Raw genomic sequence first — 127,543 nt, 5'->3', positions numbered from 1 at the left:
CCCTAAACCCTAAACCCTAAACCCTAAACCCTAAACCCTAAACCCTAAACCCTAAACCCTAAACCCTAAACCCTAAACCCTAAACCCTAAACCCTAAACCCTAAACCCTAAACCCTAAACCCTAAACCCTAAACCCTAAACCCTAAACCCTAAACCCTAAACCCTAAACCCTAAACCCTAAACCCTAAACCCTAAACCCTAAACCCTAAACCCTAAACCCTAAACCCTAAACCCTAAACCCTAAACCCTAAACCCTAAACCCTAAACCCTAAACCCTAAACCCTAAACCCTAAACCCTAAACCCTAAACCCTAAACCCTAAACCCTAAACCCTAAACCCTAAACCCTAAACCCTAAACCCTAAACCCTAAACCCTAAACCCTAAACCCTAAACCCTAAACCCTAAACCCTAAACCCTAAACCCTAAACCCTAAACCCTAAACCCTAAACCCTAAACCCTAAACCCTAAACCCTAAACCCTAAACCCTAAACCCTAAACCCTAAACCCTAAACCCTAAACCCTAAACCCTAAACCCTAAACCCTAAACCCTAAACCCTAAACCCTAAACCCTAAACCCTAAACCCTAAACCCTAAACCCTAAACCCTAAACCCTAAACCCTAAACCCTAAACCCTAAACCCTAAACCCTAAACCCTAAACCCTAAACCCTAAACCCTAAACCCTAAACCCTAAACCCTAAACCCTAAACCCTAAACCCTAAACCCTAAACCCTAAACCCTAAACCCTAAACCCTAAACCCTAAACCCTAAACCCTAAACCCTAAACCCTAAACCCTAAACCCTAAACCCTAAACCCTAAACCCTAAACCCTAAACCCTAAACCCTAAACCCTAAACCCTAAACCCTAAACCCTAAACCCTAAACCCTAAACCCTAAACCCTAAACCCTAAACCCTAAACCCTAAACCCTAAACCCTAAACCCTAAACCCTAAACCCTAAACCCTAAACCCTAAACCCTAAACCCTAAACCCTAAACCCTAAACCCTAAACCCTAAACCCTAAACCCTAAACCCTAAACCCTAAACCCTAAACCCTAAACCCTAAACCCTAAACCCTAAACCCTAAACCCTAAACCCTAAACCCTAAACCCTAAACCCTAAACCCTAAACCCTAAACCCTAAACCCTAAACCCTAAACCCTAAACCCTAAACCCTAAACCCTAAACCCTAAACCCTAAACCCTAAACCCTAAACCCTAAACCCTAAACCCTAAACCCTAAACCCTAAACCCTAAACCCTAAACCCTAAACCCTAAACCCTAAACCCTAAACCCTAAACCCTAAACCCTAAACCCTAAACCCTAAACCCTAAACCCTAAACCCTAAACCCTAAACCCTAAACCCTAAACCCTAAACCCTAAACCCTAAACCCTAAACCCTAAACCCTAAACCCTAAACCCTAAACCCTAAACCCTAAAAACCCTAAAAACCCTAAAAACCCTAAAACCCTAGAACCCTAGACCCTAGACCCTAAAAACCCTAAAAACCCTAAACCCTAAAAACCCTCTAAACCTAAACCCTAAACCCTAAACCCTAAACCTAAAACCCTAAACCCTAAACCCTAAACCCTAAAACCCTAAAAACCCTAAACCCTAACCCCAAAAAACCCTAAAAACCCTAAACCCTAAACCCTAAAAATCCCAAACCCCAAACCCCAAATACCCCTAATACCCCTAATACCCTAAACCCCTAAACCCCTAAACCCTAATACCCCTAATACCCCTAATACCCTAAACCCCTAAACCCCTAAACCCCTAAACCCTAATACCCCTAATACCCTAATACCCTAATACCCTAAAACCCTTAACCCTTAAACCCCTAAACCCCTAAACCCTAAACCCTTAAACCCTTAACCCTTAAACCCTTAAACCCTTAAACCCTTAAACCCCTAAACCCCTAAACCCCTTATACTTCAAAAAGACAACATAGATATCATACTATAATATGCTCCAAAAGCGAGATAAGATGAGAAACCAAGAAATTAAAAAAGTAAAATCAGTTCATTTTGCATTTAAACTTAGCATGGGAAAAAACAATTTAGAGAATTACATATTTTAAGTAAATAACCTGTAAAGCCCAAAAAGAGGATGCAAAATAATTAAAACCATAAGACCTCAAAGTAACTGTTTATTACAGATTAGTTGATAAACAATAAAATCAGAACTATCGTATGAAAACTATTGAATTCAATCCTGGAAAAACAAAATCTATAAAAACTAATGAAAAATATGACCAAAAACAAAATGGGTAATCAGATGTCTAGTAAAAATACATGCCCCAATTTCAAAAAAAAGAAAAAAAAAAAAGAAGAAGAATGTATGCCTCCTTCAGATGCAACTGAATCTGTAAAAAGATTCACAGTTTAACTCATCTTTTGCCACAATGAAAATCGACACCCTAAACCCTTAACCTTAAACCCCTTAAACCCCTGAAACCCTATACCCAAAACCCTAGGGCAGATAATATGGTATATCAGTCTATAAGAATTTCAAAAAAGTAAAAAATAAAAAATAAAACTCCATTTGTTGAAGATAGGATCCACTATATGAGTTCATAGTCAGATCATAAATCAAGTAACTAGTAAAAGGTAAGTGGTCAATAGAGTATCAAATGGAACTGCAGTTAAATCCAGATTGGTCCGAGGTAACAAGTTCCAGAAAGAGACCAGATCAAGGGGAGAACAAAAGAATATTAAGTGTAAATGAGGGAGCACCAGAATAGGTAGCACCTAGTTGTTTGAACACAGTTACCTGCAACAAAAAGATAATGCCAAAGCATTAAAATATGATTAAAGTAGGTAAGTAGATGTAATTTACTTCTTGGATTTGCTAGGGTTAAAGATTATTTGCTTCTCGAAGTTTGTGCTTGAGAAGGAGAGTGACTCATTTCCCAGCAGAATATGAACCTGGATGAACACTTTCAAACAGATATTCTAGATGTTCCCAAAAATTTCCATGTACTAGTGATAAGTGGAAGTTGTAGGACACAAGTGGCGAACTTTGGAACGGATTTGGAAGAAAATCAAGGGCTAAGAAGAGGATAGGAGACGGCCAAAATTACAGCAAACCAGATTGAGGAGAAGCATGGTGCACAGGGCAAGGATCTTTGGTAAAAACTCAAGAGTGCCTCTAAGCGGTAGTAGAGTGATTAGACATCAATGGTGAGGAGAAAAAAGCACAGTACTCGAGCAAGGTGTTTCATCAAAGTCTTCCAAACGGGAAATTTTGAAAAAAAAAATAAACTTTTTAATAATTGGAAAAATTAAATTTTAATGCTGGAAACAATGTGTGACTGACACCAAACAAGAAAAGAAAACAAGGGAGTAGAAGCAAACAGCACAAATGTTGACAAGGAAATTCAAGGATTAGGGTTTAGGGTGTTGGAGCATATGGCAATACAAGATGATAAGTTCATAAGACATGGGCGAGTAAAAAGACTAATTTGGGTTTTTTGGAGGGCCAAAAGACGGATATAATAGAAATAAATGAGGAACAAGAGGTCTGTTAGTGCACAAGGCCCGGCCAGATTGCAAAGCTAGAATTCAAGCAGGTGACATATCTGGAACCTAGAAACAGACATGCTGTGTGCACTGACATAGTTCAGAAAGCCAAGAGTTTCAGGAGAAGAGCAAGGATCTGTCTCCTAGGACACCTTAAACCCTAAAACTAACAATAAGAAACCATCACAGCGATCTTCTTCCTGCACACAGCGGGAGGATACAGACATCGCTTTACAGTATTTTAAAAACTGAAACCCTAAACCAGAAAGCTAAGGAGACTATAGAAAATATTCAAAATGTAAATAAAAATAAAAGTGCACTCCATGACTAAATTAATCAAAAATTTAAGAAGAATAAGCAAAAAACAAAAAAAACAAGGCCAGACTTTCGTACCTTGCGGTGGAATGGCAACCAGAGGGTGACAGAGTCACCGGGGATGAGGAAGAGGGAAAAAAGAAGGATGAGGCGTGGCAAGAGTGGTGACGGCGAGGAAGAGGAAGAAGAAGAGGACGACAGCGAGGAGATGCGGAAGGGAATAAGGCGAGGCTACAGGGCTAGCCATCGGCGGGGAAGTCGAAATGGGTTAGGTGAGCGGGGCAAAACGAGAAGAGAGGGAAAGAATGGGGAACGATATGCGAGTGGGAGAATCGAATACCCTACACTCCTCTTTGCTATCTTCTCCTACCCTACACCCAAAGGCAGAGCGCTCCGTGCCTCGGAAATCTAATTGCCCGTTTCCCAAAAGATATAAATTTTTCTTCTTTAATATTTATATTCCTTTTTATGTTTTTTAAAATTATTTATAGAGAATTACCAAAATACCCCTCTTTTTATCTTTTTCTTTTCTCCACAAAATGAAATATAACAACGTTTTATATTTCACAATCCATAATATCTTTAATTAATTGTAGCTTTTTTATCCTTTTTTCTATTCTACTTTCCTCTTTTCAAATTTTTTAAAATCTTTTTATCGGAAAGTACATGTGACTTCACCCAAAAAAGAAGAATGCCTAGAGTACCCCTATTTTGAGGGTTAATGACTCTCTAATTATGAGGTACTTTTTTCGTATTTTTTTAAACCTAAACCCCGAAAAAACCCTCAACCACCAACCCCCCAACCACCTAAGACCCTAAAACCCTAAAAACCCCAAACCCTAAACCCTAAACCCTAAAACCCTAATACCCTTAACCCTAAAACCCTTAACCCTAAACCTTAAACCCTAAAACCCTAATACCCTAAACCCTAAATACCCTAAACCCTAAACCCTAATCCTAAACCCTAAAAACCTAAACCCTTAACCCTTAAACCCTAAAACCCTAAAACCCTAAACCCTAAAGCCCTAAACCTTAAACCCTAAAACCCTATCTTCTTCCTCCCGTCGCACGCCCTCTCCTTTTCTCTATCCTCTCTTTCTCTAAACCCTACCCGAGCTCCCTTTTATTTTTTTTCTGTCACCCTTCTCAGGAATTAAATCCTAATTCCTAACACTCCTGCGGACGAATCAACACGACTACTCCCAGCGATACTCAGGTTCAATGCCAAGATCCCTCTGAAATCCAAAGAAATGGAAGAGCCGTATTCTGGTTCCACTGGCACATGCCTCGGAAATCAAATGGCCCGTTTCTATAAGAGATAAAATTTCCTTATAACTTTTACTTTTTATTTTTTTATGTTTTTTTAAATCTTTTTCTTTGAAAGTACCAAAATGCCCCTATCTTTTTATCTTATTCTATTTTCCTAGACATACCTTGATTAAATATAAGAACGTTTGTTTAGCTTTTTTAAGTAGATATGTATCTGTATCCAAAAAAGACAAGAATGCGTATTATGGGTTTAAATACTCTTATTATTAAGTCTATTTTTGTATTTTTTCTTATTCCATTTTTCACGACTAACCCTATCCATTACATTTGTAGCTTTTTCAAGTAGACCATATGACCCTAGGAACCCTAAACCCTTTTTAGTAGTTTTTTTTTTAATCTTTGGAAGTACCAAAATACCCTTATCATTTTTTCTTATTCCATTTTCCACCACAAACCCTATCCATTACATTTGTAGTTTTTTAAGTCGACCCTAGAATCCAAGACCCTAAAAAAAACCTAAACACTTCAACCCTAAAACCCCCAAAAAAAAATCCAAAACCTTAACCCTGAACCCTTTTTATTTTCCCATTGTCAATGTTTACACTTTTTCTCCTCTCAATAATTTGTCATCATAGGTCAATAAAAGTCCCAAATTTGTCATCATAGGTCAATAAAAGTCCCAAATTTGTCACCTCTTTACCAACACGTTACAAACAAAACACTGGCAAGAAAGCTAAGATTGCAACCAGTTGCTATTAGATACTAATGCCACACATTTTGGCAATAAAGACAAGTACGAAAAGACTTAAAACATTAGCAAAGTGGGGAAAATCATAAATTTCCAGAAGTGCATACCCTTATACTTCAAAAAGACAACACATATATCATACTAATATGGACTACTCCAAAAGGGAGATACGATGAGAAACTAGGGATAAAAGGACGTGAAAAGAAATAACAAAGAATTTTAAAAAGTAAAATCAGTTAATTTTGCATTTAAACTTAGCCTGGGAAAAAATAATTTAGTGACACCATGGAGAATTACATATTTTAAGTCACTAACCTGTGTAGCCCAAAAAGAGGATGCAAAATAACTGAAACCATACAACGTCAAAGTAATTGTTTATTACCGATTAGCTGATTATCAATAAAATCATAACTATCGTATGAAAACTATTGAATTCAATCCTCGAAAAAAAAATTCTATCAAAACTAATGAAAAATGTGACCAAAAACCAAACAGGATAATCAGATATCTAGTTAAAATGCATGCCCCAATTTCAAAAAAAAAAAAAAAAAAAAAAGAAGAAGAAGAAGAATGTATGCCCCCTTCAGATGCAATTGAATCTAGAAAAAGTTTCACAGTTTATAACTCATCTTCTGCCACAATGAACATCGAATCTCTAATCAACTCCACCAGGCAATGGAAAATAGAAGAATGGTTTAGATCTCTTGGGTGGGAGGGAACAAACCCCTAAACCCTAAAACCCTTTAACCCCTAACCCCTAAAATCCTTAAACCATTAAAAAACCATAAACAATAAACCCTAAACCATGACTCTATTGAACAACTTGGAGACACCACCCTTCAAGGTAGACATCTTCAGATAGTATTTCATCCCAGACACCACTTGTTGTTGCGCCTTCACCACCTCCGAGAAAGATCTTTGCCTCCGACGTTATGGGTTTTCTCGTACTCCTCGGCGCAGAACCTCCCCAGAGCCTGAACTTCCTTGTTGTGCTACACATCATTGACCTTCTCAATTCCCCCAAGTTTTCCCCCTCCCATATGAGCGCTCGTGCCAAAGTCTAGGAGCAAGGCTAGAAGACAAATGGCAAAAACAAGGGAAGCTGACACCGCCATTATAGAGGGTTGTGCTCAAGATTTCAAGTTTTGGGAGGAAGGGATTGTGGGTGAGCAGGTATTTATAGGGACTTGAAAGATCTGAAGGGACGGTTACGAAGCGTTTCAGCGTTGGACAAAGCGACAAGGTTGGGATAGGGCATGAACAACGTGTCGTGTCTCGGTCTTTTGTTCCCTTTGGATGACAAATTGAGCTCATTGACAACGAGACGACAATAGCATCTCCCTACGAATTTTAAAATACAATAGCCAGTGTGTTGCAGTAATAATAAAATAAAATAAAAAATATACTTCAACTTAAATATGTACCATCTTCTCATGAGTGCACATAATTGACTTTTGTGGAACCATTTCTTTACTAACGTTTTTGACATTTACATGGGAATGTATTTGCAATTGGGATTGAACAACACTAATATTATTTTATATACTTAAAAGTTTTTATACTTAACCTTATTTGTCTCAAGATCTGCATTGAAATAATTGTTATTAATGATGTTCATTAAATATGTTATGCTGCTCAAAAAGCCCTTAAAATAAACTTTCGATTGCAATCCGTTCAAGTGGCAAAAGATTGTCTAAATGACCTATAAATAAAAAAGAGAACAAGTATTAAGCACCTAGCCAATACATCCCAAAAACCAGTCTGTCAGGAACTGAAGGCATAGGTACTTAACCCAGGACCATAACATCAAACCCCACCTTCGCGAGCCGACAACCACGGCGGCGCAACAACACTGGCCCAACCACGATAATACCTAGACGCGACCTACCAGTAACTTTAATCCAGCCTCTGGAGCCCGTTCTAATACCAAATATAAAACACCTAGCCAATATATCCCAAAAGACCAGCCTGTTAGGAGCAAAAGGCATAGGTACTTAACCCAGGACCATAACAACAAGTTGCTCGTACTAAAAAAGGACCAAATAGCCTAACAATACTATTTGACTAGAAGAAAAAAAAAGCAAAGTGTATAAAAGAAGTCAGAAGAGTAAAATTGGCAAGAGGAACCGACCACATAGCAAGAAGTTGACCATTCCAATTAGAATATTGAAGAATTGATCAGGTGCCAAGGGCAAAGAAATCGAGCTTTTGTGTAGCAATCAAGCACTTCAATAGGAGAAATGAAGCTATTAAACAAAAAGATAAAAACGATTTGAGCATATGGTGAAAAAATGCCAATAGAGTCAAATCCATCACAAGGAGTCAACCCCTAGCATAGGGATTCAACCCAATAAGGCTTGAAGGAGTTTGAGCCCTACCTATAGAAAGTTTTAAAATTGAACAAGGACTGGAATCCATCATGAGGAATGTGTTGACCATATGTTGACTCTCACATTGTTTTTGTTGATAAGAAAACTTAAGTGAACCAATAACTTACAAATCTAGTATTTTAGATACTTTAACTTCAAGAGAATCTCAAGGTTTAATGCATCAAAGTCAAAATGAAGACCTCAAGCACAAAATGAAGAACATCTTGTGAAGAAACACCCACAAGGAAGAAGTCAACATGAAGACTGAGTTCAAGCTTCAATAGACAATAGTTAATCAATTTATGTAAGAGTGTATTTTAACTCCTATTACTTAGGTATTTGTCAAGATAAGAGTTTTAAGATATTAAATTGTATATAAACATGTTTAGAATCATCATATATATCATTTAGAAACATGTTAAAGCACTTAAAGAGAAATTCTTGTGCTTTATAAAGACATTTAATTTTATTTGACATTGGAATGATCGATCAGTGACTAACTATCATCGATTATCCAAAACCGTGCAGGATAAAAATATAAAGCATTATTGATCAACCATAGCCAATTGATCGATCATCTAGGACATGGCCATTTCATGACACATGATCAATCATCCAAATAAGATTGATCAATCATAGTTGTTCAGGCAAGCTGAATTAACATGGAATGATCGATCATCCCACCAGATTGATCAATTGGACAGAACCTTGCCAGTAAGGGATTTCTAGCATAAGCAATCAAAGGAATATACATTGACTGATCATATTTGTATTGCTCTGCTAGAGGGAATCTCGATTGATCGATCAACCTAACTTTTTTGGAGCAACGGTAACATATTGATCAATCAGTCCATTGATCAATAAGTCACTAACTAACAGAAAAATAGTTGCTACGATCGATTGATCGATTAGTTACTTACCAATGATTGATCAACCAATGGTCTGATTTTTGCCAACGGTCAAATAATGAGAAACAAAGACAAATTAGTTGCAAAAAGGTATAACCAATAAGAAGTTATAGTTTTTGAAGAAACTTATGCACCTGTGGCAAGACTATAGGTAATTTGAATCCTACTAGCCTATGTTTGTCACATGAAATTCAAGTTGTACCAAATGGATGTAAAAAATGTATTTTTGAATGGGTACATACAAGAAGAAATTTATGTTGAACAACCTGAGGGATTTGAAGATATGAGCAAGCTTGACTATGTATACAAATTACATAAAACATTATATGGGTTAAAACAAGCTCCAAGACAATGGTATGAAAGATTTACCGAATTCTTAGAAAATAATGACTATAAGAGAGAGAGCGTAGATAAAACTCTATTTACTAAGAACCGTGATTAAGACTTGATTATCATACAAATTTATGTGGATAATATTATTTTTGGTTTTGCAAATCCCTCTCACTATAAAGAACTTGATAGTGCAATGAAGAATGAGTTTGAAATAAATTTAATGGGTGAACTCACATTCTTTCTTGGACTTCAAGTAACTCAAACTGAAAATGGTACATTCATAAATCAACCCAAATACACTAAAGGATCGCTTACGAGATTTAACATTGAAAATCTTAAAGCAATTAGCACACTCATGAGTTCATCTTTGAAACTTGACTCGGACAACTCTAGTAGAGTCATTAATAAAAAAAATGTATAGAAGTATGATTTGATCCCTACTTAGCCAATAGACCGGACATAATGTTCTATGTATGCCTATGTGCTAGATATTTCTCTCGATTGAGCTAAGCTTTCAATATTTGTTCTTTTGAGCTATTAATAAATCCATACTCACCTTTAGCTGTTGTAGTATCTCCTAGAGGTTACTTCAAAACTTCCAAAGAGTGCTTTATTTTCTTCCTCACCTCCTTTTGAACTAAGTCGTTTTTCTTCTTAGCTTCCTACTTGTCATTACTAAACTTCTCTTCTCACTAACTCTTGATGGGGTTTCTTTCTCAGTTGTGTTTTCCTTCTTCTACAAACTCTAATTGAGAAGCAATGGTTTCATCACTCTTCTCACTAACTCTTGATGGAGTTACTTTCTCAGTTGTGCTTACTTCTGCTACAAACTCTAATTGAGAAGCAATGGTTTCATCACTGTTTCATTCCACCCTTTAGTTTAATTATTTCCTTTTCTTCCAAATTTCTAACACCAAGGAGGCCTTATCATTTGACTTCTTCATCTTGTTTACCATTCTCTTTGCACGTTTTAGGATTTCAACCTTGGGGCGGGATTAGATACTTAACACTCTTAGCTTAATAGCCTTCTAAGTCTTTTTCTCCCCAGATCATTCACTTTAGCTTCTTTCTCTTCACTTGCATCCTCCAATCTACTTCTCCACCCTTTTTGTTTTATGAGAAATCACTAATTAAATGTCAACCTTCAATTTGTTTTATGGGAAATCACTAATTTAATCGTTTTCTCTTCCATTCACTTCCATACCACAAACACTTTCTCATTTCCAAATGGGCAGCTCATAAATAACAGGTTTTTCCAGTTCTGAATCAAAAACTTACTAAGATCCAGTATTGTAGATAAACTCAGATAGAAAACGAAACGAAATGGCTGGCAACAAAATAGTTCTGGCAATCTATCTTTTGGCTGATTTGTTATTAATAGAAAGTGTGCAAATTTTGAACCAGATGGGTGATTAATAAATTGTGTACAGGTTTTGTATCAGACTGGTGATTAATAAAAATTTAACCTTTTGTAGAATGTTATTAAATAATTATTCAACCTTTTTAAAGATTTTCCAATCAGTTTCAACAATGTAACCTAAAAATTGATAAAAACAGATTAACATTTAACAACACAGACATTCATCTTGTCCATCTTTCTCTCTCTTCCATCCATTTCTGTGCCAAAAATAGTTCTTCGGTTCCAAACGAGAACCTATGAAAACCAGGCTTCTTCATTTCCAACATCAGAAAACTGAAGAAAAGTAGAGCTTCAAACACTACACAGAGATACGAAATGGCTAGCAACAAAGCAGTTGTGGCGATCCGTCTGCCTCTTGGTGGCAGTGGCTTCTGTGCAGATATGTGAAGCCAAGAGCTGCGTGGAAAAATGTATGCCTTGGTGTATAACAATCAGCAACCTTACCACCTCGGAGGGGTGTCTTCGGGCCTGCACTAATGGTTGTGCCGAGTTGAGTAAATTACATTAGCTGTGAGGCTGGTTACTACCTTGCTGCAGCTGCTGCTATGTTTCACCAGTCATTTACATGATACATCGTGTTTTTGTGCTCTACTTTTTCACCAGATTTATTATCAATAAAATGTGTCCTGGTCTTGTACTGGATTTATGATCAATAAAATGTGTCCAAAGTCTTGTACTGGAAACCGATTTGAGTTTTTAATAAAGGGTAAACCAATTGAGGGAGTTTTTTTTTTTTTTTTGTAGTAAGAGAAATGATACAAAGACTAGGGCAAGTACTAGTTGGATGATTTCTTCAACCATTACCACCATATCATCAATCCCACTGAAAGAGGTTTTCTTTTGTTTCTTCACCAATCCCACTGAAAGTGGTTTTCCTTTGTTTTCGGGTTTCATATATGCATTCGCTGAACTAAATAAAGATTGGCACCTTTGCACAGTACATGCTTTCGTGAGTTTCATTAAACTTGTTTCTACATCAGTAAATAACTCCACTTTGATAAATGCAAGAACACTAGCAATCTTTTTGAAAATTGCACAGTAAAGCTATGCAGTTGAGGTTGTATTCTTATTTCGCAGACCAAACAAATTCTCAAACAGTTGTGGAGCCATTGGAGGAACAACTATAGGCTTCCTATCCATGAAATTAATGATCTTTTTGTGGACATTGTACCTACAAAAATTGTATAAGATCACACAATTGAAGAAAGCACAAAAAAGAATTATGAATGAGGATAGACATACCTTATTTTCCTACTCTTTGATGCACGACGATCTACTATCTTCCTTTTCTTGGTTTGTAGCTTCTTTAGAGCATAAAAAGTCGTCTCTGCAAACAATCATAGAATTACAGAAACGTCACTTTTGTTTCATTGCTTGAAAATCTTATGAGTCGTATGGAAATGCAGTTATATGCAAAACACAATAAATGACGTGCCAAGAAACAGAAACGGAAGAAATTTGATAACTTCAACAGTTTTCTAGAGGTTAGAATGCCTTATGGTGAGTGGAGATCCAGAGAGAACAAAAAGAGCAAGTGGATGAAAATGCAGGAATTTTACCAGATGATGTAAGGTCACAAGACTCCAGAAACTCCTTGAGGAGTTGCTGGTAAAACTCTGAGTCATCAAGAAGTTCAGGGTCTCCATCCACATTTCGGCCCTGCAATCACATGCAAATAGAAATCTGTCACCAATGTTGACAAGATCGATGATTTCTATGTAATTTCAAGGATTTCCCACCAAGGCAACGGTTTCATTTCTTATCTGATGTAAGTCACTACCACAGAAGGCCTTTTTTGGTTTTGAAAAGGGAGTTTAAGAAGCTCAATTTTGACTAGTGAAATAGATATATCAGGATTAAGTTCACACCTCTTCCGTTACATTTACAGTCTCCCCAGCAACCTACAACACAAGTTAACTCATAAGAACAACTAAACCTGAAACGGAAGTATATTGACATAAATGTCACCTACTTCTCTTGAAAATCAAGAAGAAAACTCATCCTAAAATTCATATTTTAAGAAGATTGTATAGTACATACTTCCCCAATAATACTAACAGAAGACCTCCGCAACTGCATCCTTTCTATTACTCTACTTGGGTCCCGCATGAATGCAGCTACTTGGTCACTGATGTTCTGCATTTGCAAAGAACAACAAACATGAACAATAATCATATATATAAATTACAATCCCAAAAAACACATGTTATGTAAGTCTCAGAGACTCCTGCAGCTTGAAGCAAACCTGGTTAAAAGCATGTAGTTTGCCTTTGAAAGCAGCTGCACCTGTTGTCACTTGTGTCTTTCTCTGCCACTTGTCTATTGAGCTGTTCCTGAATTGAACTATACTGCAAATGGCATAAAGAATTAATGATTTACTCAGCCCAAAGTGCAAAAAGATTGACATTCTATAATTAATATAATTAGAAAATAAAAAGCAAAAAACAAAGAGCAAGGAGCAGACCCAACAGTTTACAGAGGGTATATAATTCAAGAATAAACAGCAAAAACCAAATCGCAAGGAGCAAACCTAACAGTTTATAGAGGACATATAATTACGGAATAAACAGCAAAATCCAAATAGCAAGGAGCAGACACTAACAGTGTATAGAAGATTTTATTTGTTACATCGAACAGAGCAAGAACAAACATTAAGATGAAGAACACCATTACAAATAATTCAGTGACGTGCTCTATTACTCAATACGTGTGGCTAAAAATTAATTTAGGAGGTTTTCTGCTTTGTTAGCAAGACTTGCTTCAGAAGCAGATTGATATATTACAGTCTATAATCAAATAACCCAAGCTATTGTTTTAGCTAGCATCATTAGTGGTTTTTTAATGAGAAAAACATATTTCTCAAAAAAAAAAAAAAGGTAGCATCAACCCAAGTACCTTCTGTTCATTCTATGAATACGCGACCACATTTCATCAATTTCTGAATCTGCAGCACTGGATGCATCTTCACCATTCCCAGATTCTTTGTCTCTTCCTTGATAAGCATAAGATTCAGCATTGTCAATCTTTCTTAATTTTAAAAGTTCATTACATGTAAAGAAACAAAAAGAAACTCTGAAGATTACAGAATAACCATGTGCATCTACAAAATCTCAAAATCTGAAGAAGAGATATCAGAACAAAATGATAATGAATATACCTGTTAAGAATAGTATCAAATGGATCAAATTCAAAGATTGGGAAGGTGATATGCTTCTTAGTTGAGAAGAAGCTTCATAACTTAGCCAGTCATTTTAGAATAAGCTTTGACCTAACTTTAACAGAGTATCCTAACAAAGTATCTTTTCAAGGCTTCTACCCAAAACAGTCTTTGTCAAACGTAAAGCATGTTAAGAATAGTCACACATGGATCAAAGATTGAGAAAACTCTTGAGCTGAAGTGGAGTATAGGGCAATGGCCCGCACAACAAATGAACTTATGTTGGTGAAGTCATGTGTTAGTAGAAATTGGTTTTGATGTTATAAACCCTATGGTTATGGACAGTAATAACCAGGTAGCGTTTTTTTATGGCAAGTAATCTGCTGTTCCATGAGCTACCTAAACTCATTGGGGTAAATTGTCATTTTATTTATGAAAAAGTACATAACACCATACATAAGGTCAATTGATCAGCTTGGCAACATCTTCACCAAATCTCTTAGGAAACGACAATTTATGTCTTTTTTTTTATGAGACTCTGGGGCTATTTGACCTGTAAGCTCCAGCTTGGGAGGGAGTTAGGAAAAGTGGATCAAAGAGTAGTTTTGTCATTTACCATTTATGTAAACATGTCCCTCTTAGTCTAATTTATAATTTGGGTTGGGAGAGTCTCTAATTACCTCTTATTTCTTGTTTGATATCTGTTTTATGGCTTTTAAGGGAAGAGGGGATTCTGGTCACTGTATTTTATTTCTTACTTACATGGCTAATAAAACAGGTCAAGGATTTCTATCAGCAATCTCAATAGTAAAAAGTAACATGATTAGTATTAAGGGGTACACCCACAATGAGGTCTATGGCAATGAAAGAGAGGTTGCTATACAGATTAGAATGTAATAAAACTATAGAAGCATTGACCATTTTTTTACCATTTAGGCTTTGGGTAATGGCAGGATTTTTCTCAAGTATAGCCTGTATAAGCCAGAAGGATAAATCAATGAATGAGCTCATGATAACAAAAATAGAGTATTGAATCAACTGCAAGTGGAACAGCCATACCTCCTGAAGTTCTAACATGCAATTTAATGTTTTCTCAGCAGAGGTAACTAGGTCATTATAGACTTCGTCAATGGCATCATCTGATTTACAGAATGAGGACCTCATAGGTTCCTAACAAGACGATAGAAGTTTTCATCAACCCAAAAATGTTAATGGAAGAAGCTTCTCCACTAAACCTGATACCAAAATTTTATTGAGACAAAGTAACAGTGAGTCACCTGTGGTAACTTATTGGAATTTGAATATGCTTTTTGGAGTAGGAACCTTAGTTCAAGAGTTTTGTCCCAGAGAGCCTACAAGAGATAAGCGAAACTAGTTTATAACCAAGACCAGTTCTTGAAATATAAATCTACTTTGGCAGGAGTAAAAGATTCAATGGCTTACAAAAAACAATCTACACAGATATGCTGCCTTTTCTTTTTTATAAACCAATCTGGGAGATCAATTTGACCATATATAAAGGCAATGGTGAAAGCAACTAAAAAGAAAATTAAAAAAGAGAGGCAGAGACAGAAGGCAAAAGGAAATGGGAACAAAAGCAGAAAGATTATTGCAGATGTAGTAGCAGATAATTAACAACAAATTATACCTTTTGGTTCTTCACTGCTTGACCTTTTAAAAGGTCCTCGTTTTTAAGAAGTGTCAAGCTCTTCAAAAGATCTCTGCAAGCATTAATTTTTTAAGAAATAAATAAATTAAAAAAGAAGAGAGAAAAGGCAAAACCAAACTTGCAGAAAGGATTCAATCATAAATATTATTTCTATTAGCAGTACTCGGTAGAAATCTTGAGGAAATGTATCTCTATTCATCACAGCAGTCTCGCTTGACCCCTTTGCCTAGATATTCCTGATGTTTTCCTATAGTCTATCATTTATTGCATTTCCAACACCTAAAGCTGCTTGGTAGTCAGGATTCTCTCAACATGCAATTGAAAATTTTAGCTTCAGTACTGTTCTCCATATCTATGATACCATGAAGCAGAACAGACCATCAACATATTTTAAGTCTTCATGATGGAAGCACTCAACGAAATGCAGGTGATCGATAACATAACAATGCACAGTCAAGCAGAAAAAAACATGCTTTCACCAATGGACCATGACTACAAAGGCTGAATTAGATGAGTTTCCCACTTCAGAACATGCAAAACTTATACAGAAACTCAGCCTACGTAACAATGAAGTGGCAGAGTCACATAGATAAGAATGCTGAGGTATTTGTGCACCAAACCTAGGAAAAGGAGATTTGTTAAAAATTGTTTGGTCACGTTTAACAGCAACCCAGTAATCTTTGCTTTTCAAAGCTAGCAGCGTAACATTAAAAAGATTTTCTCAGTGTCAGTTAAGGGACCACCAAAAAAAAAAAAAAAAAACAGAAGAAATCCATGCATGACAATGATGAGATGGATGACAAAAAACTTGAACTAGAGTAACCTGATAATAGAACTAACAAATGCTTAAGCAGAACGGAAATGGAGGATTCCAATAGATGATGAGATGCTTTGGACATGATGATAGCAACTATGACAATGACGATGACAATCATCATAACAGTGAAAACGAATATAACAATGACAATGATCAAATAATAAAGGAATCTCTCCATGAGGAAGGATCCATAGCAGAGGCTTCCTTCACAAGCACTTCCCAAGGAGAAAAAGACAATCAACCTTGTATGAAAGATGAAACAACCTATTTGAAATACCCAAAAAACATAATATAGAATATTTTTAGATGAACTCCACTGTATGAAGATATCTATGATGCATTTAAAAAAAATAGAGGGAACTAAACAAACTACAACTGTAAGCAAGATATGGAAATTTTTAAGTCCTTTATCTCTTTCACAGGACAGCCCAACAAGCAAATTAATTTGGTAAAATTGGCAACTCACTGTTCCTGGCTACGAAGATTGGAGTACTCTTTCTCAAGCTCCACCATCTCATCGTCTCGACCAACAACTTGCTTAACATGGTCTTCCTCCAGCTGCATCAGATATTTTCCAGTGATGGATCTCATTAAAGCAATTCTAACACTTTCAGGCAAATTAAAAGAACTGAATCAGAAAAAGCCAAGAGTGAAGTAACGTGATAACTCCGCATAGTTTTCCTTTATAGTGACAAACTTGGAAATTTAGAAGTTGAATCAACTGAACCATGTTACCCTTGTGGCCCACCTGTCTGGGGCCAACATTGACACCTACATCAGTGTGTATATTCTTTTTCAATTGATCTGGAATTTTATTAGAAGAGCAAGAGGTAGGAGAGAGGATGTCTCACACTGGGGAAACATGAGGGAGAAAAGTAAATAAATAAATGAAATATGAATGAGAATAACATTTAAAATAGTTTAGAACAAGGCTCCGTAGGTCCGCCTCATCCCTTGCTATAAAACCTACAATGAACTAAGCTGGATGGGAAGATGCATCCAAGTGATAGAAAGTGAGCAAAATCCTTAATGTTTGCAAAAGAAAGGAAGCAAGTCCACAGGAGTTATGGACTAACCAGTGTGAATATGTACATGTGAAAGCGGCACTAACTAGCCAATACTTTCTCAAAAAGTAATTTGAGGTTAGAAGGGTACCGAGGGGCATTAACATGACTTATGTAATAAACAGAAAATTAGACGATGGAAAATACCCTGTCAAAATCTGACTCGCTGCCCATTTCAGCCTCTTGCTCACTTGCATCTTCTGAATCAGTGTAGCTATCAGCTTCTTGTCTATGCCTCTTTGAACCAGATCCCATTCTGACTTTAGAATTTGTACAGTCTCCAAGGTAAGTGTTACAACCGAGACAATAATCCGAGCATATAATTGAGATTATCAAAATATGAACAGTAAAAGTAAACGAGAAATATGCATAAGACAGTAAATCAAACTCAAATCAAAGAAGGGAGACAAAGAGTTTACGTGGTTCGGCCTACTCCACGGGTAGAGACGACGATGATTCCACTAAATCACGAGCAAAGGGAAGAGCTTTGCGGCTCCGAGCATATACAAAATCGAATGTGTCCTCTCGTTCACTTTCTCCCGAACGAAATCCCCGAATGTTTCCTCTCGACTAAAACCCTCGTTTTCGAAGAAAACCCACCTTACTGTCCCGACTGAGAGATTTTCGTTTTAGCGACTTAATCAGGTCACATAGGCGGATCCGAAACGGGTAATAGGGTCTATCGGGTACTCGGGTATCCATTCAAGACACCCAAATAACAGTATGTCATTTGGTTTCAAATAAGTTTACTCTGCCGTTGTTGCACGAGACACCAATAAAAAGTGAAACAACCAAGATTGTTAAGTTCTGGAAATGACAATAAAACTAAACCCACTACCCATCTCAATCAGAAAACCATAAGGCTGGGGAGAAGAGAGGGAACAATTGTGGAACTCTCTCGACCGAGAGAACCACTCTCGAATTCAAATTTTGGGGCTTTAAGAGAGGGAAAAGTGAAGGAAAGAAGATACAACTAGGGGTGGGCATGAGTTAAGTTCAAGTCAAGGTTTTGAGACCGAGACCCCAAACCTGAGAGGGGAAAAAAAACAAAAACAGGGTAGGAAATCTAACCCCATCCCCTCCCCATTTCCCTTTCACCTCAAACCTGTCCCCGCAACCCTAGCCCAATGCCGCTTCGGTCCGACATAGACTTCACCTTTCAGGTTCTCACATGAATCACTACAAAAACTAAAATACTTCTTTATCTAGCTTAAAAAGTAATTAACGCTAGTAATGTCAGCATGAAAATACAAACAAGAACCCCATGAAACAATTTGCAGTCCATAGGGTTACAGAATAAATTACTCAAGTCAAACCCAATCATTAAAGCACGATATTACTAGGAAAAGTAAAGGATTTAAATTCACACACCTAGGGCTTCTTATCATTTACAGATTACTTAAAGTGCTTACAGAAGAGGCAATCGTTAGTAAGCGAATAAGAAATCAAAGTTTAAATGATAACTAGTTTTTAATGACAACGGGGATAATCTTAACAATTTTAAACAATCAGAAACATATTACTAACAAAAACCCAAATTGTAACATATAAAGAGTAAAAGAAAATTTACTAACCTTTCCTTTGGAGATTCATGAGGGAACATCAAAACCAAGAGAGTTTACCCGCTCGAAGTCGGCAGCAACTAACCAGGCTTGACAACAGTGAAATATGAGGAGAAAACACAAGCGATTCTTGTTACGACCGAAGAGATGAGGGTCGGATCTTAAGAAAAAGAGAGCAGGAGAATGGCAAAATCGCAATAAGGAGGGGCAAAGATTAGGTTTCTCGCTGGAGGGGTAGGGAGATGGAAAAGAACGAAAAAACAGTCGGGCTTTTCTATTCCAAAAATGCCCTAACCTTCTAAATGGAATGGGACATCATCGTATTCCAGACTCCTTTGTCCCATGGCATCCAATCTAGATTGCCCACAACCCTTCCCATTCAGAAAACCATAAGGCTGGGGAGAAGAAGAGAGGGAACAACTGTGGAGCTCTGACCTAGAGAACCACTCTCGAATTCAAAATTTGAGGCTTCAAGAGAGGGAAAAGTGAAGGAAAGAAGATACAACTAGGGGTGGGCACGTGTCAGGTTCAAGTCAGGGTTTTGAGACCGAGACCCCAAACCTGAGAGGGGAAAAAAACCCAAGACAGGGTATGAAATCTAACCCCATCCCCTCCCCATTTCCCTTTCCCCTCAAACCCGTCCCACAACCCCTGCCTAACGCCACTTCGGTCTGACATAGACTTCACCTTGTAGTCTCTCACATGAATCGTTACAAAAACTAAAATACTTCTCTATCTAGCTTAAAAAGTAATTAACGCTAGTAATGTTAGCATGAAAATGCAAACAAGAACCCCATGAAACAATTTGCAGTCCATAGGGTTACGGAATGAATTACTCAAGCCAAACCCAATCATTAAAGCATGATGTTACTAAGAAAAGTAAATGATTTAAACTCACACACCTAGGGCTTCTTAACATTCACAGATTACTTAAAATGCTTACAGAAGAGGCAATCGTTTGTAAGCCAATAAGAAATCAAAGTTTAAAAGATAATTAGTTTTTAATGACAACGGGGACAATCTAAACAATTTTAAACAAGCAGAAACATATTACTAACAAAAACCCAAATTGTAACACATAAAGAGTAAAAGGAAACTTACTGACCTTTCCTTTGGAGATTCATGAGGGAACATCAAAACCAAGAGAGTTTATTGGCTCGAAGTCGGCAGCAACTAACTGATATACCCCAAACAAAAATAACGATTCTTAAGCAAAAGCAAACGGAAAGAAGGAAGACGAACCTTTCCTTCCTTGCCGAAATCACTGAACTTGCATAGAAATACCTCCAATACAACCAACGCCAAAAAACGGGAAATCCATTGTTGAAATAAATGGACAACTCGTCGAAAAATCGTAGTCGATAACCTTGGTATTTGAGAGTCTAGTACTCTCCTTGTGAGCCACGATCAGAAGACAAAACGACGTGATGCCCCCATCTTCCTTTGTTCCCCCCTAAATTCCCTCCGAAATCATTAACAATAATTAAATTCCCAAAATACCCTTGACCCAATAATTAAATTCCCAAAATGCTCTAATTATTCTTTTGTTTACTCCTTCTAGAGTAGGTAACACTAATTTGGGGTCTATCATTACCCCCCGCCCAAACATTCACCTTATCCTCAAGGTGAAAAACAGGAAACTGGAGCCTCATTACCTCGAAATCCGCCCAAGTGGTTGCAACTCCAGTAGGTTGCATCAAAGACTCCAAATGCGGCTGCCCCCTTTTTTTTTGCTGTGTATATTCAGAATGGCAGCAGGTTGTGACATTGCCACTGTTGTACTGCCCAACTCCATAAGAACCCCATGTCCCTTAGGCTAGATAGTTCGCGTGATCGCCTTGAGTGAAACCAAAGTTCTGCACAAGGAGGGATCTCCCTGTAAGATGACCCTCTCATTACCCAATCGAAATTTTATAACAAGTTTTTTCCAATTCGTATATGTTCCGCCTAAGGTCGCCAACCACTGGACACCTAAAATCACATTAGTGCTTCCCAATTCCAAAGGCAAAAAATTCTCCATGATCTTTATGCCTTGAAGAGTTAATCGAACCCCAATACGAATGCCTTCACTAGGAAGTGCCTCATTTGCACCCAATTGAATGCCATATTTTGTTGTTGGGGATAAAGGAAGGTACAACTTGTTTACCACTGTAGTGGAAATAAAATTATGGGTTGCTCCACCATCAATGAGCACAACGATTGGTTGCTCTCCGATGGTTCCTGCAATCTTGATAGTCATCGAAAATGTTAATCCAACTGAGTTCAACGACACCTCCACTATGTGAGCATCCGCTCTATCCACTTCGGTCTACAGTTCACACTTGCCATAATCGCCATTCTCCATAACTTTGTTTTCCAGCTCTTGTAAAATCAGCACATGTAGATCCTTGTTTTTACATCTATGCCTAGCTGAGAATTTTTCATCACAATGGTAGCACAAACCCCGCTCTCACCGATATTGGATTTCGATTTCCGTGAGTTTCCTGAATGGCGTCTTCTTCTCCATCCATGTTCCGTCGTTTCTGCCAGGGACATGGTACTTCCATTACTCCCAACTATGGTCCCCGCTGGGTTTGGAGTCCCTAGCCCAAACCGAGTCTGCTGAATAACTTTATTTTTTTCTTCCAACTTTTGGGCCAACTCCATGGTCTTTCCCAACCCATGGGGCTCCAACACCCTCATCTCGACCCAAATTTCGGGCTTAAGCCCATTAACAAAGTTGGACTCCAACACCTTTTCTGGAATATCGTCCAACGTGGAAACCAAATCCTCAAATTGCCTTATGTAATTTCTCACAGTGGTCTCCTGCTGCAATGCAAAACAATTCTCATGAGGAGAGCCGTCTTCAGAACTTTAGAACCTTTTTAGCAATAAAGACTGAAATTCTTCCCAGTTCATGATCTCCTTCGTGTTATTTTCATGCTTGAACCATTTTAATGTCTTCCCTTCCAGACATACTACGGCAGCTTCCAATTTTTCACCGTGAGATACCCGGTTAAGCGAAAAATATCATTCAGCTCTGTAAATCCAGTCATCGGGGTCTTCTCCCTAAAAAACTGGTAACTCTATTTTTTGAGGTCGCACTTCATATCAGCTCTTCCGATAGGTGAACCTCGCCACCATCTCTTCCATGTCTGATACCTCTCTGGATCAAGTTATCGCCCACTGCTGAGTCTAGCCCTTGTCTCGCCGTCCTACTCTGCGTATTCAACTTTTGGTTAAGCTCCCCTTGGGTACGCAGGAGTTGCTCAACACGCCCTATCAGCGCCGTCAACCCTTATTCTATGGTTGAAATCTTCTGAACCTCTCCCTTCATCGAGCTCACCTCCTCCCTTACTGAGCTAACTATTCCTTCCACCGAATCCACCCTCAATTCCATTATGGTAGTAGCCATGAGGATAGTTTTCACGCTCTTTTCAATTTTTTTTTTTTTACTATTCTTCTTCGTAACCCATCCTCAAGTCGAAGGTTAGGCTTTGGACTCCCGATATCATGTTACTGTCAAACTCGTTCAGAACCCCCACTTTCGAGCAGACAACACTCTCGAGATCTCTGTTATACTTCCGACAACGTACTCAAAAGCGTTGCGAATGCAATCGAAATAGAAAAATGAAAACTCCTTTTCTGCTTCTTCTTCGCTACCAACCGTTGAAAACGAAAATCACTATCGACTCACCCTCGATTCCCAACACAATACGCTTCGATCCCTACTGCCAAAATCATACAGAAACCCCCTTCTACTCGACGACGCACCGAAAAACTTCTGATATTCTTCCGATTCAGCTGGACAGAGCCTTGAATGCCACTGAAATTGAAAAACAGAAATTTCTTTTCACTGTCGAACTCCTTATGCGAATCCAACTTTGCTCTCATTCCAAATGTTATGCACCTAGCCAATGCTACCCAAAAAACCGACTTGTTAGGAGCGGAAAGCATAGGTACTTAACCCAGGATCTCATAACCCTGTTTTTGTGGCTCGTAACAATATTCCCGGGAGCCCATACTCCCGACGTTATGAGCCGATGGCCACGACGGGCAAAACTGGCTAACGCATGAGGCTACCAGTAATTTTAATTCGGCCTCTAGGTCGACTCTTCCGGGATTCGAACGCACAACGCGGAACCTGCTCTAATACTAAATGATATACCCCAAACAGAAATAACAATTCTCAAGCAAAAGCAAATGGAAAGAAGGAAGACAAACCTTTCCTTCCTTGCCGAAATCACCGAACTCGAAAAAAATACCTCTGATACAAGCAACGCTAGAAAACGGGAAATCCATTGTCGAAATAAATGGACTATTCGTCAGAAAATTGTAGTCGATAACCCTGGTATTTGAGAGACCAGTACTATCCTTGTGTGCCACGATCAGAAAACAAAATGATGTGATGCCCCCATCTTCCTTCGTTCCCCCTAAATTCCCTCCGAAATCACTAACATTTCCCTTTCCCCTCAAACCCTTGCCTAACGCCACTTCGGTCCGACATAGACTTCACCTTTCAGGCTCTCACATGAATCACTACAGAAACTAAAATACTTCTCTATTTAGCTTAAAAATTAATTAACGCTAGTAATGCCAGAATGAAAATGCAAACATGAACCCCATGAAATAATTTGTAATCCATAGGGTTACGGAATAAATTACTCAAGCCAAACCCATACATTAAAGCACGATGTTACTAGGAAAAGTAAATGATTTAAACTCACATAGGGCTTCTTATCATTTACAGATTACTTAAAGTGCTTACAGAAGAGGCAGTCGTTTGTAAGCCAATAAGAAATCAAAGTTTAAAAAATAACAAGTTTTTAATGACAACAGGGACAATCTTAACAATTTTAAACAAGCAGAAACATATTACTAACAAAAAATCAAATTGTAACACTTAAAGAGTAAAAGCAAATTTACTGACCTTTCCTTTGGAGATTAATGAGGGAACATCAAAACCAAGAGAGTTTACCCGTATGAAGTTGGAGAAACTAACCAGGCTCGACAACAGTGAAAAATGAGGAGAAAACGCAGGCGACTCTAGTTACGGCTGCAGAGATGAGGGTCGGATGTTAAGAAAAAGAGCGCGGAAGAATGGTAAAATCGCAATAAGGATGGGCAAAGATTAGGTTTCTCGCTGGAGTGGTAGGGAGATGGAAAAGAACGGAAAAACAGTCGGGCTTTTCTATTCCAAAAATGACCTAGCCTTCTAAATGGAACGGGACACCATCATATTCCAGACTTCTTTGTCCTGTGGCATCCAATCTAGAATGCCCACAACCCATCCCAATCAGAAAACCATAAGGCTAGGGACAAGAAGAGAGGGAACAACTGTGGAGCTCTGACCCAGAGAACCACTCACAAATTGAAAATTTGGGGCTTCAAGAGAGGGGAAAGTGAAGGAAAGAAGATACAACTAGGGCTGGGCAGGGTCAGGTTCAAGTCAAGGTTTTGAGACCGAGACCCCAAACCTGAGAGGGGAAAAAAACCCAAGACAGGGTAGGAAATCTAACCCCATCCCCTCCCCATTTCCCTTTCACCTCAAACCTGTCCCCACAACCCTGCCCAGCGCCGCTTCGGTCCGACATAGACTTCACCTTTCAGGCTCTCACATGAATCACTAAAAAAACTAAAATAATTCTCTATTTAGCTTAAAAGGTAATTAACAGTAGTAATGTCAGCATGAAAATGCAAACAAGAACCCCATGAAACAATTTGCAATCCATAGGGTTACAGAATAAATTACTCAAGCCAAACCCAATCATTAAAGTAAGATGTTACTAAGAAAAGTAAAAGATTTAAACTCACACACCTAGGGCTTCTTATCATTCAAAGATTACTTAAAGTGCTTACAGAAGAGGCAATCATTTGTAAGCGAATAAGAAATAAAAGTTTAAATGATAACTAGTTTTTAATGACAACGGGGATAATCTTAACAATTTTAAACAAGCAGAAACATATTACTAACAAAAACCCAAATTGTAACACATAAAGAGTAAAAGAAAACTCACTGACCTTTCCTTTGGAGATTCATGAGGGAACATCAAAACCAAGAGAATTTACCCGCTCGAAGTCGGCAGCAACTAACCAGGCTCGACAACAGTGAAAAATGAGGAGAATGGAAAAGAACGGAAAAACAGTCGGGCTTTTCTATTCCAAAAATGCCGTAACCTTCTAAATGGAACGGGACACCATCGTATTCCGGAATCCTTTGTCCCATGACATCCAATCTAGAATGCCCACTACCCTTCCCAACAAGAAAACCATAAGATTGGGGAGAAGAAGAGAGGGAATAACTGTGGAGCTCTGACCCAGAGAACCACTCTCGAATTGAAAATCTGGGGCTTCAAGAGAAGGAAAAGTGAAGGAAATAAGATACAACTAGGGGTGGGCATGTGTCAGGTTCAAGTCAGGGTTTTGAGACCAAGACCCCAAACCTGAGATGGGAAAAAAACCCAAGACAGGGTATGAAATCTAACCCCATCCAATCCCCATTTCCCTTTCACCCCAAACCCGTCCCCACAACCCCTGCCTAACGCCACTTCGATCTGACATAGACTTCACCTTTCAGTCTCTCACATGAATCATTAAAAAAACTAAAATACTTCTCTATCTAGCTTAAAAAGTAATTAACGCTAGTAATGTCAGCATGAAAATGCAAACAAGAACCCCATGAAACAATTTGCAGTCCATAGGGTTACGAAATAAATTACTCAAGCCAAACCCAATCATTAAAGCACGATGTTACCAAGAAAAGTAAAGGATTTAAACTCACACACCTAGGGCTTCTTAACATTCATAGATTACTTAAAATGCTTACAGAAGAGACAATCGTTTGTAAGCCAATAAGAAATCAAAGTTTAAAAGATAACTTGTTTTTAATGACAACGGGAACAATCTAAACAATTTTAAACAAGCAAAAACATATTACTAATAAAAACCCAAATTGTAACACATAAAGAGTGAAAGGAAACTTACTGACCTTTCCTTTGGAGATTCATGAGGGAACATCAAAACCAAGAGAGTTTATCGGCTCAAAGTCGGCAGCAACTAACTGATATACCCCAAATAGAAATAACGATTCTCAAGCAAAAGCAAACGGAAAGAAGGAAGACAAACCTTTCCTTCCTTGCCGAAATCACCGAACTCGCATAGAAATAACTCCAATACAACCAACGCCAGAAAACGGGAGATCCACTGTCGAAATAAATGGACAACTCGTCGAAAAATCGTAGCCGATAACCCTGGTATTTGAGAGTCCAGTACTCTCCCTGTGAGCCACACTCAGAAGACAAAATGACGTGATGCCCCCATCTTCCTTCGTTCCCCCCTAAATTCCCTCCGAAATCATTAACATTAATTAAATTCCCAAAATACCCTTGACCCATTAATTAAATTCCCAAAATGCCCCTGACCCATTAATCACCCTCTAATTATTCTTTTGTTTACTCCTTCTTGAGTAGGTAACACTAATTTGGGGTCTATCATTACCCCCCGCCCAAACAATCATCTTCTCCTCAAGGTGAAAAACAGGAAACTGGCACCTCATTGCCTTGAAATCCGCCCAAGTGGCTGAACCTCCGATAGGTCCTTCCATTGCACCCAAGATTCCAACTGCGGTTGCCCCCTTTTTTTTCCCATTGCGTAAATTCTGAATGGCAGCAGGTTGTGACGTTGCGACTGTTGTACTGCCCAACTCCACAAGAACCCCATGTCCCTTAGGCTGGATAGTTCGCATCATCGCCTTGAGTGAAACCAAAGTTTTGTTCAAGGAGGGATCTCCCCGTAAGACAATCGTCTTATTACCCAATCGAAACTTCATAACAAGTGTTTTACAATTCATATATGTTCCACCTAAGGTCGCCAACCACTGGACACCTAAAATCACATCGGTGCTTCCCAATTCCAAAGGTAAAAAATCCTCCACGATCTCTATACCTTGAAGAGTTAATTGAACCCCTCTACAAATACCTACCCTAGGAAGTGCCTCACCTGTACCCAATTGAACGCCATACTTTGTTGTTGGGGTTAAAGGTAGGTGCAGTTTGTTTACTATTGTAGTGGAAATAAAATTATGGGTTGCTCCACCATCAATGAGCATGACGACTGGTTGCTCTTTGATGGTTCCCGCAATCTTGATAGTCTTCGGAAGTTTAATCCAACTATCGAGTTCAACAGCACCTCCACTATGTGAGCATCCGTTCTATCCACTTCGGTCTGTTGTTCACACTTGCCATCATTGCCATGCTCCATAACTTCGTTTTCCAGTTCTTGTAAAATCAGCACATGTAGATCCTTGTTGTTACATCTATGCCCAGCTGAGAATTTTTCATCACAATGGTAGCACAAACATTGCTCTCGCCGGTATTGGATTTCGGTTTCCGTGAGTTTCCTGAATGGCTTCATCTTCTCCATCCCATGTTTCGTCGTTTCTACCATGGACATGGTACTTCCATTACTCTCAACTATGGTCCCCATTGGGTTTGGAGTCCCTAGCCCAAACCGAGTGGTCTGAATAACTTTATTTTTTTCTTCCAACTTTTGGGCCAACTCCATGGTCTTTCCCAACCCATGGGGCTCCAACACCCTCACCTCTGCCCAAATTTCGGGCTTAAGCCCATTAACAATGTTGGACTCCAACACCTTTTCTGGAATATCGTCCAATGTGGAAACCAAATCCTCAAATCGCTTTCCGTAATTTCTCACGGTGGTCTCCCGTTGCAACGCCAAAAATCTCTCATGAGGAAAGCCATCTTCAGAACTTTGGAACCTTTTTATTAATAAGGACTGAAATTCTTCCCAGTTCATGATCTCCCTCTTGTTATTTTCATACTTGAACCATTTTAATGCCTCCCCTTGTAGACATACTACGACGGCTTCCAGTTTTTCACCGTGAAATACCCGGTTAAGCGAAAAATATCTTTCAGCTTTGTAAATCCAGTCATCGGGGTCTTCTCCCTCAAAAATTGGTAACTCTAATTTTCGAGGTCGCACTTCATTTCAACTCTGGCAATTCCGGTCAACCTCGCCACCATCTCTTCCATGTTCGATACCTCTCTGGATCGAGTCATCGCCCACAGCTGAGTCCAACCCTTGTCTCGTCGTCCTACTCTACACATTCAGATTTCGGTTAAGCTCCTCTTGGGCATGCAGGAGTTGCTCAACACGCCCTATCAACGCCGTCAACCCTTGTTCTATGGCCGGAATCTTTTGAACCTCTTCTTTCATCAAGCTCACCTCCTCCCTTACTAAGCTAACTATTCCATCCACCGAATCCACCCTCGATTCCATTCTGGTAGTAACCATGTGAATAGTTTTCACACTCTTTTCAACTTTTTTTTTGTTACTATTCTTCTTCGCTACTCATCCTCTTAACTCATTTTCTTTTTTTTTAATGTTCTTCTTCGCTACCCTTCCTCAAGTCAAACTCACCCTCAAGTCCAAGGTTAGGCTTTCGACTCCCGATATCATCTTACTACCGAACTCGCACAGAGCCCCCCTTTCGAACAGACAACGCTCTCGTGATGTCCGTTATACTTCTAACACCGTACTCCAATACGTTGCGAATGCAATCAAAATAGAAAAATGAAACTTCTTTTCTGCTTCTTCTTCACTACCAACCGCCGAAAACGAAAATCACCGTTGACTCACCCTCGACTCCCGACCAAATACGTTTCGATCCCTACTGTCAAAATCGTACAGAAACCCAGTTCTAGTCGACGACGCACCAAAAAACTTATGATATTCTTCTGATTCAGTTGGACAACGCCTTTAGTGCCACCGAAATCGAAAAACGGAAACTGTTTTTCACTGCCGAACTCTTGATGTGAACCCAACCTCGCTCTGATACCAAATATTATGCACCTAGCTAATGTTACTCAAAAAACAAGCCTGTTAAGAGTGGAAGGCATAAGTACTTAACCCAAAATCCCATAACCCTGTTTTTGTGGCTCACAATAGTATTCCCGGGAGCCCATACTCCCGCCGTTATGAGCCGACGTCCATGACAGCCCACTCTAGTGACACTGGCCAAGCTCATGCATGAGCCTGCCAGTAATTTTATTCCGGTCTCTAGGTCGCCTCTTCCAGGATTCGAACGCGTAATGCGGTACCTGCTCTGATACCCCAAACAGAAATAACGATTCTCAAGCAAAAGCAAACGGAAGAAGGAAGATGAAGCTTTCCTTCCTTGCTGAAATCATTGACCTCGAACAGAAATACCTCCAATACAACCAACACCAGCAAACGGGAAATCCACTGTCGAAATAATTGGATAACTCATCGAAAAATCGTAGCCGATAACCCTGGTATTCGAGAGACCATTATTCTCCCTATGAGTCACGATCAGAAGACAAAACGACGCATTGCCCCCATCTTCCTTCGTTCCCCCCTAAATTCCCTCCAAAATCATTAACATTTCCCTTTTCCCTCAAACCGGTCCCCGCAACCTTAGCCTAGTGCTACTTCGGTCTGACATAGACTTCACCTTTCAGGGTCTCACATGAATCACTACATAAACTAAAATACTTCTCTATCTAGCTTAAAAAATAATTAATGCAAGTAATGTAATGTCAGCTTAAAAATGCAAACAAGAACCCCACAAAACAATTTACAGTCCATAGGGTTACAGAATAAATTACTCAAGCCAAACACAATCATTAAAGCACGATGTTACCAGGAAAAGTAAAGGATTTAAACCCACACACCTAGGGCTTTTTATCATTCGCATATCACTTAAAGTGCTTACAGAAGAGGCAATCGTTTTTAAGCCAATAAGAAATCAAAGTTTAAAAGATAACTAGTTTTTAATGACAACGGGGACAATCTTAACAATTTTCAACAAGCAGAAACATATTACTAACAAAAACCCAAATTGTAATACATAAATAGTAAATAGAAACTTACTGACCTTTCTTTTGGAGTTTCAAGAGGGAACATCAAAACCAAGAGAGTTTACCCGCTCGAAGTCGACAACAACTAACTAGGCTCGACAACAGTGAAAAATGAGGAGAAAACGCTGGCGAATCTAGTTACGGCCGAAGATATGAGGGTTGTATCTTAAGAAAAAGAGTGCGGGAGAATGGCAAAATCGCAATAAGGATGAGCAAAGATTTGCTTTCTCCCTGGAGGGGTAGGGAGATGGAAAAGAATGGAAAAATAGTCGGGCTTTTATATTCCAAAAATGCCCCAACCTTCTAAATGGAACGGGACACCATCATATTCTGGACTCCTTTGTCTCGTGGCATCCAATCTAGAATGCCCACAACCCATCCCAATCAAAAAACCATAAGGTTGGGGAGAAGTAGAGAGGGAACAACTGTGGAGCTCAAACACAGAGAACCACTCTTGAATTGAAAATCTAGGGCTTCAAGAGAGGGAAAAGTGAAGGAAAGAAGATACAACTAGGGGTGGGCATGGGTCAGGTACAAGTCAGGGTTTTGAGACCGAGACCCCAAACCTAAGAGGGAAAAAAAACCCAAGATAAGGTAGGAAATCTAACCCCATCCCCTCCCCATTTCCCTTTCCCCTCAAACCCGTCCCCGCAACCCTGGCCTAGCGCCACTTCGGTCAGACATAGACTTCACCTTTCAGACTCTCACATGAATCACTACAGAAACCAAAATACTTCTCTATCTAGCTTAAAACGTAATTGACACAAGTAATGTCAGCATGAAAATGTAAACAAGAACCCCATGAAACAATTTGCAGTCTATAAGGTTACGGAATAAATTACTCAAGCCAAACCCAATCATTAAAGCACGATGTTACCAGGAAAAGTAAAAGATTTAAACTCACACACCTAGGACTTCTTATCATTCACTGATTACTTAAAGTGCTTACAGAAGACACAATCGTTTGTAAGCCAATAAGAAATGATAGTTTAAAAGATAACTAGTTTTTAATGACAAGACAATCTGAACAATTTTAAACAAGCAGAAATATATTACTAACAAAAACCCAAATTGTAACATAGAAAGAGTAAAAGCAAAATTTATTGACCTTTCCTTTGGAGATTCATGAGGGAACATCAAAACCAAGAGAGTTTACCCGTTCGAAGTCGGCAGGAACTAACCAGGCTCTACAACAGTGAAAAATGAGGAGAAAATATAGGCGATTCTAGTTATGGCCAAAGAGATGAGGGTCGGATCTAAAGAAAAAGGGCGCGGGAGAATGGCAAAATCGCAATAAGGATGGGCAAAGATTAAGTTTCTTGCTAGAGAGGTAGGAGATGGAAAATAACGAAAAAATAGTCGGGTTTTTCAATTCCTAAAATCCCCTAACCTTCTAAATGGAACGGGACACCATCGTATTCCGAACTCGTTTGTCCCGTGGCATCCAATCTAGAATGCCCACAACCCATCCCAATCAGAAAACCATAAGGCTTGGGAGAAGAAGAGAGGGAACAACTGTGGAGCTCAGACCTAGAGAACCACTCTTGAATTGAAAATCCGGGGCATCAAGAGAGGGAAAGTGAAGGAAAGAAGATACAACTAGGGTTGGGCATGGGTCAGGTTGTCATGGTTTTCAGACCGAGACCCCAAACATGAGAGGGGGAAAAAACCCAAGACAGGGTAGGAAATCTAATCCCATCCCCTCCCCATTTCCCTTTCCCCTCAAACTCGTCCCCGCAACCCTGGCCTAGCGCCACTTCGGTCCAACATAGACTTCACCTTTCAGGCTCTCACATGAATCACTACAGAAACTAAAATACTTCTCTATCTAGTATAAAAAGTAAATAGCTCTAGTAATGTCAGTATGAAAATGCAAACAAGAACCCCATGAAGCAATTTGCAGTCCATAAGGTTACGGAATAAATTACTCAAGCCAAACCCAATCATTAAAGTACGATGTTACCAGGAAAAGTAAAGGATTTAAACTCACACACCTAGGGCTTCTTATCATTCACAGATTACTTAAAGTGCTTACAGAAGAAGCAATCGTTTGTAAGCCAATAAGAAATCAAAGTTTAAAAGATAACTAATTTTAATAACAACGGGGACAATCTTAACAATTTTAAACAAGCAGAAACATATTACTAACAAAAAACCAAATTGTAACACATAAGAGTAAAAGGAAATTTACTGACCTTTCCTTTGGAGATTCATGAGGGAACATCAAAACTAAGAGAGTTTACCCGCTCGAAGTCGGCAGCAACTAACCAGGCTCGACAACAATTAAAAATGAGGAGAATACACCGGCAATTCTAGTTACGGCCAAAGAGATGAGGGTCGGATCTTAAAAAAAACGTGCGCGGGAGAGTGGAAAAATCGCAATAATGATGGGCAAAGATTAGGTTTCTCGCTGGAGGGGTAGGGAGATGGAAAAGAATAGAAAAACAATCGGGCTTTTCTATTCCAAAAAGGCCCTAACCTTCTAAATGGAATGGGACACCATCGTATTCCGGACTCCTTTGTCCCGTGGCATCCAATCTAGAACCCCCCCCATTTCTCAATCTTGGTACCTCAGGAGGTCATTCTTTGTTAAGTTCTACGGTCTTAGCACGTAGAGAGCTTGGTTAGGAGGAGAAGAGAAAAGGTGGGAAGAGGAAAATTGTTTAGAGATGGTGTGAGTAGGGGTGGCATCAAACCGAGCCAGTTTGCGAGCAACAGTTCAAGATCCAGATAAGGTTCATTTGAGTTAACGAGTAGCTTTATCGAACCTTGGTACGGAGGCGACCATAGAAGGGGATGGGAGGGACTCAGTAGTCATGAAGGGAAACCCCCTCCGCGGTCCCGCTCCTGACTCCCGAGCCCATTAACAAATCGGCTCGCGAGATTCCGAACTGAACCATGGTTCGGTAAAGCTCGACTCATTAACTCAAACGAGCCTTATCTGGATCTTGAACCATGGTTCGATTCGAAAGCTCGCGAGCCGGCTTGTTAATGGCCTCGGCAGTAGGGGGGGGGGGGGGAGGGGATGTGGCGGTAGAGAAAATACTTTCTCCCCTCGTCACTACCAAGTCCCTCCCGTCCGCTTCTATGGCCGCCTCTGTCACTGTAGACAGTTGTTCGTCTGTCGCCTTCGTCGTTGCTTAGTTCAATTTTTTTCCTCCCCTTATCTGCCTTCGTCGTTGCTTCCATCCCAACCGTCTCAAAAGTAGATTCATGTTTTCAGGGAACAAGGTATTGGGCTTAGAACAAGGAACTTAATGTAGATCGTTTTTGAGAGAGTAAAGACTTTTTTTTTTTTTTTTGGGCGTGGGGGACTGAGGCAAGTATGTATGTAAAATTCATATATTTGTGGTTGACCAAGTCAATTCATTAAAACTACTCTTATACCATGTTGGAATTTTAGGACAAGAAAATAACTCATAGATTGTTTGTAAATTGAGTAAATTGGTCTCTATTTATAATAGAGGAAAAACCTAGAATCATAATATACTTTAATTACCCATGTCTCTATTACACCCAAACTCGAACTCATAATTAGAAACAAAGTGAATAAAAATTGTAGATAATTAAAAGAACTAAAACACCTTTGAACTTAAACAATTACGTTAGATTCTTTCCATGAGAGTCATGTAATACTCCACCATATTTAACTCTTCAACACGGTAAAAGAGACGTTAAAGTTTACCCAATGAACTCTTTTATTGATTATTATTAATTTGTATGTTTCTAATTGAATATCCTAAAAATTTCAAGTAAAAAAAAGAAGATAAATTCTCAAAATGTAGGAAAATGCAAGACCTTAGTGCCCTTCCGATATTAGAGGAAAATGCAAACTTTAAGGGGAAACTATAATCACCCACTTTTGCCATATTTAAACAATGACCTATTCCTAATAAATATTGAATAAACCAACAAATATTGACCTACTCTATTGATACCTTCAATAAATGACTATATTTGAAACCAGTGGGCTAAAAGGCTCGAACCTTTTAGGAAAGCAACCCCACGGATCTTATACAATGACTGGCCCGGTTGATACAAACACAAATTCCAACACTCCCCCGCACGGGGAAATGTTGAAACCAGTGGGCTAAAAGGCTCGAACATTTTAGGAAAGCAACCCCACGGATCTTATACAATGACTGGCCCGGTCGATACAAACACAAATTCCAACACTCCCCCGCACGGGGAAATGTTGAAACCAGTGGGCTAAAAGGCTCGAACCTTTTAGGAAAGCAACCCCATGGATCTTATACAAGGACTGGCCCGGTCGATACAAACACAAATTCCAACACTCCCCCACACGGGGAAAACCCGTGGACAAATTCACCGAAAAAACCCGGGACAAACTCCTGGAAAAACCCAGGAGAAAATTCGGTGGGAGCGGGACTCGAACTCGGGACCAACCTGCTCTGATACCATGTTAAAACTAGTGCGCTAAAAGGCTCAAACCTGTTAGGAAAGCAACCCATGGATCTTATACAAGGACTGGCCCGGTCGATACAAACACAAATTCCAACAACTATCATTCATTCTTTAACCTCAACTCCACAAAATCCTCTCTATTTTCAAGAGGGAGTTGATCATATAAATACCAACTCATTTTCTATCCTCAAACAAGGTCCAAACTTCCCTAATTCAAGACTAGGGAAGGGAAAGCAAACCAGAATGGCTAGCAACCGAGTAGTCTTTGCTTTCCTCCTCATATGCCTCGTAGTGTCTATCCATATATGTGAAGCTAGATGTCTTGACGACTGCATGCCACAATGCTTAGATCAAGGGTTGTGAAGGTATTGCAGTCATTCGGACCTGACCTCAACATGGAAGAAATGTAATTCTCTCCTTCATTTTTTTGGAGTAGACGCCTTCATACTGATATGTACTCGCTCTATTCAATAAAAATCCTTGTTGAGCCTTCTTAGCATGTTTCAATAACCCAGACCTTGTCCATGTCCTTCCATGAAACCTATTGAATCAGTGTTACTGAATGCAATCACATGAGAAAATGAAACTATCAACCCATTTCAGTAAATGTACTGCTTCATTAACAAAAGTATAATAGAACCAAACGCCCACAGGCAACAGGATATTGCAAGAAACCCTCGCCTCTCTAAAAGACTAAACTACAATGACAGAAAAACTATAAAAATATGAGGATTCGCGTCCCCTTTCAGTCCTCTTGGAGTTCCTCCTCTTCATCCTCGCATTCACCTTCCTTGTCTGCAGTCGCATCCTGGTACTGCTGGTACTCGGAGACCAGATCATTCATGTTGCTCTCAGCTTCAGTGAACTCCATCTCGTCCATTCCCTTCCGTGTACCAGTGCAAGAAAGCCTTTCTCCTGAACATGGCAGTGAACTGCTCGCTCACCCTCCTGAACATCTCCTAGATGGAAGTCGAATTCCCAATGAAAGTTGATGCCATTTTTAGTCCGGTAGGAGGGATATCACACACAATGGACTTCACATTGTTGGGAATCCACTCCACAAAGTAGGAGGAATTTTTATTCCTGCTCATCCACCTCCTTGGTATCTTGCCCCTGAACATAGCAGAAGCAGTGAGGTACCTACTGTGGCGTGGGTGCACACATCATGTTCTTTGCGTCCCACATCTGTTGGGTGAGTTCAGGAACAGTGAGGGCTCTGCTCTGCTGGGAGCCACGGGAGGTAATGGAGCAAATCCCACCATGAAGAAGTGGAGACGAGGGAAAGGAATGAGGTTAACGGCAAGCTTTCTCAAGTCAGAGTTCAGCTGACCCGGGAAGCGCAAGCAGCAGGTCACACCACTCATGGTCACAGATATCAAGTGATTCAAGTCCCCGACTGTTAAGAAAAGAAGCGTCTTTAGGGAACTGGATTATAACAGTCACAAATAAATTAAAAAGCAAAAAGATTAATGCATTTACAAAGCGAAGTTGAGGGAATGTTCGAATTGCTTGACACTGAATTATTGTAAAGAACACCGACTGATCTTTTAGCAGAGGAAACAGATACAAGCCCAAACACAAAAATATAATGATGCACCAGATTGATCGGAGAAAAAGACATACTTGGGCATAAAATACACTAAAGATTTCAATCCTCACATGACCACTAACGAGCGAACAGGGTAATTTATTTCCAAAAGAACAATAACCAATAGGATTTACAAAAAAAGAAATTAATTAAATCCATTTGACCAAAAGCTGTACACGATACCTAGTTTTCATGAGCGCCCTTTCAGTTCTACCACGAAAACCCATAATAAATAGCAGAAAATAAATATATCATGTGAGGTCATCAATAAAGGTAAAGAAATATTTTTGACCATTGAAACATGCATAGTAATACTTTTAATGCAATCCACATATGTACTAAAATCGGTAAAATCAAGAGTCTCAAAGACTCCATTATTAACTAATCTTTTAATTTTATAAATGGATATATGACCCAATCTTCTATGCCACAACATAGAGGATTTCTCATTTATAACACTATGTTTAATGCCAACATTAATGTCATGCATAGTAGTAAGGCAACAATCAAAGGTAGAGTTTAAAAGAAGTTTCAAACAATCCTTCATCTAAAATTTCATTTCCAACCAGAACAATGTCTTTATACAATTGAAGGGGATTTCCAAAGAAATTAAAATTGAATCCAAAAGGTGAAAGCTTGAAAACTGAGATAAGGTTTCTAGAAAAATATGGAATATAGAATGTCCTTTTAAGGTCTAATACAAAGCCAGTATAGAGGACAAGTTTGTAAGTTCCAACCGCCTCCACATGTGAACCCATCTTGTTTCCTGAGTCAATGGAGCATTCACTCTGCGTCGATTTTTGTTGGTTCAAGAAACCCTACATGGTGTTATCAACATGGATTGTAGTACCAGAATCAATACACTAAGTGTTATAAGAAGCATGAGTCATATTAGATTCAAAACACACTAAAGATATGAGATTACCTTTTTTTTCAAGCAAATACTTGAACTTAGGACATGTTTTCTTTATATGTACTTTTTTCTTGCGGAAGAAATATTTGACACCACCCTTATATTCTTTATTAAGAGGTATTTTTTCCTTCACTTTATTAAAAGGTTTCTTGCCCCGAGTTGTCAAATACTCACTTTTGATCCTCTCCCGATTTCGTCTCTCTTCCTCTTGTACACATGTGATCAAAAGTTCATTAATTGACCATTTCTTCTGATGTCTATTATAAGAAAATTTTGAAGGGTGTATATTCAGACAAAAGCGAGTTAAGAATGAAGTGGACCAAAAATGACTTTGACATCTCAATCACCTTCGATTTTAGTCTTGCGGCCATATCCCCCATTTGTATTATGTGCTCACGAACACCCTTGGTGCCAATAAATTTCATGGAACACATTTGAGTTATTAGGGTGTTTGCTAATGCCTTATCGGAAGTCTCAAATTATTCCCGAATAGCTTATAGATGTTCCTTTGTTTAGGCACATTCAAGAATGGATCCACAAATACCTTTCCCAATATGAGACTTAATAAACATCAAACTTAATCGATTAGATCGGTCCCAAAGTTCAAATGATGTTTTCTCAATTTGGGTATTAGATTCTGTGGGATTTTGAGGTTCATCTACTAGACGTGCCAAGTCAAGGTCCATGCACCCCAATAACAGGAGAATTTTCTCCTTCCACTGAATATAATTCTCCATTCAGAGGAATAATAGAGGAATCAAAGTTTGGGATAGACAAAGTTTGAAGAACTGCAAAATAGACAACACGCTTACTAGACATGTAATGAAGCGAATTTTTTTGAATATTTCCCATGTAAATAATTCAAATAAATAAATTAGAGTGTCATTATAATATTTCTTGTGAGCTTAGATTATAACACATTTGTGATTTATGTCTCTTTATGTTGGGACCCATAAAATTTGTTTGTAAAGAAATATTCTAAGTTTGTGGGCAACTAAAAAATAAAGTATTACTCTCTTATCCTGATTAATCACTTGAATATAACCTTTACGTTGTGGGGTTAAGTTATTATATTGTCATGATTAATCACAATTTTTTATGTCATTAACTTTATGTGACTAAACCTAATGTTACTAGACATTTTCATGATCAAGAATGTTGTGGCAATTATTCAATTATTCAAATGTAAACCAAAAATATGACATAAAAAATAATTGACTAAAATTAATGTCAATTATTAATTTTTTATATTTAGGTTAACTTAAAATATTCATAAAAATGAAATATACATAAAACCTAAATAAAAAATTTCATAATTGAAAATTTGATAAAATATGCACAGTAACTATATGTGCGTGCACAATCATGTAATTCATATGAATTAAAGGAGAAATTGCATAAAAAAACAGATATACTATTTTTTTTTAAATTTAACTTTATATTATGAGTATCCAACGATAACACATAAAGGCTAGTGGGCTTAATGATCATTGGCATCAAATCTGTATCAAACGCATGGGTTTGAATCCCCGCTCAGTGATCTGACTCATTCTGTCCAAGTTGCTAACTCTTTATTTAAATCAAACAACCATATGATTCAATTTTTTTCTACACGTAGGAGGTTGTCTTCAATCTCCAACCACGCGTAGAGGGGAGTTCGATGGTAGCCACCGTCGACCCCTTGCCAGACGTCAGCTTTCGTCAGAGGTTGGCTTGCATCTTCAGTGACGTTGGCGCACCCTGCGCCCGCAAGCGCTGCCCTTTCACCACAGAGGCTTGAGAAAGGGCATTTTTTAACAACTCGATGCCAGCCGACGCGCGACGCCCACACAAACCTCCAACGCATGATTCCCATGCATGAACCTTTGGCCGACGCGCATAAAGAACACCGTCAATGCTCTAGCGCTCAGATGGCTCGGTTGGGATTGCTGGAGAATGCATAAACCGGCGCTCCCGACCTGGCTTCACACTTCCGAGAGCCTTCCTAATATTGGTGTGTACAACGCCAGTGAGCTTTGTAGAGCCGACACGCGCAAACATCAAAGAACGTAAACGTCGTCCTATTTTCTTAATGGAAATGAAGTCATGATTAGAGAGGAAAACTTTGATACCAAATGTAAGACTTCATATGAACTTCTAAAATATCATAAAATTCATAAATTTAAATGGAACCATACCTCCCATCATGGCGATCAAATTTCGGCGATGATTGGAACGTCTCATCTATTTCAAAGGCTCGTCGATGGCAACATCCAGTCATCCTCTGCTAGACCAAACCCATTTCTTAAACTCCTTTCTATCAAAGGAAGAGAGGTTGTAATCCCACTTCTTCTCTGGTATAGTTACATTTGTATTTGATTTGGTTCCCATGATTCTTGAAGTAGGTTTTATTTTGTGGCCCTAGAACGTAGCAGGTGGACAATTGGGGTTGGGATTTCCTAGCTAGCCACAAATGGTAGTTAGAATGAGCCAGTTTGCTGATCGGAATCCTTGCAAAAACTAATTTTTACGTGTTTATACGTAGGTGGGAAGGATGATCGGCAACACTAATGGTCTCGATTTGCTTGATCCGACGCTCCTTCAAATTTTTCGTCTCTTTTCAATGAATGGATTGATGAGTCAGTTCTTAGTTCTGGGTTTTGAGATGGAACTACAGAATTTGCTTTGACAACATCCCCCTCATGAAGCCATGCTCGCCTACGCAAGCATACTCTCCACATATTTGGTGGTGTTTTTGTGCACTGAGCTCATTGGAAAAGGCATTGATCCTATCGACTATACGATGTATCTCCTCTCCCTCGCATTCTACCTCGCCAACACCTCCTCCATTGTCCTCACTGGCCTCATTACTGACCTCAAGATCGGTAAACCTGAAATTCAAAATGATCGTCATGGTCGTGTTTGTATCAACGAGCATAACACCGAACAACTTCTAAGATAAAGGAATAAAGTAACCTTAAGCCTCAATGTCCCCCGCACTTTGATTGTCTATTGACGATTGCGCTTGAGCTTTGGTTCGTCCGCTATGTGATCAATCCCTGTATCGAGTGGTTCAACAAGAGGATTCCATAGGGGAAGCCCATAAATGGGAAACTCCTATTCCTCTTCTTCTTATCGCTTATCATACTAAGCAGCATTGCCACCACCTTGGCTGCAGCCATAAGTTGCACTCGTTCTTGATTGGGGTGGCATTACTCAAAGATGGGAAGTTGTCGAAGTAACTGATAAAAAAACATCAACATCTACTTCAGCAAATTCTTCTTCCCTTTCTACTATGCATTTATAAGGGGTCAACTGGAGTTTTCCTAATTGGAAGGGGATGAAGTCGTTATGGGATCTCACCTTTCATCTTTTATATAAATTTTTGGTTTTTGTATGATTTTTTATATATATTATAATGATTTTTGCTTAGTGATTAGGACAGAACAATATGGTCCAACATATGATTAGTCTGGAGTTTAAATCAGAATCGATGTTTATAGGGAGGAAATTTTTTGAGAATGAAAGGGTTCACCCTCTTGACCTAGGATGCGGGCCGGGTTTTGGATGAGATCATATGGATCGTAAATGAAATTAACCACAATATATATGATTTGGGCTGGGCTTCCTATTATGGATAAAGGGCTCAAAAGTCCAAACCCATTAACATTTGGGCATTAGAATTGACAACTCAACTTCCTGCCTAAAAGAAAACTTAAAACATTTTCATTGAATATAAAAGAACAAAACTTTAAACTTTTCTCTATTTTGTAAAATCATACTTAGTTTTTTTGAATTAGACAAAAATAAAAATATTTAAGAAAATAAATTGTTTCAAGTTGATCTCCTGCGTCTCCTATGCTGGAGGTTGCAATTTGTTAAAATAAAATAAGTAATATTTCTAAAAATGGTAAAGTCTGATTCGACGCTGTAAATAGTTAATTGCAACGAGTCATGACCTGAATTCAGGACGATACTCACCCTAGTGATCAAATCGGATCGAGTCGCTCGTGTCGCACAAGTCAGGCGAAATGATGTTCTTCTCGGTTTTGGGTCAATCGTCACGGCTCGGGTTCCGGTTCAATATGCACCACACCGATTTCACTTCCATCATTTTCTCCTTTTCACCCACATTCAAACTTGACAAACCCTATTCTACCCCCTAAACCTTTTTGATCCAGTCCATATATAAATCTCGAATGCCCTAATTTCTTCATTTCGCCTCCCTCACTTCCGCAAGCAGAAGCTCAAGAAATCTGAGAGAGGGAGAGAGAGGGAGAGAGAGAGAGAGCCGCACCAGTGTCGTCCGCCATGGCTGAAACTTTAGTGCTTCGTGGCACCATGAAAGGCCACTCCGACATGGTCACCGCCATTGCGACTCCGATCGATAACTCTGACCTGATCGTGTCCTCCTCGCGCGACAAATCCGTTCTCCTCTGGCACCTGACCAAGGAGGAGTCTACTTTCGGCGTCCCCCGCCGCCGCCTCACCGGCCACTCCCATTTTGTGCAGGATGTAGTTCTCTCGTCGGACGGCCAATTTGCGCTGTCTGGTTCCTGGGACGGGGAGCTCCGACTGTGGGACCTCAATACCGGCGCCACCACCCGCCGGTTCGTTGGACACACTAAGGATGTTTTGTCTGTTGCATTTTCAATCGACAACCGTCAGATTGTCTCTGCCTCGCGAGACAAGACGATTAAGCTCTGGAACACGCTTGGCGAGTGCAAGTACACGATTCAGGATGGTGACGGCCATACCAATTGGGTAAGCTGTGTTAAGTTCAGCCCCAGCGCGGTCAATCCGACCATTGTCTCCGGCTCCTGGGATCGCACTGTCAAGGTGTGGAACCTTACTAATTGTAAGATCAAGTCTACTCTTGCTGGACACGGGGGATATGTCAACACGGTGGCTGTATCACCGGATGGCTCCCTCTGTGCCAGTGGAGGGAAAGATGGAGTGACTTTATTGTGGGACCTCGCCGAGGGTAGGAGATTGTATTCGCTCGATGCCGGTGCTATAATCCACGCTCTCTGCTTCAGCCCAAATAGGTACTGGCTTTGCGCGGCTACTCAGGAAAGTGTTAAGATTTGGGATCTGGAAAGTAAGAGTATCGTTCAGGATCTCAAGCCTGAAGTAGTCCAGGGGCAAAATCAGGTACTTCATGTGTTCTCTGTTACTTCTTTGTTTCCTATATGATTCCAGGGAACTAGTCTTGTTTGATCGGGACTTCTATACTACTAAAAAATTGCTTATTTGCGACGCAGTGACGATTCTATGTTCCACATGTATTAGACTTTTTCTTGTCATGGTCCTTCTATTCTGTTCATGGAAATTATTTGTCGTTGACGAATCGTGATGAGGATAGTGCACTCGTTGTGTTATGTCTTCATTAATGTTCTTTTTTCACTTGAGAGCGACTATCTTCATCATGGCTACATAACGAACGTTGGTATAATAGAAGATGCAAGGAAGTCCACAAGTAAGAAATAAAATGTATCCTTTAACTGAAATTTAGACTAAGAGTAGCTTTATGTAGGCTCCAGTGTTGGTCTACTTTCCGATGTTGAGGTTGAAATTGGCATTTGGACAAAGAAACTCAATCCATTTGTTGGCCAATTTGAATTTTAATATTTGGTCTGATTTCAACTGAGTAGGACCTCTGAATCTAGATGACCCAAATGCCAGGCCTACTGAAAATGCCTGAATTATATGTTTTTGTATGGCTCCTGAACAGCATTTTCTATTCCTCTTTCAAAAATATATAACTTATTTCACACTTATGTATAATATATAATGACTTAGTTGAAATTTGGTTAAAGTTGATGTTAAATTTACAATTCCTGTTTGAATATGGTCTCTTATCTTTTTTATCACTTAACTAACTATCTTGCATTTACCTTTACAATAAATCTACTTAAATATTATTCAAATTATGAAATAATGTGTACTTAAACATATTTTACATAGTCTTTGCTTCTTCACATTTTCAAGTTCTTGTTTGAGAGCCATGTTGATACTTAATCGACTCAGATTATTTCCTATGTGTTTAGAGCACTACAATTTATTTTTTGAGATTGTTTCTTGTTATTTACATTAACGTTAGGATGAGTGCAATTGCAATTCTTGTGATGTTCTGAATTGTAACATAAGATGTAAAAGGTACTTCATTGTTATTTAACTGTAAGGAATATTTTATTTGGCTTGTTTTATTACATTGGCTTTATATTTTATGATCTTCACATTGCTTGGGGAAAGCTTGTAAAGATGACCTATATATGTTTAACCATGTCTGTGAATTTGCATGGTGATAAAAAAATTTGTTGAGAAAGATATCTTTCAGGTTTCGCAAGTTTTTGTTTTATTCCTATTTTCATTGATTTTGATACATTGAACTGTTTCAAAGCTGATTGCATCTCTCTCAATTGTCCTTCTTGATATGCTTTCCTGCTGGAGGGTACTTCATTAAGGGAACCCTCTTTATTCCTTGTAAGTTCTTTTCAGGAGAAATTTGATTATGCTATTGGTGTGGTCGATAAGGATGGTTTATATTATTTTAACCCAATGAATGTGTTGAAACGTACTATTTAATGTCATCTATATCTTGGATGACCTGATCTCAACGAAGACATCAATTGCAGTCTCGTTTTTCCAGGATTTTACTGTTTTTGTTTTATCGAATAGCGTTTATGAATGAAACGTATTTGGTGTTCTAACTATCTTCTTAAATTGCTGTTGTAGATGCTTTACTGCACAAGTTTGAGCTGGAGCGCTGATGGTAGCACTTTGTTTACTGGATATACTGATGGTGCTATTAGAGTTTGGTCTATTGGCCGTTATTAGAACACAGTCAAGTTGAACAACTTTTTCTTTCTTTACAAATATGGGTTGCAAATTTATCTGGAGAAACAAGTGGGGTTCTTCTGGGCCCAATTTCTGAAGAACTTTTAGTTTCCGCCAACCAACATTTTTGGAGTTTCAGTTTTGTTACCAGTGAAATCATCTTTTGAAATGATTCTGTTAATAATGTAGGGTTGTTTTTTCTTCTGATGGATAATGAATGGTTGAATCTTGGTAATTTTTTGTTGGGCCTCTCCAGTCGATATGATCGACATGCACCCATTACATTTTTAAACTGGCCAGGGTCCCCGTCCTGGGATGAAGCGATTCATACCAACTGGAATAGAGATTGCGTTATCATAGAGAGCGTTATTGTCCTAGAACACTCAGCAACGCTGCTTGTCCTGCAGGGACGTCAGAGTGGAACATGAAAGTAGAAGAGAGCGATCTGAAACGTGAAGGAGGTATCGAGTCCCAAAAAAAAAAAAAAAAGGGAGTAAAACAATAGGCCGCTAGCAGATGGGACCGTCTACAGAACCCTCTAAACGCTGTCGCCCATTTTGGTTCGGATCGAAGGCATGGCTGTCTTTCTATCTCGTCATCTGGAAGAAGTAAAACAACAATCCGGTTTCGATTGAACGTACCTTGGAAATTTGTCTGTTCCTTCCCCGCCTGATTATCTAACAAGAGGCTGTAAAAGGAGTTTGAAACGTCGTTACCACGATACATGGCCATTGTTATCGCTGCAACCTCGGCTAGATAGAGGTGCTTGAAGCCTGATACTGATGGTTTTGGACACGGTAATTCAGTTGTTCTTTTGTACTTTTTCTAGTAGCACAGTAATTTGGGTCATTTTTAACCTAGGTAATACAATTACTGACAACAAATAAAACTAATTTTTGTGCAAATTGTGCAATATAGTTACCAAAAGAATATTAAATTGTCACTAAAAGATAAACAATTAATAAATGAAAGAAAGGCTGTTTGTGTCATTCATTTCACAAAAGAGCCTTAAAACCTCGGAGGCCTCCCCTCAGCAAATTTGCCTAAACGTCTCACATATAGCCGTTTATGGATGAAGGTAGCAAGTTGATGAGGAAACATTGGGACCAAACAGCCAGTCCCCAATCATTCATCTAATGAAACATCCTTGAGCTCCACATACCATTCTGGAGTTCAACAATCTTCTTCAGCTAACGGGTACAAGGTGCAATTTCGTACGTATTAGGGTAGGCTCACTATGTCTATCATACAGGCCAAACTGGCCACTGGTGCATATTTTACTCTCGGGCAAGAAGTCATCCTTCATTTTATAAAACTAGCCAAGGGGCTGGAGTTGTGGTGTTGAAGGCTTAATTTGCACGTATTTAGGCTTGTTTTTTCTTGAGCAAAAGGTCTGTAGTCCCGTACCAAAACAGCAGTATCCTACCCTGTGCTAGCAGTCTCTCTAATGCGACTTCCTCCAAAGGATAACCTGTCAAGGACCTGGACCATAGAGCATAAACTGTCATCTAAAGTGAATCTACATCCTTGTAAAATTCTCTTGTCTGCTAAACAAGTAGACTTCAATCGGTACCGCATCCTTTTGTCAAGTGCATTCAAAAAACATCAACACCCCCCAAAATTTAGTTGATCCAGGGGAAAGATAAAATATAATGCACTAAATTAAGATTTAGCAACCTGGTCAGCAGTCACTAAGTAAACAACGAGCAGGCTCACAACAATGAACTGGCCTAAATATATACTTAATGATCTCAGAGTTCCCTTTATACTGATTGGGAAGAGTCATTTTTAGTAAACTTCTTCACCCAACTGGAGGAAGTGTTCATTTACTTGAATCTTAACCAGAAAAACCTTAGCTATTTCCCTCATTGACGTCAATTCCCACAATGGTCGATTTTTTCTTTGATTTCAATGACCTAAACATGGATGAGTAGTCAACAAATTTGTCATCGAGAATGAAACTTTGCAAATAAGGGGCTGACATGGCCTCCTTTTTCCTTCACCCTCTTGAGTTCATGACTTATTTTCCAGTTTCTTTTGGAATTAAAGTGCTATGGATAGCCTTTCTTTCCTTCATATGCAATCGCTTTGCAAGAGTGCAAAGGACTCATATATAAGGTCATTATGTTGGATAAAATTTCAATAAGTGCCAAAATAGAAAGAAACAGAAGAACCTACATTAGCACTTGGTGAGAAATGGAAGATTTACGGAAGTCCATTTCTATACTGGAACTTCATTCCACTTGTTCACCAGTTTCAATGTCAATTGCTGCTTTTCAAATTCTAGACCACTGAATTCGTTGATGCAAAGCCCTTGAAAGGCCCTGAAAATTGGACAAAAAATTATGAATGGCACTGTTTCTACTAAAATAGTAAAGTAATTTTTTTTAATGTTAAAATAGTAAACTATTTGAACACAAAAAATGTTCTTTTTCCTTTTCCATGTCAAGTGGCAAAAAAGAAGAAGATAAAGCCATTATTACCATCTTATAAGAGATACTCGAGGGATCCAATGGAAAATAACAGGTGTGTTTTCAGCATTTACATAATAGCCTCCAAAAACAAGGAAAACCGTCGTGAGGGAAGGTCCCAATGCCATTGCTGCTTCCGTAGTCGGAGCTGTCAGACCCATTGCAGATACAGTAAATGATTCCACTGTTGCAATGCCACAGAACTTCCCAAATCTAGGAGTCACAAATTCCAATATTAAGTCATAACAGGTGACTATGATCCAATTGTTTCTTCAGTGAGTTTTCAATCAATCATTCTTGTTTTTGTGTTATTAACAAATATGTAAGACGTGATTAAAAACATTTCAGTATGAAAATTAAAGCTCTTATCAATATGTAAAAGGTTTAATCTAGAGCCCGTGAAAGAACTGATCAAAGAACCAGAGTACTCACCTTGATAGAGTTGGATGCAGCCGAGCCATCGGTTATAAAATTGCACCAACGAGTAAAGGAAATGCAGCTCCAACTGGAGTCTCTGCAGTAATTTAGAAGACAGGTATGGCCCTAAAGCGTATGACCCCTTCGCCCACTCTCTACTAACTATTTGATGTTCCTTTGGAAATACACTTACTGTCTTTGTCAGTGCACCCACCCATTGCAGTGTTTATGGCTGCAACATTCAGAGAAGGGTTCAAAGCAACAAACACTCGCTTACTGATAAATTGATGAATAAAGCTATAATATTACATGCCTGAAGCAGTCCTGTCCGATCTTGGATGGACGTTTGTAATCTTCCCATTTGCCAAAAACTGATCCAAATATAAGCGCTGATGTAATTGACATTCAAGCTCGAACTTTGTTAGTTGGGCCATCACAGAAGGCCGTAGCAGGAAAATATTGGGTAACTCAGCTAATCAGCACAGTAGCTAAAAGAATTGACATTGACAGAAAGTCATAGAATGCAAGTATCCTAATACCTTCATTCCAGTGCTTTACTAGAGATGCTGTTTTACAACAAATTCCATACAACTTGCTCTATGACACAACCACTTGCAAATACTTAACCCATCTGGCTTAATTTAGGGGACTAATTTGGAGGATATAATTTGGCATGCAGGAGTTGATTTTTCGTTGCAAAACTGAAATGTATTGAAGTCTCTAGCAAGCAGCTATGGTTCGTTTCACATTCAAATGAACTGCATAAGCTCTTTCCAAAATCTGGCATGATCATGGTACCTGCTAGGGCCATAGACACCTGCAAGGCACCAGATGACATTGGAATCACGATTCTTGAGTTTTAAGCCAATCGAGAACTCCTTTTTCTTTTGTGGCTAGGACATTAATATAATTTGCATCCCAACCTACAAAAATTCCTCCAGCATGCCCGCTACCGTTTACAGTGCACCACTCCATAAGAGTTATTGTACTAGATATCTCAAAAAAGTCCACCCGCATAGCTTGAGATTTGGTGTCCTGAAGGAACTTTGTCTTTCATGAGGGTGCTTCGAGTGGCAGCGCATTTCCTCTGGCTTCCAACTCCTTTCATATTCCATGAAAACATGATCATTGCTCATTGTTAGCATATCTTCTAACTTCCTCAATTGCTTCCATCACTGGCAGTTGACCTTTGTATGTGACTCCCATTATTCGAGTGAGCTCCATTATTCATCCCAGGTTTGGGCATCATATTTATGTTTCTCTACCCAAAGGTTGCAAGAACTTTCTCTGCCTTTGCTTTCATGCTTGATCCTTCCTCTTGTTAAAATTTGGGCATGCTACTTTCTGGTATAATATTGCGCCAGTTAGATGTCTTCCTATGCTTGCCCACTGTCTTTTCCCAATTCCTGTTTATTGAACTTCTTTTGCAGCTTGGCCAAGGGTTCTTCTTGAGTCGGCCTAGCAGCAAAGAGGGGGAAGGAGGACAGGGGTGTCTGATTGTGATGAAAATGAGGTCTTGTGGATAGTATTTGAAGAGGATTCAGAAGAGATGTGATCCAGGAAGTTGTGGAGGTTTGATATATTCATGGCAGGGGGTGGGATAGCTTCTGGGTCAGCATGTAGTAGCTGTGGTGAAAGGATAGCAAGACAATGTCATCAAATTTTGCATATATTGAACCTCTAGGCTGGTGTATTGAAGCTAATCACAGTATGACCGTCCTGAGCAAGTTGCTGAAGTGTCCCCATTACCTTCTCTGCCTGGAATGCATCCAGCCCTACAAGCATCAAGAATACTTTAAACAATTAATCATACAATTTACAGAAATAACACTAGTAAAGAATTTTTTTTAAGAGTTTCCACAAAATGGTTTGACATTAGACCATGCAATAAAATTCCAAAATTTAGACTGCACAGAATATAGCTATCAAGTATCAGCCACCACGTACTTGTCCACACTAATATAACAGCAAATGCTAAAACATATTTTCCTCATTCAAAATATGTCAGATGAACTGAAGCATCACTATTTGAGGCAAGTTCAAGAACCAAGCCTGATTAGAATCGAACTCATCAACAACCTTAGTAATGGAAGTAACGATTGCATACCCTGATCAAATAAGGAAACTTCAACAAGCAACCCGACTGAAATCAAACCGATCAACTACCTTAGTAATGGATCAATTACGTTTGCATATCCTGATCAGCTAACAAGGACAGAAGCAGAAGTAATTTACCAGTTGTCGGTTCATTAACAAATAAGAAGATGGGCTGGTAATTAGTTCACAGGCAAGTGACAGGTGTTTCTTTTCTCCCCCCAACAGAAGGAGATAAGAGAAGAAAATCATCCAAATAAGATTAGAATAAGGCTCTCACCAATATATTATCCAGGTAAATACAAGAATCTTCACCATTATATTATTCAAGTTAATGATAATTACAAGAACAAAAATTACATTCAGTATTCCAACCAAAGAGTCTTCTATTAAAGAGATGTGGTGGAAATTAGATCAATGCTCTGTTCCACAACAGCCAATGCTTCTTTAAAACATTGCAGGTTTCATTTTAAAAGAAGTTTATTTAACTCCTCCTGGCGGTACCAACAATCTATATATCAAGTATCAGATTTACTAACTGCTAAAAGTGGAAAGTACTAATCTGTACGCATATATCCAATTTTAAGTAGCAAAAGAATTTCAGAATTATGATACAGGAGCAAAGCCATACTTAACAGGCCTAGTCGAAACATGAGATTGTTCACATACTCATCTCTAGCTTCAGGTGAAAGGTCAGGGAGTTGGAGCACAGCATCAAGGGAGAGAGTCTCCCTCACCATCAGCTGTGAAAAGAAAAGATCCTCTTGCCTCACGTAGGCAATCCTACAAAAACAGTACAGGGCAATATTTTATACAATCAAGTGGCATACTTGTAAGATTTGTTTGACTTTGGTTGTCCGTTTACATAAAGATGGCCCTTAGTTGCAAGTGGGGCGAAGCAGCAAGCAGCCCTGCAAGGACATGAGCAGAGTGGTCTTCCCTGAACCAGATGGACCCATGATTGCCAATAGTCCCTTAGTCGCAAGTGGGGCGAAGCAGCAAGCAGCCCTGCAAGGACATGAGCAGAGTGGTCTTCCCTGAACCAGATGAGCCCATGATTGCCAGTAGTCTCCCGGTTTTGGCCTCTCCATTGACATCATTGAGCAGAAATCGTATCTAAAAAATCAAGAATAAAAAACGAAAACAGGGAAAGAGAGAGGAGTAAATGGTTGCATTAAACCAACTTTTGTATTTGGTTACCTGAAACTGTTATGTTGAGAACGAGATAAGAGCAACCAACTTCATTTCAACCATCTCAATTGTTTCACATGTCCAATTTATATCGAACGTATTCACTAGGCCAGAAAAGAATCATATGCCGCAATCGTAATGAAATATTTGAGATAAATGTAAGTAAATTGATGAATAAATGTACGAATATAAGGTTAAGAACGACATAATAGAACCAAAGGGAAGCGATATTTTCATAATCTACTGAGAGTTCCAGGGAGTTAAACATAAGCATGCCCTAAATGCTGAATTTTATAAACAGCAAACAGCACTGTGTGTGCATATCAATCAAAATGCATAACAACCACTACACCACTTCCAAAATTTTCTACAGGGAAGCAGAAGAAAAGAGGTAAGAAATGAAAAACACAAACACAAATTCTTACTGTTTTTCCAGATTTGTCGTTGAGTGAGCAAGTGATGTTGGAATGGAGACTGGCAGAACTTTTCCGTAGACTGGAACTTCTTCTCCATCGCTTGTCGCAGTGTCTTCCTCGATTTTGTCGCCCGGTTCATTTCCCGGCAGCCGTTTAGGACTCGGACCGGAAATAATGCGAACGAAGAGGACTGCAGCAATGGCAGCCAATCGTCCCACGCCATTCCCGCCAAAAAAACACCATCTCCTTCAACCGAAACGAGAAAAAGGCCGGTGAAGCGAGAGAACTATGAACTTAACACTCGACTGTCAGGTTACTGAATTTCTTCATAATAATTGGAGAAATAATATGGAACGAGAAAGAGAGAATTTGTTTCTCAGCGCACTGGATTACAGTTTCTCTAACGTGAGGTTTGGACCAAAGGATCGCTTACCGGATTCGGATATTCGACGACAGTTTGATGGTAAGAAACGACTGAACCAAGATAAAGTCAGAAGTCACAGGTGTCCTTGAGATGCAGAGGCTCATCGTCGCCAATTACAGGGATGACACTCTCAGTCGCAATTTTTGGCGGTTCAAAGCTTTTAAACGGGACGCCTAGAGCGGGATCCGGATTACCGGAATACCGAGTCTGTGATGCGGGTACGGGTACGGGTAAGCCTCCGCAATTCAGCATGCTTCCCAATTTCCATGGTTGCCTGATTAATTATCGGATCCGTGGATTTTTTATTTATTTTTACTCGGAGACTTGAACCCAAAATCTACATTACGTTGTGACGATTGGGTCAAAAGCCCAAGTTAGACCTAACAAATTTTTCATTTTCGATTTTGAAAAGAAAAATATATGTAATTTCGTATACTTATGCCACTCACATTATATCTTAAAATGTTTAACTGATTATATTCTCATGTATTTTCAAATCTTTAAAAATATGTCACATTTTATTTACCACTCTTTTTCCTTTACATTCTCCTTTTCCTTTCTAAATAAATATAGAAGAAATATGTATAATGTCTATATAAACATTTTCAATCAGTATATTAGGATTTTGGCTTTATCTAAATAATGATAAATAGAGATAATATTTCAGAATAGCCAAAAGTTAGTACGTATACCTGAATTTAGTTCAAATGTTGGTCATCAAATGAGTAAATAAATAATCTTGAATACACTCTATACTTTGGAAGACAATAGGAATATTAATCTAAAGCCAAAACAGGCATAAACCTGTTGTTATGGAGCTCAAGTATCCTCTGTAATTACCGAGAGGATCTAAATTTAAATTTAAATTTAATAGATAAAAATAAAATGAAAAGGCTGATCATTTAATCGAGTCCATTGTTAAGTAAATAAATAGAGTGGAGTAGTATTGCTTAGCCTAACGCCTCTTCCCTCCCAACTCCATTTATTTTGAGTTTTTAAAATTTTTTACATTTTATTTCATTTATGACATTATATTTTGCTCAACACGGGTCCAAAGACTGATTGGTCACTGTAATCGAGTTAAGATCGTACGACATGAACATTCAGAAATAAGTCAGATTACCCATTTTGTGACAATTTTTTTATAAATTAAGCAGTTATTTTATTTTATTAATTTTAAATTTCAAAATATTGATTTTTCAGAAATCTGAGATAGATCGATCCCAGATGTCTGCTTACCTGAGTGTACGATAAGACTTATTAACCTCAAAGGGTGATCGCTCAAAAATCAAAGTAAGAAGGGGTGACCGTGATTCGACCAGGTCGACTCGCGACTCTTCGAGTCGAAATCCATGGCGGTAATGTGAAAAAGATAAATAATTTCGTAACTCTCACCACTATTTTTATGGTTTTTAACCGTAGCTTCGTGCTTTCCTGCCTTCGTACCTTTGAGGCTTCGACAATTGATTCTCCGGTCTTAATTTAAAAAATGAAAAAATCCGTGAACCAAAATTCTCCCCTGATTTCTCCGTTGCTGAGGGAATCGGCAGCACGAAGTAACTATCCAACGGTAAAACGGAAAGGCCTAAAGAGTGCCAAAGGAGAGTGGAAACTCTGGGTTTCTGCCTTCCCCGTGTTTGATCTATTCCGTTAATCCGTAGTCGAGAGTTCTAGATCTCGCAGCCATGGCGAACATTAACAACAACAAGGAACCGAGCACAGCTCCTCAGCCTGATAAGTGTTACAATCTAAGGCTTGGGTCTTCGTTTAAAGACAATTCCTCCACGAAGTTCTGCACTTTACGTTGTAAGTTGAAGGAAGACAACTGAAACCCTAATTCTGGCTTCTGATTTCTTGATGATTTGGTTTTTCAGACCGGGAAGTACCCCCTTCCCCGTGTTTGATTTCTTGGAAGTTTCTGCGGTTGTACGATTGGTTCACGACGACGTTGTTCGTTCTTATAAGTCGCATCAACGGATATTAGCCTTTTCTTAGAGCCTTTTTTTTTGTAGTTGTTGAATTTTTATCCACCTTTTTTTGTCTTTTAAGACATTTTATTTCCCCGAACTTCCGTTGATCATAGGATCGGCACTGGTTGGTCCACGTAGCAACTAAATTTTTTTCTACTTCATCCCATTGTTTGTTATTCATCTGTTTGCGTTCATTGATCCTATTTTGTTTGGATGCTTCATATTGGTTATTTGATGGAACAAGGTGAATTTTTCAGCATTGTGCTTCTTTGCCTTTTCTTCAGATACACTTCTCTTATTACTTCTTCAGAATATAAGTTGACATTGGTTCTCACATTGGAAATGCTTTCTTCATGTCTTGGACATCTGTATGTTCCAGACCACCTGATTTTCAAATTTTAAGTTCTTTTTATTCTTGTAAATAGATATGCGTTTTATGATAATTCTGAATCTGTTCACATGGTACTAAATTAACTTCCTCTTACTTTATCATAAATAAATTTAAAAATTATTTGTCTTACTTATAAACGCGTACAACTTTCACTATTGTCTTCACTGATCTCAAGAAAATTGAAATGATTTTATTTGGTCATTATCTAGACGAGTTCAAACCAGCATCAATTGATAAGAATCAAGCTGGTTCACTTCACAAGAGCAAGGAAAACAGAGTTACTGTAGAATTTAACAATAATCAACCTGGAAAACCAAAGGTTACTTTCGAAGGCAGCTGTGAGGATTACAAAGAGAATGATGCAATATTGTTCTTTGATGGGGAGACCTTCCGCTTGGAAAGGTTGCACCGGGCAATGAAGCGGTTAAGGCATGTTCGACTACCTGGTGAGTCTATGTCTGCAGCTTCTGTTGCTCCTGGAGTTTCTTCAGTAGGTCCTGCTGTTGAGTCTCGCTCATCTCCAGTTGGAAAGGCAGCAAAATCACAGCAGTTCACCAAACCAATTGTGCAACCATTACCTGTAAGTTTTACGGTAGTTGCATTTGAATCTACCTGAAACCAGTTAATTGATTGCAATTTCAATTTAATCTATTTTTTTATATACGTCATTGCCCTTGAGCTATTTCTATAGTTGATACCGGGGAAAATACATTGGATTTTCGGTCACAAAGTTACTGTATTCCTAGCTTGTTGGCCTGAGTCTGTTTACTCATATTGTTGAAGATTCTTGCATATTTGCTCAGTGTAGGTTTATTCATGGTCTTCATGGAATATTGTATATGGTAAGCTCCGCCTTTCATTGGTTATATAATGGTCCTATTATGCCTAGAAGTTCATTGTCATGTTAAGCTTCGCTGGCAGCAGGTCATGAGTATACTCTGTTACAAGTTCGCTGATTGTCTGCCTCTGTTCTCTGGTGAACCTTTTGCTTTCTCATTGCTTACGAATAACATGCTCTTTTGTCAGTGTGTTTGATTGTATTTCACTACTGATTTAATTTCTACAAACAAAGTCCTGGTTCTCCTTTCTCTCATTCGTTTGGAAAAGAACATCGAGGTATACTCATCTGGCAGGAAGGTCAGTGGGAAGCTGTTGCTGTTCTCTACAACAACCCAAGAGTTATGAGAATGAGTAACTATGATGTTTTAGCCCAGCAGTAGTGTACTGTGCTTTTATTTCTTGAGGTGCCGCCTTTTTATCTATCTGCATCAATGATTTTCAGAATGTGAGGTCGGAGTGTCTGCATGCTTATACATGTAAAAAACGGCCACATCTCACGTAAGTCAAATGACACTTTGCAAAGTCAAGTGCAGCTATGATTGATCCTATATGGCCTATCTTTGGAACGAATGGCCGGAAGAATCACCTGGTCTATGGAGATAGCTATGAAGGAGTAAAGATTTTTTTGGGTGGAGCTACGAGTAATTACATTCACAGTTTAAATTGATGGGAAACCATTAGAGAATACCATAACAGAAATAAAGAGAAGAGAATTTAGGTTTCTTTGTTATGCTATTAGAGAGTTATATGTCTTTGAGTTTTATGTCTGTCTGGCTTTTGCCTAAACAAAAAGTAGTCACTTTTCGCTCCAGGATGAGTTTTTTATATGTGAGCAGTTGGGTAGCTGTTTTGTCTTTGCCTCTAAATGAGTGGATCTAATAGTTCTTGTTCTTGCCTTTTAAAAAGTAGTACTAAATATCCACATAGCATATACTTGATCTTTTGTAGTAAGTTAGATTTTACCAACTTCAGGCCAGTGTCAAAGAGTGACTTGTGTCTCTTGAAAAGAAGCTTTTTTTGTGCTTCTGACCTTTTCCAATTGATGAAATTTTCTACAAGTCTGTAGATCATATCTTAACAGCTTTTTCTTCCTTCACTAAACCCTGCTTGATTGATGAACTTATTATATTAGATGATATTGCAAAAGAACTTTTTTTGTAGCACAACATTTTTGACTCTCCTTGCATACACTTCATCTTTTGCAAGATGATGATCCTGGTTCTTTCTGTGTTTCATGCAGGTTGAGGTGGAAAGAATTGATATTGGCGAGCCAGACAGCTCAGGTTGGTTTTCTCAAAAATATAGTTCTATCATAAAACTTACTAGTTTGGAGAAAAAAAAGTGTTATCCTTGCCATATTCTTTTGTGATTATGCTTTTTTAGGTATAATAAAGTATGTATTCACTTCTGAAGAAAAGCAATAACCGAGATTTTGGCACTTCCTCTTAATTTTGTGACAGGAAACAATTTCGATGGGGCAACATATTTTAAGGACCTGTTTATATGTTTTATTTCAAGTTTTGATTGACTGAGACTCTTGGCAACATAGTCAGCAAATCTTTATAAATGTAGAATAAATTAATTCTTTAGTATGATTTTTCTTTACCCTAGTAGATGCTAATTGTTAAACAAAAGTGATTACATCTAAGCTTTAGAGGAGGTAATGAACTTTTTGAAACAGGAAGTTGTTTAAAGGTCAAAGAATAGACAATTATTAGGAGATGGGTACTCTTGAGAATGATCAAATTTAAAAATTGAGATTACAAAAATCATACATCTCACAGCTTAATATACCTAAGAGTGTGCCTTTAGAGTCCTTATCTATTTTCAGCAACAATTATTTGTGTACTATCATTTTTTTGCTTTGCCCATGCTCGATGTTAGTCTCTGTCTATGATTAAGGATGTTTGCAATGCACCAGGAGTCTAATGCCTGAAGTTCTTGTTAATCTTGCTTCATACCGATTTCCTCTCTCTCTCTCTCTCTCTCTATCTATCTATCTATCTCTATCTTGAATGTATTAGATAATTGGCTACATTTTGATTGGATTCTTCTTGTATTATGTTCTTAATATGTTATTGTCTTGTCCCGTTTCTTGATCTAAAAATTGGAAAAGCAGACACCACTGGTCCTCGCCTTTTGATTGAGCTTCCTTAAGGTTGGATGACAATTCGGTGGATAATTATTGTTATAAACTGAAAACCTTAAAGTAACTGTTTAAATCATAGAACTGCAGAATGTGGGTGAACTCCATTCATTTGATTCATTTCACTGTTTTTCTAAAATTTGCATCCATTTGTCGTGATGCAGCTGCAAAACCTACTTCCAGAAGTACTGGTTATCTCTCACCAGCTTGCTTGAATCAATCAACAGTATCTCCAGATCCGAAGAACCACGAGCTGGAGGAAAATCTGGATATAATTGTTGATGATGATGAACAGATTCCAAACCACCCAACGGGCATCAAACAAGAAGCAAACACTGGATTTGACACCAATCAGAATGAAACTGACGACGAGATAGCTGATGTGGATGTCAGTGATGATGAGGCAGAAAAAGGACCCAATGCTGCAGAAGCCCTACGGGCCCAAGTAAATGCAGCGGAGAGAGATGCACAGACATCCAGTTCAAGTGAGAGCAGTGGAAGTGCAAGCACAGGTAGCGGAAGTGGCAGTGCTACCAGTAGCAGCAGCAATGATGGCAGTGATGATGACTCAGCTAGCTCTGGAGGAGATGTTGATATCGAATGATACATAATCCTAAGCAGGATGTCATACGCTCTGCAGCCCTACCTGCCTTAGTGGCCCAAAAACCATTGGTATTGTGGAGAATTTACACAGGACACCAAAGTTGAAGAGATCAAGTTCACATTACAGAGATTGACCATGGAATTCCACTGTCCTTGCGTCTAGAAATTTTCATGCCTCCAATAAGCATTTCTGAATAAGCTGCATTGAACTAAGGATTGTTAGAGGACTATGACTAAACTGGTTTTTCAGAATTCAATGCCAACTCAAGTTGTTTTCCTGCGTGCTCAACAAGTTGCAGCTGACATCCTGAGACATCTTGCACTGGGGGACTCCCCGAGAACGGAAAAAAAGCAAGTTTAATGGCGTTTGCCGCAACAACAAGTATGTTGAGTTCTTGACCGCTGAGCGGGGTAGGTGCATAATCCACTGCACTCAACCAAACGCTCTTTCATATTGGATTTCTGTTACATTCTGGTTCCAAAAAAAAAAAAAATCATGGATGTGATTTAGTAACTGGTAGAATTTTACTGTTGAGTGAAAGAGAGGCTTCCTGGCTAACTTCTGTGGAATTCATGCTTTTCATTTAATAAACTATTGCGAACAATTCCACATTCTTTGCCTGCATCTTTCTTCCAAGTATCTGTCTGCTCCATTCGTCGTCGTTTAGTATTTATTGCACTGTGCTCTTGTTTGTTGGTACCAGTTGCTATCACATTTTTATCTCTTTTTTATATTTCTTGTCTCATCTTCCTCTAAGTTTCCTTGCGAATTTAACTGAACATTCATCTCTTATTAAGACTATGTTTCAATTGTTATAAGATACAATCAAGGTCACTGATTTATGTGAGACCCACGCCAATGAGTTGTCCTGATCTCTTATCTGCTCGAGAATTCTTTTATTGGATTGAAGTTCAACCAAAAAAAGTTTGAAAAGCAATTAAGACTTTATTTTTGCTGATCGAATCAATGAAGATGTCCAATAATGCGAATTATAGCGGCAATTGTGATTGAACTAGGTCCTATGGGGCCTACGAATCCTATATGAGTGGGGTCCAGAATGCAGATACCCATTCCATAATCTGCAATTACGGACAGAACGGACTTGGGCCCAGAAGGAAAAATAGTATTAAGATGTGGAGTGAGTAACTGTAAGAACTGTTTTAGGTGGTCCTACTGGAAGGAAAGGTCTAGATCGAAGAAATAGATTCTCGGACAGCAAATAGTAGAACTGGTGAAGCTAACGATTAGATTGGCTCACCTAAATTAGGTAAAACGGCTACATTCTGAGATTTCCATCCTTCGGGCGGGCTTCTCTTAATATATGTGGGCCCACCACTATTTTTAAAAAAGCGCTGCTTCCTCTGGTCAGACGCGGCCACCATTATACCTTCGAGTGAAACGTGGCGGCCAGAGACTCAAAGTTACTAAGCTGCAGTGACATTTCCTCTTGAAGAGGTCAGGGGTATTTTCGTGCAGTCAAAAAATAGAAAAACAATTCTCACCAGCTAAAATGAGTTAAAGGAGAATCTGACGAGTTATACGGATCTATTAATCTACTAATAATAATTAAGACGTTCCTAATGAGGTATTAATTATAAATGAACTTCTCATCATCATCTGCCACGTCATCTATGCGACCATCGGGCCTCTCCCCTTCCGCCGCTGCAACTTCCGTACACAGACGATTTCTCACTCTCCCTCTCTCTCTCTCTCTCTCTCTCTGCTTTTCCGCATTTCTCTCACTAAGTATTTAAAACATTTCGTAGTCACAGGTAGGCAAGAGGCAAAAACAGAGAAGGAAAGAGTGGAGCCGTTTCAAATCTCGTCGATCTGTGTTTAAGGAAAATCAAGATCTGCGTCTTAATCTTGATCTCGTGATATAGGAAAATCAAAATAATCTGCTTGAAGAATCTTTTCTGTCTCTTAATTCATTCCTCTACAGTCAAACCCTAATTTTCGTCCTTCCGTTGATCGTAGTACGGGAGCAGTCCGACGCGCGGCAAATGCATTTCTTAGACAAACTGCTCCAGATTCTTTTGCCTGCTTGTGAATGCTATTCTCCGAGACCGTTGCCCTTGTAGCGATGGCGCTTCTGCAGTCTCTAACGCGGAGCGAGTGTGTGGAGGAATCAAGGGACTGTCTGTTCGGCAGATGCGAATTGCTCTTCCTGTGATCATTCGATGCCCCTTCAAAGCACCTATGGCGGTCGAGAAGAAATGCCTCTTTCTCATCTTCTCATCGGCCTTTTTCACCATTCTTTTCATTCTGACAGCCAATTCTGGCGTGAACACAGCTGCGTTCGCCACTAAAACATTTCCCCCCGTCGTCCGCCGTGGACTTTCTTCGCCTCCCGCTTTCGCTTATTATATATCAGGCGGCCCAGGTCACAAGGATCGGATCATCCGCCTGTTGCTTGCCGTCTACCACCCGCGTAACCGCTATCTCCTCCATCTTAATCATGAAGCGTCAGATGGGGAGCGCTTAGCTCTTACTGCTGCAGTTCGGGCGGTACCTGCTGTGCAGGCCTTTGGGAATGTGGATGTGATTGGGAAAGCAGATGCAATTACCTACATGGGATCCTCAACACTTGCTGCCATGCTTCATGCAGCTTCGATTCTCATGAGGTTGGATAATCGATGGGATTGGTTTATCACTTTGAGCTCGACGGATTACCCTCTGGTTACACAGGACGGTATGTAGTTTGATCGTTCTAGTTGGATAGATAGTGTGTTTGTTGTTTCCGGATTTTCTGGATGATTCTTTCAAAACAATGGGTGTGTAGTTCTATTTCAGTGGAATTAAATCTATTTTCTTGTTTGAGAGTTGGTTGGATGGTTATTTGTAAAAATGGGCCTACTATCTCCATGTGTTTCATTTTATAATCCACGCACTCTCTCTATCAGTTGCCCGCAAGAGTAACCATATTGTGCTGGCTCCCTCTGTTTCTATTTCAATTTGGCTTTTCCTCGTAAGATAGCTTTGAAGAATCATTCCACTTTTCGTCTGTCTTATTTCGTTTTGTGTTTGTTCAGATTGGTTTCTTTTTTGGTGCAATTTTTGTTTTATCTAGTCCCCTGTTTTTTGGTTGGACAAATTGAGGGGATTACATCAAGGGGACTAGCCGTATCTCCAGTCAAAATGATTGTAAGACTTTTCTTAGATCCAAGGTGACTTGCCTGTCCTTTTCTGAGACATCTATACTTAAATTATTAGAATTTGCTTAATAAACTTTGTGAAGCTCTGGGTGCTTAGATGGTATTATGATATCATGGAACGCTATACAATTGGTTTTTCTTTGTGGAAACGTTTCTCATTTTCTTCTTTTTCTTTTTCAAATGCCAGTCTCCCATTGGCATTTAAAAGCTGTGACGGTACAATCTATTATCTTGTTAGAGTAACAAGAAACTAGTTTTTCTATTCAAAGAAGTGAAAATGGAGATTACATACAGTTTAGAGGTCGTTTTCCTGGTTGGTTCAGTGGCATGAGTAGAGCCGAATTCTTGAAAAACAAAGAAACTTGAATTCCAGCTGTGATGTAGGAAGTTTAGCTTCTTGGTTCTATTCTAACTTTTGCGTCTAATGGACATCGTTGCTTCCTATACCTGTTGCTGGTAGCCCTTATTCTCTTTTTCCTGTGAGGAGGTGACCCTATAAAATTTACCATATGGATCTTTCTTTAGGTTATTGATCAGTTCAACAACTCTGTTACCCTGCTTTGTTTACATTCTTATCAATTTTCTCCTGAACCTAGGCCTTTTTCTTAGTCATGCAAATTTCTAGCTGTTCGGTTATTGACCTTTCTCTTTATTCAAACAGAGCAAGCCTTGCCAGTAGTGCAGTAGTGATGAAAGAAAAAGTCTTTAGGGATGGTGGATCAGAGGGATAAGTTGGGGGAGAAAAACTTGTTACATGGTCTGGGCATTGACTAGATTGGAGAAAAAACATTGTCACATGCCTAGAGAGATATTGCAGACCTGTGTTGAGGCATCCATTGCCATATCTAAGATGTGGATAACAAGGTGGATCCATACATGGCTGAAAATGGGCTTCTTCCTCTTGCGATTTATAAGATTATATGGAAATCTCTCCCAGTTCCTGCCAATAGGCAATAACGATTTTCTCTGGTAATCTCTTAAGGAAAATTTCACCTCGAAAGACCATTTCAAAAACTTTGGCCATTCCAGACATGAATATTTCACGGACGATGTTATTAGTGAGGATTTTTTCTGCTGTGTTATGTAATGGTAGGTTGTAGATGAGTAACGGCTTGTTCTTATTTCTGAAATGTCCTCTGCCATTGAACATATTCATATTGTATTCTGGTGGAAAGTTTAGTGAAACAGAACCTTTCTACTTGCATACTAATGTCCATTAGATTGTATTATGCCCTTCAAGAGGCATTAAATAATTCCAGTTATGAACTAGCTTGAAATGGATTGGTTTAAGGAGGCACAGTTTGTTGTTAAGAACAATTTTCACATCCATTTTAGTCTATTTATATATTTGGTATCAACCACCTGCAATCTCATCTTTGGAGCTAATCTTTTAAAGTGTTACTGATAAATTACTTAGTGGTCCAGCAATTCATTCTTTTTAGGACATTACTAAGTAAAATTTCTTTTTTCTGCATATGGTTGTTTTGCTCGCTTAACCTTTTTAATGTACAAACTTAAACCTGCTCTGGAATTCAGCATTACATTTGGTAGAGTAAGGCCACATTGAGTAGGTATTTGCTAGAGTACATAGAGCAGTTCACCTTCATAAGCAATGTGTGGTAGAGAATTGGAAGGCTCAGCTCATGTAAGGTGTGCACCTGAGAATAGGAATGTTAAACACCTAGCCAATACTACCCAAAAGACCGGCCTGTCAAGAGCGGAAGGCATAGGTACTTAACCCAGGACCATAACATCACACCCCACCTTCGTGAGCCGATGACCACGGCGGCGCAACGACACTGGCCCAACTGTGATAATACCTAAACGCGACCTACCAGTATTTTAATCCAGCCTTTGCGCCCGCGCATCAACACTGGCCCGATCCAGGGCTTATCACAAGGACCTACCAGTATTTTAATCTGGCCTTTGCACGTCCCGAGACTCGAACTCGTGATGTGGGAGCTCGCTCTGATACCAAATGTTAAGTACCTAGTTAATACTACCCAAAAGACCGGCCTGTCAGGAGCGGAAGGCATAAGTACTTAACCCAGGACCATAACAAGGTAGTACAAAGATCAATACGATAAGCAAAAAAAAAAAATGATCAATTTGCACAGAAAAAAAATACCACTTGAGTTTTTTGTCCTTTTTTCTCTGATAATGATGGGATTTACAACTTTAGTTCTTTGCTTTCTGTATTTTGTAGTTCTCAAACATCCTGATTCCAACTTTCCCACTTTTGTGATTGAAAACTGGTTAGTTCACATATTTACTTGTTTCATTTTAACAGATGATCGTTGTCTTTGGTTCTATTTGATTTATGGGATTTTGATGTATACGCTCTGCAACAGTTTCTGTCAACTTTCTGGTTATTGTGTGTACTCATAACTTATCAACTGACACTGGTTGTATGATTTTCAGTTAGGGAGTGTCTGTGTCAACTGGAAACCATAGGAAAAAATGACTAGTGGAAAATTTTCTATTTGACCAAAACCTTCCGATGTTTGTGTTGATTTGGTATGGGAGAATTTTCAGCTTGTTTCCTCTTGTCTTTCAAAACGATAAGTGGAGGAAAATGAATTTCTTATTACTGCACTAGGAAACCTGGGAAAACTAAACTAAGAAGCATTTAAAGTGGTCCTTGACCGATTTCCTCTACCTCCACCTAGTATTTGATTATTTATATTTTTTTTTCAAAGTGTAGAATACACTAACACTACATTTAATTTTTCTGTTGTTTCCGATGGGGCACAAATGCACAAAAACCAGTTAGTGGGAATTTTTTCCAATAGGAAATTTTCCCTTGGTAAAATTAGTCAAAGTGAAAATGATTTTTCAATCATTTTGTTGACTCTTATAGTGTGATCGGATATATGTCAGTTCCACTGGTAATATGTGAATCTTGCCTTCCAGGTGACCTGTGAGAAATTATTTTAACTTTTATCATCTTTTTGTTTCAGATTTATCACATGTATTCTCCTCTGTACCAAGGAACCTCAACTTTATTGATCACACTAGTGATCTTGGGTGGAAAGAGTATGTTCATATCTTCTTGTGGCTTCTCACGACTGTTTTAGTGCTGGCTTTACCTCCCAATTTGAACCTTGCTGTTTTGGTATTTCTGTTTTTTTTTTTTAGATTCCAGAGGATTCAGCCAATTGTAGTCGACCCAGGCATCTACTTGGCCAGGAAGACTAACAAAATCTTTCATGCTACACAAACTCGACCAACCCCTGAAGCTTTCAAAGTTTTTACAGGCAAAAATTGTTTCTAACAACTTTCTTGACGTCCAGTTTAATTTGCGGTGCTTATTCCACCATAAGAAGAATTCATTTGGACCCTTCCAGTATATGACTAACTTACCTGTGGTGCTTTTCCTGTCTTCTGCAGGTTCCCCATGGGTAACTCTCAGCAGGTCTTTCATCGAATTCTGTCTGATGGGTTGGGATAACCTTCCCCGGATGCTACTTTTGTATTTTACCAACGTAATGCTATCTGAAGAAAGTTACTTTCATTCAGTCATCTGTAATTCGCCAGAATTTCAAAACCTGACTGTTAATAGTGACCTGAGATACATAGTGTGGGACAACCCACCTAAGATGGAGCCTCACTTTCTCAATGTAACAGATTATGACAACATGGTTCAAAGTGGAGTTGCATTTGGTAGACAGTTCAAGAAAAATGATCCAGTGTTGGACATAGTTGATGGGAAGATCCTCCAACGTGGGTCTCATCAGGCAGCACCTGGTGCATGGTGCTTTGGCAGGAGGAGTTGGTGGATGGATCCGTGCACTAGGTTTAGTGATGTTAATGTTGTGAAGCCTGGGCCGCAGGCATCCAAGCTCGGAGATACCATGACCAAGCTTCTTGGGGATTGGAAATCACAATCGAGCACTTGCAAATAGAGAGAGAGAAAAGCTGAGAGCATATTCACCTCACAATCGAGTAACAGCAGAAATTTTTTTGGAGGTACTTTCTTCAGGGATCACCTTTGCTTCATGCTCGATTCAGATTTCTATTACCATTTTGTGAGGAGGAAGTAGGGGTAGTAGAGGCATTCTTTTCAGACTGAGGCTAGTTTAATGGCTTTTGAATCCCCAGTGTGGCTTTCGGGAAGAGGTGAGAATACTGGACCGTTTCAAGAAGTCTTCGGAGAGCCACCACCTGCAGTCTCTAAACAAATAAATCTAAGAAAAGCTCGCATTTGTTCAGTAAGACGGTGTATGTTAGCTAGTAGATTGTAGAGAGGATCTTGTACTTTCCTGTTGTGGCTTCATTTTTTGGGAACTGTCCTTGCAGACAGCTCGCGTTTGCCGTTGTGTAGTTGGGTAACCCCGTTGGAAGTTGGTTCAAGGCTTGTCATCTTTGAACATCTGTGCTCTCCAGTATCGTTTTTCCATTCTTCCGCAGGACGAGACTTTCGAGGTAGAAACCCTAAAAGTCTTGGCCTACATGTCAGACGTGATCGTTTTCGTATTTCTAATTTTGAGAGAGGGACCCCTGGAACGCATAGAATTATTACTAGAGATACCATTAGATTTCCTGGCAGTTCTTTAATATTTGTTCTTTTTCTAAGCGATCTATATTGAGTTTTATATAGCAGTCGGAACTGAAGGAGTTGCTAAGAAAGTACTGAAGATGTTTCGAGTAGTAATTGCGTAAGAAGAAACTGTAGCACCCAGTCGTTCCACATATTTACGTAAAAGCTTCTTTTTATAATCATCACTCATCAGTATATTCTTGCCAAGAAATTCTTCAGATACGATCAACACTCAGATTTGAAAGAAAAATGCAAAGGAAAGTGAATATGTACTGAAAATCTCATTTTTCACTTTGGCAAACATGAAACTACTTAAAAATAGTTCCATTCATCTGTATAAAATATACCGTTACCTTGAAGGATCTGCTTAGTCTTTAATTGCAGAATAGATAAGAAATAATCTATTCACTGCAAACCAATAGCCAAGTATTTTCAGCCAGTCCAGCATTACTGCAAAATCTCTGAAAGGTTACAATTGTTTTTTTTCTTTTAGCCAAGTATTTTCAGCAAGTCCAGCATTACTGCAAACCAATAGCCAAGTATTTTCAACCAGTCCAGCATTACTGCAAAATCTCTGAAAGGTTACAATTTTTTTTTCTTTTTTTGGTGTGTGTGTGAATAATGGATGATTGACGATAACAACAGCACTGAAACATTGATGCAAGTCGCAAATTAACAAATCTATTCCTTCTCCAAACTTTGTTCTAAAGTGACTTCTGGCTCTTGTATTGTCTGCTGGAGGAAGATCCCAAACACAAAAACTAATATCTTTTATGCCCAATAGTCTAAAGCCATCAGTTGGAAAATGAAGAGATCTTAAGAAGTTAATATTTGATTGGCTCCACACTTACCAAGAGATAGTGAAGCTCAGTAGTTGCACGTACACAACAGCAACGGTGATATGCATCAATGATTTATCCTAATCTTTTTACTTACACTCAACTTCTTCTCTTGCACGTCTAGACTTGATGATACAAAGAAGTAGCTTAATGCCAAAACTCTAGAAAATTCACATGCTCAACAACAGCAGGATGATGAGCCAAGAAAGTCCTTCATTTATATTTCACAGTCCTATGGTTCTCTGCCCGTGTAGGTTGCTTTGTAGGAGTCAATTTTCGAAGCAAAGCATGCAAGAGCATCACTGAAGGAGAACATCGTATTACTATACTAGTAACAAGTACATAAAAGCGGAGAAAGAAACAATGGCAATAGCAAACTGACCTGCATAACTGATACAAAGTGCCCAGAAGAGACTTATCTGAACATTGCAACAATACAATATGATTGCAGTTGCTACAAAAACAGAAAATATATGAGAAGTTAGATGCATGTGTACGAGGAGAGAGATATTTGAAATTTATGCAATTAAGCATGGTCTAATAAGACATAGGAAACTGGTCAAACAGCCCCTTTCTCCAATGTTATTCTGAACTTCAACATAGATGATCAAAGGCTTGAACTTTTCTATTAGTTGTATGACTCAATCAACTGATCACCAATCACCAATCACCAAAATTTATGGGCATGAAAAGCGTGTTTTTTCACATGGCATAGTAATGCTCATAGTGTTGCAGTCAGAATGCTTATGAACTCAGGAGCCCTCAATTTGACCCATATACGTGAACCAACTTATGACCAGTGTGAGAAGACAACTTTAGTCAGGGAAAGAAGTCATAACTCAGTGCCACAGTTTGGTGCATACAGAAACTTTTCATTTCTAACAGCAATGTATAATGCACCAGATTTTTTTTTAGTTAAATAACCAGTAAGTAAGAGATTGAAGACACTAAAAATATGTTAATATTGCATAGAGTAAATTTATGTATACAACATTAAGCTTGGCAAAAGATAAACAGAAAAAAACAGGTAAAGACTCACATTTCCAATTGATCATTTATAGAAGTTTCTAACATTTCCAATTTTGAAATTAATAACAGGTAATAAGGCCACATTAACTTTTCCTGATGGAAACCAGGACAAAACCTGAAGGACCAGAGGATTGGTAATAAAAACTGTTAAGGAATATGATATCAAACAACATAGTCATGTTGTTAGACCAATCTTATACACAACCACACATAGTAACATTACACATCTTATTTCAAAAAAAAAAAAAAAAAAAAACCACACATAGTAACATACGTCCTGTGAGACCAGTCATTCGATTCTACAAAGTCGGAAGTGACATAGCACATACACACATCAAGCACCTCTTCTCTCATTTACTATTCTTAACAACCACAATATAAAACTAATATAAGAAACTGAATATTGATTTGATCCATCCTGCTTACATGTATCAAAAACTAACTTACCAACGAACTTTTCACCCAAGTGATTGGAATTTGGGAAGCTGAATATTTGACAAAAAAAAAAACAGTATGACATGATAATATTAGCACCCAATCTAATTTACTACGGACAGAATAAACTTAACCACTGGAAAAGAAAAGCACAGCAAGGATGCAACTTTACTCGATTAGAAGTGGGATTTTAGCAGGTGGAAGTTTAGAAGTATGAAACCCAAAATGTGTAAAATTAGAGAAGCATAACTCACCAGACTGCAAGAGGTAAAGCAAAATTTGGCGAAATATCGAGAACCTCTCCAGCGTCCACCTATTGTCCGAAATCCTAAAGAGTTCCCATAGCAACAAACTTGAAACTATGCCAAGAAGAGCAATCGGCATTTGATACCTGCTCAAAAGCACGACCTTTTAGCCTTTTCATACAGAACGAGAGGGGAACCGGAAACCAGTAAGGTAAAGGGACTACTAACAAACAGCATGCCAAGATGAGAACGGAGAGAAAAGCGTAATTGCGCGCATATCGCTTAATATTTTCGTGGACCCGCATCCGAGCCTGGGAGGGTGAAGCAGGCCACGAGAAAGATCCAGATGTCCCCAAGAAAGACAGAGTCCAGGAAGGAGTATCGCCGGCAAAGTCCTCAGCGACGAGCTTGGCAAAGGGATTGACAGTTAGGACGGAAACAAGTGTAGAACCCAAAGAGGAGAGGGAGCTGGCAGCGGTGAAGAGAATTGAGGCTTCATTGACGGTCCCTCTGCCGGCGGCAGCGGAGGCGCGAGAGGTGCTACGGACGGCGGAGCCGGGGTGGGCAGCTGTGTGGTCATCGAGGATTTCGAGGTAACGATTGTCTCGGAGCCACGTCTCGAAAACAGGATCGGGCACTGAGAGGGACAAAGGGTTCGCAGAGAAGACCATGAGAGGGAGGGAGAGAATTTCAAGTTCCGCCTTTCACCAGAATCTGAGCCTCTTCGGCTTTTGTGAACTCTTTCGTCTCTTCTTTGCACGCTTTATGCCAAGTTATCTTCGACGCTATGTTACCTCAACAGGTTCCGCTGTCAACTCGATATAATTGGAACCGGTTTTGAGTAGGGTTTTTTTTGTCTTTTACTAATTTGTAAATAAGACCCTTTTATCTAACACTTAATAGATTATTACGCCCAGAAATTAAATTAATTCCTCTTATATCTTCTACAACTTGGAAGAACCTCCCTTGTTCGGTGTTGACAGGAATTTTGGTCACTGAAGAAGGGTGGTATACATATTGTTACAAAGATGTGAGCATTTGTAGATAGTCGCATGTTACCCCAATTAAGAGACGATGACAAGTATGAAATAATTATTTTGTTTATCTTTTTTTTTTTTGCAATAATTATCATAAAATATTATACATGAAAAAAACATAATTATATAATAAATATATTTTTATTTACTTATTTATTTATTTATTTTGGGGAGGGGGGTGAGACTACATGGGAAGAGTTGTTGTTATAAAAGCAAAAAAAAAAAACTAATAACTTAAGTTTTTGCCATAGATAATAGATAAGATCTTAATTTTTAATCTTAATTTGTACCTAACTCATATTGTTTGCAAGTTCATAACTTAAACACAAATTTTATTTACATAGAATATCATCTTATCTATTAGATTTATAGATTGTTTGCTTAGGAAAAAAAACGATGGCCCCTTTTAGACAAGGACAAATCTGCTTAGCCCTCTTGTCATCAAGTGAAATTCTGCATGGTGGGAGAGGCCCTTCGTCTGTCGAGCAAGAGACAGGAAGTGGTAGGAAAGGAGTAGGGAAGCGAAAAATGGTCCTGAGACAGGAAGTGGTAGTAAAGGAGTAGGGAAGCGAAAAATGGTCCTGATTGGACAATGTTTGCTAATGAGCTGTGATTCATGAATTGTGCTTAGGTTTTCAATTTTAAGTAAAATAATTTTCATTTGATATCATATGGTTCCTCATTGGTTGGCATCTATTTTAAGGAAGCACCATTGATACTTAGTAGTTATCTTTTTTTATTCATATGACTTAATTGCTTTAAATTTTACTCTTTTTTTTATTTTGTTTATTAATGTAAATACACCCCTAGCCTGCTAATCTAAAAAGCCATTTTCTTTTTGGAAAAAAAAAACTTCCTTTATTTATTTTAGCTTAACTTTATAACTTGTTTTCTTCTTAGAAGAAAATAAATATTGCAGACGATTTTCTACTAAGGAACTAAAAATAATTGGAAAGTGGATATATGTTTAAGTCATTCAATCTGAATTTGATGGAAGGATTATAAATTAGATACATCTACGTTGATACATAACTAAATCCATATTTTTAATATATTTAACTTTTTATATTCAAATTGACACTATTTATACCCATATCATTAATGCTTCCATTCAATAAGACATTAAAAAAGTGGAAAGTCTTCGCAAGTTTTGTCTACTTTGTTAAGTAACACTTATCAAAATTTGAGATGGGTAATACTATACGTATATAATTATCTGTCGTGCTTTAATATTTTGTTGTCTAGGGTGTGTTTGTGTAAATAGGAAAAGTGTGAGAAAAAATGTAACATAAAATTTTTCTTATTGACAACAAATTTTTAGCATTTCTTCCAATTTTTTGGACAAAATTATTTTTGTTTCAATTCTTTTTTTATTCTTTTTTGTTTTTTAAATGTTAAAAAAAAAGGAAATTGAGGCCCTATTAGTGCCCTGTCCAGGAAAAACAAGAAAACCCTTTCTAGGTAGAAATGTGTTTTCTAGATTCATTAGTGCTCCACTTTTCCAGAAAACCCATATCTATTTGAAAATGAGGCGTCAAAAATCTCCTACCTAGAATCCAATTTGTTTGACACCTCGACCTAATTTGTTCCTATAAAGCCACTTCCTCTTCATCCTCAATCAGGCAATACTCTCTCCCTCTCCTTCATCTCCTCTCCCTCTTCCTCTCCTCTCCACCGGTTTCCCCTTCTCCCTTTATTTTGCTTCATTATGCTCATCGTAGGAGACATCTTACAACTCTTTCTCAAATTAATGTGTTTGAGATAGTCTTCAACGGAAGAAGGGAGATCCTTGCTATTGTTGCTAGTTGTTTTTTGCTCTCCAAGGACCCTCTATTTGTTAATACCACTATTTCTTTGCTCCATTCCACTATTAATTTTGTTCTTGGTACTATTATCTCCTCACATTCTTATTTTTTAAAATATTTTAATTTATGATCTATATTAGTTATACATAACAGTTTCGTTGAATTATATTTTGTGGTTCATTTTTTAATTATGCATGTGTATTTGTTTGAAGAGAATGCTTGCAGTTCCTTTTTGTGGATGATTTCTGGCGATTTTCATCTCTTTGAAAATGGTTTTCAGTTAATGCATATTTTATTTCTTATTTTCTTTAACTTAGGGAGTTTCTCTTCGTGTCACAGCGGAAACAAGTAAGTTGGAAGTTGGTGGTTATTTCAAGATGATTTGTGGACCTTGTAATTGGTTTCTAGTTAATGGGGAAAACATGTCAACAAAGTGGTTTATTGGTACATAATCTAAGGCTTCTCTTGTCTTGAAAGTCTAGCATCCTACAACCTGCCGCATAGTTTGAGAATATTGAGTTAGTGTTACTTGGATAAGGAGGGTGGAGCTGGACTTCTACTTTTGTTTGCAGAAGAGTGGATTATGTTCATCATATAGTAATGGCAATAGGGGAGAGTGATAATATTTGGATGAGATTGTTATCATTTCCAATTGCTTATGTAACTTTAGGTAATTTATATTGACATTATTCTATGGTTTTTCTATCTTGATAGAAATGCTTATAGTCGTCTAATCCTTGAATTCATGTATATTCCACTATGCATTACCCTCCTAAAAGAAATTGATGCAATTTTAGATTGTCATATTCGGTTAACCTTTTCTTTAAGTTGGTATTCCATTAATCTTACTGCATGAACCATGCCCCTCTCTTGATAATTTAAAGAACTAATGTATTTGGTTGTAAAAAATCATGTGATACAATTTGGTAATTTGTTCTTAACAAAACAAGAAGCTAGTGCTCTTGAGGTACATCAAACGTGCCTTATAGGCTTCTCAATGCAAGTTCAAAATATAAACTGTTATACAAGGTTCTAGCCGTGAGTTTTCCTGCAAGAATGCATCGCTTTCTCTATCATCAAAGTTAAAACATAAAACTAAAACCACTTGAGCCCAACAGACTACTAAACAAATTTAAGTTTGGGCATTTATGTGTATCTAATTAAATCCTTTGAATCTTCTAACTTATTGGGTATATATCATGCAAAAATTTGATGAGTTTGTTACTTCATGTGGCTCAAGAATTTGATTCCTAGTATGGTCTTGTTTGGCATTGCTTTTTGGGACAAACTTTGGTTATATGTAATGCACTCATTGGGTGACTTATTATACTTCTCTATGGATATGGTTTACATTTTTTTTTTTCAAAACTGTTGTGGAGCTTTAAGGTAGTGATAGGCAGCAAATGTTTTTCGATTCCGCAGCTTTTGAATTGTTAATTAGATGATTGTAAACCATAAAATACAAGAATTGCACACCTGAAATAACAACAAGTTTATGTTCCGTAAATTTCAATGGTTCAATATTCATTACATGTATTTTCTTGAATCTGATGCCTAGAACCTTGAATAGGTGCCATGGTTCAATCTGACACCGGCGATACTTTTTTATGACTTTTCATGTTTTTTTATCTTCCATTTGTATTTTGATCTTTTTGTTCTCATGGTTGACGTATCTCAAACGCTAAGTCCAAGTGCCTTGGTTGTCATGTTTATTTTCCTATCACTAGCAGGTTATATGGGTTGTTGAATCAATTTAGAGTGCGTTCTCTTCTTACTCCAATGATTTATGTGTATCCTAGGCTATTTTTAACTCCAACAACCTTTCATGTGGATGATCATTGGATCGTCATCATCATTGTCATGTACTACCCTTGTAGTTTTGATTTGTGTATGTCCTCATTAATGCCTCATATTTATATATAGAGAAAACTTTTAGCACAAGGCAATTTTATATTTAACACTTAATTTTACTAAATATTTATGGGTAAGTATGGTAATGTGTGTGAATGATTATTAACTTTTATTTCTTTTTAAGGAAAAGGCACTAACAAGTCTATTTAATTTTCCATTTAATTTCCTAGTAAGGCACTAATAGGTTTTTATTTGAAAGTTTCTTATAGGAAAAGTGTTTATAGCTTTTCCTAGGATATAAATTTCCAACCAGGGACATTAGGACGGTCTGAGTTTCCTATCACTCCAATATGAAATTATAGGGAAAAAACCAAGAAACACTAACCTTTTACTTTAACTTTATTTTTTATTATTTATAAAAAAATATTTATTTATAGTGTAAATACAAACACCATAACTACTATTTCTTATTGTTTCTTATGGTGACACAAATGCAAAAAAATATAGTCAAAAGGAATTTTTCCAATAGAAGTTTTTTAACTGAGAAAATTAATTAAAAAGAAAATAAATTATTTGCTTTTTATTTTCTCAAATCAGCACAAATTATCCCTAGAACAATAGGATACTCATGTTCTTATCCTTTTTAATATTTTTATAAGGGTAAGAATAAAATAAATTCAAGAGGACAATGTTGTCTTCTCTAAAATGGCACAACATTGAATTTTTTTTTTTAAATTTTTTACTTTTTAAAAGCAAGAGGAATAAAAAGAAATCAAGAGAAAAGTTTTGCATTCTCGTAAACTAATACAAACGCAGAATTTTTTTTTATCAACAATTTGATAAAAAAAAGATTATAACAATTTTTTTATATTTTCCGGCTGGACCTTTATTTTACATCATAATATTTTCTATTGAACAATGAAGAATTTTGAGAGAAAAGAATAGGTAGATCGGGCTCCCACTTTCACCCTGTCCCTGAACGGCTAAACCCTGATCTTCCCAAGCTTCACCGTTACCGTTTCGGTGTGGAGCTTTCCTGTCAATCCGAGCTCTCTCATTTTCTCCTTTCCGACGAGTCTCCCTCAGAGTCTCAATTTTCCATCGTTCTCTCCGTCGTCACGAGCATCCATCTCTGGACGATCGAGCGTACTCAACGAGCTTCCAGGTGTTTTTCTTCCCCAAAGACAATCCCCTCCTTGGATCCCATTCGTTTCTTGTCTCTCGTCACAAGTTTTATAAACATTCAATTGCTATTGTACTTGTGTTATTCAATATTTGTGGAGCAGTAGTCTCTTCTTTTATTGACAAATTACTATATGCCTCTTATAGCATACGGGAAAATACAGGTCGTCTTTTTCATTTTTCGGCTCTGTTTTTTTATGTTAATTTTTGCAACTTTGTGATCTGAATGAGTATTTCAGGCGTTAAAAGATAGGAAGGATGGAGTTGAGGCAGGGCGCTATGTCATTTTATGACTGTCTTCATATGTGTGAACTAATGTCATTGATGATTGGTTGTTGTTATGAGATTGTGGAGAGGGGGGCAAAGGTTCAATCAAGTTATACCTTTTACTAAAAATGTTTTGTTGATAAATGATGGAAGCCAATTAAAAGACACACATTCATCCCTGGCTTAAAATGATAAGCACAATTCCTCGACTCCAATGCATTATGGATGGAACACTTTTTTTATTCTCCATTAGCTTGAAGCTGATTTCTATTGCATTATCACAATCTGATGTTTCCAGTATATGCGGCCTCAAAATTTTAAATCCAATTCTTCCACAAGATCTGACCAAACTTGAATGTTTTCACTTTAAAATGTATGATAACTACAAATTGTCACTTTATGTATTCTCTGTCTACATACTTAGACATGGATCGGTGTCTGGGTTGTCAATTAGTCATCCTTGCATTTATAACATCTGATTGTGGTTGACTTGTTTATATCAAATTATCAGTCTAGAGTTACTCAACATCTGATCTTGGGTTCATTGATTGATCAGATGTGGTACTTTATGTTGTTAGATAAATTATTCCCATGTACAGTTCTTGAATGCGATAGTATGTTGTTCAAATTACATTCTTGCACCAATTTGTTTTGAACACTGCAGTAGACTGAAACTGTGGCCTAAGTATACTTTCAGCTTTTAAGCTTATCTGTCCAGTAATGCCTATCAAAAGCAATGTCTTAATTACTGTTGTACCCATTCTTCCTAGTGAGTTAAGATTTCCTTTCTTCATCATTCCTGCAGTTGTGGGTTTTGCTTTGATCTTCGTCTCCTTGTCTCAACTTTTCAATGAAGCATCAGATTGGCAGTTTGTGTGAATTTTATGAAATATTGGAACACGAACTGAGCCCAAAACTATGATGATGGTTCTTCTTTCTCCTGTGGGCCACTTATGTAAACCATCCCAGTCACATTCCACCTGTAAATACTTCCATCAAAACTATGTTATATGTATTTGGATGGGCTCGTCCTCCACATGGGTTCATTAAGCTGAATTTTGATGATTGTACCCTTGGCAATCCTGGCCGCATAGGACCTAGGGGAGTCTTTAGCACCCCGAGGGCATCCCAATGGCTTCCTATCTTGCTCCATTAGGTGTTCTGATTCCTCAATGCCTGAGTTGCTGAGTCTTGGGCAAGGAATTATCATCTCCAAAGCTTCCATTGGGGTCCATTCTGGATTGAAAGGGATTCCTGTGTTGTCATTGGTTGGTGCTGTGAGTCTATGCAGGCCAGTTGGCACCATTGGCTAGCTTTCCATGAAATTTACACATTACTTTTGAATTCTCTTATTATTGGATGCATATGCTGAGATCAACCTATGACTCTCTTGCTTAACCAGGGTGGCCCTCCAATTCCTCATTGTTAGTGGTCCCCCCCTCATTTTGTTTCCTCTGCCTTTTGGGTTTTGAAATAATTTCACCTTCTCAAGAAAAAATTGTAATGAATATGTAAATGAGATTTTTTTAAATGATGATTTCAATATTGATTGTTTTACTTTTTAAAGTGTTTCAATTTTTTGTCAATTTTCTTTTCCACTTTTTATGTCCATCCAAACAAAACAAGAAAGCCCATTTCTTTTCATTTTTTTTTTCTCTTTTTTTTTCTTTTCTATCTACTTTCTTTGCTTCCGAATAAAACCTAAGAGATAGAAAGTATGACTGTATGAGAGTTAACCATTCTCTCTCCAAAATATGAGGAATTTGGGAAGAAAAGAAAAAAAAAAGGGAAAGAGGGGGGGAAAAATTCAGTAGGCCTTTCCTCTTGCTCTCAATGCAAACCATCCCAAAAAGTGAACTGCCTTCTTCATGTTGTCAAAACCTCTCTCCTCTGTTCTTGAGAAGTCTCCCTCAATTCTGACATTCTCTCTCTCTCTCTCTCTCCACTGTCTATGAGCCACATGTGATGGGTGATCGTGTGGCAGGTGCAACCCCTCCTGACCTCCTCTCTTGCACATGCATGCACCCCATCTACCTGGCTAGAGAAATCAAAGCTATCCTTGGAACCTAAAACAAAACTGATTCTCCACGTCTTTTCTTTGGTTTTACATGGATAAATATTTTATTAAATAATTTATCCATGGCCCTGCATTCTGTATTTTTATTTCTTTCATGTTGTATATGCTGTTTGATCTACTTTTATGCTTACTTGATAAAATGATTGGTTTTGGTGGGTTTAGTTTTATTGTTGTGCTTCGGCAATTAATTGCAGCAGATTTTTTTTTAAATCCTTGAAACTGTTGATTAGTGTGCTTAGTTTCAGTAAGCAATATTACTGTTATTATGTTGTTTGAGTGATTAATTTCTGTTGATTAGTGTTTTAATTTCTTGAACACCATAGACGTCAATGGCTGAATGGTTGCCTGAAGTTTACTGTTATCAAGACATTGTATCTGCATTTGTGGACACACCAAATTGATGTCTAGATTGTCTTGTCATTGTCTTACATGTTTTGGTTTCTTTGCCTGCTGAATCCAACAAATGGGCAGCTTGGGTCTGTACCAAGAACATGCTAAAGTGATGTTTTTGATTTCATAGAATGCTCTGTTTTAGCAAGTGGTGTTTTTGACTTCATGCCATAGATTGCTCTGTTTCAGTTTCAGGTTAACATCACATTGGTTTTCTTTGTGTCTTGGAGTCTATAGCTGCTGCAGATGTTTGGGGGGTTCCTATCATCTGGGTGCTTGTGGATGCAACCATCTTGCTTGTTCATGTTATATTGTAATGAACCTTTAGTGTACTGTAAAAGACCCATTTTTGTTGTTGATTAAGTAACCACGTAACTAATCTGAATTAAAACTTGTTATTTGGGTTATGATTTTGTAATTTGATGAAGTTCACCTAGCGCAATAATTTTGGAAAATCAACTTTCTGCTTATTTTTCCCTTATTATCTATTCTTTATGTAACTATTTTACTTTTTCCAAAATCGATATAAAAAGCACTTAGCTCCATTGCACCCCTGAATATTGAGTAATTTCACTTACTGGTTTTCGATTGTATACATTCTTAAGTCTTGCTGAATTTGAATCCATTGTCATGCTCTGTAGTGGGGAGACACCAAAGTCGGATGGTCATCTACTAAAACTCACTGCTTCACAATTCGTGTGAAGCACATTAACTCACTCGATTTCTCTTATATACTTGCTCTATTTGCTGAGTCACCAAAGCCTGAGTTGCCAAAATGAGAGCTAGCCTGAGTTGACAGAGCTAGCAAGGTTGATGTACCAAATCCTGAGCCCCTAAAACCTAAATTACCAAAGGTTAAGGTGACCAAACCAGAACTGCCTAAACTCGAGATACCGAAACCAGAGAAGTTAAAATTACCTGTCATTCCCAAGGTTATAGTGCATGAACTGCCTAAATTCCCTCATCCGCCATTCGTAATGACCAATGAGCTCTACCTGCTGCATTCTTCTATTTGGCTCATTGAGTAGGATAGCATGTATAGTACCAGTTACATTAACCCTGAATGAGATGATGGTTTGCTTATTCAAGAAGGTCATTTCTACTACCATAAGCGATACTTCTTTTGTGGCTGGCATTCTGTTTATAAAGGTTTTTTTTGGAGCCTGGAAAATCTAATAACCCATAAATTTGTTGTCTTGCATTCTGATAAGAAATCCAAAAAAATGGCCATGAAAAATCTAGCCAATTTATTCTTATACAGACGGGATCAAATTTATCACATTTGGCATTCTAAAGTTAACTTGTACATATGTTTTGTTTTCATTGTAATGAATTTTGAAATGAGAGTTTTTCTACTGTTGTTTTACATTTTGTTTTTTAATTGTTTTGAAATACTTTAGATTTTTCCAACTTTCTTTTCCACTTACTACTATGTGCATCCAATCAAGAGAAACCAACGTTTCTCTTATATCTCCTATTTTCTCCTCTCAAATAAGCTAGAGAAAAAGAAACCTGATTTCGTTTTTTCTTCCCCCTTTCTCTTTCTTTTATTTTTTCTCTCTTCACTTTCTCTTCTACCAAACATAGCCTCAGATTTCAGTTCGTCATCTTTGTCTTAGGGGAGTGGTACTCTATTAGCTCATTTATATTGAGAAGGGGACTCACAAAAGCTGTGTGGTCTTGTGTCTTGCATGTGCTTAAATCTTGCAACTGCGTGGCAGTAGATTTGTGGAAATTTTGGGAGCGTATTTGACTAGAATTTTGATGGCGAAGGGAACAGAAGCATCTCTGATGGAAATTGACAACACAAAGTCCGATAGTATGGAGCAGGCGGACAAGAAGTTTTCAATTAATGGTATATGTCACCTAATTGAACTTCTTTTTTCCTAGCAAATTTTCTATTATCTGATTTGATTTTTGTTTTTTTTTTTGTCCGGATGATCCAGTTTTGCAGCTTGTAAAATCAGCACAGATGCAGCACGGATTACGCCACAGCGATTATACTCGATATCGGTATGTCTTTACTTTTCTCATTAATCTAGGATAGAATGAATTAGTTAGCGGGTTCTTTGAGGAAATTTTGTGATCTTATTTGTCAAATTGTAATATTTTGGACACTGCTGGGCTTCTTATGTTCTTCTTTTTCTTCTTCTTCTTCTTATCCATTGCCATGTGTGGCATGTGTGTGGTGTAGACTTCTCTCTGATTACATTTATCATTACAGGAGATACTGCTCCTCAAGGTTGAGAAGACTTTACAAATCTTTGAAGTTCACACATGGTCGTGGTAAATATACTCGTAGGAACATAAATGAGGCTACAATCACGGAAGTGAGGTCCGTTTCTGCTTCTGTTGATTTTCTTATTGTTTTTTAAAATATTTTTATTTTTTTTATTTTGCTTTGCTGGGAATATATCATTTTTTTTCTTTTTAATTTTTTTTAGCAAAATGACATTTCATTGAAAATGGAGCATTTCAAGTGGATGGCCATGAGAGGGGGAGGGAGGGGGCTGAGATTAGATGGAAAATAGAACAGAAGTGAATGACCAACTATATGATCTGCAATTATAAAATAATGACAACAATCAATTGGGAGGGAGGTTCTCAAGGTAATTCTTGATTTTGGGGGTTTACGTTATATTCAGAGATATGAAGACCTTTTCAGAGTATGCCAATGTTTTTAATCTTATTGTAGATGTGCTAGAAGTGCCAAGGGGGAGCTTTTTTTCCTGAAATCCAGTTGATGACGATTAGTTCTCTACAACAAGAAGTTCAGTGAGATTTTCATTGAAAGCCCTAAGAATAGGAGGGCCCACAACTCACTCTTATTGGAAATGAGGAGATTGAAGGGAGCAGAGTAAACCAAACGAATATTCTCTACAAATCCTGAAAAACTCCACCTTCTCCTACTGGGTCAAGATAGTAGTCATCTAAGTTGAGCTTAAGTTCCACTTAGAGGAGGTGTTCTCTAAAGTGGAGTCTGTGTCCTGGAAACAGTGAGAGAAGCAACTGCCCTCCATTTTTTTTGTTATTAGCTCTAGACAGATGGATTTGCTCAAATTTATTAGCCCAAAAATTTATGTGTTGTTTACCATGCATGAGGGTCTTGTTGTAATATGCGATATTGGCAAACTTAAACTCCCAACTGAGCACCCAGTTTCTTTATTTGAATTCGTATGGTCTCTGTTCCAGGTTGAATCCATGGACTCGTTCAGGTTATAAAACACTAGTCTAAGTAAGATGTTTAAGTGTCCTCAGAGCTGAATTAGAGTTATGAAACTATTTCCGTTACATGTGTGCATGTCATATTATCTATTCTTTCAATTTGGATGTTCTATATTTTAACAAACAAATTACTGATAAATTTTGTACTTATAAATGTATTTTGTTTGTTTGTTTTTTTATTAAAACAAAAACATAATACATTTATCAGTACAAAAACATATAGACATGTTTATGCATGCTCAAGCACCTCAAATTGGGAATTTGCATGAGGGACATGTTACTGAGCAACAAGCACGTCAAGTTGCTGTAGTTTGAGCTGAAAGGGTGTGCATATGTGTGTGCATTTTGATCATTTCCATACTTTTTCCACAAACACACATGCCACAAGCACACACTTCCATACACGTGTCTGTGCATGTGCACACACATAATTGCTTGTAGTGTTAGATTGGCATATCCTGTAGAAGGGAATAAGAAAATGTAATTTAAGAAATTAGTCGGTACACTGCTCTTTTTCCTTATTTGAGCATCAGAATTACTTTTCTCTACTGTACTCTTGTAAAATACTTTTTCCAACTTTCAACATCTAATGTATACTTTTAATTAATTAATTAATTTATGTATTTCAAATAGATTTCTCCATGTGGTTCTTTATATGGCTGAAAGGGCGTGGAGTCATGCAATGGAGAAAAAAACATTGCCAGAAGGGCCAAGTGCACGCCAGCGCATCTACTTGACTGGTCGGTTGAGAAAAGCTGTAAAGTGGGCTACACTATTTGCTCAATTGTGTGCCATAAAAGGAGATCTTCGAACTTCTCTGGAAGCCGAGGTAAGTTGTTATTAACATATTGCAGTTCTTGTTTTGGTGTCCCTTCTCATTTGGGCCAACACCAAGTGTTCACTTGCTATCATTTTCAGAAATATCTGATTTAAACTACAGTTAGTTCCTGTCTGGTATTGATTGTCAGTGGAGAAAAGTTCCATCCTGTGAAAACAAGATCTGATTAAATAGAAGAAGGTAAAAGGGACTCAAGAGCTGAGATTGCTTGTGCCTTTTTTGGTGTTACATCTGGTTCATTGAGTTCCTTAATATCTCTCATTTTTCTTTAAAGTAGATTCAACGCTTCAGGGAAAACAATAGGACAGTTCATTGTGTGAAAAAAGGGGATTAGCAAGCTGAACCTTATAGTAAGAGTGGAACAATAAAACTTGCCATCACTTGGTCATCACTTGGTCAATCTATGTAGTATGCTTACTTGAGGTAAAAGGTTGGTAATCAATTAAAACCAACAACGTAGTTTTGGGTACATAATTATAGAATTTGGTTTTGTTTCTCAAATATATGAGACCATGGTTACTGAAGTCTGAGTTGTCTTCCAAAAAAGGCCTATGGGACTTCAGATGAATGTAGTTATCAACAATTATTGGTGACAGATTCAGTCTCAATTTTTGGACTGATTGGTGGGCAGGTGCCGGCCCTCTTGCCTCCTCCTTCCCCTGGCTTCTTCAGCTCACTACACACCGCGACCTCTCTGTTACTTATGCTTAAATGGTTCATGGGATTTACATTTGAGACGTGACCTCTCTGATGAGGAGACCATTGCCATCTGCCGCTTGATTGATGATCTCGGTGATGTCATTATTCGAGCTCATGTGGCTGATCGGATGATTTGACTCCCCGATGATAGTGACTGTTTTTCAGTTTCCTTGGCTTACCGGTACCTCAAGGGTTGAACCAGAACCCCCATTACCCACCCAGCTACTACAACCTGGCGCCTCATGGTTCCTCCTTGTGTTAGATTCTTCCTTTGGAGTGTTTGCCGCAACAGAATTCTCACAACCGACAATCTTCTTCGGCGCGACAACTCATCGCCCTTTGTCCTTTTTGTGGGGTTGAGGAGGAATCTACCTGTCACTTACTCTTGCATTGCTTCGCTTGGTAGGTGTGGTCATCTCTATTCAACAACTTGGGTTGTATACCTCAGAACTTGAGCACGTTGTGCCTCTTCCCCTCTGGGACTCACCTACCCAGATTGGGCAACCTCTTTTTATTTGCCTGTGTTGCCCACATTCCTTAGTGCCTCTGGAAGGAGAGGAATTCTAGGAGATTTGAACTTATCTCCCGCACAGTTGTGGATGTCTCTTGCACTTCCATGGGCCTCATTTCCACTTGGATGTACTACAGAAAGGAATTTGAGTGTCTCTCTTATGCCCCCCTTCACACCAACTAGAAGGTGTAGCTCAGATGTCCGCCCCCACTGCCCCCCCAGTTGGTCACTTCAAACTCAACTTCGATGGATGCATCTTGATTGTCCTAGTTTGGCGGGGTGATTTTTTACTGTAGTGAAATGCTATTATTTCCTACTCGGGTCCTCTCGGCATTGCTGATTCAACTACAGCGGAGCGTTGTGGTCTCCTTCACAGACTTTGTATCTTCCATGATCATTTCAGCTGTCCGCTCATTGTGGAAGGGGACTCTCGGGTTATCATCGGATGGTGCTCCTCCTCCACTTTCCCGCCCTGGCGTCATTGACAGATTTATCTCGATATTATGGATCTTGTACCCTCTATCCCTTGTACTTGGTCCCATGTTCTCAGATCATCCAATTCGGCTGCAGATTCTTGTGCTATATTGGGTCCCTCACTTCACTCCCTTGTTGTAAGGAGAGGCCTCCCTCGATGCATTTTCTTATTTCTTGAAATAAAATCATCATTACATCAAAAAAATTATTGGTAGTTTTCTGTAGTTTTACCGTGTCTTATTGCCTATGATGAGGGCTTGAACTGCTACTGTAAACCTATGTTACCTTTGGGTGATTACTGTGAGTTGAACTGTGAGTTGTGAGAGCTGTTCCCTTGAAATTACATTCAATGTAAGATAAGACAACAGCTACATTGGGAAAAGGCAATCTTCATTGTGTTGGTTACCATCACAAAGTGAATCTAATGTAACTGCAGATGAGCTTGTTAAAGTGGTGGGAAGATCTGAAATGTCTGTTGTAGACATGTTCTTTTTTAATGTATTGTCAGGTCTCGCAATCTAGTTCTGTGTTTGCTAAATGAGAGAAGATGGTAGAAGATATTGGTTTAAACCAGTCCCAGCTTTAAAGGTTGTCAGTTTGGTCCAACCCGGTCTGACCTGGTCCAAGCATCCTTCAATAGTTTTTTAAAATGAACTTCTTTAAAGATCACTCTTTGATATAGTTTCTTACTTTATGGTGACTGTCTTTCTTCTGGGCCCATGTTTTTTGTTGTTTCTTTTTTTTCCTGTTTTGTATGGTTCTTTTACTATGAACTTGTGGTTTATTTTTATTTGAAGGAATTTCTATTTTTTTTTCATTTTTAAATGATAAAATGTTACGAACGTTGATTAGGTACATGGCTGGTTATATAAACGTTTGGATTTTTCACTATGTACACACACCCATAGAGACAAATAGATTGATAGGTAGATAGGTAGATAGGTAGATAGATAAATTGATAGATAAAAAAGTTAGTTCTTGATTGTAGAAAGAGTTCTTTTGTTTGGATATATTATTGTTGATACTGATTCTTCTTGAATTCTGCTAGGTTACCATTGAGATGAAAATACCCTGGAAGGGTCACATACATTTCTAATGTTTCAATAGTTCTATTTCATGATTAGTCAAACAAAAAAAATTAATAAAATCTTTTCTTTATCATTTTGGTGAATATAATGATTAACATGGAAAAAGGATAAAAAAAACATTCTCTGCACTAGTAACGGTAGAGGAACTTGCAGATCAGATTGGTTGAGGATCATTCATCAGCATGAGGGAATCATTTCAGTCTCTGCTACCTGCTGAAAGTAATAATCTCTATGCACACTGGTCACTGGCCCCTAATAGGTGAAACAAATCACAAAGATGTAATTAACTGGGCCTGTTCAGATTGTGCACCTCTGGAGGCTCCATTGCTTTTATGTGGCATTAGCAGCTGGTTTACAGGCTTGTACTAATGCCTCTCAGGTACTTTACGAGATAGGCACCCATGTTTGGTTGATAAATCAGGACCATGCAGTTTGAGCTTGGTTTTTGCTCAAGATCTCCAAGGTGGTTGATCTGTAGGGTACAGATGATCGTTCTCAGCTGCTTTTTACTGCTGACATGGTCTCAAGATTGTCTGAAAGACCCCACATAAAAAACTGCTATTTTGTGGATTGGGCCTTTGCCTCAATAGTCACATGGGGGATTGTTTTGGGTGGTTGGTTGGGCTTTGTTGTAATGAGAGGTCTTGGGTTTAGGTCTGAACAGGGTTATGGGGTGTAGTGTGTATGTGAAATTAACATCAAAAGAAAATTCTCCAAATAAAGCTGGATTACCATAATATGTGACTAAGGCTGAAGCTGTATTGTTGTTATTGAAAATCATCCAAGGAGGGACAGCAATAATCTGCACATTCTTTTTATTGCTTGATCTTATTTTGTTGTCAAAATCTTTTTGACCTATTACAAGGTCTTCCTAGGTTGGGTTGTAAATGAGTAGAGTGTGGACTGTTGTTTGCAAAATATTTTGCTTTTCTTAATTTTATTATTGAAGAAAGGGGAAACTGGCTTCTTTCCTCTTCCTCTGCATCCCCTTTTTACTTGTTTTATTTACTTATTCATTTATTTTCTATCATCATAATCAAGAAAAAGAAAACTGAGTGGATGAGTGAAAAGCAGCATTTCCTTGAGTCTGTGAATTTTCATTTGCTAGAGAAGCTGCAGGAATGGAGGATGAATTTCTGGGCTTAGGAATGATGGAGAAGGCAATGCATATGACAGTCCTGAAAAACTGACTTGAGGTCATTGTATGGAACAAGAATATTTCTAAAGAAAAGAAATTTCTGATCTGAGGGATGGGGACAGTAACTGATGAGACAGGAGAAGAGGAAATGCTGAAGATTGGTGAAAAGGAAAAGTTCAGCAAAGCCATTAAAATGGGGATTACGATAGTGGCCCAGCTTAGAAATGCTCTATCTTTTCTGTGATTCATTCTCTGATCCACTTTGAGGTTGAGGATTTATTCATTAGCAGTGGTAATCTAGATTTCTAGGCTCTCCTCTCCTCAATGTGATTTCAAGAGTATTTTGATGGGCTCGTGAACACAATGCAGTTTGAGATTAGTTGATGCATATTCTAAGGGAGGCAAACCACTTGTATGATTCATTGTGAGGGAAGGAATCACCAAACGTCTTACTGTTGGGGTTTCCTATTCTCTTGCTTCTGCTATGTTTGAATTTAATTCTTGAGCTTTTCCTTTTTGTGCCTCTTGTATGTTTCCTTTTTCATTCAATTGAAATTTTATCACTGACTTCAATAGTAAAAATTCTTTCCCTCGTTAAATTTTTTAATATGCAGGCTTATGCTTCTTACATGAAAGGGACACTTTTATTTGAACAAGAAAAAAACTGGGAGACTGCACTAATGAATTTTGAGAAAGCACGGTAATGTGACATTTTGGGTGTTTTTTATCCTCTTTTTTTAATGTTGATTACACATGCACACACACCCCTGATCCCCTGGTCGGATTTGAACCCAAGATCTCACACTAGAAACCCCCCACTGTGACTATTGAGCCAAAGGCCCTTACATGTAATATATAACAGTGTCATCAATGTTTTTTACTGTCAGGGCTTTCTATGAAAAACTTGGAAAATTTGGGGGTCTAGAGGATCAAGTTTTATATAATGCTCGGGTTGAAGAACTGGAGCCAAGCATTAAGTACTGCTCTCACAAAGTTGGGAGGTCAAGTATACAAGCTTCTGAACTGTTGAATGCGGAAAAGATGGAAGGCCCTGCTTATGACCTTTTTATAGCTAAATTGGAGGCATGGTTCTTTTCCTTCCTTGAGTATTTATAGCCATGTTAGTAATCTTACTAATTACATCTTGCAACTCTTTACCATAATTGGATATGCTCTTAGCTTTCTGTTGTGTTGGTTATTCACAGGCGGTGATGGCCGAGGCAAGATCCCAACAAGCATCTTCAATGGAAGATTTTTATGTGCTGGGTCGTAAATTTCCATTAAAGAACGCAAAAACACAAGTTGCAATTGCTAAAGGTTTGTAATCATCTTTGCTTTTAATACAAAATGAGTTGCTGTGTAGATAATTTTTTTTTTCGCAACTGTATATTATCAGCATTTTTATGGCACTCTCTTGGTGTTGCTTCTTCATCTTTGGGATGATTAGTTTGTAATTTCCTCCAGTAAACCATGTTTGTGAGGAAAAAAAGATTTTTCAAATATATTTTTTTTTTCTCCAAAAAATTGCAAATGGAGTTACAACTCTTGATGTCTCTAGAGTTATCTGAGGTATGACCTCTCTTAAGGCATGTGTTGTTGGGAAAGCTGGTCATTTACTGGCTACTTGTAAAAGATTTTGGACTTGGTGTAGGGTTGGATAGTTATGAAAGCTTTTGGTTGATTCTACTGTTTATGAGACCTTTGGCTACATTTTTTTTTTTCGAGTGTTGATTTTACAAACGCATTTCACCTCTTTCCTCCAGTGAGATCTGAACCCAAAACCTCATCCTAGAAACCGCCTCCCCTCCCTATGTGACCATTGGCCAAAGGCCTAATCCACTTTTGTTGCATTTGCTAATTTATCTACTTGGTGGACAAATTGTGTACTGCCATGCCCAACTTAGGTGTTTACCTTCTTTGCCATAATTATTCTTCTGTGGAATCGGTTTGGGAGGATGTAAGTATTTGTTATTGTGCTCTTAGATTGGCATATATTAACATTTTCTGCTTTTGGTTTGGTATCAATGCAACCAAGTTTGTAAAAGGCTGGACTGGTCATCAAATTGATGTTTTGATACATCTGGGACAGTCCTGTTCAGCCAGCTATTGTTTTGTATTTAATTGGTAATTAATAAATAATTTAAATAAAATTTAATTTGTGTTATTTTATATTATACATACTTTATATTAATGCATAAATCTAAGTATATCAGGTTAGATTGCCAGGTGCAAGTTTAGCCCTTTAATTTGAATTTTGATTTTTAAAAGCAAGATTTCTGTTCATTAAACCACCTGGTTTCAACTGGTCTACATTACCCATATTCTTCACTTAGGCTGGAACAAACTGTTTTTGCTAGAAAGTGGTTTTTACATGTATGTTGTGGAAAGGATTCCAGTTCCTGTTGAACCAGGTCCAACCACCTGTCCGTTTCCCTTCTTAAATGCTGGTGCAAGCTGAATTGAAGGTAATTCTATCTCTCCCTAGATGGTTCCTCTGGAAAAGAGTGTATGAGAAAATTTGGAGGGTATTGAAGATTGAAAGTTAAGGCTTATCAAAGTAAACATCCAAATCCAAATGATAGGAAGTTACAACCACACAAGATTTTTTTTCATGCTGTCGTGTAATTTTACGGCATCTGTCATTTATCTACCTGACCATTTATGGACCGATCAATGCATTCGAAATATGCATATTATTGCATTCACGGGAAATCATAAAAGAAAAAAGAAAAAAAAGATTTCAAGACCAAGGCTGATTGAATTCTTTGTGAACGTGAATTTTTGCATCTTCTCTCATTTGAAGTCATTTCTGCAGTTTGGTTGTACTGCTCTTGTTTAATTCCCTTTCTTTAATCTGATTTCTCTAAAGATTTACTTCTTTCTTGGATGTTTCCATCAGCTCAGCAGTTGGAGAAAAACCTCCTCAACCCTGCTGTGGACTCACTTTCAGCTGAGAAAAAACTTGCTCAGTTTGACAAAATTTTTGCTGCTTATCACGATGCTAGGAGCTGCATCCGAAATGACTTGGTAAGGTAACCATGTGCTAATTTGTTCCAGAAAAAATATTTGCTACCAGAGGGCTGTACCATGTGAAGCTTTTGTTGCTTGTCATTATCTTGATAGTGTTTCTGATCTAGGTCGCTGCTGGTGATACCGATAATGTGAAAGATGACTTAAGTGGTCTTGACAAGGCCATCAGTACTGTGCTAAGCATGCGTACTGTTGAGCGGAATCAATTGCTAATTAGCAATGCTAAGTCTAAATTAGCTAAGCACCGTGATGAAAAGTCAGAGAAAGTCACGAGGCCTGAAGAACTTGTTCGGCTGTATGATCTTTTAATTCAGGTACATTTTCAAGCAGTTTGTGTTCCTTTCTTTCTGCTTCAATCAGAAGTATCTTGAAAATGCAATTTTGCTAAATCTTATCATACTATGTCCTATGTATTGAATGCTTATGTAATTTTTGTAGAGTACAGCTGATCTTTGCGACTTAGTTAACTCTGGCCGAGATAGAACACCCGAAGAAGTTGCCTTTGCTGAGCAGTACACCATTAAGAATTTAGCTTTTCGTGCTGAGAGGTTTGTGTTTCATTTTTTTGGTTCTTTGTTTTGTCAAATACCGTCTCCTTTGTGTGTATATTGTACATATGTTGGTTGTACTGGACTTTCATGAAAATATAGTTCTTCTTGTTCTTCTGTCTCACATTCTGTTTTTATTTTCCCTACATATGTTCATTCTGTTGCCATGAGAGCAAGGTAAAAGGAGTACTGTGCTTTTGCCTAGTAGATTTCAAACGACATTACTATTCTGACATTTTTACAGGTGCTTTTATCTAGCCATATCTTACAGTTTAGCTGGAAAGAGGACTGAAGCATATGCATTGTACTGTCATACTCGTTCTCTTGCCGATGAAGTTGTGCAGAAACTTCAGACTTCAAATAATCCTGACCAGGTAAGCATAATTATGCAGTTGGCGCTTTCACTTGAGAGAAATCAAGCGGTTGATTAAGCTAATTACTTGCTTTGACATGAACTAGCTCCTAGTAAAGCTATCCTGCACAGGGGAAAACAGAATCTAATTCTCAGTATGTCTCTAAGCTGATATTCTTTCATTGGTGAAACTAATGAGACCAATGAAGTTCTCTGCAGCCAGTGGCTAAAAGCCCTGATCTGTAACATCTGATGGAAGGGTAAAGTTTTAGAGATACAATTGTAATCGGTTTTTCTGATAGCAAATTTGCCTTTTCTTGTTATAGGAATTGGTCCAGGAGTTGAAAGCTTTGTCCATCAACTGTAGATCAAACAGTTGTATAGAACATGCTGCAGGGATTGCAGAAGAGGAGAAGACTCGAGAAAAACTGACAAAAGGTGTCTCCAAAATATCACTTAAAGGTGGTGAGAAGAAGGTAAGTGAAAGAACTCTTAATCTAAATGTTTCTTACGGCTAGCTTGCTTTGCTCCCTAGCTAATTTCATAGGGTTGTTTGGTTTAGAGTTTTTCACCATTACTTTATTGTTTTTATGTAGCATGAGAAATTTCTTCTCGACAACCTTGATAATTATGAGTCTGCAGTTGGTGATCCCAACTCTAAAGGCATTCCACGGATAACAGCATTTCCCCCAGCTTTCCAAGCTGTTCCATGCAATCCCATCGTTCTAGATATTGCCTTCAATTCCATAGACTTTCCCTCTATTGAACACAGGATGAAGAAAGACAAGAAGGGTATCTTCAGCCGGCTGTGGGGGTAATAAATACTGCATTCAAGCTTCAATTCTACTGACTTCCCAAATAGACTAAAGCTAGTGTCATTCACGTTTCCAAATGTTTGACGAGAGACAAATTCTGGTGTAGTTTTTCTTCAGAGTAACTTGCTTATGAATTTTGGGCAGTACTATTTGATTCCTAAATCAAATTAGGAATCAAAATTTTAATTGTTGACATCGATTCCTTGTGGGAAATCTTGGAATGCTTGATTTACCCTCCCTGGCACTAGGGAGTATTAAGCAGTTCAGGAATTTTATTCACAATTCTCTCCCCAGGTGATTTAATTTATTGTTATGGCTTTTAGGTTAACACTTTTTGGCAGTTGATGCTTTGTGTCTCCTCGCTTTTACAATTCTGAGGGGCCATAGTTTGAGCAGACTAAGACAGCGTTACGTAATTTTTGTTTGAATTTTTGCGTTTTAAGTAGCTTAGTTTATTGAAATATTAATACAGATGGTGTTGTAACTTATCACATAATCAGTTAGAAACAAGCTAAAAGGTGCTGAGTGAGATCCGAGGCAAGTTGTTTCATGTAGTTTGCTCTGGCAATGAGATTGATATTAGATATTTACTTTTATGCATTATAAATGATCGATGATGGGATTTTATGATGCTATTGCAGACTTTTCACTTACTAATAAATTAGGCTTCTTGTGTTCTTCTTTCTGTAAGAATGCGTCTTTATTAAATCACAGCTCTCATGGGTACAAAATACAAGATGACAGTAGTAACACTAAATGTGTGAGGGATCTAAATCTCTATCTACTAATGAACTTAGATGATCCAAAGTTTTGACCTAATAAAATGTGACAAGTTTTCGTTAAGCGGGTTATGCATTATATATTTCATAATCCAAATTAATAAAATTAAAACGTTTTTAAAGTGATCAAGTGAGATATGAATTGTATCATGAAAGATAAAAAGGGCCGTCCCTCCCCTTGATTAGTGAGAACTCACCTCCCCTCTTCTCTGATGTAATAGGAAGAAATCTTCTATGTGCTCAGGGAATTGAGACTCCAGGATTTCGCTTTCTTTGCGTGAGAGGAGACCTGTTACCATCTAAAATACTATTGCTCTCGATTGACACAACGCCCGGTGGGTTGTAATCTGCAACTCTCCTTTGTCAGACGCATATGATTGTGTGAGACTTGTATGTATGTTCTAAGTCTATTTTATCATAAAGCCCTAAAGACGGTGAGAGTGGGGCCGTTACGTGACAAATAAATGGCCCTACTTCGTCTAGTGATGCCAATATCAAAGTTGAAATCATCTTAAGATGAAAATACTACCGGAATGGTAGAAACCATCTCATATGATGCCAAAGTCTGGGAAATCAACTAAAAGCGAAATAGAGTGAAAACTGCGCAAAGAAAATTACAGTTTTGCTTTCGAGCATGGCTCGACTGAGCTTTCTTGTACGGATATTTACCTGGTTTCTGCTCACTACGCTCATTTGACAGAAATAAGGCGTCTGAAACACGTAATTTGATTGGAATGTAGAGCACCCTATTCTTTTCCTTCTCACTTCTTCTCTGGTAAGATTTGAGAGCAAGGAAAGAAAGAAAAATGAGAGGACTGGCAGATCCCATTTTCGCTTCAACAGTTCTTCCACAATTTGTTTCTTATCATCTCACATTTCTTTTGAGTAGCGAAGAACGAGCTAATAGAAAACCTGACTGGCCCACTAACACCATCGAGCGGACTGTTTCAGCGCTAAACTCAACCAACACGAAACTACCAGAATGTCACCGGTATACGTGGTGGCGAATAACATGTCTCTAAAACCCGAGCCAGTTAGCTCAAGAACGAGTTAATCAAGTGTTCCTTTCACGACGTAACTCGAGCACCAAAAATAGCTATAGTTTTGACAGTTGATACAGAAATCCTACCAACAGAAGGCCTTTAATTGAAGAATACATGAGTGGAGATCTCAATAAATTTGAACATGAACTAATGTTACCAGTACAGAATGGATTTTTAGCTTTTTCTTTCTCATGTGAAACCGTGTTGACTCCCACCACCACCTAATGGGCAAGCTACAAATACACCCTTCTTTAGATCAGAATTGGAGACCTGGTAGACCAAATCTTGGAGCAAATATCATACAGGGGTAGCCCTCTCCTTTTCTTGCTCGGAGCCCTTGTCACCATCCCCAAACCCATTCTGTAAAATCTTCTGCTCGCCAGGCAGATTCTTCTTAGCTTTCCTACTTCCCTCAACGTTCCACATATCCCACACACGGGTTTTCGGTGGGGAAACAACATCTGCAACAGGTGCAACTAAACCAGGTTTCCCGTTGTCTATAACTGCATCTACTAAACCATATTCTTTTGCCTCCCAGGGGTTCATGAAATAGTCACGATCTGTATCAATTTCAATCTGCAGTGAAGCGAATTTAGGAGAATAATCACATAGAAGACCTGTTTTATACTCTACACAAGAGACTTATGAGTTCTTGTGTGACCCACCTGCTTTTCAGGCTTGCCAGTAATTCTTGAGAATATTTTGTTCATCTTGACTTTGTGATATGACATTTCTCTAATCTGCAGACCCATCTCCGTTGCCTGCATACAAAAGTAATGTAACTTTATTGATCTAAACAGAGTTTGCTGATTTCCTTATTCTATGAAATGTAATATGAACTGGATTTTACCACAAGTTTCAACCCACAAGGATCAAGTGGTTATTAAAGCCATATAAGCGATAAAAAGAGATCTCCAGGACTATATAGCCAAGGCAGCATTGGTTTGGGAGTAAAAAATTGTTCATATAGGAATGTCTGTATATCATCTACAGCAAAGTAATTGTTACTTATCTATCTTAATCATAATAATATATGCCTCATCAAAGAGAATTAACAAAGACTCTACATTTTCACATGCACAATAATGTTCCTGACAAAGAAATGATTTTTGATATATAACCTAAGTACAGTTTTGAAACAAAAAATTGAAGTAGATTTCAAAAGCATGGAGGAATAAATTACTCACTCTCCCACCAGCAGTTCCTAGTGGTTGATGGATCATAACTCTTGAATTTGGCATGCAAAACCTCTTTCCTTTAGTTCCAGAAGCAAGCAGAAATGCACCCATAGATGCAGCTAATCCCAAGCAAACAGTAGATACATCTGCCTTACACAATTTCATGGCGTCATATATTCCCATCCCTGATTACAGTTCAAAAGAGAAGCAGATTAGCATTGCCAGAAAGAAAGGCAGACATACCTCTGCATATGTAGTATTCCAGCAAAGCACATAGTCAAACTTTTTATAGCTAAACTCCCTCACTTTTCAAAAAAAAAAAAAAAAGACATACAGCCAGACCAGTATGGCATAATTTTCTTAAATGAAATAGTTTAATTGTGATACGCTATCTTATTCTATGTGCTTCTTGGTTGAGTAAGAGAAAGAAATGTCTAACTTTAACAGAAATAAGAGAATAATCATACCTCAGTCATGAACAGATAATAAAGAGAAATGTAAATTCTAGAATGAAAAACCCATTAATCTGTGGTTTAACAACTGAATTGAAGCTGGTCTAAATATCCGGATGCAAGTTGAACTTATGCAAGACCAAACTCATAGGCTTGGTATAAGTTGTCCTTTCACATGCCACTGTCAAACGGATTGGAGGTTACTGTTTCAGTACAAACCAAGACCTTAAAAAATACTAAATTTGCAAGTGTTTACTGAAACACTTCTGGTAAACTAAGAAATACTTTTTTTTTTTTTTTTTTTTTTGTAGAAGCAAACTTAGAAATACTTCATCAGTAATTAAAGACATTGATCTTCTTAGTTTTATTTAATTCAGATACTTCTCCATGACAATGTACTTGAACAAATAGGAATTATGAAAGTAATAATTTCATTTGCACAAGTAATAATCTGCGTAAATTGAATACTTGAACCATTAAGGTGCCATGGCCAACCTTATAAATATCTGCAATCAATTGGCTCAAGGCAAGTGTTTGCTAAAGTTTAAATTAGTTAAATGAACGGGATAAAAGGATAGCAACAACTCCAGCCCTTGCTTTCATGACCAATCACAAACTGCTGCTTTTATAGTTAAACAGCTTAAATTTATGAATTTCTACGTTGCTAGGGTGTAAGTTTTCGGAGAATAAGAAAGCTTGCAGTTAGGATTTTATTATTTTTAAATGGTCTGATAAATAATTTGGTCGAGAATTCTACATATGAAACATAGATGTTCAAATATACACTACAATGGTGATGCTTCATGCTTCAGAGAACACTAACATGGTTACTGAATTTGAGATTCATACCTAATGCTAATATTGAGGGTATACATAGGAAATAAAGAACAATTTGACACATCAAGAATACGAAAGATGCAAGAATAAATTAAATGAAGTAAAGTTTCATATAAAAAATGGGTAAGAAATTATAACTGTGTACCCATGATATGAAAAATTTAAGAATGAAAAACAGGAAAACTGAACAGACAGATTATATCTAATAACATACCAGCAGTTACCGAGCCTCCTGGTGAATTTATAAACAACTTGATATCCTTTTTCTGGTCTTCAGCATCCAAAAATAAAAGCTGACTTATAATGAAGTCTGCAGTAACAGTATCCACCTGTCACAACTCACAACTCCATCATCCAGAAAGTGGTATTTAGCACTCTTTTTCAACTACTCAATGTTGGCATTGATAGTTACACATCAACAATTAGATAAGTAAAAAGGTAAAATTTGACTTAAAACAAAATTAGCTCATGCAATGCTACCAAGAACTAACTATATCTATTTTTTAATTTTTTAATCAAAGAGTACCACAAACTTTCAATGCTTAAACCAGATGTAGATAATTGTAGTTGCTCTTTACATTTAAATGCAAAGAAGCAAAACTAAGAATTAGAGAAATAATAGAAAGCTTGAGAAAAACTAAGATAATTCCAATCCCAAACACTATGCACAGAGATACCTGATGTCCACAATTCATTGCTAAAAGCATGTATGAACTGGAAGCAACTAAAAGCACATATATAACAGTTTACTTCCTGACAAAGCACAGTGGTTTAGATTCAAGGAATGACATAGTTGAACGCCTCATCTAGAATGTGAGTAACCTACATTTGAGCAACAACTAAGAAAACTACAATCTGAGTTCAAGTTTGATGGATGAAACTTCGAAGACAGAAAGTAGGGTTTCTATAACTATTAAGAAAAATAGCAAATAGAGAAAAAACAAAGAATAATTTATTTTCTGAATTGCAATGTAATTGAAAATACATTCCTAGATCAGCTAATCATCTAGCAGATATTCGGGCTAAATTAGGCGTTTCCCTCCAACATCTTGTTGTGGAGGAAGGTCCTTTTTAGCCAGGTATTGTACTCTTCCTTCTTCTTTTATTGTAATATACACCTTTTTTATTCAAAAAAAAGAGAGAAAAAAATCAAATTTTTATTAAATAGCAAAAGAGTTAATTGTGTTACATGTGAAGGCCTTGTATAGACATACAAATAAACAAATATGAAACTCCTACGCTGTCTACAATAGAAATAGACTCTAATTAGAACTTTCTAAATCCATCTCTACTTGGTGGAAAAAAAATTCAAAACAGGAAACAACTTCTAAGCGTTAGAGTTGCTGAATTTAAACTTTCCTAGTTTAGAAACAAAGAATCACACTTAAAATAGGAAACTATCTCTTAAAAGAGGATTTTCTATTTGAAGCATTTACCAAAAGAGCAACTTGCTGATTGATACTTCCCTTAGAGAAACAAGTTACTCGCAAAAGTTCCGACTTCAGCTGGCTTGAAATAGGAAATTACAACTTAAAGAGACTTTCTAATTGAGGACTTTCTGTTTTTTAAACAAGAATCCAAAATAGGAAATTCAGGCCTCTTTAAACTGAGTCTCTTTCTTTTTTTCATTTTTCAGACACATGAGAGATTTTGGGATGATCTCTAGTCCTTGGATATTTTCAGCTAGATCTCCCACATTAGGATGTGTTGCATCACTTCCTTAGCAGCATATGGATTACTAATATAAAAAAGAACAAAAAGCCTGTCATCTAAATCCATAGAAGCTAATAAAATCATTGTTCATCTGAAAATCGTAAAGTCTTAAGGTCATTGCATTGACGAAACATCAAAATCATTTACAAATGTTTACATATTGGAGATAAAAATAATAGAAGAAGGGTCCTTCACCCCCATAAACATAAAGCATCAAGTAGAAACGTGAAAGACAAAAATTGAAAACTTGTGACCACAATTACACCGGAAAAAATTCAATTTAAAACTAAACAAGTTCATGAAGTCCTCAATGTCTCAGCTTTAAAACCTAAAAGAACTCATGGAAATCCTATCAAACTAATGAGTAACTTAACAAGGGAGAGAGACACAGCATAAACCCACTCCGGTACACCAACTGTCCAAGCTTATGTAAGGTTAGAGATGAAGCATGAACACTGAGAGAAATAATAAAGACCACTTGCATACTCCAAATACACAGCTGTACAGCCGAAACGCTTCACATACCAACAAGATCCTCTTCAATCTTTTACTTACTGCTAGAAATTCATGAACAAATAAAGATAAGCCGGTTAAGATAAGAAACAAAAAGACCAACCTGAGACCCCAAGAAGACTATTCTCTGCCTTAGGAGCATGTTAGTGGCGTCCAAGTCTTCTAATCTGGGCATCCAAGGTCCAGAAGAATTTGAGAGATTCCAGTCCGAGGAAAGGGTCTTTCGGAAAGTTGCCGCTGATTTTATTATCATGGGTCTTCTTCTGAGACTTCCTGGAGCGGAAGGGCACACACGAGATGAAGGGAAAAAACCATTGGGTAGCAAGGATCTTGGCGGTGAGATGGAGAAGGATAAACTTCCTTCCATGGCTCTGCTTTGCTAGTTTTTCCTTCTCTCCGAGTAAGAGAAAATGTGGATGGTCGTAAACATGACATACGATGGACGTTTGTACTGCTGATCAGTTAAAAATTTAGGTGAAATATCTAAAAATTCCTCTATACAAAATTTATGCCATATTATCAACTAAAATTATTGTAATATCTTTTTATTGAGTATTCAGAAAAACACTGATTCAAAGTTTATAAATTAGAACTTATATAATTTAATTATAAAACAAATAATTACCCTCAACCCTTACCCTGCAAACGAGGCAGGAGATTCCCGTTTTCTCCCTTCATCCTAGTGAAGGGAAATTCGGAGCAACGGAATCTTTTTATTTTTTAATGAAAAATAGTTTTTAGTTCTGAAGTTTGAGGGTGAATTTGTCTTTTACACGAAAAAATCGAAGTAGACAAATATATATATATATATTTTAATCATGGAGCAACTAATCCTTTAAGTATTATAATTAATTACCAAAAATGGTCTTGAACGAGACGAAAGATTTTAAACCATGAAGATTAAGGACCGCTTCATCCACGCTCCACTAACTACTTAATTTGTTTAAAGGTGTCATGAGGTTGAAGATTATCTCGGCCTTCAAGTTGACTAACCCCCATGCCTAGAGTTTCTCTCAAACCTTTAACTCATGAAACTCAAGAAGTTGTAGTGTCAACTAGGGCATTTCATTGCTACATAGATTGTTGTAAGTTTTATTCAATTTTTTTTAATATTTTTCCAACTTTGAATAACTTTTATAAGGTTGCATGCTTCGAGCCATCGGCATCGACTTCAGAAACATGGACCGTAAAAGTGCGTGGGCTTGTTGTGGCCCAACGATCAGACTACCTAGCGTAAATATCGAACTCTTTAGTATTAGAATCAATCCTCGAACAATCAACTGGATGCTGGTTGAAAGCCGCGAGTGCTGAGAAAATCAGTTGGCACCTCCTCGAGAGAGAGAGAGGCTGCGAGAAAATCAATTGTCGGAAGCTCTTTCATGTTTCTAACCTATGAAAGACCACTGTATGCATTTTGTGGGTATAACCAGGTCGGTGGCTTCCCTTCTTTCTCTTTCTCATCCCTTACCTGTTTTTAGAATAAACCCTAACAATCCGCCTCTTCACAACTTACCTCGATGTCTGTGGTATTTTTTTGTTCTGTGGATATATGAAATTGAAGTTTTATACTCATCCAATTTACCGTGTGTTATGAAGATGCCCGGACTTGATGTTGCGGGTACTTGTGGGTTTGTTCGGGAGCGTTTGAATCATGCGCTATATTGGATCATTAGGTATGTACATGCTTTCTTATAAGTAATAGGACTTCAACCCGGGAAGGAAAAACTGCAATTCATTGTTAATTTGTGTGTGCATATATTTCACGTTTCCATGGTAAACTTATTGTTATCGTCATGGACCTAAAGATACAAAACACTTATCTGCAGTTGACCATCCAAGTTTCATGAGAAACTGCAATTCAAGACTATATTTTTAGACATGTCAATGGATACCACCCATATGCAGTCTAGCCTTACAGGATTGGAATTTTCATCAAATAAGTCCTCAATACCATCTGGCGTTACTTCAGAACAGCCTCTTCATAGCGCTGGCAATCCTCAACCGCATTTCAACGCTCAAGGCAACTTATTCCCCCTTCAATCCAATTCAACACTTTCTCCATCTGCACCAACTCCATATCCACATTTCCCTCAATCAAGCCCTCATTTTGCTCCTGGAGTGCTCCCTTACACTCATCTATCAGTACAACAAGTGTATCCTTTTCATGGAACCATTCATCAAAGAGCTTCTACCTCGTCCATCTCAACTCCATATCCAAACAGCTTATCCCAGTTGAATGAACCAAGTCATTCAGATAGAACGGGCCAAGAGGGATATAGAAAAGAGCTCCATCCAGAAAAAGAGCAAGACCAGAAAATCGATGGCCAAAATGGTTCTGCACAAAATGAGTTGTTCACGTCAATTCAGTATAATCCACATCTAGTGGAGCGGAAATTAGAGGAAAATTTTGACATGAGTCAAGCAGTGGTCCCGTATGGCAAGAAGCAAAGGATACAAGAAATTGATGAAATTGAAACTGCTGCTAGGGATGCTGTTTTGCATGAGCAGGTACATTTTATTTCACTTTTAGATGATGAGCTTGTGTGGATAATCACTAATATAATTTAATACTGAAATGTGCATTTTTTTTTGTAATTAGGAAGTGGCTGCAAAGCAAATTATTAACGATCAAAGGTCAGTGTCATCTTCAATGTAGCAATTTTAATTTGTTTCGCATAAATATGACTATGACAACAAAGTAATGATTTGTTTACACATGCATATCCTTAGACGGGCAAGAGGCACAAATGAACCTGTGGAGAACTGCAAAGACATTCTCTCTGATCGCTATGACTCCAAGGGTCTAAAGGTCTCTCTCTCTCTCTCTAATACAGTTGCAAATGCACATATGCACAGTTTCCGCTTATCAGTGTCTCTTTTGCCTGGTTCTGTGATTACTAAGTGGAAGTCAATACAATGTATGCTAATTTTATATGTAATAACATTTTTACAGGAGGTTCTTCTTAAAATGACAACTGATCATCGTGCAGAGATGGCTTCTAAACGTGGAATCCCTCTTCATCCTGATATAGGTTGGTCATAAATTTTTTATTGGTATGTTATGGCTTAATTCATCTTGAAAACGATTAGTCATTCTGTAAGACCATCATTGTCTTAGTGTTTATATGGTTGTGCATCTGTTTACAGAAATCCTTTTATTACTAGTCTTAGCTTCCAAACACTTGATGCTCACCTACATGTATATCTATATATATATGTGTGTGTGTGTGTTTGTGCACAAGGATGTCATCCTTTCAGGTCAATAACTACCCATCCAACATGCACTTGCCATAAGACACGGCTGTGATACTCTTAGTGTGGGTTGAACAAGGATGAGCTGCCTGTGATATCATTCTAAGTTAATGTTTTAAGCATTTATTTTATGTGTATACTTTTTGCATTTCCATCTGTTGTTTGAAATCATTTTTATGGACTTTGAAAACTAACATAAGCAGAAAAGGCAGCAACACTGTGTCAGTTCAAATCATGAAACCTGTAAGTGATTTCTGTCATATATTAACGGAGCAAAGCTACCTTATACTGGATTGTAATTGAACACATCTAGGTCTGAACCCATGGTAGACAGACCTTTGTTGCTCACTTCTCAACACATTTTAGGGTCCTTTTGGCTTCGCTGTGCTCGGCATTAGTGAGCTTGTTAATGAAAACAAGCTGGAGAGAGCAACTACAAAATCCAACTTTGAAGTTTATAAAGGTCTTGTAAAAAGATGCAAAAACAAGGAGAAGAAAGGAGGGAGAAAGAAGAAAAAGAGGAGAAGAGATGTTGAGAGAGGCACTCGATGGGGGGTGAAAATTGACCCCTTTTCCCTTTTATTATGACTTAAGTGACTTGATATCTATTTAGACAATTACCCCTCATAACTCAAAATCCATCTCTCTCTCTAACTACACACCAGAAATTAAAAAGATTTGAAAATGCTAATTTCTTGCAACATTCTCTGCAACTCACTATAATAATCAGTCACTGTCCATTCACTTCTTTTCAGATTGAACAATTTCGCATACAATTCATAAACTCTAGAGTGCTCACTCTCTTGAGCATATATAGCTTCAAGAGACATCCATTTTTCCTTAGTTGTTTTGCAGTTCATAATCTAACTTCTCAACTTAGAGTTCATACTGTTGAATAACCAGGTCATAACCTGGCAGTCCTCCACTACCTTATCATTTTTAGTTGGAATAGGTGGATCATCTCTAATAAATTTAGATTTTCTTTTAGCCTTCAGATAACGTATACAGACTTGGACCAACTCAGATAGTTTTGACCATTCAGCTTTCCTATAGTGATAGTAATAGTGTCTTTCCCTTCATAACTGTGAAACTCTCTCATAGTGTCTCACCAGAATCAGCCATTGTTGATAAACACAATCAACACAGCATGCATAGATATCAAGCAAAAACCACTGTCTGCGTAGGCAGTCTGGGCCCCATTTCAATAATTAGGGTTTTGAACAAAAAATTCCAATGACAATCATACAAATCCACACTCAATAATACCAAGTGACACCCTAAACAAGTCAGATTTCTCCAGAAATATACTGATTTCAGCCTTACTATAGGTAACACAAACACCAGACACAGGATTGGGACCCGGCACACTCTTCAATTGAGAAAAATCCCAAGTCACAACCCTCTGGGGCATTAATCAAACATATAATTATTCAATTGACAGTACAAGCCATCAACTGTAGGGTTATTGCACAAAAAAATCTAACCCTAACTTCCAACCAATAGCAAATTCTGAAATCCCCTTTCCTGGAGAACTGAAATGTGAGAGAAGAAGAAAAACGAGTATTTACAAGCTCTGAATCACGATCTTATTGCTCCAGTACCATGTAAAAAGATGCAAAAATAGGAGAATAAAAGAGGAATATAAGAGAAAGAGAATTAGATAGAAGAGGAGCGCATTGAGAGAGGCACTCAATGGAGGGTGAAAATTGACCCTTTTTACCCTTTTATTAATGACTTAAAGTGTCTTGATGTTTATTTACATAATTACCCCTCATAACTCAAAATTCATAACTCTCTGACTGCACATCAGAATAACATGTATTTTGGACCATAGACTTATAACAAGCACCTAATCTTGCTGACACTCCTACAGAGTACTACAGAAAATGTAAAATGACCAAAATACCCTTACTTGGTATTTAACAGTTCTTACTTAAAGAATTTGACTTTTAAGGAAGAGAAATTAATCCATACCATTTCACCAGGAAGAATTTGATCAATTTACTCGTTAGCTCTTCTCTGATATCCAACTGATGAAATTATGCCCTCCTTGCCAAATGGCTTTGATGGCTCAATATGGAAAGATTTTCTGTGGCAAGGAACATTACTCTTAAATGCAAGTGATCTGATAATGGTTAGCTTTCCTATGATCCCATGGGCCTGGATTCCATGGTAGAGGTGGAGTTCTAACCATATGATAGTTGGGTCAAGAGTACTCTTGCTGATGCCTTTCCCACTGCTTTCTTACCAAAATTCACACATAATTGTAAGAGGTTTGGATGGTCAGATTACTTGGACTTTGATCTCTGTAGCAGTCTCATGATGCTAAGACCTTGATTTTAGAAGGTTACTCATTATCCATGACACATCAAATTTGTGGATGCGATATGGACCAGCTGGTTTGGACGTTGAGTGTCTCTGGTGATTATTCAGTGTCTCTGTGTTATTCCAAGTTGGAAAAATTTTGTGGTGCTTGTCCTTTGCGGCCGTCTCCTTGGCCATTGGAAAGAGAAAACGCTGGGCATTGTCAACCAAATTGGTGGGTGGGTTTTTTTTTTTTGGGGGGGGGGGGGAGGGCTATTGTCCAGTGGAAAAGGAGGATTGTCGCAGGCTTCACTAGCTCGCATGTGGGCAAGGTGCATGCTTTGGCCACTTTTGAGAAGGTGTTTTTGATGGCGAAACTTCAGTTTCTACTTGGTCGAGGTGTAGTGATAAGAAATTGCATGGAGGGGACCATACTTGTATGTTCTGCTCCTTGGGGTGACTGATTCTATGGAGGCTGAGTTGTTTCTCCTCTTTCAAGATTTGGGACTCTTGAGAGTTTCATTTTCCAGTCCATTCCTGGTTCTGTGTTGGTGATGAGTGGGTTTTTGGGTTGTTCCTCCTGGTAAGTGGCTTCACAAGATTGTTGAATTTTTGTAAATGATGAGGATTTCAATAAAACCAGATTGTTATATTACTCGCCCGAATGAAGCGAATTTATTGGTTGGTTAACTTGCAATTAGCAGGTTCAGCGACGAAACTGTATTGTTGCTATTTTATCGTTTTTAGGAAATGTTACTATTCAATTTTGCTCATTCTTATATGTTTTTTTTATGGCTCCATGGTTTTTGCTTATTGGCATCCTGTTTTTCTTTTGGTAGCTTGGCTCTTCTTTTTTATATTCTGCTTGTAGCACCCCTTGGAGGCGCTCTCTTCCTCATTGATTCCACTTTTTGCTGTTATCAAAAAAAGAATCTTTGATGCTGATTTATAGCTCTTCCTTTTTATCTCAGGAAATATAGATATTGGTAATGGATATGGGGTTCCTGGTGGAGGCGCTTATGATATTGCAAGGTCTGCAAGCCAAAAGCCTGGGACAGAGGGATCTGAGCCAAGCCTGTCGCAGAAAGAGTTGCCTGACTACCTTAAGCAGAAGCTAAAAGCAAGAGGCATTCTGAGAGAACGTGAGGTAAATAATATCTCTGCAATGTGTAAAGAAAAATCCCTCTGCTGAAATGTAGAGTGCACTTTTTCTTTTTCTCAGTGCTAATCTCTAAAGTATTTTATCTGCATAATATTGTAGTGCTGATGTTTCTGTTTTTCAATTCTTACTCAAATGTATTTCAAACTGCTGCTGTTGAGTTCTTATTGAATGTTGAATAAAAAAATTGTATACTAAAATGAGGTATACAGGGGAGACTACGGGCAGTTTATTGAATTAAGTACTATAAAAGAATACAACTGAAGACAATGTAAATTCTTGTGGTTGTAGACTTTTCTGTTATGAGAGAATATCTGTGCATTTATATCTGCCCAAAAGTTAAAAAAATCAGTGTTCTGCTTACCTTTCTCAATATTGTAGGACCTATCCAAATTGTATGAATCTGCAAGCTGGCAGTTTGATCTTTCTGTGAGCGAGTAACTAAAAATATCTGGTGCTATCTCTCTTTAGCCCTGAGTACAAGTGCAGTTCCATAAGCTTCAACCTATATGTTCTTCTAAATAAGCAATTTGCATTGTATGCTCCTGCTTTATTTGATGTTCTTAAATGTGCTCATGTTGGGACTGGATGTTTCCTATGTCCTTCCAACCACTGGCTGCAGGATGGGCATATCATGATGCATATCAGATTTTGCCTTACCCAATACACCCTGTATCAGCTGATTCAGACAGATGTAGCGGCAATGTATTGGCCCATACGTCTGATATGTATCAGATTTTGAGGTTCTGATATGCATCAGGAATCTGATACGCACTGATTGGCTGTTTTAATTTTTCCATGATCAACCTTGCCAATTCAGGCTTGGTGAGTTTGAGTTCGCGGATGCATGTCCATTCAATAATTCAAAGAGAACAAAGAACAGAATGAATCCACTGTTTGATTTTTTAAGTCATGATTGACCATTTTCTGAATTAATGTTGTCTATAACTTGGACATCTGGTCTTTGCTGTTGAATTCCGCCGCTTTTTTTTCATGTTTTCTGACGATAATTTCTGATATATTTTGAGATTGATGATTTTTTAGGAACTAATCCTATATGGGTTCATATGATTTTCAGGCATTGCAAACTCGATTTGCCGAGGCAGCAGTTTCAAAGTTGCCGCCTGGATGGGTCAGTTACTGATAATGTTAAAACTGTTTGTGGGTTTGTTGCTATTTCAAACTGGTAATAGCTGAAGATTTACTTCCTTGATAAACACAACTCTTAGATGCTGAGTCAAGTCCAAGCCATCTTAAAGAACATTTTTTGAGATTAAAGAACATGTCTTCTTCTTCTTGTTCTTAAAATAAATAAGAAAAAAAACTTGTAAAGAACTTATAATAATTAAGAGAGGAGAAAAACATATTTGAGCTAAGACGCTTATCTTTTTTGCAATCTTCTGCCATAAGTTGTGTTTCTTCTTTAATATAGGTTGAAGCAAAAGACCCTGCAAGTGGTTCCTTATATTATTATAATGAAAATACTGGGGAAAGTCAGTGGGTGACTCCTCGTGAAAGTGGCACTCTGCAACCTCCATCTCCTTCACCTCTACCAGAAGATTGGCTGGAGGCAATCGATGATTCAACAGGTTTAGCGCATCTTTCTCTCTCTCTCATATGTAAGTACATGCACTTGCCCATAGTTTCATATTTGTTCTACCGGCCTGGCAGGTCAAAAGTATTACTATAATACGAAGACAAATGTGTCACAGTGGGAAAGCCCCAATTCATCTGGGCAAGTGGGCCCACAACAGACTAGGAATGCTGATTTAGAGAATAAAGCTGCCATGAGCAAGTCGTTCGCATTTCCTAAGTGTTTGGGATGTAGAGGATGGGGAAAGGACCTTGTGCAAATCTGGGGCTACTGCAATCACTGCACCAGGTATGTCCAGATCGATGCTTCAAGTCATTTAATTTTTTTCTATATAAAATGGAATTATATGGAATTATAAAAATGCTTAGCTTTCAACTGAACCAGACAATAGTTATGAAGAAATTCTTTGAATTAATCTTAGTTGCAATATTTCGAACTTGGTTTTGTATGCCGCTTGCCTCTTCTAAATGACCAATATAAGTTGTATTGTAAAAAGGTGCACTACAGACTCATGAGATTCACTAAATCATTACCTTTCAAAAACTTTTCTGAAACTGGCAAGTAGAAAGCACTGACATGTGGAGGAAGGCCCTTTTTAGTTAGGTTTGTATTCTTTCTCCCTCTTATAATAGTTTATACATCTTCATTCAAAATTAAAAAAAAAAAAGCACAGACATGAATTATAATGTTTGACCATAAGATTTTTTTTATTTTTTTTAGAATGTTGGTTGCATATAGACACATAAAATCATCCCTAAGCCCGTGTGAGATTTGAATCCAATGCCTCACACTACAAGCCTCCCATTTGGTGCACTACAGACTACTGACTTTCACTGAATCATTACCTCTAACAATTTTTTTTCTGAAACTGGCAAGTGGAAAGCACATATACATGAATTATGATATTTGACCATAAGATTTTTTTTAATTGTATTTTTTTATGTTGGCTGCATATAGACACTTAAATCATCCCTAAGACCTTGTGAGACTTGAATCCAACACCTCGCACTAGAAGCCTCCCATTTGGTGCAGTATAGACTCATGAGATTTGCTGACTTACCTCTCACAAACTTTTCTGAAACTGGCAAGTGCAAAGCACAGATACATGAACTATAATATTTGACCATAAGATTTTTATTTTTTATTTTTATTGTATTTTTTTTCAGAATGTTGGTTGTATATAGACACATAAATCATCCCTTAGACCTTGTGAGACTTGAATCCAACACCTCACATGACAAGTCTCCCATTTGACCATTGATCCAAAGGTCCAATCTGCATCATTAAAAGTTTATTGTAAAAATAATGACTATAAACTAACAATTTTATATAGTCAAGTACTGAATATATACTAACTGAAATTAAAAAAAAAAAATACTATGTTTAGCTTGATAAATGAGAATGTATACATACTTTGAAGATTTTTTTTTTGAAAAAATAGTCCTTCTAATTGCCATAAAAATATGTGAAATATGTGCCGGAATGGTTGTTTTCCATAATGAAGAATGATGTGATGCAATAAGCTTTAGGCAGTTAGCAGGCTGATCCAGGACTGCTGGTACAAAACCATCTTACCCTTATCTTGTCCCGGTTGGCTGATTGACTGAGGTAGAGAATTTAATTCTCTAATTAGATTAAAGATATATAGGCCACATCTCAATATCCTTTTTGTTAAGGATGGTATCAGGAATGTAATATCATGGTGTGAATAGATGCAAATGTGATCATGTTATTTTAAAGATTTTAGACTAATCGAGAAGTTTTTAACTGGATCATATCCATGTAACCCTAAACATTGAGTGGTAGATGAGTCCATGGACAGACCATTGTCCATCAATCAAATGCCCTATCTGCAAACTGTCTTGTATCTTATTTGATGCAGGACGAAGGCGTGAATTCTAATTGTCGTATTGGATGTCAGTTAATTGTGTCAATTAGAAAGATAAAGGAAGACAATAGAGAGGAAGAAAGGAGAATTTGAATTGAAAAATAGGAGAATTGAGAAGAATAATTTAGAAGAAGAAGAATAGAGAAGAAAGAAGAAGAAAGGGGAGAGAGAGAGGGAGATACCAGAAACAGGGAGATTTTAATAATTCATCTTCAAAGCTGACTTCAACATCCTGTTACAGCCTTTAAATAACTAAAATTAAAATTCAAAATTCAAAATAGATAAGATCACTATCTGATCAAGTCCAATAAAATCAGAAAAGATAAACTAAAATTAGAATTGAAATTTAAAATTCAAAATAGATAAGATCACTATTTAATCAAATCCACTAAAATCAGGAAAAGATAAAATAAAAATAATTTAAACCATAATTGGTGGGTCCACTGGGCCCAATGGGCATACTGGCGTCCCCACCATTATTGCTTTATATCAAGATAAAATAAGTCATCTGCTCACCGCACAATATATGATATAGAGCACCTAAATCTTGTTTCAATAAGTTATTGCACGGTTCTAGTGAAACTCTTATTTGTGAGTTGGTTCATCCTTATATTCTAACAATATGAATCGTTACTCGTCAACAACTTCCAGAGTCTCTGATGTGTATTTCCGTGTATCTGCCGGAACTTGCTAAATATCTGGCTTTTCTGCTTGTTGTATAATTACTGTAAAAAAGTGTTTGCGTTGCACTGGAGAACACATTAGATTTCGGCATATCCAACTATAATCAAAATTAGAAAGGCAGCTAATCAAAACCAAAATACATGAAAACTAATGTTATATATTAAACTCCTATCTATTGGTAAAAGCAAGCTGTTGTATTTTACACTATGAAATTGTTGCAGGAAAGAGTTTTATTCTGTTGTAGTTGGTTTCCCTTCGTCAGTCTTTGGGAAGTTTCTTTTTCTTTTATCCTTTAAGAAAAATCAAATTCAACAAAACATTTCTGTTACCAGAATCACACAATAAAATCTCTAAACGAAAAGGCATGGCCATGGATCCTTCCATGCTTGAGCTTGTTGGGGCAAATTAACTTGATGAAAATTAAAACCGAATTTCACACTCCAAAAAGTGCTATTGGGCAGGTTGAATCTTTTAATAGGGAGGGTACTTCTAGGCAACATTTTGTTGTTGGTGACACCTTTTCCACTTGATTGTAATTTCTCCTTTTCTAGATCTTCTTTAATTAAATCTCATTTATAACCAACAAAAATATTCATTTAATAAAAATCTCATGTCCTCCAATTGGAGAAGTGGAAATTGATTTGAGAGAGAGAGAGAGAGAGAGAGAGAGAGAGAGAATGATGAAGATGAAGAAAAGATCTGAAGTTGATCTGTATCTGGAAGGGGCATTAAAAAAATATCTGTAGGAGAATGCAATTTTAATAATTTTATTGAAAGAAAGACCAAAGAGCAATTAATAAACTCACTGTATGGGGGTAGTAATTTTAAATTCTTGAGGTACACCCAATACACGTGATACCCCAACCCTAGTGAGATTTGAACTCAAGACCTCACTCTAGAAAACCACCCATGTGATCATTGAGATGCAGTCCAAGTCACTTGTGTCCAACTTTTTGTTTACTCAGTTTGTATTTTTTATTTTCTGCTATCAGGGTCTTCAATCTTCCTTACCGAATATCCTCATCATCCAATCTGAATTCTGGGCAGCAGATTACCGGCACTACTATGTCTAAGCAAGATCCTGCAAAAGTGATACCTAAGAATAGGTGCCTGTCCTTTTTACTTGGAATCTTTCCATTTTTCTGATTATTATATTTTTTTTCAATTCAAATATTGGTAAGAGAAAAATGACCTGCACATGGCTCATAACCTTTATAATTTTCAGATCAAGCTCAAAACCTAAAGGCAACAAAAGGGACAACAAGAAGCGTAGCTACACTGAAGATGATGAGTTGGATCCAATGGATCCAAGCTCATACTCAGATGCTCCTCGTGGTGGCTGGTATGGTTTATATCTTTTAGTTGCACATTTTAAGCAATGCATTGATGGTGATTACTATAGTCTCATTAATTGTTTTACCCCATCAAAACCAGCCAATGAACATTGCAATGGTTCACTTTCTGCTGGTATACTTACTCGTAGGGTTCCCAATTAGTGAGATCTTTCTTAATGCTTTTTGTGACTCTCCTATATGATGATACATGTATATACCATGTATATTTAAGTTTTCTTTTTCTGAAAATGCATATTAGTTATTTGATTATATTATCCATTAAAACTGTTGATTCTGCAGGGTTGTTGGTCTGAAAGGGGTGCAGCCTCGCGCTGCAGATACAACAGCTACAGTATGTGCTTCAAATTCAGTGAATAGTAATTTATTTATGTATTTATTTTTATATTTACAAGTGTCTGAATGGGTAGGCTGTGAACTAGGTCGTAAGTATTGTATTAGTAAGCCAGCAATTCATAGCCTTCATCTAGTCATTTGAATTCTTTCTCTCTCTCAGGCAAACATGTACATATATATGTATACATGCAGTGTACATATATGTACAAATGTAGTATACATATCTATGTACTCTCTTGTTCTAGACATTTTGGATTTTTTTTTTTTCCTTGTAAAGGAAAAGATGAACAAAAAGGAGAGGAAAGGTTGAGGTACAGGAAGTGCGGGAGAATGAAAAAGACCTATATTGTAGGATTGTTAGGAAATTGAATGTGGTTGGGGAGGATTAAGAAGATCTGGAAAGAGTTAACCTGAGCAAAGGAGAGAAGGTAGTACTAAAAATAGTTTTTTGAAGGACAGCAAATGCAAAATCTTGAGAAGATTGTGTTATTTTCCTTTTTATCCAATTGATGACTGAAAGCTTTGGAAACGAGTACACTGAGAGAACAAAATTTGATTGGGTTAAGATTGACATCTTTGATACTGTAATATTTTCATTTTTTGGTGTTCTATGGTGTTGATTTGCATGAATGGCCAAACAGCAACGTTACCAATATCTAAAATTTCACCGACAAACCTGCAGTAGAAAACAAAGCCGACTCTTTATTCAAGTAATTAGTTCTGATGTCAATAGATACACCCCCATTTAGAAAGCATGCTATCTGGGTGATGTCTTCTCCAAGATTGTTGGCCTATTAATATGCAGTTAAAGACATGTTTCTGAGTGGTAATTTGTGTTGATGACTGTAGCTATACCATGACAAGAACCTGTTTTGCAATCGAAATACATGATTGTTTTCTACTTTTTACATTGTTTTGGGAGTAGAAATGGCTTATGTTGCATTTCTGTTCATATTATTTCAAATCATGAACAAAGCCTTGTCAGAACTGTGTTACCATTCTGTGCATGAACCCTTCTCCATTCTGGTCTCGAACACAATAATAGGTCCTTGTTGATGTTGTTAATTAAGGATAGGAATTTTGTGGATGGGTTCCTTAGGGTGCCTGGTGCTAATTCCCAAAATAGTCTTTCAGCGCAGTTAGTTTTTAATTTCTATTAATTGATGAAGGTAAATTCATAATACTGACAATTGGCGCCCGTATCCTGATTCATTGAAACTAATCTCCTGATTGATATGGATTTCAGGGTCCTCTCTTTCAACAGCGCCCGTATCCTTCACCTGGTGCTGTTCTGCGAAAGAATGCTGAAATTGCAGCCCAAACGAAAAAACCGTCTGCAAGTTACGCACCTATTTCTAAAAAGGGTGACGGCAGTGATGGACTCGGATATGCAGATTGATCGAATCATCTGGATTGCATCCTGGGGAGCAATTTGTTGCCACCCCTAGACCCTAATGAGGCCATGCTTGGTGCATGACGTCACAGTTGGGAATCAAGTAGCATTTGACCTACACTTATGAATCCTTGTATGTTCTGCAACGGATTCTTTGTTGGAGAATGTTGGATAATATGTCATTCAGATGTCATCTTTTCTGTTCGAGGGTTAATGGTTCAAAATTGGCGCAGCATGGCAACGAACGAGTATCAACTCTGCAAAGGGAAACTTGCTTGGGGAGTATGTTATCAATTAAATATCCCTATCTTTGTGAAGGAATCCCAAGGACGAAGGCTAGTCAGTTATATCCATGGAATTCGGTCGTAAGGATACTCTCAGTCATCGACCGTGTTCAAGTGTTTTACATTTTCTCAAGGGTATTTTGCTGTAAATATTCTGCGGTGATGGGTCAAATATTTCAGCAGTCTCCATTTGAATGGCTTTGCTGAGACCTGCCACATTTAATCGTAAATTAGTATAATCTAGGTTCAAGCTCGTTGGGAATTTATAGTTTGAAAACGTCTTGGAGTCTATTCCCTGGAAAAGAGATGCACTTGGAAAACACCCTTGAAATTCTTGCGATGACTTCCCCCTCAAGGGGGATTTTTCTCCTTTTTTAACTGCTCAAGCTCCTAGGCCAAGTAACTGCGAGTGCCTGTTCACACACAACTACACACCCCCTTTGGGACACACTGCTTACAATCAAAAGAATTTTTTTTTTCAGGATTTATTATACTCGTATAAATCGTGCACTTCCTGTTTGTAATTTGCAAATGCTTAACAGTGTTTAAATGTAAAATTAAAAATGGTAAACAATTGAAAAAAAAAAAAAAAAACAGCTACTGCTCTCTCTATGCGGCATGCGCTCATCCAAACATGTGATCCTATCAGGCAGCAAAACCGTACCAAGGACGGAACAAGAATTATAGGATTGAGAGATGCAGAGGTGAGCTCCTCTCATATAACAGAGATGTATGCAAGCATGCCAAAGTTCCACAAAATTGAAAAGTTTCCCTTTCGATAGATGACCATCTCAACTGTGTACAGTTGCCTTATCACGCTCAAGCATGCCCATAATATACGTTACCATGAGAATCAAAAGACTGATCCGTTGTATCCCTCTAGTGATGTGATTATTGAGCTCCTAGAATGGTCGTTCGTTGTTTTTTGGCTGAGCACCAGTATGATTTTCTGAATCAACATCCCCCACAGCAGTTGGACTCAAAATCATATGGCATGACTCGAGAGGAATATCGTCCGGATCAGGAGGGGCAAGACACCTGAACAACGAGGCAAGGGACTGTTCAAACATGTCCTCAAGCTGATAAAAATGCAAGTTATCCACTGGTATATTTGCAGTACCCAGACCAACACCCATGTCAAACACCTGATCCGATTTTCCATTAGAACATCTCGCAGTGGGAGAGCAATTCTCTAACTCAACCTTCTCTGAGTCAGTTACCATACGCCTTACTAGTTCGTCGCTCAGAGCACCATATCCATCAACAGCAAAGGTCATATCTATACTCCGATTATCTGTAGATATTTCCTCCATCAAAACTAGCTGCTCATCAGCTCTCAAAGAAGCAGCTTCATCAAGAATCTCCTCAACTGAATGGTCAACAGTTGGCAGGTCTTCATAGCTGTTGAGGCTATCCCAGTTTGAGATGCTCAAACATGCTTTTGCCCGCTCCATCTTCTTCCTTCCAATTTTACTAGGTTCAATCCTTCTTTGCTTCGCCATGTCAGCAAGACCCACCCTAGGTAGAGACACATCTGGACAAGATTTAGATTCCTTTGATTGAGACTCACCCGCAGGCTACACAGAAGACATCCTGAAGGGTCTGCTAGCACCCAAGTTTCCTGATTGTTGTACGCATTGAGGATTCTCTTGGTCAGCAGCACGTTGAATATTGATTCCAAAATCAATGAGAGGTGTTTTTTTCCTCTTCCTGTTCTTCCCAGGAAGAGACTCAGCCTGATGAGAAACAGTTCCAGTATCATCTGATTGAAGCTTTCTTTTTCTCCTCTTGGTGATGCCATCAGAATCTGATACTTGTCTCCTCTTCCCCTTGTTTTTCGCAGGATGACTCTCAACCTTTTCAGAAGCAGTTCCACCATTGGCAGAAGCCAGATATGTCATCTCTTTCTCAGCCGCATCAGCATTTTCATTCACGTGTATTGAGCACAGAATGTTCTAAAACTTTTGTGACATTATGATTTCCAACGGATGGAATTAGAGCACCCATTTTTGGCTTGGACACGAGAGTCCTCTTCTTCTTTTTCTTCCGAGGAAGATCCTCTGTCGTCACAGGTGTCTGCTTCCCACAAGCATTAGCTTTCTTCTTTGAACATCTGGACTTGTGATTTTGATTAGCATCTCCATTCTCATCATTTAATGTATTACTTACCCTACACACGGGATGTAACAAGATGAATAAAACACACAGGGAGCAGAAAGTAAATGAAGAAAACAGAAACAGAAGTGCTAAGAAGTATTCCAAACAGAAATTTACCTTTGTTCTCTTTTCGAATTTTTATTTTTTTTGTTTGCTTCTTCTAAAAGAGAACTAACATCCGATGCAAGACAAAAGTCATTAGGACTAAGAGCAGGTCTTTCAACCTCCCGAACCACAAAGTTGGTTAGAAGAGCACCTCTCTGAATCTTCCAAGTTGCTTGGACCAAAGGAACTTCATGCCGGAACAAAACTTTCCATCTCCTGGACACATAGTCCCAACAAAATAAGCATTACTTTTAAAAATTCCAAAATACAGCTAGAAGTCTCAGAGTATCACAAAATTAGCAAAGAAATCAGAAATGAATCTTCCAAAAAATCTTGAATAAACACCAGACACATGAATACATACCTCCTGCACTGATTATCAGTTCGTGGTGGCAAAAGTAATGCAACCTTAGACCAGCAATGCCCATGTTGGGTAAGTGCTGCTTTCAACTTGAAATCCTCTTCTTCAGTCCAAGCTTCCAGGTTTAAAGACCGGTCTAGGACATTGCACCATCTGTCACCAAATCAATTGCCTCAAAATTCTGATACATGAATTTGATTGAAGGGAACTCATCTAGATATTGTCACATGAAAAGATATAATAGAATCAACTACAAGTTATGCAGCCATACCTTTCTCGACACTGGACTTGTGTCCCACCAGGAACAAATCTAGTTATTTTTTGCCAGGTTTTGGCTCCAAAAATTAAAACAGCCACTTTTAAATGTTTATCTTCATCCGCAGTCCATCTGCCTACCCTTTTCCTGGAAGGGTGAAGTGCTTTCAACCATCTGGATCAAGAAGTAACTCACTATCAGTTCAGAAGTAAGAAAGAAACTATGTACAGAACTCTGAGATAGGGTTATATTATCTGTACAGAAACCATGTCTTGACAAAAGGTTTGCTTTTTTTTTTTTTTTTTTGACAACAATGAGAAACAGGATTCCCTTCAGAAGGCTTCCGGAGGAAAAGTAAAGAAGCAATAGGTACAAGAAAAGGAAAAAGAAAAAAAAAAAACACAGAGCATGACCCTGCAAAATATTATATCAAGGACAGGTCAAAGTAAAACAAGTTTCCTACTTTAATGTACAATAGTTATAAAAGTTTAAAGGTTTCCATAAGATGGGGCATATATGTAGATTTGTGTAGCCATTTGTTGATTTGATCCTTATCCTTGAATGTCTATCCATTGGTCAGTTCCATTCATGTTGATTCAGAACTCACAGAAGCTAACACATGCAGATATTGTGGTAAAACAAGAAGTAAAGTAAAAGAATGCACAATTAAATAAAAAATTTGGAAAAGAAAAGTAAAAGCAGAAATAAGGAAAATATTCTAGTAATTTGAGTAAAAGCAAGGTGGCCGTAAAATACAAGCAGGCAAAGTAAGAAGATCTGGTGACCTTTCGGAGCACTGACGACCAGTCCTTCCTTTCAGATGACTAGCTATAAGCGGCTAATCATCCTCACCCAGAGCTCCTACAACTACACGTAGCTGAGCATCTTCATCTTTTGTCCAGTCCTTGTTCACACTATAGCCATTCAGACTTCGTTGATAACGAACCAAGCACTGACATGGAGTTCTACTTGCACCCAATAAAGTAGCAATCTCGATCCAGTTGTAAATACCTCTTTCTTGGATGAAAGACAAGAGTTTCTTATCCTCTGGCCTAGTCCAGGGATTGTGACAGATCAAAGGATCCTCCCAGTTCAACCACCTATAAGTATATCAAAGAAAAGGAGGCTTTTACATTGGCTCAAACAAATCAAATAAGTACACCAACTGATCGCCTAATATTGACTTCTTAGAAGACCAAATTTAATTACCTAGCTTCACATTCTGCACCAGACCGACCAATGACATACATGGATGCCAGTCGATCCCAATCAACCTGAGGCAGGAAGGATCTCATATTCTCTGCTGTGATTTCAATGTCAGCAATAGATGCTATCATAGTATCTAATGCATTTGGATCTCCAGATGATCTTTCTGACTCACTATCAAGAAAACACAGATGAAAAAACCATGAGAGACATATTCAGACACCATCCATAGTGCAGTAGAGAGTTTATAGGGAGGGGTACGCCAGGCCATGAACATAGCAGAATGTTCCAGCACAAGGTCATCTTGACGTTGCCACTTAAAAGTAGCATCATAGAACCATATTGCCAGCTTTTGTTCATTTTCCTCTTTTACTTATTTTCAGTTCACATTGAATGTATCGAGAATAGAACATACCTAAATTGTTCCAATGCCTTCTGCAACAACATTTCCTGAACTTGCTGTTTTATTCCCTTCGCAAGATTTTCTTTCTCAGCACTCGACCAATGGCGCCGATGAAATGAGACTGGGCATTTTGCTAAGACTGCTTTATAATTTTGAACCTGGGAATTCTCATCTGGCCCAGTATACATGACAGGAATCTTCTTTTCTTGGACCTAAAGACATCATTGATGGGTGTTTACCAACTATAAGATGATTCCATGGACAGATAAAAAATATCAAAAGCAGCAGAATGACAGAATGGAATTAAGAGAAGATACGCCATGAAGTTGCACAATAGCAATGATTAAACAGCACAATCTCATCACTAGATCTTTACAACAGTCAAGAGCTACAACCTTTCCACTCTTTAAATTTCTGTCTTTAGGAAGTGAGATCAACGTGATGTGAGGATCCTTGTACTGGCATAAAATTCTGCTCCCCCTTCTTTTGCAGGAAAGCTGAAAATCCATGAGACATTTCATACGAGCCATAAGCTGCTTGTTTTTTGCAATTTTTGCCTCTATCTCTATCAGCTTTCTCCTAACAAACTTCTGACAAGCTCTATTCTTATTAATAGCTTCAATAAACCTGCGTGCAGACTCTGGGAAGCTAGAATTAAGGGGCATCACAGATAAACTGCACGTGCTATATTCAGTTTGATTCCATAAACTAGTTCCACCAGAATAGGGGTAAGGATGAGAAATGGTAAGAACATCATTATTGACCAAGCCCGTCCCATTATTTTTGTTTGTGGAAGAACCCACAAGAGCTTTCTCTAAATCTTTTTCACAGTTTGTTACTGAGAAATCTGTAAAAATATACAAAAAATAGAGTCAAGATCTGCAGCTAAATTATCATTTAAACAATTAAAAATACTAAGAAATAAAATAAAAACAAATGCTTCTTTCTCTCTTCAGTATTATATATTATCTGAACTTGCAGATTGCGTTTCCACCAAAAGAATCCCGAAATTTTGCCACAGAAAACAATCATCAAATCTGATGTCAAACAAGTATAACAGCACTCAACAAGTGTGTATAATACAGAAAACTTAAAATCCGAGTTCAACTCATGCAAATTCAAAAAGGCTAATGATAATTTTTAATGATGAGCACGAAAAAAAAAAAAGGATTGACAATCATGATATCAGCTAGCTAGCATCTTACATGACAACACAAACACGCCCTCTCAAAGAGGCCTCGGTCATCTGTCCAACCAAAATCAGTTGATCAGTTGACCCAGAACAGAACTTATCCACAAAATTTGCAGCATAAACCAGGTGGAAAACACTTTATAGGTACATCCACTAGAACCAGTCCGGGTTTAAAAAGCTAACATGGAGAAGTGACAGAGCCAATTGGTTTAGATTCAAGGACAAATAAAGTCGAAAGTTTCCCCTGGAGTGTGGGTCACATAGGTTTCTGAAACAAATTCTAAAACTAAAATCTGAATTCAGGTTTGATGGCTAAAATTTGAATAACAGAAAGTAGGGTTTCTACGAGAGAGATCATAAATCAGAACTTTTTTTTTTAATGTTGATTACACATTCAAAGTACACCCTTTTCTCCCCATGAGGTTTGAACCACACAAAAAACACCCGCATGTGGGCATTGAGCCCAGTGTGCAATCAAAACTTCATTCAATAGGCAAAAGATGCTTTCAGTACCACATATGAAGTCTTTTTATAAGCATAGAAATCAACAGAACAGGAAACTTCTTTGCTGTCCCCTTCTAGGATATATAGTCCACTTGAACTTGCTAAATCTAATCCTACTGGAAAGAGAATTATAATAGCATAAAATAGTTTCTAACTTTTAAAAGTTGCTAAAGTTTAGGCTTCACCAGCTTAGAAACAAAGGCCCAGACTTAAGATAGATTTTTTTTTTTTTTTTTTTTTGGTTGTTCTTAAGATAAGAAATTACTACTTTAAAAAAACATTTCTAATTGAAGTTTTTAACTAAAATAGCAGGTTGCTATTCAGGTGATTTTTTCATTAAAACAACAAGTTACTTTTGTTAAATGTATAACTACAGCAAGCCTAAGACTTCAATTTTAAGAACTTGAATCCAAACTAGAAAAATTATCTCTCTTCAAATTCAGGCTCCTTCTTAATCATGAGCCTCCTTATCCACAATTTGGGCCACCCTTTTTCTTTCATAATTACAAGTGACCTTACAGTGATCTGATATCCCTTAAGAATTTTCAACTAACTCATCTACATTGCGATGCACTGCATCAAGGAGTCCACAAAAGCACGACAAGAAGTAACCGACCAGAGAAAAAGGGGAAAAAAGAAAAGATAGTAAATTGGAGAAGCCAGAATATCAAATTAAATCTAAGGGGGAATAAGAGTTTCATTGGGTCAATAGAAGAGATGGAGAACAAATCTAGACTTGGAGCGATACAGTTGTATGTATTACCTGCGAAGAAGCCGCAAGGGTACAAGCATTAATACAGCCAAACAAGCAGAACAGTATGTGGACTAGGGATCCTCCAGATAACTTCTCTTTTCACCTGAAAGTTGGTCATCCAGTAGCCAATTTTTGTTACATATGCCTAAAATTATAAATAGATGCCAATAATTTGTTTTTCTTGTGGATTTTTGAATGAAGATCTGAATAAATTTTTATCTCTACAGAACAGTGAGATATGAATGTGGTCCATACGTGTTTTTCTTTTAAATTTTAAGATGTTTCATGAGAAACAAACCACATCCAATCAAAGAGTGATAACTTTAGCAAGAAGAACCTTGCTCAGCTCAGGTACCAAGACAGACATACCCATTCTCTTTGGACAGCTGAACAACCATAGATAATGTTTTCTAGCAAAGAGAAATTGTAAAGTTTGCTGCTTTCAGAGGAGTTCTGAAAAATCCAATGACATGGTCAAGATTAAAAAAAAGGGGTTTGGAACACTAGGTTTATCTCAATTGTACCAAAATAAATTTCTCTCACATTTCAAAATAAAAAATTGTACCAACAATCTCTGCCTTCTAAAGACACGTTTTCTCTGCATATGGAAGAGCTCCAATGCCCACAGACCCAAATTGGCCACGACAATGGACAGATAATAGGGAATAAAGTATGACACAAAAGTTGAAAAAGTGATGGTGAATCAATGGAACACAAGATACTGACGAAGAGATAGGCCTCCAATCTGACCAAAAAGTTGAAGAAGTGAAGGTGAACCAATGGAACACAAGATAATGCAGATAAGAAGAGAAAGGTCTCCAATCACATAGCCCAAAAGCTAAAATGTAAGCCGGTGGACATGTTGACACAAAAGGCCTCCAATTTGTAATTTCTATAGAAAAGAAGCTGAAATTTAAAACATGCATGCATACAGAAGTTGTTAACTATTATAGCAAAGTTGGTAAATTTAAGGCACCAAGCTTTCACTCACTTGGTTGATCCACTTATTGTAAATTTAAGCATTTACTTAATCTTCTTTGCCAATGACAGGGACACAGAAGTTTCCTCAAACAGTTGCATTCAGTTATTCGATACAAACAACAGATAGGGTCCAAAAAATAAATCAACAAATAGAACGGAGATGATCTTCATTAACTGCACAACTTCATCCACTTCTTTATATTTCACGCTTTTTGCATCTAACGTAGTCAGGGAACAAAATATAAATTATTAGAAGTATGCATTTCCACTGAAGAAATTGCCAGTGACTCACCAGAACTGTATTTTGCAAAACGTCTCTCAATTGCACGGAGGGTTTCAAAGTCATCTTCATCATCTGAATCCATCTTAGATGTCGACCCAAGTGGCGGAGGCATTACAGCCAGAGGAACAGGGAATCTCTCTAGAATACTTCGAACTAGATTAAGATCATCAATTTCAGTATTTTCATCTTCAGACCCACGATCGGTTGAGCCGTAAACCTGATCCGGGTTTTTTCCAGTAAGCATGCAAGCTCTTCTCAAGGCTTCCATGTCTTCATCGAAAGCATCGTCTCCTTCGCTTTCAATTTCTTCTTCATAATCCCATGAAAGAGAAGGCGCCATTCTTGGGGGCTGTTGGGTTACGATGTCTGAAGAATTTAAAGGAAAATATTAGGAAAATGGGAAGATTTTTTTTTTTAAAGGTGAAAGAATCATTAAACTGAGAAAGGAAGACTTCCACAATCATAACATTACAAAACGAAACAGTTTGAGGTGAGAGATTGTTCTGAGAGAGAACCCAGAGAGATGAAAGAAATAACAGAGGAAGTTAGGGAGAGTATACCTGCTGGGTGTGGAAAAGACGCTGGTGTAGCTCAGACGCGGTCCACCCCCGGAAGATAAAGGTTCATGAAGTGAAGGCGATGGTAGGGACAAGAGTGACGGACAGAGGCAGGGAGATGAAGAGTCTAATAGTTTAACGTAGGGGGCTTGCTGTATTCCTCCCTGTCGAGCGAGAACTGAGGAGAGTTCAAAACCTCCAGGTGGTATTACTTGAGGGCGCCAAGACTTTTCGTCGCGAGCGTGGTAACGAAGGGTGGGGTTCTCCCTAAAAGTATCAGCTTTCATGCATCGACTAGGAGTCGGAAGTCTGTTGAGATGGTGAAAGTGAGTCCCCGTGTTATAAAAGGAGTTGTGGGTTGAATCAGGTTCAATTATATGCGATCTAAACAAATTTTAAAAAGACTAAAATCCAATTTAAACAGCAGGCTCGCAATGATCGTATAAGAAAAAAGATCACCCAGGTCTGGAGAGAGGAATCTGTTATTCAACAAATCCAAATAGTTGGGCCGATTTTGATAATATTATGTAAAAAAATAAAAACAACACTCTTACAAATATTTGTATCCAAATAAGATAAACTATATTGTTTTTTCTATTTTCTCTTTCGTCTGCCGGGGGCATCTAAAAAAAATAAAATATTTTTAGTTTTTATTGCCAAATCCTAATTTGCGTGATTCTCACAAATCAGCCAATGAAATACTGGATAGTTTGACATGGTAGCAAGTAGAAACTAACAAGTGGAATTCTAGAACAAGAGCAGTAGCAACAGAATGACAAATATCAAAGCTTCGTCTTTCCGAGTGTAACTAGCTCTGTTCGTTTTGCTTCTCCTACTCTGTTCATTTTCTCCATCACCTGAAAAAGTGAAAACCTTCATGTCCCCGAGATAAAGCCCTCTATTCTTTCTCACTCCCGGCAAAACATCCTTATCTCAGGCGGTTGTTTCCGTGCGTAGAGTCTCCTTCCGTAATCGACATACTCACGAAGATGAGAGCTTCTCTGTTAACTGAAAATCCTCATATTGACGATGTAAAGACCCTTTATTCTGTCTCACTGCCCGCAAAACGTCCATATCTCAGGCCGTTGTTTCCGTGTTTTAGAGTCTTCTTCGGTACCACTCACACAGATAAGAGCTTATTTTCTGAGAACAAAGTCTTAGTGATGGATTTTTGGGTTTTCTGATATAAAAACATATTCGGTCTGAGGTAAGTTTATCCCTTTGATTTCAGTTGCAGTGTCGAAGATCTAAATTTTCTTTCATCTGGAATCTTATGCATCGACGATTTTTTTACCTGTATAATTTTCCTATACGGATAAGGCATAAGAGGAAGATTTTCATTACTGTGGGTGCTGTGGGCAGTGCATATGCTCTGTATAAGCTTTATTCTGCCCACAGAAAGAGACTTAACGACTTGGCAAGATAATACGAAGGCCAGCTTGAAATGGACGAGCTCATTACAGCACAGTAAGACAATCGCCTGGCATTCTATGCAATTGTTATACTGATTTTTTGTTAGGTTGATCGTAGGTTAATCTCCACTTACTCATCACCTATGAATGGGCAGATTAGAGACCTACTTTGAAAATATCCAAAGGATATCCGATTCAACTATATTACCTTATCCTTATGCAATCCATTATTTACTGTTACTAACCATTGCGCCAAAAGACCGGTCTGTTAGCGAAGGCGGAGCATGCATATTAAAGACAAGTCATTCCAACACTCCCCCGCACGGGGAACACCCATGTACAAATGCAAATGCACAATCCCACCTATATGGGGACGGCCAAAGACAAAGTCCCACCTATGCGGGGACGAAACAAAGACAAAGTCCCACCTATGCGGGGATGAAACAAACGGGGGGAGTGGAACTCGAACTCGAGACTACTTGATCTGATACCATGTTACTAACCATTGTGCCAAAAGACCGGTCTGTTAGCGAAGGTGCAACATGCATATTAAAGACAAGTCATTCCAACATTTACGACGCCAGATGGCAGAGGAGTTGGACCTTTCTTACTTGACAGAGAAGTTAATGCAGGGGAAGGGTCAACCTAGTTCTCTTTTATCTAAGGAGAAACTTGAGCTTTGGGAAAGCCTGAAGATTCTCAATATGTTGTCGGTTCCATTGTTTTCATTATTTATATAGTTATCTACTTCTTTTGAGCTTTGCTTAAACAGAATAATTTCAATAATTTACTTGATATTGTTTCGAAACTGAAATGCATGTTATTCATCATTTATCTATTTGTTAAGTCTATTACAAGCATGAGTTCTTCCGCTTCACCAGGTCTTACAAGGATGGCACTGTCATTGTGGGCAATGACAAATCCTTAGCCTGTTTGTAAGAATTCAAGTGAACATCTTAGGAAGGCATCTTTATATTGACACGGCCCAGGGATTGGCAAGCTCTCAAGTACTTGTAAGATACATTTTTCTGTTTGCTTTTTCAGTTATGTTATTTTTATGCATGTTAAATGTTTCATGTAGGATACTACAATCTTTTATATGTTATCCTCAATTTCAGCTATTTATCTGGTTTGTGTACACTGCTACTGGAGGTTCATTACTTTATTGTGTTTGATGTTTTATATTTAGTTACTCCAGAAATATCAAACTGATCATGCATTTGGTGAAAATAAAGAATCTACTGCTGATTAGTGTTATATCAAGAAGTTTGGTATTCATGTTCATTGAAATTTATTTTGAATAATTTCTCTCTCTCTGTTTGTCTTGTTAAACTTGGAAAAAAAAAGCACGTGAGATCACTGTAGTCAAACCCCAAATCTGTTTGATCCATAAACACGAGTTTTTATTTGTTAAAATTAAATATTGGAGGTCTCATCTCGAGAGAGCAATCTCTCAAATATAACCCTGATGGATGGAACTGTTTTCCATTTTTTTGTCAAGCCAGATGAACAGATCTTCTTTAATCAATTTCTGGGAGATTCAAATTTAGGGAAACCTTGTGTTGTGAGTTGCCATTTGTTCACAGTTCTGTCACCAACTGACTCGGGCAAAATTTGATTTTGAAGCAAGCACCTCTGCTGACAAAGATTACCTTGTGGGCCTGGCTCCTGTGGCCACTCCTTGGATGATCCAGGTCTAGCTTGTTGAAAGGGTTTGATGGTGATGTAATCTCGGCTAGATAAGGGGATTGTAGTGAGTCTACTCCAGTGTGGAATGGTAAGAGTTACAAGTTGGTGTGTTGCTAACAGGGTTGCATATATTCACCTGGTGTTCCACTTGGCTCTCATGGACATTATAATATTCTTGTTTCAACTATGTTAGCCTTGTTGAGGAAAGTTTACTAAATACTATTATTCAAATGAAACAATCTTTGTCTTTGACTCTTTGCCACATTAACTGACTAATGAACTTTGATTGAAAATCATTGGTAGCTTCTAGAGATATGGCAATAACTCATTCATTAGATATTAGACATGCCGGTGAACGAGGGTCAACAAGGAAAATTTTCTCATTAGGATTTCACTTCCTATGCCTCTTGCATAAAGATGCTTTTGTCCTAGAAGGCGAGGGAGCATTCTTAACCAAGGCAGGATCAAAGATGACTACAGTCAAGGGAGGGGAAAATAGTTACAAGGAATAAGAGGAAAGCTTGTCCTAATACGTGCAACAATATCCTTGTATCTCTTTTTCTCTTCGATAAAAGTTTCCATCATTCCCAAAAAAGAGCTACTGTGACGAAATCCCCTTCTATGTAAGTATATGGCAGCATGGCTGGTTAGCCACCATCCCTTGTCTTCTCCTGTCCTACGAGACAAAACAGGCTTAGTCCATTTTGATTCATCTCGTTTCAAAAATACTGTTTTCTTATCTCTCCCTTTCAATATCATAAGTTGTTCATTCTTGGAGTTGGAACATTGATATGCAAATTCATGCCTTTGAATATTGACTTGGTCAAGTTTAGCATTAACTTGGTTTATATCTCAAAATCTGGTTGCCAAACTTCACTTCAATAAAACATTCTAAATTTACTCCCTTTCTTAGCAGAGGGTCATAATCTTTGAAATGCTTAAAGGATCTTGTTAAAAATATTGAAGAATCCAAATACAGAATTTTCATATTCAAAATTTGCAGTAGCCAAATTTACCTAAATCTTTATTTCTATATAATTATGTGTAAAATTAATTTTCAAAAAGTTTCTATTGGAAAGCGGGAAGTTTGCGGTAGGAGAATTCAATTGTTTTTATAATTTAGCAAATATATCTGGTAAACTTATTAGATGTTAGAGGTAAAAAAAAAAAGATATTTGAATATTTGAATATTATAGCAAGGTCATTTAAGGCATTAAAAGTATCTTGTCAATGATGTTTGATTTATTTCATTAAAGAAGAGGATAAAATATAGTTTTGGCTCAGTGGCCACATTGGGGGTTAGTGCAACAATTTGAGTTCAAGCTTCACTAGGATCCTTCAAGACAAAAGGATACTTTTTTCACGTAGTAGGCTTTATTGAAGTAAAATTTGGCAAGCCTAGTTTTTGGTTGTAAGATTTGTTACAATGTCTTTTTAAACATGTTCCCAAATTTTAAACATATTTGTATGTTGTTGTTAGGGCTTGTTGTACAACATTTAAGAGGCTCAATGAAATACTAACTAGGATACAAAATGAGATAATTATTCATTATAGACCAACTTTTCTGTTATTGAACGATGCCTTTTAATTTTGTTCAAAGTTATAATTTTGAGTTTTTAATTAGTTTTTTATATTCTAGGAGAATATTTTCATTTGGAAACTAGATTCCTAGGGTTTAAGGGGGAGCAGTGATAGTATTTTAACTTTTACTATTGATTAAGTTATAAATAGGGGAGAAGGGTCTCTAAACCCTAATCTCACCCACACTTCAGTTTTATAATTTCACAATTTTTTAAACAACAAAACTTTTACAAAGGGCATATCACCTTGGTCTAAACAAGCAAGAAGACATAGGGGAGTAGTGATAGTATTTTAACTTTTACTATTGATTAAGTTATAAAGGGGAAGAGGGTCTCTAAACCCTAATCTCTCCCAAACTTTAGTTTTATAATTTTACACATTTTTAAACAACAAAACATTTACAAAGGGCATATCACCTTGGTCTAAACAAGCAAGAAGACATAGAAAACAAGGCATACTTGGTTTGTTTCTCAACAATAACTTATACACTCTTTCACATATATATGTATATCATGCTAGGTATAAATTGTGCTCAGTCAATTTTTTTTGTTAAGTTAATTGGAATCATTGACCACATCACCTCATTCAAAGATTGTAGTTCATCCAACTCTATGATAATTTTTTGATTTTATAATTTCTCCATTTCTTAATTCATATTATTAGGTTGTTAATTTTATATAAAGAGTATTTTTTTTTTCTGAATGATGAGGATTGATATTCACAATGTCTTGTTGGAGGTTGACCCCCTCTTCTGCAAGATTATCAGCAAGACTGTTGGCCAACCAGAGCACTTGGGACGGACAATTGAAATACACTGCGGAAAAACAAAAAATTGAAATACACTCAGAAATATCTATAATTCTGATTAAAAAGATGGGGTTGAATATCTAAGGAACACCATCTGAATTCTTGCACCAGCCAATGAGAAGAGCAGTCTCCTTGAACTATATAGAGTTTGTTAAAAAGAATTCAGAATAAATTAAACATATCATTTACTTGACTGTTGGATTTTGTGAAATCATTTTTGAAATCTTTCCTTACTGATGAGCTGCATTATCAATGAAATCTCACTGAAAGGGTGTGTATTAGTATTCTACTGGTGAGACAAGTTTCTCCGTTATCTGCTTTTATTTCTCCATTGATGTAGAAAAGAAATGTTTCGTGTGCTTTTGGGGAGGGATGCCTGCTGATGCACTGTTTTCCTTTCTCCATAAGGACTAAATTAATGCATCTTTTCCTTGAGTAGATGATTGTACTGGCACTCATCCGGTGGTCAAATGTGCAGGATGAAGATGTTCTCTTTGACAGACGTGGTCAGCAAGAATTTCTTGGTACTGCTGACTATCTCTCCAATTATGCTATGAGCTGTTTGATTCCAAACATGCAAAGAGCAGCAACTGAAGTTCTCAAGCAGTAGATCAGTTTCGATTTATGTTTTGTCCTATGTTCTAATAATTCCTTAATCCTTTGCAGATAATGTACTTGCCTGATGCACGAGATGAGAACTTTATTTAGTTTTTCAAAATACAAGTCAGACATTTTCTCTGATTCCCATGTTGATACTATTGATTGAAAGGTAGGACTGCCTTACGGGCAAAAAATTTGGATGCTTTATAGACCGTATGAGCCTTCCATGGTGGCCTATGATTGCCTGCACCCCTACTCTATTTTTTTTTCACAGATTTTTGAGTTACTCTTCTCATTTGATAATGAAAGTTCCCTATTTCTTTTCCAGTATTATAACTGAGCTGAAAGGAGTACGGACTCAAGTCCATATAAGTTTGGTGGAGCCATTTCTAGTTTAAGTTTAACTATCATATTAAAATAAGACTCAAAACTTCATTTTTTAATTTATATTTATTTATTTTTTTTGTTTTTTTAATGAAGATGTATTTTTATTAACAAGATAAAATTAGAAAGGTGGAGGGAGCAAATCTCTATAATTATTTGTATCCTATGTAATCATGATTATTTTTTTTAAAAGCTCATGATTGTTATTTATTTATATGTTTTTGTATTTATTTATATTTTAATGATAAAATGAATATAATGGCATTATTGTATTAATAAGCAAATGACTTTCTTATAAATAATATGACTTCTCTAAAGAATAAAACTTGTTGTGCAGCCAAGGTTGGCCATGTTTGATCCCAGCCTCCTAGTCCTTGCCCTCTCTTTCCATGTAGTCATCTATATAGTTTGGTTGATCAGTTTTCAGATGTCTTTGTTCATTTTTTTTTTAAGCAGTAAGCAGCTCAGGGATCCCTTTGACATGACTCGGCTCCATGACACCATCATGCAGATACTGAAGGCTGTGAGCTGGAGGGGCCCACATCAGTGGGTGGCATACTTGTTACCTGAAAATGCTGTCATCTACAAGCAGTTGGTTGGCATGTCCTCTAGTGATTTTGACAGTTCTCATCCGCTTCCAGACATTAGTAAGCTTAAGCAACTCATGGTGGAGACCCGTGCTGTTCTATCTAGGTATTGTGGAGGTAATTATTGTAGATTTTACCTGTTTGCAGCTTTGGTATGGAAAGGTTCAGAAGCAAAGAGAACATGGACTATAGATTTTGCTTTTGTCCAAAAACTTTTGTGATTCTGTATTTTATAGTGTATGGAGATTTTTACATAATAAGATGAGAAATATCATTCTTGATGTGGTAATTTGGGCCTGATTTTCGAGTGAAAAGCATTTATTAAAGCAACTTAAGATGCCTACAAAGACTCATGCATGGAGGCATTATTGCTCTTTGATTCTTTTAATCCATTTGTTTTTAACTCCTTGCTACTCTTGTTCTTTCTCTTTATCAGTATTTTCTGGGAGGGGCATACTTTCTTTTCAGTTTTGATCATCACTACTGGTCATGGTAGCTTTTTGCATGCAATGAGTGGAAAAAAGTACTGGTCATCAGGAGCTCTGCAGCTGTTGCTTAAATCTGTCATTCGTGGGGCCCATGGATCTGATGCTCCTGAGTGATATCCTTTGCATCAGCCAGGGAAGATGGTGTGCTTTTTACTTCAGCAAGCTAGAGTACCAAGTGGATGAGGCAGGCAATGTTATTACCGTTTATTTTGGTTACATCCCGGTCAATACTGTTTCATTTTTCTTGGATGATGTGTGTGAAATGTCAAAACCTGCAATTTCTAGAGATAATTTTTTATTTTTCTGAATGTCGAGTACATATACTCTCTATATCCCATAACTCAATGAAACTTGACTGAAGAACTCAATCTAGATCAATACCTAACAGATAGCCATGCTATATCCCCTCTGGGAATAAGCACTCCTTTTGCACTTCAAAGAAATTACTATTTTAGGTTCAAGTTTACTAGGGCATGTCCATGAGCAAAGCTCATCACGGAATTATGATGGATTGGGACTTTGATTCAATGGCCATATGGGTGGGTTTCTAGTGTAATGTCTTCAGTTCAAGTTAATCAGCATTCAAAAATAAATTATGGTCAATTATTTGTCAGTACCTTTGAGAGGGCTTCAGCCATTAAATTTCATATGCATGGTAAACAAGAATACTGCTGCTTTTCTTCACAAATTCATTCTGTTATTCACCTGATTTGAGACTTTGGCAATAACAATTTCGACATTTATGATGTATGTGACCACAACTACATGCTGCATGAGACCAAGCTTTATAATTTGGATTGCTGATTCTGTTTTCCCACGAGGGCTTCTGTTGTTACCAAAACATGTCACTTACTTTTTTACCAATTTTTTGTTTCAGTTGTGAAGATTCTACATTTTTTTTCAAGCAGTCCTGAATTTGAAAGTGTTGAGAATTAGTCCTTCAAGAAAGTGTTGGAGGGATTGATGGAAGATCTAAGGAGCGGGTCAGGTGTTAGTGCTTAACAGGAATTCCTCTTAGCTATTGGGGAACCAAGTCAAAACAGCTTTATTCAGATTAATCCAAATTTTGCCAGAAGTCGGAATTTTTTTACACTTCTTCACACAAACATGTCTTTCTAAGCCCCTAAAAGAAACAGAAGACGAATAAAAACTGGCTTTCATCAGATGATTAATGGCTGGACGATGGAGGTGATGATGACAGATAAAGGCATGACATCTGATTGTATGGACGGCAGTTTCTCCTTTCAACCACTGGATATAAAACTTTGTACTTTAGTCGACTGCTTCAAGAGATACAATTCTTCTCTTCTTTTTTTTCTTTTTTCTTCGTCTGTTGAAATAAGAATTGCTCTGATAGAGATAAGAGTTGTAAACCAGATGTGAATCAAGCGCAGAAATTCCAGAATGGTGTACTCGGTTCTCTTTTCTTCTTTTATTTGGCTCCATTGTCTTCCCTTCTGTGTGACAAGAAAGGGCATTTGGAAATGATATGACAAGAAACAAAAAGAGCCAGCTGCACGCATACAGGATGTGTGGGGGTTCTGGTATTTGACGAGACCATCCACATGGCCGTGCCTGTGCTTCTGCTCACCAGCATGTCAACTCCGTCCCTACAGTGTCTGGGCTACAGAAGAAGCTGAGGCTTATGTGCTAGTGACAGCCTTCGTTGGCCATAACCGCCAGCCAGTCTCGTTGACGTCGCAGACCATCGGTCACTCATTTTCTCGAGTAGGAACAGCAAGTCCAGAGAGTGAGACAGTCAACCTAACTAGCAGAAACATAAACATTCATGAAAAAGCAAACATAACTTGTAACGATAATATACATCCTCCGTCCAGATTATCTGGTCATGCAAAATCCAAAAACCAAATTAGCAGCGGAACTCAATAGTGAAGTTGGCTCAGAATGAACTAGGACGGAAGCAATTACCAGTCATAGCATTTTCCAGAATGGTTAATACAGTAATAACAATCCAACAGCGAGGAGAAGCCATTCACCCAATTTTTTTTGTGAGAAAAAATCACCACAATCTAATAAAAAAGAACCCTACTATATGCTTGAAGCAGGCCGGCTTACATATGAAGACAATTTAAGAGGGATTCATACATTGCTTTTCAGACGCATTTGGCATAGTCTATAAACAAAGAACGAGAGTAATTGACAAAAACGAT

The 127,543-nt window shown here is 37.8% G+C and overlaps 10 protein-coding genes and 2 pseudogenes across 16 annotated transcripts; 6 read left to right on the top strand and 6 right to left on the bottom strand.

Moving 5' to 3' along the window:
- Positions 1-11,691: 11,691 nt before the first annotated feature.
- Positions 11,692-18,184, bottom strand: LOC137936663 (uncharacterized). Its single transcript, XM_068781478.1, has 14 exons — positions 18,005-18,184; positions 17,733-17,845; positions 16,988-17,079; positions 15,684-15,756; positions 15,313-15,387; positions 15,095-15,205; positions 14,965-15,007; positions 13,774-13,870; positions 13,124-13,226; positions 12,919-13,014; positions 12,747-12,779; positions 12,438-12,537; positions 12,121-12,205; positions 11,692-12,049 (listed from the first exon to the last, which is right to left on the bottom strand). The coding sequence occupies exons 2-14, from the start codon at positions 17,838-17,840 to the stop codon at positions 11,923-11,925; spliced, it is 1,143 nt and encodes a 380-aa protein (XP_068637579.1). The 5' UTR covers positions 17,841-17,845; positions 18,005-18,184; the 3' UTR covers positions 11,692-11,922.
- A 17,010-nt stretch (positions 18,185-35,194) lies between these two features.
- On the bottom strand, positions 35,195-35,813 carry LOC137935883 (tubulin beta-1 chain-like; annotated as a pseudogene).
- Positions 35,814-41,160: 5,347 nt separating this feature from the next.
- Positions 41,161-44,004, top strand: LOC137937627 (small ribosomal subunit protein RACK1). The gene is made up of 2 exons (XM_068782730.1): positions 41,161-42,083; positions 43,668-44,004. The coding sequence occupies exons 1-2, from the start codon at positions 41,241-41,243 to the stop codon at positions 43,767-43,769; spliced, it is 945 nt and encodes a 314-aa protein (XP_068638831.1). The 5' UTR covers positions 41,161-41,240; the 3' UTR covers positions 43,770-44,004.
- A 1,999-nt stretch (positions 44,005-46,003) lies between these two features.
- On the bottom strand, positions 46,004-50,834 carry LOC137937518 (ABC transporter G family member 7-like; annotated as a pseudogene).
- Positions 50,835-52,325: 1,491 nt separating this feature from the next.
- LOC137936831 (ell1-associated factor 1-like) lies at positions 52,326-57,372 on the top strand. The gene is made up of 4 exons (XM_068781734.1): positions 52,326-52,588; positions 53,353-53,723; positions 55,224-55,266; positions 56,294-57,372. Exons 1-4 carry the CDS (start codon positions 52,468-52,470, stop codon positions 56,731-56,733), a joined length of 975 nt encoding a protein of 324 aa, XP_068637835.1. The 5' UTR covers positions 52,326-52,467; the 3' UTR covers positions 56,734-57,372.
- Positions 57,373-58,388: 1,016 nt separating this feature from the next.
- Positions 58,389-64,260, top strand: LOC137935999 (beta-glucuronosyltransferase GlcAT14A-like). Its single transcript, XM_068780470.1, has 5 exons — positions 58,389-58,505; positions 58,711-59,425; positions 62,849-62,924; positions 63,027-63,145; positions 63,279-64,260. Exons 2-5 carry the CDS (start codon positions 58,885-58,887, stop codon positions 63,791-63,793), a joined length of 1,251 nt encoding a protein of 416 aa, XP_068636571.1. The 5' UTR covers positions 58,389-58,505; positions 58,711-58,884; the 3' UTR covers positions 63,794-64,260.
- A 912-nt stretch (positions 64,261-65,172) lies between these two features.
- On the bottom strand, positions 65,173-67,715 carry LOC137937058 (PRA1 family protein H-like). Of its 2 annotated transcripts, XM_068782094.1 has the most exons (5): positions 67,205-67,715; positions 66,986-67,122; positions 66,744-66,781; positions 65,650-65,721; positions 65,483-65,569 (listed from the first exon to the last, which is right to left on the bottom strand). In XM_068782094.1, the coding sequence occupies exons 1-4, from the start codon at positions 67,645-67,647 to the stop codon at positions 65,683-65,685; spliced, it is 657 nt and encodes a 218-aa protein (XP_068638195.1). In that variant the 5' UTR covers positions 67,648-67,715; the 3' UTR covers positions 65,483-65,569; positions 65,650-65,682. The 2 variants fall into 2 exon arrangements, with proteins under 2 accessions (XP_068638194.1, XP_068638195.1); XM_068782093.1 differs by lacking the exon at positions 66,744-66,781 and having other exon boundaries at positions 65,173-65,569.
- A 4,895-nt stretch (positions 67,716-72,610) lies between these two features.
- On the top strand, positions 72,611-88,631 carry LOC137937148 (uncharacterized). 4 transcript variants are annotated; one of them, XM_068782230.1, is made up of 14 exons: positions 72,611-72,834; positions 77,366-77,440; positions 77,532-77,598; positions 77,810-77,920; positions 79,444-79,639; positions 84,173-84,258; positions 84,446-84,641; positions 84,764-84,875; positions 86,458-86,585; positions 86,696-86,902; positions 87,027-87,136; positions 87,381-87,510; positions 87,815-87,964; positions 88,085-88,631. In XM_068782230.1, exons 2-14 carry the CDS (start codon positions 77,377-77,379, stop codon positions 88,304-88,306), a joined length of 1,779 nt encoding a protein of 592 aa, XP_068638331.1. In that variant the 5' UTR covers positions 72,611-72,834; positions 77,366-77,376; the 3' UTR covers positions 88,307-88,631. The 4 variants fall into 4 exon arrangements, with proteins under 4 accessions (XP_068638331.1, XP_068638330.1, XP_068638328.1 ...); XM_068782229.1 differs by having other exon boundaries at positions 77,359-77,440; XM_068782227.1 differs by having other exon boundaries at positions 77,310-77,440.
- A 1,436-nt stretch (positions 88,632-90,067) lies between these two features.
- LOC137936212 (ATP-dependent Clp protease proteolytic subunit 3, chloroplastic-like) lies at positions 90,068-95,245 on the bottom strand. The gene is made up of 5 exons (XM_068780779.1): positions 94,922-95,245; positions 92,807-92,921; positions 91,313-91,488; positions 90,791-90,886; positions 90,068-90,701 (listed from the first exon to the last, which is right to left on the bottom strand). Exons 1-5 carry the CDS (start codon positions 95,183-95,185, stop codon positions 90,423-90,425), a joined length of 930 nt encoding a protein of 309 aa, XP_068636880.1. The 5' UTR covers positions 95,186-95,245; the 3' UTR covers positions 90,068-90,422.
- Positions 95,246-95,951: 706 nt separating this feature from the next.
- Positions 95,952-109,512, top strand: LOC137936211 (uncharacterized). Its single transcript, XM_068780778.1, has 14 exons — positions 95,952-96,248; positions 96,415-96,491; positions 96,645-97,326; positions 97,418-97,452; positions 97,549-97,627; positions 97,772-97,850; positions 101,346-101,521; positions 102,612-102,665; positions 102,966-103,122; positions 103,205-103,415; positions 106,692-106,805; positions 106,925-107,041; positions 107,334-107,385; positions 108,634-109,512. The coding sequence occupies exons 3-14, from the start codon at positions 96,697-96,699 to the stop codon at positions 108,784-108,786; spliced, it is 1,857 nt and encodes a 618-aa protein (XP_068636879.1). The 5' UTR covers positions 95,952-96,248; positions 96,415-96,491; positions 96,645-96,696; the 3' UTR covers positions 108,787-109,512.
- A 1,128-nt stretch (positions 109,513-110,640) lies between these two features.
- LOC137937517 (uncharacterized) lies at positions 110,641-117,510 on the bottom strand. Its single transcript, XM_068782577.1, has 10 exons — positions 117,276-117,510; positions 113,870-114,399; positions 113,565-113,764; positions 113,153-113,323; positions 112,796-113,043; positions 112,345-112,357; positions 111,959-112,117; positions 111,691-111,840; positions 111,339-111,542; positions 110,641-111,234 (listed from the first exon to the last, which is right to left on the bottom strand). Exons 1-10 carry the CDS (start codon positions 117,508-117,510, stop codon positions 110,991-110,993), a joined length of 2,154 nt encoding a protein of 717 aa, XP_068638678.1. The 3' UTR covers positions 110,641-110,990.
- A 3,482-nt stretch (positions 117,511-120,992) lies between these two features.
- LOC137936670 (peroxisome biogenesis protein 3-2-like) lies at positions 120,993-126,807 on the top strand. 3 transcript variants are annotated; one of them, XR_011109561.1, is made up of 5 exons: positions 120,993-121,012; positions 123,792-123,837; positions 123,980-124,082; positions 124,809-124,990; positions 126,250-126,807. XR_011109561.1 is itself a non-coding variant. In XM_068781487.1 (5 exons), exons 3-5 carry the CDS (start codon positions 124,060-124,062, stop codon positions 126,306-126,308), a joined length of 330 nt encoding a protein of 109 aa, XP_068637588.1. In that variant the 5' UTR covers positions 120,993-121,012; positions 123,792-123,837; positions 123,980-124,059; the 3' UTR covers positions 126,309-126,807. The 3 variants fall into 3 exon arrangements, 1 of the variants encoding a protein (XP_068637588.1); XM_068781487.1 differs by having other exon boundaries at positions 124,754-125,001; XR_011109560.1 differs by lacking the exon at positions 126,250-126,807 and having other exon boundaries at positions 124,809-125,606.
- The last annotated feature ends 736 nt before the right edge of the window (positions 126,808-127,543 follow it).

Source organism: Aristolochia californica, unplaced genomic scaffold (assembly GCF_029961685.1).
Source record: "Aristolochia californica isolate CCGP_79_NKW_82.1479 unplaced genomic scaffold, dmAriCali1.0.hap1 SCAF_7, whole genome shotgun sequence".
NCBI lineage: Eukaryota > Viridiplantae > Streptophyta > Magnoliopsida > Piperales > Aristolochiaceae > Aristolochia > Aristolochia californica.
Note: the sequence above shows the minus strand (reverse complement) of the source record. Positions and strands in the feature narration are given on the sequence as shown.

Bases quoted from the DNA above. Each gene is read 5' to 3' on its own strand.
- LOC137937627 (XM_068782730.1), top strand. From the start codon at position 41,241: ATGGCTGAAACTTTAGTGCTTCGTGGCACCATGAAAGGCCACTCCGAC. The intron at 42,084-43,667 runs GTACTTCATGTG...TTGCTGTTGTAG, and splicing joins TAGTCCAGGGGCAAAATCAG to ATGCTTTACTGCACAAGTTT.
- LOC137935999 (XM_068780470.1), top strand. From the start codon at position 58,885: ATGCGAATTGCTCTTCCTGTGATCATTCGATGCCCCTTCAAAGCACCT. The intron at 59,426-62,848 runs GTATGTAGTTTG...TTTTTGTTTCAG, and splicing joins CCCTCTGGTTACACAGGACG to ATTTATCACATGTATTCTCC. The intron at 62,925-63,026 runs GTATGTTCATAT...TTTTTTTTTTAG, and splicing joins AGTGATCTTGGGTGGAAAGA to ATTCCAGAGGATTCAGCCAA.
- LOC137937517 (XM_068782577.1), bottom strand. From the start codon at position 117,510: ATGCTTACTGGAAAAAACCCGGATCAGGTTTACGGCTCAACCGATCGT. The intron at 113,324-113,564 runs GTATGTTCTATT...TTTTCTTGATAG, and splicing joins AAGGCATTGGAACAATTTAG to TGAGTCAGAAAGATCATCTG. The intron at 111,235-111,338 runs GTAAATTTCTGT...TCCCGTGTGTAG, and splicing joins AATTCGAAAAGAGAACAAAG to GGTAAGTAATACATTAAATG.
- LOC137936663 (XM_068781478.1), bottom strand. From the start codon at position 17,840: ATGGGATCTGGTTCAAAGAGGCATAGACAAGAAGCTGATAGCTACACT. The intron at 15,757-16,987 runs GTGAGTTGCCAA...TAATGCTTGCAG, and splicing joins AATCTTCGTAGCCAGGAACA to AGATCTTTTGAAGAGCTTGA. The intron at 13,871-14,964 runs GTAAAAAAATGG...ATGCTTATCAAG, and splicing joins CATTACCCAAAGCCTAAATG to GAAGAGACAAAGAATCTGGG.
- LOC137936211 (XM_068780778.1), top strand. From the start codon at position 96,697: ATGTCAATGGATACCACCCATATGCAGTCTAGCCTTACAGGATTGGAA. The intron at 97,851-101,345 runs GTTGGTCATAAA...TTTTTATCTCAG, and splicing joins CCCTCTTCATCCTGATATAG to GAAATATAGATATTGGTAAT. The intron at 106,806-106,924 runs GTGCCTGTCCTT...TATAATTTTCAG, and splicing joins AAAGTGATACCTAAGAATAG to ATCAAGCTCAAAACCTAAAG.
- LOC137936212 (XM_068780779.1), bottom strand. From the start codon at position 95,185: ATGGAAGGAAGTTTATCCTTCTCCATCTCACCGCCAAGATCCTTGCTA. The intron at 92,922-94,921 runs GTTGGTCTTTTT...GAGTTGTGACAG, and splicing joins TAGTCTTCTTGGGGTCTCAG to GTGGATACTGTTACTGCAGA. The intron at 90,887-91,312 runs GTGAGTAATTTA...TTTTGTATGCAG, and splicing joins TAGGAACTGCTGGTGGGAGA to GCAACGGAGATGGGTCTGCA.
- LOC137936670 (XM_068781487.1), top strand. From the start codon at position 124,060: ATGTTGATACTATTGATTGAAAG. The intron at 124,083-124,753 runs GTAGGACTGCCT...TTTTTTAAGCAG, and splicing joins TTGATACTATTGATTGAAAG to TAAGCAGCTCAGGGATCCCT. The intron at 125,002-126,249 runs GTAATTATTGTA...TTTTTGTTTCAG, and splicing joins TCTATCTAGGTATTGTGGAG to TTGTGAAGATTCTACATTTT.
- LOC137937058 (XM_068782093.1), bottom strand. From the start codon at position 67,647: ATGGTCTTCTCTGCGAACCCTTTGTCCCTCTCAGTGCCCGATCCTGTT. The intron at 65,722-66,985 runs GTGAGTTATGCT...CTGTTTTTGTAG, and splicing joins GCTTTACCTCTTGCAGTCTG to CAACTGCAATCATATTGTAT. The intron at 65,570-65,649 runs GTCAGTTTGCTA...GTTCTCCTTCAG, and splicing joins ACTTTGTATCAGTTATGCAG to TGATGCTCTTGCATGCTTTG.
- LOC137936831 (XM_068781734.1), top strand. From the start codon at position 52,468: ATGGCGAACATTAACAACAACAAGGAACCGAGCACAGCTCCTCAGCCT. The intron at 52,589-53,352 runs GTAAGTTGAAGG...GTCATTATCTAG, and splicing joins GAAGTTCTGCACTTTACGTT to ACGAGTTCAAACCAGCATCA. The intron at 55,267-56,293 runs GTTGGTTTTCTC...GTCGTGATGCAG, and splicing joins TGGCGAGCCAGACAGCTCAG to CTGCAAAACCTACTTCCAGA.
- LOC137937148 (XM_068782227.1), top strand. From the start codon at position 77,350: ATGGCGAAGGGAACAGAAGCATCTCTGATGGAAATTGACAACACAAAG. The intron at 84,876-86,457 runs GTTTGTAATCAT...TGTTTCCATCAG, and splicing joins ACAAGTTGCAATTGCTAAAG to CTCAGCAGTTGGAGAAAAAC. The intron at 87,965-88,084 runs GTAAGTGAAAGA...GTTTTTATGTAG, and splicing joins TTAAAGGTGGTGAGAAGAAG to CATGAGAAATTTCTTCTCGA.